Raw genomic sequence first — 144,179 nt, 5'->3', positions numbered from 1 at the left:
TTTCACTAAACCACCAGATTTCCCTGTAAATTGCATTTGACGTACCGAAGTTAATCAACTGAGCAACAGCATATTTTTCTTTGTGTTGACTTTCAGACGTACAATTTCAATATCCTTTGTTAGCTGTACGGATACATACACAACCTACAAATATACATACTGCCCACTATATGAGGTATAAAATCTAAAAGGAAGGGCTTGCAAATGAAAGGCGACAGAGAGGAGAGAAGACCTGTGAAAGTGGGCATGACAAAAGAATCATTTTTTTCCGCATGGTTGGATATTATATAAATTGCATTTTATTATAGCCGCCTTTACACAGTTTCACATCCCGAGGATGGCATAAAACCCTTGTGGACAGATAAACGCTGCACTGTAGACACGTTAATAGACTAAGGTATTGAAATAATTTCTGCAGGCTGTTACCAGCGTTCTTTTAAGGTAAAGCCCGAGACCAACACTGCATCTTGACTCTGTCCTCTCGACTGAGTGAGGAGAGAAGCTGCTGGCTACAGCAGCATTCTGCAATATATCACAGCTTTCATCACCCGCCAACCAATCGTAGCCCTCCAAGAGACAGTGCTGCTCTCCGATTGGCTGGCAGGTTCGCATACTATTATTTAACTTTATCTTTTTTTTTCATTCTTCTCGCTCCACTGGACACGCAAGAAAGCAAGATACGCGTTTATTGGGGAGGGAAAACACTTTGGATGAAAAATCACCAGTGAGCCCGCACGGCAAGCACTTTATCAGCGCATAAAACCTATCACAGGAGAACATCCATCTTCTACTGATCACACAGATCAGATGACTGCATAGCCGTGGACAGCACTTAGTGGTTACTGATTCTCTGCAGGCGTATGTATACTCTGGCAAAAAAAAATATGTACACACACATATAGATACACTACACTGGCAACGACACCTCCAGTATGGTTAAGGGTTAGGTCAAAGTTTCCATAGAAAAGGCATTAAATTTATTTTCTTTATAATTTGGCACTGTTTAATTAATCTGCACAAAAGGTTCCCAAAAAAGAGCCAATCTTTTTGATTATTCATGGCAAGTTTCGTGCTGATGTATCAAGCAGGGGAGGTGCCAATTCAAATGGAGTGTCCCAAAAATACCATTTCATACTTTAATTCCCACAGGATTATTTATTTCTCTCCAACTCAGAATTAAAGGACTGAAGGGAATTACACCAAATTTGGCATGAAGGTAAACCTTTACTTAAGGATTATGCTTTTGTTGGTTTGGTGTAAATTCATTTAGTGCTTGTCAAGAAATTAGTGGTTAAAAAGGTAGTCAGGTTGGGCATCAAGAGGTTCAACTTTAGTGGATCCACGGACCCCCATGACTCTTAAAAAATACTCAAATCTGATTGACTGAAGGAGCTTTTTTCAAGTAGCCATTTTGGTAATGTGGATTGAAAGATGATCCATTGTAGCACAATGATCCAATTAGTTAGCTGCAACATTAAAGAAAGATGGTACCCTTCCATCATAAGACATATCCTGAAAGCAATCACGCCCTGATCCCCCAACTGATGCAAAATGATTACAAAGGAACTCCCCCACCTTGTGCTAAATAAAATAATGCACACTTTTTATGTGATTTACTAATCCTCTATGACCCTAGTGAGGCCCCTCAGTACTGCAGAGACTCACACTTGGGTGTGCCGTACTGCCAAAAATCATAAGTACCCACGTGGTACTCTGGCACAAGTTTCACAGCCTGAACACCAGCACTGAATATGGCCAAAAGCCATGTATGACAGGGACTGACAGCCGTGGAGGGGTAATACAGGAGTTTTCAAGAGATCAGACCCTGTGCTCCATCCTAATGGTGCCCTATCACAAGCTGAGCAATGAACACAGTCAAATGCCCACAGAGGGTGGGACGCAGGGTGTGGGCAGAGACCAGTCCCTGCTACCCACTCTTTTTACGCAGGGCCAAAGGTTTGCATGCTGCAGGGGTCAGCCCCACAAATGGAGAGACAGAGAGCTTTGCAGAAGTATGGCCCTGAACCCCACACTGGCTGCGTATATAGCCAAAGCTATGCGCATTGGGAGCTGGACGATTGTGGAAGAAATCCTGTGTCTAAGTATTGATTTTTATGGGATCTATTGCACACTACATTTTTTAAATATTTATAAAGGTCAGTGAACCCTCTGGGGAACTGTTGAGGGAGCCATGGGAAAAAGAAGGCAACAAGGCAGCAAACATTGGGTTTACCTTGTAACCTCAGGGGATCTGTTGTTTTAACAAATCCAAAAAAATGGTGACCTAGACAGGGTACTGTTAAGGCTCCCCCACCAGATACTCTGGCATTAGAATAACTTCAAGGACCCGGGGGTCATGCCTGCTCCCCCACCCCCATTGTGCAGAGCCAAAGGCTACGAGCAGTGGGGATTGATGGCGGTGACAGCTGGAATGCACAACCTTACCGTAGGCCAGTCCCTGTACTACACCTGCACTGTTTATGGCCAAAGGCAGTGCACATTGGGGGACAGAACGTCAAGCAGGGTGGGATAAAAGTCTGCTGCTTGCATCAGATCTAGGACTTCAAGTACATAACCGTTTCTTCTGAACCATAAGATCTTCATTGATAGGTATAAATGTTAGAGTAGAGTAGCAAACAAGGATCAATCTTTCTAATGCAGCTCATGGGCACACAAAGCAGGAAGCTAAGATCATAGAGTCTGAATTCTAATAGGTCATTAGCCAAACAGATTCTTTAAAGTCTGACTAACTTCAACATTAGCTTGCATGTTGTAACCTAGGCAATAGTGTCTTGTGAATGTATGCACTGACGTCCAAGTGGCAGCTTTGCAGATATCTGCTAGTGGTACATTTCTGAGCCAACCTACAGTGGCTCATAGGGGAATGGGCTTTTGTTCTGTTTGGGAAAAGTTTCTCGAGACCCTGTGACCCACCCCCACTGCATGATGGTTGTACACCTGTCAGAGGGTGGGACAGAGAGCATAGCAAGAGGTCAAGACCTGTGCCCCACCCCGTTCTGCACTGCTGAAGCCCATGCACATCTGGGGCTGGATGACACTGGGCCAGATGTATCAAAGGATTTTACCCATTCTGTGTCTAAGGGAAAATGCTTTTGTACATATGGCCCTCTGTGTCTAAATGTTACTAGTAATGAATTTATGAGGGTCTACGGATGCTCCACTGAACCATCAGAGAAGCTTAATGGTGTATCACTTGTGAAATGTGAAGGATCCAGTTCTAAAAACAGCCAAATAAAAAAAGTTTGTATTACAAAAAATATTCCTATTTAAAAAGAATAGGTGTTCTGAGAATTTGATTTGTTTTGTGCACATGTACAGTTAGAATTGGAAACATTCCTTTGGATTGTTAACAGAAGTGCAATTTTGTAGTGCTGTCAAATGCAATCCATTGCTTCAGGAATTTCCAGGCATTTGGATCTGGATGTTATGGTGGTAGATGGATCCGATGCCATGGACCAGGCGGCATTCAGAAATCAATTTGTTGACATGTTACTGGGAGTTGTCTATTTGTTGACCCAAACTTGTCAGACCATTTACACTTCTATCTTTGACAGATTTTGAAACAGACAATCACTGTGTGGGTAAGCGATTCATCATCTTTCAAAATTTTCTTTCACTTCAAAAGATAAAGTAGTGCCATTAAATGTGCCTAAATCATTTCCTCGGCCATGCACAATCACTACATGACTTTGCTCACGTGTTGAAATGCTTTCCTTCAAAGGTAGACGTTGATATCATTTAGTTCCATTGACCCCCATCTACCTATTGCCCAATTTAGGCAACCCCATATCCTTGTCAAAATCTCGCATACTCGTGAGCCCAGTGGACAAAGAAGTAACCAACTATTCACACATAAACCGAGGGCTGGAAGACTCGTGTACCTTTGAAAAAGAGCGGCAAAATGACAATTCCCGACTAAGGAGTGATGCTAGTAGACATGGTGATTGTTTTAAGATGATTGAATTGTAATTGGCTGTTGTCTGTGCAGTAGAACAAAATGTTAGGGTACAGATAACAATAGATTGCAGCTGTGCTTTGCAAAAAACAACAGCTTCGTATTATCAGCTTTGCAAGTGGGCACTGCACATTCTAAAGCATGGACTTTAAAATAATTGAGTTAAGCTCATGGGGTGAAACCAGAGTCTGCCAATGAGATCCGGGTTGTCTTCTCTTCGAAATAACAGGCGGCACAAAGTGAACGTTTGACCTGCCTGGGAACTAGGAATATGGTCTGATAGGTAACACTGGAAACTAGTCCAGTAGAAGGGAACGTTTGAAGACAGTAAGATTTTGCCAAGTACAATCATTGGCTTTCTTTGCTAGAAATATTTTTAAAAAGCGTATTAGATATCACAGACTGACAATGAGATTCACTTCTTACACCGGATGGAGGGATATGTGTAATTGAATGTGTTTATGAAGGTTTTCATAGGAATACTTGCAAAAGGCTCTACAAAGGAGTAGAGAATATATAGTTTGAGAACTACTTATGTTTTTCAAAAGTGGTTCTGCTTCCTAGGTTATTGTCTGGGATGTATGATGATCTGCTAAGGGTAAAGGTGTTTAAGTGACGAGTTAATGACAATAAATGTGGGAAAGCAATTGAAGGGAAACTGAGTGATATATGTTTCTGGTAAAAACTGTAGCAGTGACCACTGAAAAAACTGCAGTAGTGAGAAAAAGAGTATCAGGTTGAGTAAAAAATTGCCACCTAAAGACTGAGAAATATTCAGCCCATGCAAGCTTCAGAAGAATTCAAAAGCACTACCACGTATCCAGAGTTGCACTGAAGGACATGTATCACCATAACAACACTCATGCAGGCACTCATGGGCACATTAATGGCCCAGAGCAACTATACCATCACTGAGAGTCCAAAGCAGGGAAAGGCACTATAACATAGTCAGAGTCACGCTCAGGTATGTGTCAGAACACTGTCACTCATCTAGACACCCAGCTGCACATTCAGAGACCTGATCAAGCACACTTTTACTGAGTCTGTGACAGTCAAATGTAGGCAAAGGCATGTACTTAGAGAAACACCCAGGGACAGTGTCAGCATACTGCTACTCAACTGGACACTCAGGGCATACAGAGATATGAACAATCACACATTACTGGCTTTGTGGCAGTACCATGGGGGCAAAGGCACTAAATGTCAATACACCGCCACTCACCATTACAGTCCGTGAGGCACTCAGAGACCTGAGCAAGTACACCATCACTGACTCCATGACAGCACAGAGGATGCAAAAGCAGTATGATATAGTCTGAGTCAGAGATGTGTTGCCACGCAGTTACTTACCCAGACACTCAAGGGTGCACTCCAAAACAGGTCCGTCATTAACTCCTGTGGCCTACTCCTGCTGTGCATTGTCTTGTGCAGTAGGGTTGTGAGCCTTCACTGGATAGATTACAGGGCTTAGCTGAAGGTCTTGTGTAGTGTGGGTTGCTGGTGTGCAGGGTCTAGCCAGAGGCGAGCCCCACCAGCAACCCCCACTGCACACAGAGGAATGCCATATGTAGCAGCAATCAATTTTCAACCAGTGTGGTGGAGAGAGCTTGGTTGGGCATCATCCACTGCACATGCCCACAGTCCATGAACATCAATGAATGACACCTCTTATTTACTGGATCTGGGGTTGTATGCAAACCAGACTTTGCAGGCAACTTCAGCAGTACAATGCCGCTCACTCGCCTAGTTTCATGAAATCTGTCAATGACTCACTGTCGCAAAGTTTCATCCACTCATGTTTCTTCACATATGTCATTAAGCTAAATCTCATTTGGTCTCACTAACACACAAAACAAACAAAATCAATTTTTATTTATTTTTAAAGCATAAAAAGTATTTCTAGTTTTTTTGTGTTTTTATTCTTTGGAGCCAATAAGACACAAACAACAGTGGAATGTGATTATTTTTCAATTCTGATTTTTGAGTGCTTTGTTTTCCAAATGAGATCACTGCCCCACAGAAAAGATATGCAAGCCAATAGTGGTGGAGCATGTGTCACTTTGATCTTTCTCCTTCTGCAGGAGGTCCTGTGGCTATCTGCCTCCAGTAGCATGTTGTAATGCGGCAGCAGACATTGATGCAGCTCTTTCAGATTCCCTCCTTGTTGTGACTGAGTTGGTTGTGAACCAACTATGTACCAACATAATATTTCCCCCTACTTTTAAGGCTGAGCTTCTTGTCAGAGTGGGCATGTGAAAATCTTTGCCAACAGCTTCTTCTCTCTAAATGAAAAAATGCTACACAATCAGCTATGGTGTCTTCAGCCTGATCTTTATTGTTGTCTTAAGCAGATCACTCTTGTTTGGCTCATTGCTGGTTATCCTGCCCAGAATCCATAACTAACGGTGAAAAAACCCCAGAAATGTAACAGCAGAACAAATCAGCTAGAATCCTTTGGATGAGAAGTCCTGTAGCAAGGGTTGTAGTGACATCTTTGATAATGACAAGAACTATTTGAAGTTTGAACTATACAGTTTCTTGAACCAATGAAATATTTTGAATGGTGTGCAAGGATTTGTGAATCCTCAGTGACACAAGCAAACACCATGGAGTCAATCTAAAAATTCCTGGCACAGTGAGTCCAAAAGGCTTGAAAAGTGTAAATTTGAACTGTACCACATTAGTCCTGAGCTTTAAGTTTCTCTTATTAAACCTGAGCCTTAAACAATTAAAAATAAAGTTGTTTGGCTATGAAACTTAACTTTGTGAAAGGTTACGAGGTCTGTGGCTACATCCATGGAGTCGCAGTTCCTGGAAACAAAGTCTTGCCATCCCATTCACGAGACTACCATTACTCTTTATCACTTGTACTGTCAGAGTCGTGGAGGATTTTCAAGTCTTAAGAAAACCAACAAAATGATAGGGGCTTTCTGATTTGCTATTTAAAAAAAGAAGCTCACAGCCCCCAAAGACACGGAGTCTATCCTTTTACAGGACTCCATTTTGCCTTTGTCTTTTCAGAGATGTAGGCTTTAATTTACAATCCAGCACCATCACGTCTTCTGGAGACACTGAGGTGAGTCAGAAAGCACCAGGTGATTCAGCAGGACCATCATCTGCACTACCAGCGCAAACTGATTGTAATAAAGTTGCATCCACCAGTAATGCTGAGAATGGGTTTATTAAAGATCATACAAGTGATGCATCCTATACAAAAGTGGGGCATAGAGAATAACTGAAAAGCATGGAACACTCCTACATCACACATCCAACCAATGTCATTGTGTTCCATGTATCTTCAGTGACATCACCACATTTCTCCCTTCTTTAAAATAAGACAACAAATACACCAAGAAAATACAATAACATTAGAGATTCTTGCTTCTGAATAACGACCATAACTAAACCCTAACCTATCCCCCATTCTCCCTGCTTTAAATAAAGTACACTATGCTCCGAATATTCAGGTATATATCTATATTTTTTTACATATACATAAAATGCAACCTACATGTAATTGAAAGAATTATAGCGAAACATTGACCACTCTGGAAACCTACAACAAAAGCAATGAGTGTTGCAACTATGAAACAATATGATCATGTAATTTCTTTGGTTTCAAATGAACCTTTGTACTTCTTCTGTTTGCATAAGTATTGTCATCATTACATTTCCTGGTTTTCTTAGTATATTGAAGCTTGTTGGAATTTTGAAAATGTAAACTTGGATCTAATGCTATACAAGAAACACTCCACCAACTTCCATCTGACAGTTTCATCACTGTCCTGTATATTTCACAGATTTGTAGAGATTCTTTGAATTTTGATAATCCTTTTCTCACTAATATAGGATTTTTCACTCTTACCCAATCTCCCACTTTTAATCTGCCATTTTTGCTGCAAAATTTGATAATTTTCTCCTTGCTCATAGTATTGGAATTATTTTCTGCTGTTTGCCAAATTTCTTTTACATTATTTCCTTCATGGAACAACGTAACCATCCAAAAAGGACACAGTTTCATTGAAGCTATTCTTCCCCTCATGATTTCAAAAGGACTCTTGCTGGTGGCTACATGTGGTGTTGTACAAAAAGACCACACTAAGGGGGTTATTACAACTTTGGAGGAGGTGTTAATCCGTCCCAAAAGTGACGGTAAAGTGACAGATATACCACCAGCCGTATTACGAGTCCATTATACCCTATGGAACTCGTAATACGGCTGGTGGTATATCCGTCACATTTGGGACAGATTAACACCTCCTCCAAAGTTGTAATAACCCCCTTAATCTTTGATTGCTTGATCTATACACATGCTATTTCTATATGCAGCTTGAATACACTCCACCAACACTTTATTGAAATGTTCTACTTTCCCATTACTTTGTGGATGCTACAAAGGTGTGCTAATGTGTTTGACACCACATTTACTCAAAAATGTAAGCATTTCTGTCGAAATAAATTGCACCCCATTGTCAGTTAATATTTCCTCCGGACAAAATTCTCAGATTAACGTTATTTGCAAACAATCAATTATACTTCTGGTAGATGGAAGCCTTACTGGTTCTACCTCAATCCATCTCGATAAATGCTTTATTATCACTATAAAATATTTCATGTTGGGTGGTAAAATATGATAAGGTCCTAGAAAATCAAGTCCTAATGTTGCCACTCGTATTGCATCCTGTGTACCTCTTAACAAACTCATCAATTTCTCTGTCCATTTTTGACCACCAAAAATCACTTCTTATTTTCCTTTTTGTAATGATAGCACACAAATGACCAGAGTGAGCTATAGATATTATTCTTTGCCTGAAACATTCTGGTGGTACAAGTTTGTTTCCTCCAGCTAATTTTTCCCCTTTAATTGAAAGCTCATCTGAAACCTTCCAAAACATTTGTAAATCCATGGATAAATGTTTTTCTTGGGCCAACCTGATTTAACCAAAGTCATCACTTCACATAATACTTTATATTTTTGTACAGAATCTACCCATTCTTTCTCTTCCGTGCACATATCAAATTCTTTAACACAAGCCACAAAACACTCTTCACTGTCTGTATCCCAATCTTGTTCTTCATTATTCTCAATAGGTAACCTAGATAAACAGTCCACCCTACAATTCTTACCTCCTGCAATATATTAAATTGTAAACGTAAACTCTAAACGTTTGGCAGACAGTCTTACAATGCGAGCTGTTGAGCGTTTCACTTTTTTACCTGATAAAATATCCACAAGAGGACGGTGATCAGTTTTCAGAGTAAAAGGTCTGCCCTACAGAAACTGTTTGAATTTTCCCACACTCCACACGCATGCTAGAAGTTCTTTCTCAATAACTGGATATTTGCGCTCTTCTTGGCGTAATGTTCTCGATGCAAACCCTATGGTAGTTTCACGCCCACCCATACATTGTGAAAACATGGCCCCTAAACCATATTCACATGGATCAACTGTCCATAATGGTTTTCTTTCCTTCTGCAAATGGTTGTAAAGCTGGAGCTTTGACAATTTCCTGTTTAATTTTCTCAAACATTGTGTTGCATTCATCAGACAATACAAAGTTGGCTCCTCTTTTTAACAGTGACCTGAAACATTCAGTATTCATAGCAAAATCTTTTAAAGATTTTGAATAAAACTCACACATACCAAGAAAAGACAATAATTGGTCCCTAGTTTTTGGAGCTTCCACCTGCCTTGGTTTAGCTTTAGGTTTAATCCTGTGCTTTGATAAAATGTGCCCTAAATACCCTATTTCTTTGCATTTGAAAATACTTTTATCTTTTCTTAAAGTTACTCTTCTTTTTTCTAACGTATTTAAAACATCCTCCAATATGTTATCATGTTCTACTTCATCACCTGAAAAAAACAAAATGTTGTCTTGGAATATTACAACATAAGGGTTATCTTGAAACATATCTGACATTATTCTTTGAAAGACAGCAGCTGCCGTTGCTAGTCTGAAAGGTAATCTGCATAACTGAAAAATTCCATCAGGAGTTACTAAAGCAGTCAATTGCCTAGATTCAATATCTAGTTCCGCATGTTGATAGGGAGATTTTAGATCTAACTTAGTAAACCATCTTGAAGAACCAACCTTTGTTATTAAATACTCAATCCTTAGTAATGGAAAATCACCTACACACATTGCTTTATTCAAACTTCTTAAATCAACACACATCCTTAGATCCTCTGTTTTTTTTCCTAGCTAAAACTATAGCACATCCCCATAAGGTTGCTTCTACTTTTTCAATTATGCTTTGTTCACACAACACTTTCAATAACTTAGATAAATCTGTCCTTACACTTAAAGGTGCGTTTCTTAGCTTGTGTTTTACATGAACTGCTCCATGCTTGACCTTTATAGCGTGAGTAAAATTAGTAATTTTCCCTAATTGAGCTTAAAATATTTTTTTTACTTTTCTTTCCCAACCATTTTTGTCACTAGAAGTATTTTTGACAGAACTTACATCATTCTTGTCAATAAAAACAGGTTTGTCCCATCCCCGTTTGATTGTTAAGTTGAATTCAGCTTGTTGTAACAAACCTAAAACACGAATTCCTCTTTTTGCTACATAAACGTTTCCATGAATGCCTTTTTCTAAGATTTCTACTAAGGTCAAAAACATCCAATTAAATCTATCTTGCTTCTTTCAAAAGCTGCTGTTGATATATTAGGAGGATGCAGAGTTTTATTTGCCTAAATGTAATTGAATTTATCTTGTGATACAATTGTGATACCAGCTCCTGTATCAACTAAAAGTTTTACCTTTATTCCATCAATCAATACTTCAATATCGGGATCTACTATCGCTTTGTTTGCCTGTGGGTCTGTACCTTTCACTACTAATCCATACTCTAAATTGTTAGCTTGCTCATTACAGTCATTGTCAACATTCTCATTCAACACACAGTGCATACTATTTCTTTTCTACCAACTCTACCAACTCTAGAAAAATGTCCCATGTTTCCACAACCTCGGCATTGCTGATTTATAGCTGGACAGTTCTTAAGAGATGACACATGAAATAATGACCCACATCTGTAACAATTATTTTTTTTGTTTGCATTGGTTTGTGTGTTATTCCTGCTGCCACTAACAACTGCCTGCTTTTTGCTGTCAATATACAACTGTTTTTCATTATCACTGTTTTGACTAGAAAAGGTTTTACTGCTAACAATCCCTGAAATGGTTGTACTGGACAACGACATTTCTAACTGTTTTGCATCTTCAAGTGAACATTCAATACTCTTCGCCATATCAACCGCTCTGTCTAACGAAGGATCTTTGCATGTTAAAAACTTCTCTTGAATTCTCTTAGAATTACATCTACCAACTAGCTAAGTTGAGAGGTAAAGTTCTCAAATTAACATTTTGCAGCCAATACTTTTAGAGCCATGATGAAAGTGTCTATACTCCCAGTCTGATTCTGTGATCTAGTAAAAGATGTATATCTATGCACTACAATATTTTGTGTTTTAATGAAATATTTATCTAGTTGCATAACTGCCACCTTAAATTCATCTAAGTCTTCTCCCTCATCCATTTCATAAACAGGTAAATGATCAAAAATGTTTTGACCCTCTACTCCCAAATAGTAATACATCAAACTTTTCTTTCTTTCAGGTTTAAATCTATGCCTATCAATTGCACCTAAGTAGCGTTTAAAAGATCTTAAAAGATATTAACCATAATTTCCATTCAAGAGGTGGATCACCAGGATCTTGAGGAAATGGTGCCGGAGGTGATACATTCTGCATGGTGTAAAGTAACTTAAACAAATTGAAAATAACAAGTATATGTATTATGAATTGCCAATTTAAGTGGCTAATGGATATGTCTTTGACCTAAGTTGTAATAAAACAGGAAAACCACTGTGTGAAAATCACTATAAAACTGCTCTGTACTGAAAACCCTAAAAGCATGCAAATCGCTGTAAGTTATGCTTTGCACTTGCTTTGTATTATCCAAAATGCAGTGAACCTGATTTGCCTTGAAATGTAAAGTGTGCAAATCACAGTAGATGTACTGATTACTTCAATTGAAAACTTCTTCCAAAATGGCTGACCTTTTTACTTCTTCATAGGTCCATTTTCTATGTTGTTATATGTCATTTAATGAACACCTTTTCCAATATGGCCAATTCTTTTTTTTTTTAAGTCCATTTTCTATGTTGCTGATGTGCACTTCCTCTTCCGTTTGGTAGGCTACCACCTACAAGCCACTGGCTGATACTACTGTGAGTTACGGCATGCTGCTCTTTCACAAGAGAAACATCCACAAACAAAATAGTTCACTTTAGTGCCAGGTGCCACAATGGTAATATATGCTGTTTACAGACCAAAAAATATTTGCCTGTAGCTAATGGTTTTTAAGACTGATGATGGGCCAGCAGCTTCTTCGACAATACTGTCTTCCAAACCCATGACAAAACTAAACAAGCATTGCCAAAAAAAAGGCAGGTGGACGACGCCAGACCTAATGGCTTTGCCAATACTTGTGTAAACTGGGTGGTGTTGTATCTGAACATTAAAACATCTCCTATGACTAAACTGGCAGGTTTGTTTAACTCTTTCTTTTGAAATCTAATTATTGTCTTTTCCAAAGATATTTATAAAGTTGAAATTACTATATGGAAGGCTGATTTTAAAGGAGGGGGTCAACATTACGTTTCAACAAGGATCCTTCTGTTAATAGATAAAGAATAAAAACTCTGATCGTATTAAAGATTTATAATTTGGCTTTTTGCTACGCACTCAAAGTACCCCTATGCAAAAACTCTCTGACTCTTTACCAAGACTTAGGTAGAGGAAACCCACATTAAAGCTTCCACTCATATCTTCAGTTCACCTCTCTGCATTCAGAATAGATAAAAAAGTATCCTTGCTTCTTTAAATATAATTTCCAGTAGGACTGTGGTCCAGTTAAAGCCTTTCAAAATCTTCCTGCCCTGTTCAAGGCTAGGTCAGTAAATGTGTGTGCTGTTGAATGAGAGCATGGATGGTTTATGACTGAGTAAGAGCCTGGATGGATGTTGGATGAATGGGTGAGTGTATGGATGAAGCTTGAACGGGTATTGTTTAGACTTAAACTGGGTGCTCCCTTGTGTCTGGAGAAAGCTAAACCCCTCTGAAGAGCTATAATGATAGTGAAACATGTGTCATGATTGTTTGTATTCGTTCCAGGTTGGTTTGGATGGTTATTTATCAATCCAAAACTATAATACTGTGCCTGGAGTGCTAAGAAGCTTTTGTCATTTTACAGTTCTGCATGGATGGCACTGAGGTAATCCTATGTTTAAAGAATTTGCTGTACCAATGGCAAAATTATTTATCCCTTTTTAGTTTGGTGTGGATGGCACTGTAGTAATCCTATGCGTAAGAACTTTGCTAGAAAAACAAAAAAACTCTGCCGGTAATTTGTACTTATTTAAAAAGGAGACCAATGTGACCTGTGCACTGAAAAAGGTGTCAGCAGCTGCGGGCCAGGGAGCTTGAATGCTTTGTTTTATAAACTAGAGACTATCAGACTCAGCTAGGTAATGGGAATTGTGATAAGCTTCAGGGGCACTTCCTCCATGGGGGCGGCAGAGCATGCCCCCCCCCCTCCCGCCAGCAGCGGCAGCTTCAAAACCTTTACAAGAAAATGATAGTAAACACTGTTTATTATTGTTTGCTTGCAAGGGGGCGGGCTGCTCAGCACTCCCCCTCACAGCACACGTGTGTTTGTCTGGCTGTCTCGCACATGCGCAGAGGGCTCTCTCCAGTCCAGCAAGAGCCTGCACAGGCTCTCAGTCTGCCTGGGAGCACCCTGGTTGAGCGCTCCCAGCCAATCCTGATGCTGCTCTGAGCAGTGTCAGGATTGGACGCAGGGCAGGCTGGGGGCCTCTGCCTGCCTGCAACCAGCAGGGGAGCGGGGCACGGTGTGGCTTTCAGGTAAGTTTATTTATTTATTTTTAATATTTTCTCACCCCTCGCCACCACCCCTGCTTTCCCCGCACGTGCAGCCCCTCCCCGCCCCTTTAACACTGCGAGCCGCGACTGATAAGCTTATACACACATAAGAGAGCTGAAAATTATTATATGACTGAAGTAATGCGGAAAGTGCATGGACAGCAAAGATGTGTAACAACATAGCACAATGCTGAAAAGTTATGAAAAACATATAATTTTTTTTTTTCACTACATAAAACTATGAGTATGCGTAGCTGATTTGTGGACAACACCTCCCATAATGTCTTAAATTTATATAAAGTGATCAATGAGAATATGACTTATTGAAAATCACTGTGATCAAAACAGGAGTCAAAATACGTAGGTGCTGATTTAAGCATTGCTGAGAGTGTTTTAATAAAACGTGGAAATTTACCTCCTGGGAGTGCAGTGCATTTGTTGTTCAGCATGGATTGGGGAGGTGGTCATCCCCCAGCATTTGCACCAGCAGAGAGGCGCGTCGCTCTTGTGACTTTTGTTTGTGTATATATATATGTGTGTGTGTGTGTGTGTGTGTGTGTGTGTGTGTGTGTGTATCCTACTCATACATACTAATATATAAATATATGAACTCACAAACTGATCCTTTCATCTTTGTGTACCATCCCCATAACCATTTAAGTTAAAATGTATCTACACATGTTCATGCATTTGTTTATGTATCCACTCACACTCATTCATCGGTTAATTATCTACCTATACATCCATGCATTACTGAGCCACTTTTGGTTACATGCCCACATATATATGGTTATTCTGTCTGTGAGTGTATATGTATCTTTATGTGTGTTGTCAGTTTTGTATCTGTCCCTTTTTTTGTATTGATGTTATGCAACTAGGCCTGGGTATGTGTCAGTGTATGCGAAAAGAGTGCTTATTTTTGTAATTCTTTTGTGTTCATGGCTGACCGTTTGTCTGTTGTTCTTTGTATTTTTGTAGGTTTATGTACAGTGCATTAATTTATGTGGATCTTTATAGTTGATGCACTCTACATATAAACATTGATATACTGTGTGGCTGTTTATACGTGTGCATGAAAGGTTGTTTGTTGGTATTGTGTAAAAGAAAGGATGAAGATGTATTTTTGACATGTGTATAGGTGTCTCTGTATCTATTGGCCTTTGTGTGTGCCTGTTTTACCCTGAACATTGTATTTATGGAGTCCTGCTACTGACGCAGTACGATTGTTGAGGTTCAACTTGTCACCGTCTATCCCTTATTCCTGTGCCTGCCCAGAAAAAGGATCCAGTAAAGTAGGGATGAGATGCCAGAAATATCCTGTCCGCTCGTGTATCTTCCTTTTGTTGATTAACTAAGGCATTTCGTTTTTAATAAAAACACACAAGACACAGGCTTGAGAGCACTGTGATTTGCAAATGTCCTGCCTTTATGCATCAAGTGGGAGCAGTTGAGAGCCCTGAATTTGTTATTTTTATTTCCATGTAGAGAAGTCAAATAATCCCCATTACCAATGAATATGCATTTTGGTCACGTGGCCCTTTATATAGAGGGAGGCCGGAATTTGCACTTGTTTCCTCAAGTCAGATGATAGGCAGCTGTAGCCACCATGCCTCATCGAATCCCATAAAAGCGGGGCTAGTTTTGCGCTGGAAGTTCCGAGAGAACCTCTAAATGAGTCAGAGCAAGACTTCTGGCTCGAGTTTTCAGTGCCTGGTCCACCACTACGACATTTGCATCAACATGAACAAGTATGTCTTTTCTCTTCTGCCCTCTTTTGCATATACACCCAGGGGTTAAAGCCAGGGTTTAAACCGTCCTTTCCTCTATCGCTGTTAAACAGAAGTCGTCTTTCTTAACATTCCAGCTTTGACACATTCTCTCCTTTTTTCGGGTGCACTAGAAGCGCGCTAAATTGAAAACCTTTTCTTTGATGGTAGACTAAATATAGTATATATTTGACGTTTTGTCACTCCATTGCCTTCACTGCCCGTTCCTTGCGAGGAGTTCGTCTAAGGCGCCTGAGCATTGCGTCATAGCAAAATAAGTCATCGGAATGGCCTCTGTGCTCCATTCTCTCTGTGGCCTTCCCCGCATTGTCCCAGCGTACAAAGGCCACTGGCCTCGTTGGGGCCTTGGTCGGTTGAGACCCTCCGGGACTACGCAGACTGAATTATAATAGCTCTTTGCATCTGGCTCGGCAAGGCGGGAATCACGCAGCCCAAATTCATTCATAACCTCTTTTGGGAATATTGCACCACAACACTGCGATATTCCGAAAAATATTTCAATTGAATGTGTTATGGTGGTTTCCGACCTTGTGTCAGCCAGTGAGAATTTGTTTCGGTTTAGCAATTATAAACGGAGGTCCCTTTGTCTCGTGAGTATGCAGCTCAGGGGGGAGACGGGAGGAAACCCAAGGTCGGTAGGCTCCGCCCACCCGCCACTATGTAGCGTTCCCTGTTGATGGATAGGCGGCCTTGTCGTGCGACTGCCCAGCTGCACGCAGACACTGCTTCGAAATCAAAAGACATGCCCATAACTCAGACGGATTAGGACCCCCGCTGCTTTGCCTCTGCTGGATGCATCAGTAATGTCATTTTAATATCAGCGTGCCGGTGACACATCTCACGGAGTATAGCTGAGTGTTAAGCGCTCCGCCATCGTCGACAATCAGCCAGTGCTCTAATTGTGGCAAAGGAGCTAAAACGTTACAAGCGCTTTATTTCTTAGTGAATAAAGACTTTACCGGGCACCCCAAAAATCAGAAGCTTTACGTTTCTTTCTTCTCCCATCTTTGTTTCAATTGGTATTTTTGCTGAGCCGCCCCAGTTATCTTGTTTGCAGAATGTGAAATCATAAATAATGCGGGGGCGCCGGATGCATATGTCAGAGTCAGCAATAATGGCTCTAATAGTGGTTTAATTGTATATGCCACCTGAAATATAACTTTCGAATCACAACACGTTTCAAATTTCCTGAAGATTGTTTAAGAGAGCAGCATGATATAAGGCACTCCACTTTTTGGATTTCCCATTTTTAGATCCATAGGAATGCTTTTTCCTCTGCTAGGTTATATTATGTTATGTCGATTTGTGTAGCACACTAATCACCCATGAGGTTTCCAGGCTCTTGACCAGGTGTAAAGGCGTGGAGTTAATCGAGGAGTCAGGCATGCAGCTTTTTGTGGACTCCAAAAGTGAGGCGGAGCCTCTGACGTCTTGTGAGAAGCCATTCCATGTTTTGATGCGATGTACGAAAACGAGCAACCTATCGATGCAGCAACGGAATTACACCAACTGTGTTTTGAAGATGGAACTTTGTTTTGGATGTAAATATGTTTAGTGGTTTTTGAGCTTTTCGAATTCCAAAAAGGTGTCAGGTGTGTTTCACAGGGTCAAACCTTTGTAAGTTTGGAGAGTTGTGTTTGTAGAATGCTTCAAGAATCACATTAAAAAAAGGAATCACGCAAGCTGATAGAAGCTGGCTGCCTGCCCACCCAAAGTGATTGAACAAAAGTGGCTAGTCTGCATTGCAACACAGATCTGCTGCCTGAAAACCACAAGACGAAGAAGGACTGCCCTGTTGGAACTGTCTGCAGCCAAGAGAACTGCACACTGAAGTACTGCTCCTGTTGCATACTGGAACAACAGCCGAAAGGACTTTGCCTTGCTTCAAAAAGGACTCAGGAGTGGACTCCCTGAAAGCAACAGGCTAACAGAGCTTGCCTGCACCAACTTTCACAAAGGTCTCCAGCCTGTAGTGCGTCAAGTCGGCTTTTAAGGATTTGGCCAGCTGCATTGTGGGCATTGTGGTCCTAAACTTCCAAGGACTTTCTCAGAGCTTCTAGACCCTTGGATATGTGTTTTGGACACATTTAACCCTCAAGAGGAACTCCATGAAGATGTTCCAAAAGTTTGATGAAGTTTGGAGCAATTTCTGGAAAAGCTCTATAAGTGGACTGACTCTCCATCGTGAGTCAAACTGACTACATTCAACCGCGATCCGAACAGGATTTCTGGTTCATCCCGGTGAAGCTCCAGAGCTCAAGACTTCCAGGATTTGACCGGGGCCTCACAGAAAAGCAATCCGATGATGTTGCATCAAAATCAGCTGGCTGAGGAGGTCCCTGTCAAGCATGACCAGATGTCTCTGTTTGGCACTATTGATTTCTAAGCTCTAGACAGAGCATTTTTTTATTTAATCTTTGAATATTCATAGCTCTGGTTCCCTATATCAGATTTGTCTGTCATTCTAAAGATAAAATTATTTACTATTTTTATAAATTGTTGTGGAATTTGTATTGTTTGTTGTGTCTTACTTATTTACTGTATTGGTGTACACTAAATGCTTTACATACCTGTCTCCTAAGATAAGCCTGCCTGCTCTTTGCCAAGCTACCAAGGGTTGAGCCAGGGCCTGTTGTTTTTAGATCTTGACTGAGCCTTACATTGTCTGGGCATATTATTACTAGTGGAAGATGCATACTTACTTCTACTAATAAGCAGGCTCCTATAATCAAAGTCTGTAAAGTATTGCGCGCCCAGAGTGCCACTCTGCCTAAACTCTGTTGTGCTGTCTGTTCTTTGTGTAGCACCAAACAAACAACTTGAGAACACATCACACAAATGACTATACAAAGCATTGAGTTATTCAGCCAAGCAATACTGAGAATTTATTAGGAAAATAGTGGTGTAGAACGTATCCTAAGAGTTTGTTCTGGTCCACGCTTAAGGTAGGATGAATGATGTTACATTTTCATCTGCAAAGTGGGGCAAAGTTGGAAAGCTTCACACTTGGCAAAGGCTGCAAAGTTTTCTAACTTCCTTGGTGAAGTTTAAAGAGCGCAATGCAGAAAGAGGAAAAAAAGTCTGCCACAGAATACCTTGCGCCAGGGACATCTTACAGCAAGGAATCATCCTCGAGTTTGCAACGCTCCCCACTACCATCAGGTTAATCTATTGGGAGGGGGCAGGTGAACAGAAAGGGGAGAGGGTGCTTGAGGAAGGAGATAGTACGGGGTTTGGGCATGGCAGGGATGCTGAAAGGATCCACGTCCTGGCAGTCTGACATGAGAGGAGGATGACAGGGCTAAAGGGCTTCTTATTTTACCTGAGTAGTGGGAGCTCAGAGTAGAAGATATAGGATCGATCCCAAAGGGCACCAATTCATCCTATAACCTAAGTGGACTTTGGAGATAGCCGGAACAGTTTATCTAAAGCCACTCTATTTTATTAAACTTCCCAAAACTTGGGGTTGCATATAAATAGGGAGATGATGGTACTGTTCCCCAAACGGTGATAGTTGACATTAGGAATTACTGAGCTACCAAACAGGTCTTGCACTTGGAGACAGATAGATTCTGATTTTTGGGTGTACTGGTTGCATACACTGCAAATAAACAATACAATTATAATACGGGGAGCATATTAACAACCCTAGGCAAACCGGTGTGATTCTGTTTTGGATCTATGTTATTCTGTTCTGCGTTGGCTGCAGCTAGTTTTTTCTTACTTATGGTGTCATTCAGTTTACAGTGTTGTTGCAGTTGAAGTCTGATTTGTTTGTCAATGGATATGAGGTTGATCCTTTTGTCTGCTGTTCCTTAGTCCCTTGGTGTTGACATTAGTTTCTGTCTATGACTCCTGAGCTTGCTTGGGGCCTTGGGAATCTGACCCTTGTTTAGAGTCATTCATGGATTTAAAGACTGTCGAACCAGGATGGATATGTGTTTCTTCAGCAGGGAAGCATTCAATGGATAATTAGGGTAGAGGAGAGGAGGGTTTCATAAGCTTTAGTAATCTGAAAATAAGTTTTGTGAAGTTAATTAAATTTTGGGGGCTGGACGGATTTGGTGTAGCAACATTATTTTGCATACTGCAGTCCTCGGAAAGATATTTGCAAGCCTTCCTAGTATTGCTTATGTTACCAATCCATAAAACACACAGCACATAACAAAGTTATTTTCGAATGGCGTCTTTCCCCACCTATCAGTAAGACAGCAATTTCTACTTAGGTAATGTTACTCCTCTCATGCTGTCACCCTGAGGAACTGATTTCGGGTAACCGCTGTAGAACGCTGCATTGTGGTGCAGGGTTTGGATGGTGCCAAGAGGATTCAGGACCTAGCGTGGTTGCAAACGAGGGGGATGGCGACATTCACTGCTAGTCAGAGTGGATCACTGTTGGGTCTCCGTGGGTGTGCAGCAGACCGCGTCCCATTACATACTTTATGGAGGCGCTTGAGTGACGATAACGGTGTAAGCAGTGGGGGCGCTGGCCTCAGCAATCTGGCAAGGAGCGGAGTGTAAGCAGAGTGGACCGCGGGACGATGAATGGCAGCAAGTCCCTCAGAGGATGGAGAGGAGGATAAGTGAAGCACGTGGTACAGCATGAGGCAGCGTTATAATCTGTTAAGGATTGTGATACCCCTTCAGTTTTGCTAGACTCGTTTGTAGGGTGACCAGTTCTTGAGGAGCAAAAACCGGGACAAGTCAGACATAAAAGAAGAACTAAAGACTTTACTCACACTTTTATATCTGGCCTGTCCCGGTTTTTTGTGAATGTGTGCCTATATATATATATATATATATATATATATATATATATATATATATATATATATACATATATATATATATATATATAAACAAACACACATTTACAAGACTACATATATAAAATTAGCTACGGCTTGACTTCCCACCCTGAAACCCCCAACCCAGCCCCGCCAACCTCGCCCTGCTCCCCACTCCGTCTCTCTGCTGGGAGGAGACAGGGGACTGTGTTGCCTGACAGTAACAGATAAATAACTTTAATTATTTCATACTTTGTAGGTGTCTTTAACTTATGCCTCCCTAGATGATCTGACCTTTGTCGCAAAAGCCGGGACATTTATTTAATAATCTGACCTTTGTCCTAAAAACTGGGACACCGGGAGAGTCCTAAAAAAAAAACAGGACTGTCCGGGGAAATCTGGGATGTCTGGTCATCTTACTTGTTTGCCACTGTCACCCATGGTGGCCCGGCTCTGAGGTCTGGTGAAATGACTTTTGCTTGCAAGTCCTCTGTAACGACATTCACCCCAGGTCTGATCAAGGTCCTCCAAGATTGGGGGCAGGCCAGTTGAACAGCTAAGGTGGCTCGCCAGGTGTGAGTGCGGCTTGTTGTCCCTCGTGTCCTGGTTGGTTCACTGGAGTTACAGATACTGGCACCATTACTGCACCCCCCCGTTTCGCTTTTCTGGTATTTCTTAGCAGAGGAACAGCTCAAAGAGCGTTGTGACGTGCGTTGAAGCACCAACCTGCATTCCAGCCACATTGGACTCCGTTGTTATACCCCCTTGTTCGGGGCCGGGTGTGGTATAAAGAAAGTGGGGTGCTGGGATTCTGTAATGCAGGGACGCACTCTAGGCAAAATCAAGATGGCGTAAGTCCCAAAATGTCAAAAGCATGCTATAATTCCTCAGAGATCAACCATAACCTCGCTAACAGACACCGTCACGAAGGAGTAAATGATTCCAAGCATTTGGCCTTGCTTTTGGGGGGGAGCATCAGGGGATGGCGTGTGCGCAACTAGTGGGATCCATGCTATCCCAAATTCAGGAGAATGGGGCCCAGAACTCACCAATGCTTGCATCAGCCCCAATGGAGAACCTCACTGAGAGTGGGGGGAAAAAAGTCACTTTACCCTTAGGTTGGTCCCAAGGTAGTGGATCCCTCATCAACGGAAGAAGTGGCTGTGTCTCCCCTTCCCGTAGGTAGTTGGGGAGATTCAATAGAATCTAGGCCCTCAAATGACTTAGTACTTAGCATCACCAAGCCATGCTGATAGTTTGTGGAATGAGGCAGGTCTGCAAATACCCACATCTCATCCAATCATTAATGATCCAACTAAGGCAGCAAGTGAGCTTGATTCCAATGTGATGTTGGAATCTCTACTTGTATCACATTCTGGGGTTGATAAGGATGTTGCGGGTAGCATATGAAAAGGCCCACTCAGAAGTTCAAATTCTGTTGGGTCACATTAATCAAAATATGGAGCAAATCAATTCTAGACTGACCCAAGAAGAACAGCGTATATCTGATTTAGAAGATATTCAGGGTCGTATGGTGCCATAAATACCATAATTTAAATATGTGATTTTTGAGATTCAAATGAAAATTGATGAGTTGGAGAATCACACCAGGTGCTCTGATTTATGTTTTGTGGGTATTTCTGAGGGCCTCGAGAATGGTAAAGACTCCGTCCAATTCATGACCGATTTGAACGGCCAAGTTGTTTTCCCAGAGGGCTTCTCTCTGCCAAAGGATCTCTCCATCATATGGGCTTACCTCGTCCCTCCCTCTCAATCCTTATCTACGAAGTACCCTCGTCCAATCCTTGTCAATTTTGGGGATAACAGGAGCAAAGAGACTATATTGTCAGCTGCCATTAAATCTAAGGGTTTTCCGTGGCCCGACAAAAGTCACCTCAATGTCTTTCCTGTCGATGAGAATTTAAAAACATGACTAAATCTTTAAAAAATCAAGGTATTCAGGCCGTTATAGTCTAGCAATCAAAGTGTCGGTGGCAGGCCAATTTCGTATTTTACAATCAATAGAGCAAGCAAAGGAGTTGCTACATCCACAGAAATAAGGTGTTTTTGCTGCAAGGTGACTATGTTCTTCTGAGATGAAGACTTAAGGACAGGGGCAATTGCCCCTCCTTTTGGGGGGGTGGGGGTTGGTCTGAAGAATGAAGAAGATGGGGAAGAAGAAGAGGAAAAGAAGAAAAAATGAAGGAAGGAGTTTTGTTTTAGGGATGTACCTGGGACGATTGGTGGATGGGGATTCTAATTAGTTTGTTGTTTTTGTTACACTAGGCGGACCCCTGAAAAGCACATTCCTGGGTGCTATGCCAAGGCACTCAGTCAAGGGACACGGGAAGGTGGAAGGGCTTAGAGTTGGGTGGTGTTCTCGGAAGGGCCCTAGGTGGGTTGGGCTGCCTCAAGGGGACGGGGTCAGGTTCAGGGTCCAAGATGTTGGTAGACTAGGTAGTAGGGGTAGAGGGGAAGTGTGGGTTGCGGGTTTCGAGCGCAAAAGGTTTTTGAATGGTGTGTGTGGGTGGGCTCAAAATATAAGAAAACTTATAGCAATATATTCCAAAGATGCTAAAGGGTAAAAAAAAATGGCCTATCATATGTTTAGCACAGTTTGCCAAGGTGGGATGATGAGATATTGGCACAATGAGTTATAGGCCTCTTACCATTGTATCTTGTCATGTGAATGGGTTTTACAATCGTCAGAAGAGGGGAGTAATGTTAGAGTGGTTTAAGTCCATGAAAGCCAGTGTAATTTTGATGCAAGAAATACATTTTTAACTATCCACAATCACAATCAAATTCCCAGGGTATTATCAGCATGTTCTCTTACCATCATCTAATGCCGCAGTTTGGGGCATTGCAATACTGATTAATAAGGATATTACTGCTGAAATCATGAAGGTGTTCAGAGATCCATATGCTAGATGGGTGGGTTCAAATAAAATTTGTCAATCAGGTTATTAATTTAATCAGTTTCTATGGTCCTAAAGAAAATTATCCAGAATCGTTGGTTTCTATCCACAACCTTGCCAAGGGTATGGAGATGCCGATTGTGTTATGGGGCGACTTTAATATATTATGCAACCCCACTCTGGATTGTTCGAGTGGTAATAAACATCAGGCAAAACCTAGATCTATAAAAGGCCTTCGGGCTTTGATGAGCGATTTTGCTTTGATTGATATATGGAGATATGATCATCCTTTGGACAGAGAGTACACTTGCCATTCTAAGCATCACTCTTCGTCATCTTGCATTGATTTCTTTTTGACGTCACATGATCTGACACAAAATCAGTCAGCTATTGTGGCAAACCCATCTTCAGATCATGAGGCAATCAACCTGGTCCTTAGATTGGCTGTTCTATTTCAGATACCATCAAGGTGGATGTTCGGTAAGTCTTTATTGGTTAAAGAGGCTTGTGTTGCACAGATGCATGTCGCGCTGCAAGATTTTTTGGTGCGTAATATTGGTTCTGCCTTGGAATTTGCAGTTTGGAGAGCCCTAAGGTCTTTTTAGGGGTGAGGTGAGTGCCTTCAATACACAGGTTAAGTGCTCAGCGAAAGACGTTTTGCAGCAGTTACAATTTACGCTTCATCAAGCGACAATTACCTAATCAACGAAACCGTCGCAGGAGGTCAAGACCAAGTTGACTTGTGCTCAACAAGATCATAAGGATTACTTTTTAAGCAGAGGGATAGTTAATCACAACAGCATGCTTCAGCAAAGTTACAAAACAAATGAGCATACAGATAGGTTCCTGGCCTGGTTGGCCAAACGCAAGACCAATATGAACAAGATTACACAGATTTATGATCCTAGCACTGCAGCATCAACATCGGTCCCAGAGGAGGTAGCCGAGATCTTCTTAAATCATTACACTGTTCTATAATCTGACATTTTAAACCCATCTCCTTGTGTGATTGAGAAATGGCTTGCGGTTATTAATATTCCAGCGATTTCAGTTGAGCATAGGGTCTCTTTGACTTCTCCCATCTTCCTTGCAGAGAGTAATGAGGCAGTTGACTCAATGCCCAATGCAAAAACCTGTGGAACGGATGGAATCCCAGCCGAGATTCATAAATTGTTCGCTCCCCAACTAAATCAATATTTAGTCACCGTTTGTAATTCCATCCTGCAGGTGAATAAGGTTCCAGACACTTTCACTCAAGTAGTAGTGGTTAGTTTCTTGAAGAAGGGGAATCACGCTCAGGATGTCCAATCATATTGCCAGATTAGCTTGCTAAATGTAGAAATTATAAAATCTTTGCAAACATTTTGTCAAACCACCTGGCACTTGTGGCAGCATCAGTCATTCATTCTGATCATAGCGGGTTTCTCTGAGATAGATACCTGTCTACTAATATTCATTATTTAGTCCAAACGAACGGTGGGCTATTTTATTACACAACAAACGAGTGCTGCTATCATTATTTTAGATGCGGAGAAAGCATTTGATAAGGTGCAATGGAATATTCTCTTTGCAATACTTGCTAAGTTCGCCTTTCCAGCTCAATTTGTACAAGTAATAAAGAATTTGTATCTGCACGCAAAAGCATCAATAGTTATTAATGGTAAGCCAGCATATCAAATAGGGATAAGTCAAGGAACACAGCAAGGGTGTCCCCATCACCCATCCTATTTGGGCATTTTCTCAAGCCACTAGCCTCAGCAATTTGACAGGATTTAGCTAGTTAGGCCCCAGTTGCTGGATCCGCCAAGTTAAAAATGTTTGCGAAAAAAAAATGTTACTCCAGTTACAAAATACTACTTATGCTACACAGGCAGCACAAAGAAAAGGTCAGTTCAAAGGGTGGGAGTTCAATTATCCAAGGCAGGATAATTTTACGGTGAGAAAATTATGTAAATAGTATTTTTTTTAATCATGCGGCTCTGAGGAAAATTCACATTAAATTGGGTAGGACGAGCAGTGGCTATGGGCTATAGATGATTAAAGGAAAATCGATTGATGACAAATTGCTTGAAAGTTTTGGCAATACTAAGAAAATTGATATAGTAGGAAAATGGAATGATGAAACTACAGCTTTTCCACTTAAACTCTGTACCACTTGCCACATATTGCACACTTGCTGCTTACTTTTTAGAAATGGCAAATGTGTCCCTCATAAATGGATCAAATATATATATATTTAAATATATGCACATGCTCCACAATACTACGCTGGAAGATTAACAGAATGGAACTGATCACCTTTTACTGTTGATTTCTGTATTTATACATTTGAGGAGCTGGCCATCTTACCAAGAGACTGTAAACATCCCAAAAGGATGGACTGTGAGAATCTCTTTTGTCTTCAGCTACAAACTCACACCTTAAATATGTTAATATAATTAAAACAGGGTCAAGAAGATCTATTGTTTGTCATGATGCGTCATAATTCACACAAATACACATTAACATAATATATCTTTTGAGAGAAGCTGTCACTTGAGGAGGACAGTCATATTTAAAAACGAATCAAACCATGATGTGTCTCTTTTAAGGTCCAACGTCTTCAGTCTTTAAATACTTTCTAGTACGCCGCTTACATAACAAATGTGAATGTAGTATTATTTTTATCGGCAGAATGTTTCCCACTGAAAGATAACTGTGATGTTCTGAATAAATAAGACACACTTTTTATTAGAAGGTGTGTGCACATCTAGGCTTATTTTCTTCAGAGTGCAACACAATCTGTTCTACTCAGAGTTGTTAATAAAATATCATTAATAAAATGACATTCCGATGCCTTTCTGCACGCCAAAAGTATTAATGTATGGCGAACAACATTTCCAATAGGATCTGCTAAATATGTTTATTTTTTCTTTCTTATCAAATCTGTGCATTTTTATAGCACCTGGTTAAATGTCAAAATGTCCAGAAAACAATATCACCGAAGGTGTCACAAAATGTGTCTTTAATCACATGACATGCTGCATGATTTGGATTCCTTGGTCTCATACTGTAGATAAATATGCTGCATAATTTAGTGTTCCACTGTTGCATAACTTCAGTAGCCCTGATCATAGTTTCTGCTGGTTTAAAGATACAATATAAATTACAAGCATTTCTAGGCACCAGACTTAATTATTTAACACGATGTCCTATTGGTAAAGTTCCTAACATAAATTTAACATATGGGCCAGGACAAACGAAATGGATGCATCACAAATACGCTGCGGATTTCTTTGGTCGCTGGTCCCCAGAATCATAGAAGAGAGCTGCCGCAAACGGGAGAGCCGGGGAGCGAAGGAAGGGTGAGCACAAATGCTGCCTTGCATATCTCACCCAGCTCTCCACATATAACAAAGAAATCGGCGGTGTCTGCTATTTTGTTATGCACTGGCTCCCATAAGCCATTGATGACGATGGCGTGGTGATGTCATCAAGCTCTCGCGCCCTTACCTACGTAAGTCGTGGAAGCAGAATTGACATGGAAGGACCTTAAACGTCTGATCATGTCAGTGCTTACTTTACATTCATATCTCTTAGTTAGGAGGGGAAATGTAAATCATTACTCCACTGTGTAGATTGAAATTCTACAAATGGTGTCCGTTTTGCCTGACTCGTTTTAGGGCCATATAGTCAATATTGGAGCTGACATGAAAGGTTCAGAAGGTAGCCTAAAAATGTATTTTCAATTGGAATAAGACTTTGCATTTGAATGGCACAAGTGAGTTCCTGTAACTTCCTTTACTTAACACATTTTTCGTGGGGATTCACAAACAACATTTTTTTCTTAAATCCAAAGGATGCAGCACTTTGTAGAAAGGTCTGACGGGAATTTTCTTTATATGACACCAAACTAGTTGAAGTTAAAAAAACCTTAAATAGAAAAAGGAGATGACTCTGTCCAACTTGACATCATTCATTTATAATGAGGATTTTTTTGTGCCAATTGGCAAGTTGTTAAATTCTTTATGCCAAAGGCCAAGATTTTACAGTAATTGCCTAGTATACAAGCATAGCTCAAAGATTAAAAATCATTCTTTAGTGAAAAACAGCATATGGCCCAAACCCATTATGCAGCTGCGGTGACAAAGGTAACTCCCAACAGGAAGAAAAGTCCAACCACAACTGTTCAGGCTTTTAATACAAATGTTAACCATGCATGTGAGTTGCCTAACCTCTGATGAATCCCAGGAATTCCAGAACATTCTGACAGCAGAAATACCCCAGTAAATATTACTGGGCCATGCGGTACTTCTGTAGGTGTAGCCACCGCTTTACTGTCAAAGCTGTTTGGCAAGGGATCTCTGTAATGGCTACACCATCAAGTATTCTTTTGGGAGTTTCTTTTGAGCTGTACTATTAGCCTAAGAGATTGTGTTTTCTGTCAACTGTGAAATATTGTATCAGGTATTAAGATACTTGCTGACTGCCATGGTGTAGGCTGCTGCTTTGAAGATCAACCAAACTCCTAGTCTTTGAACAAGCCCTTGACAGAAAGTAAGTTGCTCTAGGATTAGCCAACAAAGACTCTGTGGTATAGTTCGTACCCAATGATCTCTATGAACTCACAGACAGGGCCTGCTCAAGGGCAGTGCTACCAGTTCCACAGCACTGGGTGCTGATGCCAGGGGCATCATGTTTACGAAGATGTTGTGGATGTAAAAGCACCCGCTGCAACTTCTTTGCCTCCAGCAATTTCCGGGCACCAATAAAAATTTCAAGATAACTGTTGATTCATGGGTCCGCTGGAGAGAGATTGGTGTTTTGTTTGGTGAAAGTTTTGACTCATCATAAGGTAGCACAGAGGGTCAATATGCCTGCTGCAAAGAATGTGCTCCATGCAGATCTCAGAAGTGCATATAATGTAAATAGTCAAGTGGTTTACTGCTTTTGTCACAGAGATCCTTTTGTTGCTAGCAGTTTATCAGTTAAAATTCTAATATAGAACAGCGCCCTATTTACAGTCATCAAAGAGCTCATGCAGACTGCAAGGTTTAGGTTAGAACTTATGTTTTCCTACCCAGTCCTTCATTATCCTAATGTTGCATGTAGTGCTTGTATCCAAAAGTCTTTTTCATGAGAACTGCTTGCTAGAAGATGATGTACTTGCTGGTGAAACAATGTTTAATGTAATGTGCGTAAGACTGACCTTCCCAGGAGAAGACAATGGATGCACTGACTGGAGTATAAGCCGCAACAATATTGATACCTGACAAGCCAGGCAATGGGAACAGGAGACGAGGAACCAATCATCGACATGTGAACTGTGTAGTAGTGAGGGTTGTAGATTTGAGGTTTTAATTTCATTGGACTAAATGAAAACATGCGATCCCCTGACCAATTAGGACATGGGAAGTAGTTTTCAGACTCTAACTTAGCCTGACCACAGAGGAAACAGGCCAATCTCTCCTCATTCCTTTTTGAGAGTTTAGCTATTCCTTTTCAAACTGCATGAAGAAACTTTGCTTTTTCTAAACTTTTATGCTGAATCCTGACCGAACTGATGTCCTATTGATGAAGACTGCCACAGCTTGCTGAACCATATTGAGGACAGGTATTAACCATGTCACTTATTGTTATGTCTATTTGCTTTAGTTTCTAGGTACCAACCGTTACTTTTGATAGAGCCATAGCTAGATGTTTTTCCAAATTTGTGTTGACTAAATTGTTTTGCATGAAGCCCAAACACGCTATTCTAATGTGATGTTAGTTGGGGATCTCACCGGTGAAGTTTGGTACATGCAATACCAGTTGATGCCTTTTCTTTTCTGAATCTAAATGTATGTTATTTTTTTTGTGCAGTTATTCTTGTTATTAATTTGTACTGTAACCTTAGAATATGTAGTGGCTCAAGCTTTGATTAGATTGCGATTCTTTTGCGCTTTGGTAGCCAGTGTTTCTGTATGTTTATCATTTGATTTTGAGATGAAGTTACGTGACATTAGCATTGTTAATATAGGGAAATAAACATTTTAGCTTTTACATAAAGGTGTGGTTATTCATGGCTATGAGGTCATGGTGTGCCGAAATTACTGATTCCTACTGATTGTTGATATTATTGATTGTCATTGCTATTGATTTGTATTGGTACGGGGTTCATGGTGGGAAAAACTCGAAGTGCAGAGAAAAGGTCCATCCGTCTATTCGCGTCTCCCTTGTAAGTTTACTCTTAATAAGGTCCGACTCGCTAACACCTATCGGGCGATCAGCCAGTAAGCGATGGGCTGGTCTGACAGGTCAGTGTGGTGGCCAGTTATTTGGCAGCTTGTGGTCCAGTTTTATAGTCTGCTGGGCCAGTTTTTACTATCAGTTTCCCTGATATTAAAATAAACATTGCCTGCTGCTCAGGTCCTTGCAGTCTTTCATACCTTGGAAAACACTTATACCGCATATTTTTGCAAGTTTAAAACGGACCCAATTTACAAACATGGGCCACCTTTTAGCTATCTAAATTCACTATGAGGCTACTATTATTTAAGAGCCCGGGCCTACTTTCTGTCCAATTCCAACCCCCGAAGATTTGTAAAGACTTTCTTCTCATTCAGAGAGGCTAAACTATGAGGCTCGTTCTGGGGACACATTGGTTACATCTTGTGAGAGTAGGAAAGTACCATCTTGCCTGGCATGTTACCCCCATTTTTACTTGTATGGATGTTTGTTTTTGCCTGTGTCACTGGGATCCTGCTAGCCAGGACCCCAGTGCTCATAAAGTATGCCCTGTATGTGTTCCCTGTGTGGTGCCTAACTATATCACTGAGGCTCTGCTAACCAGAACCTCAGTGTTTATGCTCTCTCTGCTTTAAAAATTGTCACTGTAGGCTAGTGACTAATTTTACCCATTCTGATTGGCACACTGGAACACTCTTATAATTCACTAGTATATGGTACCTGGGTACCCATGGTATTGGGGTTACAGGAGATGCCTATGGGCTGCAGAATTTCTTTTGCCACCCATAGGGAGCTCAGACAATTCTTACACAGGACTACCACTGCAGCCTGAGTGAAATAACGTCCACATTATTTCACAGCCATTTTACACTGCACTTAAGTAACTTATAAGTCACCTATATGTCTAACCTTCACTTAGTGAAGGTTAGGTGCAAAGTTACTTAGTGTGAGGGCACCCTGGCACTAGCCAAGGTGCCCCCACATTGTTCAGGGCAATTTCCCCAGACTTTGTGAGTGCGGGGACATCATTACACGTGTGCACTACATATAGGTCAATACCTATATGTAGCATTACCATGGTAACTCCAAACATGGCCATGTAACATGTCTAGGATCATGGAATTGTTACCATTCTGGTATTGGGGTGACAATTCCATGCATCCCCGGGTCTCCGGCATAGAGACCGGGTACTGCCAAACTAACTTTCCGGGGTTTTCTCTGCAGCTACCGCTGCTGCCAACCATCAGACAGGTTTCTGCCCCCCTGGGGCCTGGGCAGCCCAATCCCAGGAAGGCAGAACAGAGGATTTCCTCTGAGAGAGGGTGTTACACCCTCTCCCTTTCGAAATAGGTATGAAGGGCCTGAGAGGAGTAGCCTCTCCTGGCCTCTGGAAATGCTTTGAAGGGCACAGATGGTGCCCTCCTTGCATAAGCCAGTCTACACCGGTTCAGGGATCCCCCCAGCCCTACTCTGGCACGAAATCGGACAAAGGAAAAGGGAGTGACCACTCCCCTGACCAGCACTTCTCAGGGAAGGTGCCCAGAGCTCCTCCAGTGTGTCCCAGACCTCTGCTATCTTGGATGCAGAGGTGTGAGGGCACAATGGACAGCTCTGACTGGTCAGTGCCATTAGGTGACGTCAGAGACCCCTCCTGATAGGTGCTTACCTTTCTCTGTAGCCAATCCTCCTCTGTGGGATATTTAGGATCTCTCCTGTGGGTATCTCATCAGATAACGAATGCAAGAGCTCACCAGAGTTCCTCTGCACTTCCCTCTTCGACTTCTGCCAAGGATCGACCGCTGACTGCTGCAGGGCGCCTGCAAAACCACAACAAAGTAGCAAGAAGACTACCAGCAACATTGTAGCGCCTCATCCTGACGGCTTTCTCGACTGTTTCCTGGTGGTGCATGGTCTGAGGGCTGTCTGCCTTCACCCTGCACTGGAAGCCAAGAAGAAATCTCCTGTGGGTCGACGGAATCTTCCCCCTGCCAACGCAGGCACCAACTTCTGCATCACCGGTCCTCTGGGTCCCCTCTCATATTGGCGAGCGTGGTCCCTGGAACACAGGGTCTGGGACAGTCCAGTGGCCCTTCTGTCTAAATTCGGTGGAGGTAAGTCCTTGCCTCCCCACGACAGACAGTAATCCTGTGTACTGCGTGAACTGCAGCTGCTCTAGCTTCTGTGCATTTTTGCAAGACATCCTTCGTGCACAGCCTAGCCCAGGTCCCCAGCACTCCGCCCTGCATTGCCCAACTCGCTGAGTTGGACTCCGACTTTGTGGGAATCCCTTTTATGGTGCTGAGACAACCGTCATGCTCAGATCTTCTGACCGCCTTTTCAGGTGCTTCTGCGGGTGCTGCCTGCTTCTGCGTGGGCTCTCTGTGTTGCTGAGTGCCCCCTCTGTCTCCTCCTCTACTGGGCGACCTCCTGGTCCTTCCTGGGCCCTGGCAGCACCCAAAACCTTCAACCGCGACTCTTGCAGCTAGCAAGGCTTGTTTGCAGTCTTACTGCGTGGAAACAACTCTGCATCCTCCAGCACGCCGTGGGACATCTTCTGACCAAAGGAGAAGTTCCTGGCACCTTCCGTTGTTGCAGAATCTTTGGCCTCTTCCACCCAGAGGCAGCCCTTTTGCACCTTCATCCGGGGTTTAATGGGCTCGTGCTCCCCCTGGACACTTGCGTGACTCTTGGACTTGGTCCCCTTCCTTTGCAGGTCCTCAGGTCCAGGAATCCATCTTCAGTGCTTTACAGTCAGTTGTTGCCGAATCCCCTATCTCAACTTTACTGTCTTTCAGGGGTAGTAGGGTAACTTTACTCCTACTTTTCAGGGTCTTGGGGTGGGGTATCTTGGACACCCTTAGTGTTTTCTTAAACTCCCAGCGACCCTCTACACACTACACTAGGCCTGGGGTCCATTCGTGGTTCACATTCCACTTTTGGAGTATATGGTTTGTGTTGCCCTAGGCCTATTGTCTCCTATTGCATTCTATTGTGTTCTACAGTGTTTGCACTACTTTTCTAACTGTTACTTACCTGATTTTGGTTGTATGTGTATATTTTGTGTATATTACTTACCTCCTAAGGGAGTATATCCTCTGAGATACTTTTGGCATATTGTCACTAAAATAAAGTACCTTTATTTTTAGTAACTGAGTATTGTGTTTTCTTATGATATAGTGCTAAGTGATATAAGTGGTATAGTAGGAGTTTTGCATGTCTCCTAGTTCAGCCTAAGCTGCTCTGCTATAGCTACCTCTATCAGCCTAAGCTGCCAGAACACCTCTATTGCACTAATAAGGGATAACTGGACCTGGCACAAGGTGTAAGTACCACAAGGTATCCACTATAGGCCAGGCCAGCCTCCTACAGTGACACCCATCTTTCACCTAGCGCTTCCTATTACTGCCTGACAACAGACAGTAGATGCCCAGAAATGTTATCACACTCCACACATTAGAAAGCCACGTTCTCTCTTTGTGCCACTTCTATTAACTCTATAAACTAGGCACTAGTCAACTGAAACTGTCCACACATCACACTACTCCAGTCTGCATTCACTATGTACCTGACACTCCCTACACTCCCGCTTTATAGAACTGCTGTTCGGCAAACTGTAAGCCTTCATTTTGGACACTGTAGTGGAACGCTCAATGGGTTCCTACCTCAGACCTACTACCATCACCTTCCACACTTGATGCCTTCTATTCAGCACTCTCCTCACACCCTACACAACTTCCTTGAACAATCATGCCACACATCAGATCCCATGCATCCTCCATTTTAAAAAGGGCCCTCTTTCAAAATCACCCACTCACACAAAAAGGGCTAATGCCTGCTGCTAAAGGTGCAAAGTGGAAAGCACTGAATGACCCGGGGGTGCCCTGCACATAGTCTTTTACACTGAGAAAATGATCTGTGCAAAAGTGCTCACAAGTGGGCAGCTTTTGTGAATGAGTGGGATGGGCTACAACATAAAAAGGTGAAGTACAGAATACAGCTTTAATAGGAAACATGCCATTTTTGATGAAAATAATGACCTACGTTAATATTATTAGTAACACAGCCTTAAAGCACGAGCAGACTGCTCCATAGCCATTAATGCAGCGGCAGCCATCTTAGGTCAATAGCCAGCCCACCCCTGCAGGTGGACCCACCATAACCCTCAGTGGACTTAAGCTCTCCCGATGTCTGTCGACGTCCTACCCCTCTGGCACTACCTAAACACACTTACGGGCTCCTGTCATTGACATCTGATCTAGCCCCACAGACTACAAAGCAGTGGGGAAAAAAGGGGAACAAGCATTGGTGTTGCATCCATCTGGTCAAGATAGCAGATAGTATGCAAACTACTGCCTTTTAACAGGAAAAGGACAATTTCATGTTGACTCTCAGCTAACTAGGTGCTCATTTGTCTTTTTTTTAAATAATTCATGAGTTTTATCTCAATTGAACTTCATTTTCAGACCAACTGTTTGGCAACCTCTACAATCATTTAAGGTCAAATCTAACTTAAAACATTGCTCATTTCCTCATTTTCATCTTTAAAACGGTGTTTTCCTTGCGTTTATTTTCACTTGTATGTGCAACCTTTTATCTCCTGCACTCTGCCACCTTTCATTTTTCTGGTTAACCTGCCTTTCGCTAAATGTTTCTAATCGCTGCAATTAGCTCATCACATTCATGATTGTAATTTCTGTCTCTTTTTCCGCTCATCTGAGTTTTGCTCAATCTTTCTTGTTATATTTAGGTTGTCGGATGATTTAAGTATCCAGTCACAGGGTAATACGTGTGGTGGAGCGCTTGTGGCAGAGAAATGCTGTTTCTGAAAATGATGTGTTGGTATCCCAGCAGAACCACCTCAAACAATAACATGAAACGAGCAGCCACTCAAGCTGTGCTCTAGGTTTAGTTTTCTTTATCAGAGGAAAAAACAAGTAACAATGATGACTTAAAAAGGGACTTAGGGGCATATTCATTCTTGTTTTGCGCCGAATTTTCGTCATTATTTTATGCAAATTAGGTGAAAAACTAACACCATATTTATACTTTGCCTCTAGACCTGTCTAGTGCCAATGTTTTGGCGTTAAAGTCAGTTTTTGGACGTGGAAACTTACCTTGCGTCAATGAGATGCAAGGTAGGCATTCCCGTGCAAAAAATGACTCTATGGCCTTTGTGCCATAATAATCCCCCTATGCTAATATCACGCACGGGGGAGGAGGGGTCAAATAATGGTGCAAAGCTTGCTTTGCATCATTATTTAACGCCTGGGTCAGGGCAGGCGTTAGGGGACCTGTGGGCATGTTTCCATGGTCAGAGATCATGGAAAGAGCCCACATGTGCCCTTCCCTGGCCCCAGGGACACCCCCAGCCACAACAGAAGGACACCACAGGATGGGGGACCCATCCCAGGTAAGTCCCGGTAAGTATTTTAATTTGTTTTTTTTCCCCTCTCGCTGGCCCTAATTTGGGCCACCTGACTCCTGTCTTTACTTAGACAGGAGTCATGTCCATGAGGGTTGTGCGTCTAACAATAGCGCTAGTCAGGTTAGAGTAATTATTTTGACTCTAACCTGACTAGTGCCATTCTTTCACGCACAACTTCCAGTTTTCTCTACGCCTCCCCACCCAGTTAGTGTCATGTTTTTTTACGCTTACCGGGCCTTAGGACTGGCTTGCGCCATTCTTTAAATATGGCACCCGGCTGGCGCTCTGGAATGGCACTATACTTTTTGACACAAACCTGCACTAACGCAGGTTTGCGTCAAAATATATAAATCAGGGCCTAAATGTTTAAAATCTGAAGGAATAATGATGGTCCATGTTGCACTCATAGCTCCGTGTGACACACATCTCAACCTAACTGTGAAGACAATAGGAGGCTGCACCTTCTCTGTAAACAGCAGGCAGAAAATTAAGGGGCATATTTAGAACAGATTGGCATAGGGCAGCGCCACAAACCTTTTTGCTGCACTGCCCTACGCCAATGTGAAAGGGAAGGAATGCACTGTATTTATAAGAATCTGAACTGATGCACTGATGCCGGTTCACTTTCATGGAGTGCTGAAAGAAAAAGAGAAAAGGTATTTTCCAAAATGTAAGCAGTGAAAAGATTCAAGTCTTGTGCTGAAAAGGATGCTAAAGAAACCATGCTCCAGAGGAGGAAATCACAAGAAGAGGAAGAGAAGCTGTCAAATAAGAAGCAAACAAATGAGGCTGTCAAGAAACCTAAAAAGTGGTAAGCAGTGAGCTGACTGAAAGCCCACTGTAACTATTAGTATTGTCTACAATAGGTCATCCAATATAGTCAGCTGAAATCTGTTTCTTGGCAAGACTTTAAAAAGCCAGTTAACAAAGATGAGCCTCTGTGTTACAGTTTGCTATTGCGCCATGGATTCATATCCATAAGAGAGAGCGCAAGAGTTTTTAGTCAAAACTGATACTGCAATACGCCACTTGTCTGAAGATAGAGTACTTCACATTTGCTACTTTCTCTTTCGTACCTTTCCCTGTGGCAGCCACTGAACTTTCACTGCTCATTGCAGATCTAAGTGCTATTAATTCTCTTGGTGGCAAAAGGATCAGAAGTGAGAGGCCCTCTCAATATCCCTATGCCACTGCAGGCATCTCAATCTGTGCTCTGCGTACTATGGATGCTGCAGTGCTTCATGATCTCAACCATATTCACATGAGTCAAAGACTTCCCTCCACAGTCTCCAGATTTATTCGCATTTCAGAGTCTAAAACTTCCCTTCACAATCTCCAAGTAAAAAGCTTACCCCAACCTCTCATATCTGCTGACACCCTTAGATCCTTTCACTGTTGAGAGTAAAAGGTGTATTCTAAAGCTTTCTCCACAGAAATAACTAGCAGCATGCCAGCAGAGGGAATGTGTGAGACTCTGAATGTCATTGTGAGCCTGTATCTTGGTGCCAGATGGATCCAAGCCATAGCTCTGTGTCACCAATAAGAAAAAACACGTTCTACTAAGCATGCAAACATTTTCATGGAGTAGTGTGAGCAGGAAGTGGTAGGAATGAGAAGAATCAGGCAAATTTGGAGAGGGTTGTGGTGTGGGTGAATTTTATAGATGATCTACTTCTCATCTCAGATGGATTATGTTGTCTAAGGATTTGTAAAGATTTATTAGCAAACTGAATCACAGCTATTGCAATATCCAGAGAATTTATGAAATATGTTAAGGGCATATAAATTACCAGTATTAGATTTTGTGGAATTTCCAAAGAGCAAGGGAATTACCTGGAGTTGATCTTATAGAATCTGTATTGAGTTTGAAAATTACATGGATTTGATCTTATAGAATCTGTAAAGAGCATTCAATTACCTGGATTTGATTGTGTTGATGACAGCACAACCCTTCATTGTAGGGAAACAGCAACAAACAGTACTTTATTGCTGTAGAAGTACTTTACATTCACCCACAAGCCAGAGCGGTATTTTACTCTGGTTATTTTTCAGCAAACTGTTTAGAAACCTCAGCAGGACAACGTGTTCGGTGTGCAAACTGCAGATCACAGCTTGAATCTTAACATGACTGACACTGTCTTTCATCCTTCTGAAGACAATCAAAGGATCGTCTTTTAGAAGAGAAAGTCAAGCCCTGGCCTTTTGCCACTCTACATCGTTGAAAGCATAGAGCTTCAAAAACTCCAGAAAGGAAGTTACTTTTCCAATCCGACAGAAATGTGGTGTTGGGTAAACGTGATAATACTCCTATATTTTCTGCACTTTTTACCTAAACCATTTACCTCAGAACCTTGACACAGAACAAGAAGTTCTGACAATCTTTCAGGTGAAAGGCTCATTTGTTTTCTTCTAAAGCTCTTTTGCGAGATCTGCCAAATTCAAAGGCTGACTCAGAGCAAGTTCAGCAACCACAGACTCTGATTCAATCTTGGAAGAAGTTATACAACACATTATTTCCACTAGCCCTTTAAAGGAACCTCCACGCATTATTTAAGCGAGTGGGATGGGTTATTATATGTTGGTTAAGTTCTGAATCATGCAGCCTAGGTCTAAAGCTCAGCATCTGCAACAAGTAAGAGTGCTTGGCTAAGCGCTATATATAATCCCTGTATATTTCCTGATGTAGTGTCTTGGGGATGAACCAGCCCTCTTCATCCTGGTTTCTCATGTTATGAAGGTGTCTCAACGGAAGTTGTGTTATATTGTTGAGCAGTCCTTTCCTGTCCCTTACTACGCTGAAGTTTGATTGGTGCATCCCTACTGCGTTGATTCCATAACTTTGATAACTATTAATTTGACCTGACCTTTACTTTGGCTTTCCCATTACTTCTACGTGAGCCGGAACCATGCGTTCTATGCATAATACTGCCCCCGTTCTTCCTTCTCCCTGTTTACCTTATCAGCCGACTTTGGGTAGTCTAGTGCCTACAAATAATAGAAAGAAATGTTTCTCTATACTGCTATTTATCCTGTAGCATCAATGGCGTACTTGCATTTGAAAAAAGGTACCTTAATGGGGCCAATTAACTGCTCCCCTTTATGACAGAACAGCCAGTCCAATCAAAAGTAAGCAGATGTGGACATTTTGGACACAGGTTACAAGGTATCCTTATCAGTGGTGTTCGAACTTTTATCTTAGTCTATAAACTTCGGAACATTTGCTTCTCATGAAGGATGACATTTTCTGTCTTCGAGGAGGCAAGTTTAACTTTCACCCCTGAAGTCAGAAGTGCCCCCCTTCCCCAAGACAGAGGTATAAATAAAGCAAAATTATGGGTCCACACCTGCAGAATCGACTCAATGAGGGTCCCCTGAACGGTAATCCCACCCCCTTACACTGCAGGGGCCTGCTTGTAAAGCAGAGTGGCTTTCCCGAGCCTTTATTTCTTATTGCATGCCATTGCACGCATTCTGCTGGCACGCAACGGCGTGGCTTAGAGAGTGAGGGCCCCCCTCCAAATCAAGAAAACCAGACCCCCGCACCCCGTAGGAGCTACGGGGGCCTCTGTTATGCCTCCTGCCCAAAGAAGGGTGGGATATCAAGTGGTGAAGTACTGACCCCTAGTTTTGCCCACGTCCTGTGGGAGAGTGGGGAAACGCTGCGTTATCATCGACTCCCCTCCCAGTTTACGGCCTGCCTTCAAGAGTGGGCTGTCCGGCGGGCGGGGAACGCTGCTGGCCACTCGCACACCGTGGAAAACGTGTGCTACACAGGACTGTGTCATACCAAGATTAAAAAAAAGAAAAAAACTGCGCAAGCTTTGAGCTTCTTGCAGCTGCTGAACATTTAGCAAAGTGTTCAGCTTGGAAAGCAACTCATCTAAACCTTATCTAGATCGTCTCAATCTACGAATAGCGTTTTTTAAGTCTGTCCTCTGCAGTTACTTGTCAGGATACGTTTTCCTTAGAGGGAGAGACAAACAAAATATATATTACACATTCAGCCACAATAACGTATTTCTAGACTCCGCTTTCCTCTGCACAAATAAAGTGCCACTACAAGTCCGGTAATGAGAGCTGCATACAAACGTGATGCTATTGACAAAATTAGGCCAACAACCTGGAACCCTCTGGGCCTGGGAACAACTATGTCGTGTGCAAAATCTTGGGCAATTCAAGGTTTTTCGTATAATGGCTATTTCCCGTAAGTTTTTCCAAATCCATTTCAAAGTTATCCTTTAAAAAAATAATCTCCTGTGGTCCTCATGTTTGACAGTAAAATGTCTTGTGAAAAATGTTAAACCGATGTCTGCCATGCTCCAGAAACATTTAGTGCTCGATCCAGTCTTTCTCCGGCATCTCATGTGACATCTGTAGGTGTGCTCACAATTGCCCTGTCTACGACCGTTGCAATGCCTTTTTGTTTTTTTAAATGTGAATTATTTTCACACAAATTACGCGTATTTTGCGGCAAGAAATGCAATCCTGATACTGAGGGACTAAAGCGGAACAGGAAGGCTCAAAATACATTTTACACCAACTTCCATATCAAATTAAACTTGACAAACGCGACCGTAGTGTGTCACTGCGCAGCAGACCTATCACTTGCACAACCAGTCCGTTCCCTCTAAGCCTTTGTGTTTTGTTGCATGTGAATAACGTCAATAGAGACTGCTGGCTGCACCTGAGGCAGCGTTTCCATCACTTCGCTTCCAGCTGATGACAAGCAGTGGGACCCTTGAGCACGCGACCATTGGCCATCTGTGGTTCAGTGCCAGACAGATCTCCACCTCACAGCTGGGCGGTCCATTCATCCCCGCTATGGCGGAGGCGGGGATGGGGCACTGTGTCCCAGGCCTGGCAGAAGCCATCTGCCCCGTGATCACCGGCAGTGGAATCAAGGAACAATGATGATAACATCGTTTTTATCATACAGCGCTTCATGTCACATTCCTCCATCTTCTAAGCACCCAGTAACAAGTGCTAGTGCTGTGTTTGGAAGCAGAAATGAATGCAAGTATGTTCAGTAAACTGGGTTTATGTGCACTTGTTCTATTTGCTCAACTATTATAGGGAAAGTTTTAGTTAACCCTCCCCCCGGACCCTCCTCACCTTTCTCTCCCTCTGGAGTAGTCATTCTTTTCAGTCCTCTCTCTCTCATTCCCATGTGACAGTAATGGAACCAACACGTGTCATCTAATAAATTTACATCATGGGGGTTGGATGGGGGGGTGGTAGTAAGGAGCAAAGGCTACATCACGCAAACGACAAAGATGACCACAAGATCAACGCATTAGAAATAAAGCATGACCTTGAAAAGATGAAGGGGCATATCGTCTTCCATGCACTACTCCCGTTGCTACTTCATTTCACATTAAGGACGCAGAGGGGTGCACTAACAGTGACAAATAAGTATTTTTAACCAATACATAAAGGTGATGGGAGGAATGCTTGCAAATAGTCCAACATCTGGCGATCTTGCAGAGCCACATTTCAAACCATTGTTTTTTGCATACTGTGCCACTTCAAATTAGACCCAGCCATGTGCAAATCAGCATCGACTGCTCTAAAAGGCAGGTCCTCTCTGAACCAGAACACAAGCAACTCAAGACCACTTTTGGCCTATTTGGGCCTCAGTGAGGTGCACCTTGGTTCTAGTGGTACACTTAGCGCGGGACCCACATCTAGGGATACCTTTGAACACTTATGGCGTTACTTCAAAGACACAAAAAAGGTGATGGGAGAAATGCTTTCAAATAGTACATCCATTGGCAATTGCTCAGGATATGCCCAAAACAATTGCAATTGGCTCTCTCCCTAAGGGGATAGGAATGCTCTTTGTCCCATGGGGGCAGAGAGACTCTTGGGTCTTTAGTAGTGGAGGAGAGGCCTAGACATCCCCATCCCATATTAATTTTTCTAATTAAAAAACAAAACCTGGTGACTAGTGGACTATATGCCGTCAAGTGGGGGCACAGCTCAATGCCTTGGTGGGCCACCCAGCCTCGTTTTTTACCATTTTCCCTACTCTCTCGATTTTTTGCTCCTCAGGGAGAAGATTTGGGGTAAATTTCCCCAATTTTGCCCCCAAATGTGGTTGAAGGACTGCTGGGTCCATCCTGGGCTGCAAGCACAGCCTGACGCCTGAGCAGTTTTCCCCACCACTTATTTATCTCTTTTCCTTGCTGCTAGGGGATTTCTGGCCACCAGGGGGAAAGATTGGTGTGAACTGGGTATACTGGGCCCATTCTGGAAAGGGGACATGACCCCAGGCCTTGTGCCACCAGACCTGCTCTTTTTCTGATCATTTTCTCCTAAAATGTAGTGGCCTTTCTGACCTGGGGGGGCATGGTGTGGTAAACTCCCTTATCACTCCTACCATTGGGACAGAAAGGCTGTTAGGGCCATCTGGGGTGGGGCACAGGCTGATACCAGGGAGAGCAATTCCCTTCCCACCTTTTCTATTTTTCTAGAAAATGTTTTCACTGGTGTCTAGGCTGTCCCCATGTGGGTGTGACTTGGGGTAATCCCCGCCAATTATCCCCTGTGGAGGGGCAGGAAGACTGTTCTCATTTTTAAAATGTAGTATTTGCAGTAAAATAAATTGACCAAAAAAACTGTGCATGGTGGGGGCAGGAGTAATAGTTACCTTAGGGCACGAGTGATAGTTACTTGAGTTAACTCTAACAGGTGAATTTCTATGGTTTTGTACGTTCAAAATGTGAGCCAATTATAACATCCGTGTAACCTTTGCTTTTCTAAATGAATATATACACAAAAACTCAGCTCAATTTTTAATTTCGAAATTAGTGAATTTGTACAGTTCATTACAGGCTTTTACATTTTCTGGTGTGTTAAAATGACATCCGATAGCCCTTCCTTTGACAATCCCTGTACACTAGCAAGACTGTCACATATTCACCTCAGTTTTCTTTCTCAGCCTGCAAAGTGACAGGAGGTTGTAAATACCAATCACCATTTTAAAAAAATAAGCAGCAATTTGTCACTAGCCATAGCCAAACATTTCACCCTTGTCTTTGAAGTGCAGCACGTGTGACAAGAAAAACAGGCATCTTTATTTATTGCTTGGATTTGACTACCCACCAAAAATCAGATCACAACCCACCCACCAGTGGGTCATGACCCACAGTTTGAGAAACACTGCAGAAATGCACGAGATCTCAATTAGTACTAACACCATACTTACAAGTAATTCACAAAGAAACTAAAAAACATGCTTTACTAATCTAATAGCTTCTTACCTCTAACATTGGGTTCTGGAGTAGTATGGTACTCTCCACTCAGCGTTTCAATGCCTCATCAGGGGTAATAAGCGCTATATAAATACAATTTACAAATACAACTGGCTTTCTTGACAGGCTGTTACATCGAAAGTCTAAAGGAGCAGTTGGGCTGGGGCAGAGTCTTTCGGTCATAGCACTGCCAGCTTTGAGAAGCAGCAGGTCGTCAACATTTACTCCGATCTCCCTGTACTCTAGCATGCGTGCACCTCGCAACCGACACCTATTCAAAGAATGAATTATTTGTCAATTTTTGATAAATAAAAACTCTTACTCTCCTTTTTAAGCCTTCCCTCTACCCACTGATTACAAGTGTCCTTCTTAAAGGAATGATTGCTAGTTGATGAATTTGACCCACCAAGCTGGGCCAGAATGTCAGCAATTATACAAAAATAATAGACACAAATAAGAACTGCATTCGTAAATATATCAAACGGGCAGCATTATGCTTGCCAACCTAAATGGATGCAGCGACCACATATTCAAATGCTGTTGCGGTCAATAGCAGTTTTAAATTATGGCCCATTTTGGGGGGAAACAGAGCGGTAGATAAATGTGAAATATCTAACTATGCAAAGTAAGCACTTTGTAAAAGCGTACATCATTCGTACCAATAAATCACTTTTGCATGTTGTGGTCCTGAACGTTGCATCTTCGTTTGTTCTTTTTAAAACAAATTACAATAGCAAAAGGCATAATTTCCATATTAGTAGGATTTTTTTTCTGTACGTTTTGGCGTGCCAACGCTGCTTTTCGACATGTAACTACAATTGCAATGATTTTTTAAAGGAAACAAGAGGGCTTCCAGAAAAAAATAAATTTACGCTATTATTAATATTATGGATCATTTGACAGGACACTTCTTTGTCTTTCACAGGTACCTGCTTGTTAGCAAATCTATGTGAAATCCAGCCTGTCACTAGGTATTTCTCACGAGGCTCATGCCTTCCAAAAAAATCATAATAAAATACATGTCGCTTCATATACATACAGGGATTTTCGTCAGCTCTCTTATCCATTGGTCTGTTCAAGCTCCATTTGCATTTTGCATCTGGCCACCGAAGCATACAAACGAAGAGCAATAGGTCAGGCCACCTCAGCCTTTGATTCTCTTCACTCTGAGTGATATCATGTTCATGTGCACATAAGCCTAAGTGTAGTCCACTTACGTGCGAGGGCTAGTAGGCCAACTTTCTTTTAGTTTTTATTTCATTATTTTTTGTGATGGGTAATTTTTTATTTATTTATTTCTAAATGTATCAATACCACATTTAGAGGGTAGCATGTACTTTTTTATTACTTTTCGCATTTTAATGCCTATTTAATAGATTTGAAATAAATAAATAAATCATTGCAACCTTTGCAAAGTCGTATTGAATGGCTTTGCCGGAACTCGTTCGCTATACAGATTTAAATGGATCGATTTACAATTCCTTTAAAAAAAGTTTGCTTAATTGATATTTAGGACATTATTTTTTACCAAGCACCAGCGGGAGTGACATCATAAGTACTTTGACCACATGATGAACCAATGTATGCTTCTTTTTTTAACAATGTTCGAAAAGTAAAGATCCAAGATAACAAATATTAACTGAACGAAGCACAAATGCTCAGTTACAAAGTTAGCCACATTTAAAGGAACACATAAGGCACTATGGGCATTCAAACTTCACATGCATAGGGCCAAGTAGTATTTTCGTTAACATTATACGTCACATTATGACAATAAGGCTGTGTCACTTTAATTTAAGTTTCCTTCTGCATTATGCCGCGTTCTCATCTAGTAATTAGCATATCAGCTGACTACAGTAAGATAAAAAACAGTGTTTACCTCTTACAAAGCAAAGAGCAAAGCCACTGAAAGAAAGAACTAAAATTCTTATTCCAAACACACAACAGTTGCACTGTAATACATGTTAGAACACTGCAAGAAACCAGTGGAGTGTCAAACATTAACAATATGGTCATGCAAAAAATATCTGAAGGGAGATATACAATACATTTATATAAAAAAGCATAATTGCAACCAAAAATACCTCACTTTTAGGTTGATCATCGTGGCTGGAGATGTGTATCAGTGCAGCATTTTCGAAGGATGATCAGCCTCTCAAGTACATGATGACTCAGGCAGTCATTTTGAACATGGCTGGATGCACCGCCGACAACCGTGCTGACGGTCGACGGAAGACTGCCAGTGGCTGCGGCAGGCACCCCGCCATATAATGAAGCCTGGAGCCTCACCACCACTGATGACGGTGAGGGCCGCCATATGCTATGCTGGCGGTTGGTGGCGGGGTGGATGCTCCTCCACCCTCCCACCACATCAGCCAGACACCACCACGCCTATAAAGATGCAGTCATAGACATGGCGGTGTATGGAGACACAGCGATGCCGACAGAGCAGCATCCTAGGGGCCTGTTCCCTCCTGGAGAAGCGCCACAGAACTGGTAAGTGCTGCCCGAGGGGGAGGAGGACAGGGAGGTGTGTGTTGAGTGAGTGAGTGCGTGCATGGGGGTGTGCGTGTGTTTGCGAAGGGGGGATGTGTGTCTGCATGTATGAATGCATGTGTGTATGTCTACATTTGCGTGCATGTGTATTTGGGGGGAAAGTGAGGGGGGGTTGGGGAGGTTAGGGGGTTGGGAAGGACCTACAGGGAGATCGAGGGGAGGAGGGGTAGTGTTTAGGATATCAGGGTTGGGGGTGTTGTCCAGAGGCTTGGTGGTTAATTGGGGGTTGTGGCAGTGGGATTGGGGAGGGGGGCTAGTGTGTCACATACTGGTGAAAGGAATGAGTATTCATGTCACCAGTATGCTTTCCGCCAGGGATTACCCTGCCAGGAAATCCATGGTGGAAATGGGATCATTATCCCACCTGCGGTCTAGGCTCCACCGCCGGGTCAACGGTGGCTACCTTCGGCCCTTTGGTCGATTCAGGCCTGGCGGTGAGTGGTAGTGAACTGCCTGCTTTGCAGCCAGTTCACTATTGTCATCTTTATATGGCAGTCGTGCACCGCCATGCCGCCAGCAGAGAGGGCTTTCCTGCCTTTTTCAAAATGATCGCCTCAGTCTTTCCAAAAACTGTGACTGAGCCACAACATGAAGACCGTATCAACACCAGCCACCAGAAGAATATCAACCTGGCTTTAAATCATGCAGACACATGGCAACAGCTAGCTTACAAACCATTGTCAACTCTCTCCTAACCACACATAAAGAGGAACCCTGCCTCCTGATATTGCTGAACCTCTCATCAACAGTCAGGACCATCGAACATCTCACCCTCATCAGCACCTTGACGCCTTGCATGGGATTCACAGGAAATGTCCTTCATTGGTTCTCGTCCTACCTACCCACACCTGTTTAAAGAACACTACATCCCAATGCAGTATTAATCCAATAACCAGCTTCTCCTCTCATTTGTTGACTGTACTCTACAGCACTTTGCTACCTTAGTTATAGGCTAGGATTGTGATTTTTAAATACCACATAATTAAATGAACTCGTTTTTTCATATGGGCTTGCCAGGTTTCAGAAGACACTGATAGCTTGCAGATTTCTGCAGGGTTCCATCTTTTCCTCCCATCTTTTTTACCCTCTAGATGGAGCCACTTTAGTCTCTGCTCAGAGATGAATACATAATTCTCTAATAAGCCAACACGACACAGCCATATTTTAAACCGTCCTCTAATCCAAACATTCAGGGCCTCAAAAGCTGTCTCCACCTTAACCAGGTCTGACTGCCCAGCACCTTTGTGAAGCTTTACATCACCAAAACAGAATCCTAGCTATATACAAGAACAACAACCAACAACCAGAAATACCAGAAATACCAGTGGCTAAATTACAACAACCTGGCTGGATTTGAACTCCAAATTTTAACTTGTGCAAAGTTACTCAGATTCCCACTAGGCACTGATCTGATCCTCAAGAAATTGGTCTCCAACAAAACCAAGATGACTTTGTACTATTTCTGTCTACTTATGAAAGTAAAACCAATTTCCTAGAAATCAACCGCAGAACTGACATTCAAACCTGTGTACTCTCACATCTGGTAAACGCAAAATCCCTGTTCCATGGCCTCCCAGTCTCCACACTGGCTCCTCATGAGAACCTCCTACATGCTGCAGCTTGCCTCCTTAAAGGCCTGAACGAATATTGCATAATGCCCACCATGATGGACACCAGTGGATCCCTTTACCAGCCTTAAAACAGGCAGCATTATCTACAAAGCCATCTAGGCCGGCAGCCTTGATGCCCACTTGGCTGCGCAGAGGGTAGAAAACAATCCCATGTTCTTTTCCTTAATGAAAAAAAACAAAACAAAGAGCTGCAGCCTCGCTATCAAAGCCTAATTGTGCAGTTTTCAAGTATAATCCCAAGGTGTTTCGCTACCTTGAGTGCCTGGGACAACGGTGAGGTCAAATGGAGTGACTGCTATTACTGTGTAAGTGTAAAACAGTAAGAGTAATTGAGACACACCCACTAAATTGAGACTGCAAGCTTCTGTGACACAGTAACTAAAAGATGAAAACAGTTTTCTGAGAGAAATAGTGTGAAGGGTTTTGCCATTTCAAGAAAAGTAGGAGAAAATGTATTAATTGTGGTTTCTTTTTTTTTTGGCTGTGACGCTATTCCGAATTTATGGCCGGGTCGACAGAAATTATGGAGCCAGAGAAAAACAAATTATGCTGCAGGATTGAATACATTACATGGCACGAAACTTCACATTATGCTGCATAATACAGCACATTTTGTGATTGTATTACTTCAGTATTTTTATACTTTAACGATGTCTTGGCAAAGGTTACTCCTCGTTAGTACCAGTTTAACACCAACATACAGCAACAGACAACTGAAAGGTGATTAGTCCCCCTTTATGAAGGGCTTTCCACTGCACATCAACACATGATACAGAATTTTTAGGAACTTTTGATCCATTTCAGCTAGAATTTTTTTTTGTTGAAATATGTAAATTATGCAGAAAATGATGGATTATGTGAGAAATGTGGCAAATCCATAATCATGTGGACTACCCTGCAGCAGCAAAGTTGCATAGTTCTAGTAGTCCTGCTTATGGCACTAGAATAAGCAAAAAACTGACAGTGGCAAAGTTTTGACTCTTCTTAAGTAACAGCAGTTTCATGGCAGCACTGGTAACATGCTGCCACTGTTCCGGCTAGTCTCAGTCTCCTGAGGTGCTTGCAGAAGGCGAAGCTTGCTACTCTAATTAGAAAAAACTCAAAGAACAGACACTTCATTTTGGGGCACTGGTGACTGTGCATTTGTTCCGCCCAACAACTTCTCTCATTTTGTCACACGAACAAAAAGAGATGGATATTTAGAGCCAAAGAAAGTATGTGAATCTACAACTGCAGAGTTTTACACGTAATTATGGATTTGTCACATTTGCCAAATATTCCATCATCTGCTGTATAATTTGCAGATTGTAGCTAACAGCCATTTTAAACAGATCAAAAGTTCTAAAATTGCTAACATGTTTTGCTGCAAAGTGAAAGGCCCTTCACAAAGGTTTACCGACACCTGTCAGCTGCTTACTGCTGTACTTTTAAACTGGTACTTAGGAGGTAAAACCTTTTTCCAGACAGTGTTAAAATGTAAAAATGTCAAAATAATAAGGTAATACTATCTCGTATTATGCTGCAAAATTTAGTCAAACCAGCTACATAATTAATTTTGTCCTTGCATGTTGCATAATTCCAGTGGCCCTGATTATAGTGCTGCTATCACTCATGGAGGCCTAATCTGGTAAAACAGAGAAGGGTGAGGTGGTGAAAGGGGAGGGTGAAGTAGAGAGATGGAAGGGTATTAGGACAGAGGCTGAGGCAGAAGGGAGGATTTTCAGAAAATGGGGATGGTGAGAGGGCAAGAAGGAGGGCAAGTTGAAAAGACAGAGGAGGGTGTGCAAGGTTGAGAGGAGGGTGAGTGACAGAGAAAAGGAGAAGGAAGAGAAAGTAGGGAGAGTAAGATAGAGAAAAGTGAGGTGGAGTGAGGATTGTAGGAAAGTGCTCCTTTTTGCCCTGGTCACCCCCAAACATGTTGACAGATACTGGTGGTTACTGCCTCTGACACTGGCCTGCACCTGGGCACTGCACTGCACTGAGAAAGACTGCACCAGCTGCACACTTGGACTTCACCAAGAAAAGGACTTTGCCTAGCTTCTACTATCCCAAGAAGGGACTCCCTGTAGGCTACATGTAGAAAATCGCTAACCGGAGTCCCCTGCAGAAATTGACTAGTTGACCAGTGACCAGTTGTCATTTTTGGATTTGAACAAGGTGAATTCTGGGAGTTGGAGCCCTAACCCCCCAAGGACCAACTCAGAGGTTCTGGAACATTGGGTTTTGTTGTGGACATCTAAAGGACCTTAAAAGTACTTCTGGAAGAAGATCCAGAAGCTTGGAGCAACTTTGGGAAAAAAGTGCCACAAGTGGACCGACCCGACGTCGTGAGTTGAGCCAGCCAGCGTCGAATGCGACCCTGTCTGACTTGCAGGTTCGTCCAGCTGAAAAGCTCCAGGGCTCTAAGCTTCCAGGATTTGACCGGGGGCTTGTGGAAAGACAATTTGACGATGTTGCAATAAAATTGGCTTGCTGTGGAGGGTCGCTCGATGTCAGGGAAGAAAAGCTCCCAAAAAGTTTCTACGTCCGAAGGTAAAAGTTTGACCGAGGCTTCCCATGCAGTATGCCCGAGTATGCTCCATGGAGGTCGGTTTCAACTTTTGGCTTTGTTCCGGATGAAGATTTCTGTCCTGAAAAAGTTTCTACGTCCGAACGTAAGAACCTGGACCAAGGTCTCCTGCAACGTGTATTTGAAGAGGGCTCCAGTGAGGTCGGCCTCAACTTGTGACTTCGTCCTGGTCAGTGAGAAATCTTCCAAAATGTTTCTAAGTGTGAAGGTAAAAATTTGACTGAGGCCTCCCGCTCAGTGTAGCAGGGCTCCATCGCAGTTGGCCTCAACTTTTGACTTTGCCCTAATCAAGTGCGACCAGATGTCCAGATTGGCGCTTTTGATTTCTAAGCGCTAGAAAACATTTAGGCCCTCATTTCGACCTCGGCGCTCTTTTTGAAAGACCGCCGAGGCACCGCCGCGCTGAAGAGCGCCAGTGCAGGCGGTTTTCCGCACAGCGTATTATGACTGCTGGCAGCCCTCCGTCCTTTTCCGGATGGAGAGCCACCAGCAGCCACAATGGCAGTCAGCGGGGAAGTGGAGGCTGCTTCACCTCCACCGCCCCGTCATCAGAACACCGCCCACTGAATCACGTCCCATGATTTGGTGTGGCGGTGTTCTGGTGACGGGGTGCTGGTGGCGGAGCAGCCCCCATGAATGCCGTCCCCTCCCAGAGGATCACCGGAACAGGTGAGGTGATCGTCCGTTAGGGGAGGGGGGCAGGGGAGTGTTGTATGGTGTGTGCGTGCATGGGGGTGTGAGTGTGTAGAGGGGGAGTGTGAGTGCGTGTATGCATGCGGGGAGGGTGTTGTGTGTTTGGAAATGTGTGTGTGTGTGTCTGTATGTTTTACTGTGAGTATGTGTGCGTGTATGTCTGTATGTATGTGTGCGTGTATGACTGTGTGTGTCTGCTGGAATGTTTGTTAGTATCTGTGCGTGTATGTGTGGTGGTGGTGTCTGTGTGCGTGAAGGGGGTGTGTGTCGATGTAGGGTAGGTGTGGGGAGTGGGGTACTACCACCTTTGGGGGTGGGGGAGGGGGAGACCCCTATTAGTGCCAGGGAAGGAATTCCCTGGCACTGATAGTACCTACCGCCATGGATTTCGTGGCAGTTCCAAACCACACGAAATCCATGGCGGTATGCAGGGTCATGATGCCACTGGCGGTCTGGTGATGGCCGCCGGGCTGGAGACTGAAGTCTCCAGCCCCGCGGTCATCACAGCCCTAGCGATCGGAGTGGAGAAGTGGCGGATGACCATGGCGGTAACCTCCATGGTCATAATTCCATTTTTTTTCCAGCTTGCCTGTTGGCGGTATTACCACCACTTCTCCCCCGTCCGCCAGGGTCGTAATGAGGGCCTTAATCTTTAAAAATTCATATCTCTAAATTACTTTATTGAATTTTTGTTCCTTTGGTGTCATTTTAAAGATAAAAATATAATCTATGTTTATAAATTGGTGTTGGACTTTTTTGTGTTTTACTTATTTACTGTTTTGTTGATATTGAGGGCCATATTTATACTTTTTTAGCACCACATTTGCATAATTTTTTGACGCAAAAGCAGCGCAAACTTACAAAATACAATTGTGTTTTGTAAGTTTGCGCCGATTTTGCATCAAAAAACGACGCAAATGCAGTGCTAAAAAAAGTATAAATATGGGCCTGAATGCTTTACACACCTGTCTCCTAAATTAAGCCTAACTGCTCCTTGTCAAGCTACCAAGGGTTGAGCCAGGATTATTTTATTGAGACCTTAACTTAATTTAGTGGGGGTTTGTGGCCTATTGCTATGTGTAGGTACCTACCTGCCCTTACCAAAAATCCACTTTTCAACAAGAATTCAGTAGAAATAGAAGAATAGAATGGAGCTACAGTAAGTTGACTGACAGTAAGAGGATGGCAAGTTCAGAAGAGAAAGAAAGTAGGATAAGGCGGGAAGGAGAAGAGAGTGAGCTGAGAGAAATAGAAGAGTGAAATGCAGAAAGAGAACAGTACGGAAACAGGTGGACAAGACGAAGAAAGAGTAGGATGATGGGAAGAGAGTGAAGTGGAATGAAGTAGAGGGAGAGGTGATTGGGGGAGAAAATGGGCAAGAGGAGGGTGGGGACCGGCGAGAGGAAGGTAAGGCAGAGAAAGAAGAGTGAGGAAGAGAGCAGAAAAGATCAAGTCCTAAGGTTGAAACCTTTTGCAGTATACAGTTTAGATATTAGACAGGACCTGGCAGTAGTAGTGTATGCAGCTCACACCCGTACAAGACCATCCAGCATGCCTAGACCCAACTTTCAGACATCTGTGAGTCTCTGGACAACCACATTTATCTTTATGGCCCACCCATGCTTCTTCATGGCCCACCTAGATCTCAAATCCTGGAACCAGGCCTGAGGATTTGGCTTTTTAGGACACCTTCAGATAGCACATATGAAGATGAAGATTTGCAAAAAAAAAGAAAAAAAAGTACAAAGAAAAAAAAGTACAAAGTACAGGATGAAGTATATGGCCCAGTCCGCAGGTGGGCGACATTCCACAGCAATACCAGATCACATTGACAGTGACTAATCAAATAACTCCTGTGAATTTGAGCCCCTTTTAACCTAGGTTTTCCCTTCTTTTTCCTGTTCCACTTACCCCTCATCCTCTCTCCTTCTGCAGCGCCATTTTTAGTAGTTCCTCTCTTTCCATCTTTGACCATTCTTAAACACTTCTCTACCTATGCACCTAGGCTCTGTGATGATTTTATCATATCGATCAGGACTGCTCAACCCTGCTCCAATTTAGGAAAGAGTTACATAAACACCACATACATACATACTCCATTACCAATACGAAGCACACATTGATTTTCCCTAGTTGCACAACGAAACCTTCTATTGTACAGACATGTGCCAAACAACAGGCCAAATTTATCCTTGTGAAAGAGAACCACTGTGGAATTGCTCAGGCCGCCCTGAAGTTATGTAAGATTCAAGTTTTTGTACCAAGTAATGACTGAAAGGACACCGGAAGAGGCTACTTATCTAGAAGCGTCAAACCACGCAGGGGACCCGCCCATAAAAAAAAAGAAATAAAAAAAACATTCAGCCTTGTACACCTCAGAAAATGAAGTCAGCACAGAAAGAAAACGTTCAACCCACAACAAATAGTGTGCGCTTGTGCAGCAACATAGTGATTTACTTTCCGGTGATAAGCAGAGAAGAGCACGTGTCAGACGTCAGAGGCCTGGTGCACGTCTTTACTCACGTTGGGGTTTCTCCTGTGGGAAATGGTGCCTTTCCCCAGGGGAAGACGTCTGCTGTGCAGCGAGAGTTGCAGTACAAATCTCTGGGCATGTATATACCGATTATTCTTGCTGGGAGAGGGCCTGTGTGAGCGCCTTAGCTACAAGATCATCGTATGTGTAATATAAGGGATTTGTCACTGACATTTAAACTTTAGTGGAGAGGATGGTGTGCGCTGACGGTGGCCCAGTTTATCCCCGCGGAAGGGGATGATAAGGTAAGCATTCATAAACAACTGTAAACCTTGTCAGCACAGAACATTGTAGTGTACAGTAGGACTTTCATGTTATGCTTTCTTTGCAAACCAACACAGGGAGGCATAGGTGTATTGTAGGTAAAGAACTGTAAATGTATAATAATGCACTTTCTCAGAATTGTAGATTTCTAAATATCATGTGTCTGCTGAACCTGAGGACTGAGAAATGCACCTTTTGGTTGAGACAACAGACACTTTCGTTCTCGACCAAAATATTCATGTAGAGAGTGAGGTGAAAGTGTTAAGAACACCTGTGGTTAATGAAGCATTGGCCAATGCACCTGATGGCGTTCTTTGCGCAAATGATCAAATAGCTGGAAGCTGCCACTACAAAGGAGCAGGATGTTAATCCGGGCCTCTCTTCTGCTCCCGAGGTGGAGGTAGAAGTCCCCAGGGTTTATCAGAGTGGCACAGCACCGCTCCCACGATTTGATGGGCCCGTAGAGTAAACTCCTGAGTGCCACTGTGTCCTCAATGATGAGCAGTGCTTATTCGCTGGCCAGCCATACAAGGCAACTTTTCCTCCATAGTGCTCCCATCAATCCAACCCCAAAAGTCACCAATGCTGCCCTCCCCTACCATCATTCACCTCCCAGGCGTAATCCCGGCAAAAGAACTACAAAAGAAACAAGTTAGTGTCGTAAACAATGTTTGATCTGAGTGGGCTGCATTTTTGATCTGCACTTGACTGCATATGCATGTACAGATTTTTGTTTTAATGTTTTTTTGTTTGGCCTACATGTGTGTTTGGTCTCTGCACCAATTGCAATGTATTTTTTCCCGTTCTTTTTTGTTGAAAAATAAACCAACGGTACAAAATACAGGATGAAGTATATGGCCCAGTCCGCAGGTGGACGAGATTCCACAGCAATACCAGATTACATTGACAGTGACTAATCAAATAACTCCTGTGACTTTGAGCCCCTTCTAACCTAGGTTTCCCCTTCTCCTTCCTGTTCCACTTACCCCTCATCCTCTCTCCTTCTGCAGCGCCATAATTAGTAGTTCCTCTCTTTCCATCTTTGACCATTCTTAAACACTTCTAACAGGGTGTCCAGCCTCAACACAGGGTATAATTAAAGGTGCCCTCCTGTAAAGTCTTGCCTTTTTGGCCACTCTAATGTATGAGAAGGGCCTGGGGCCCGAACCTCTTTTGCTCTCTGCCGTCCTCCTGGTACACTGGCTTTTGAGTATCACCAATTTATGGGCCTGTATTACTCATTGATGGAATTCATATAGCTCCCTTTGGTGGTTTAACAGTGCCCCCAGTGGGTGGGCCATGCATTGGTTCTAGGTGGATTCAACTGGTTTTAAGGAGAACCTCCAATTGATGGGCCCTAAATCACTCTTGCTCGGACTTACCTCTGGTTGAACAGCGACTTTAATAAATGGGCAACAAGCCTACTGATGCTACTGGACAAACTTTAATTAACTCTGCTTTGGTGCTTGAAAAGCCCCTCTACTGGGTGGATCTTCCGAATTACGAGTGGACTCATTATACCCAAAGAATCCAATTGTATCAGTAAGTTCTGCATTTCATACCACCCACCCAAATTTGGTAACTAGCTGCACATTTGATTGCATCTCTTCTCACATTCGCTGCTATGCCCCCATGACTACACTAGGTGTATTCTGCTTTCACCACCTTCTTAAAAACCCCCACACAGACCAAACAGGAGGCAAATCCCATTCAACCATGCACTTCAAAGGGTGCACTGGAACAAGATACAACTCTCCATGATTAACAACCTCGCTGTAAAAATACCAATACAATACCATATGACGTCTCCCAGTCCCCAAAAGTTTAGCTAATGGTGTTTCTGGATATCAGAGTTCCTATCCAACATGTTATCTTCGGCATTCTCCTCTAAGACTGAAAATAAATATGCACATATTAATGAAAAACTTATTTTGATATACACAAGAGTAATGAAATGATCATTTCCCCACAGATGAATACGAAGGTTCAGCATAAACAGAAGTGTTTTATCCCTGGCACACCTGCTCAAGCAGTAAAAGTGTGACTGAAAAAAAATATAAAGTTTGACTGAATAAGAATGAAAGTAATAGCTGTAACTAAAATGATAAGCCATGCATATCATCATCCTTCACACCTGAAAGACAAAACATCAACCAGCTGAAATTAAAAAACAAATTTCAAATGATAGATTATGATCTCAAAGAAGAGTTTGCTGCAAAGAGAAACCAAATTGATACTCATTCTGATGGTTTGCCCCTCAGAGGTTTAAATGATAAAACGTGATTTGAATGTTTCTTATAAATTTTTTTTAAAAAAACACAAGCAGTCTGGTAGACAGACTAGGGACAATTAAAAACTACAAAAGGAACACAACCGATTCGTGGAAAGTTACCTAGACCCCACTGGTACTATGAATTAAAAACATGTAGTAGCCGAAAACTGTTGTACAGATTATGAAGGAGTAGCCCATGGTAGTTTCAGTTCCATAACTACCAGATTTGTATTAACTAGGCCAATCATTGAAATGGCGTTTACACTGAACTCTTAACTGTGAGGATAGAATGCTAATGCAGTTAGTGTTTCATATGTAGTTGTTATCTTAGTCAATGAAGAGATTAACTGTTTGCATACCATTGTAACCCTTGACACCTACTCCTAAAATGCACTGAGAACATGAAAGTTTGGGAAAACTAGCTATATATCACATGCAAATTATATATGAGAGATATCATTTTCACCGTTCAAGATGTTTGAACAAATCAACATCATCAATTTAACTAAATAAATTAATTGTAAGGGGTGTAAAATGTACAATTGATTTTCAAAGTAAAAAATAAAATAAAACGTGACCGTGCAACACAGTTGATGCAGAGAGAGATGCTCTTACTTCTTCGGTTTCAAAGAGCAACTAAGGTGCAACCGTTGCATCCCACTATTGGCACCCCAGAGATTATGTTTTGTACCCTGCAATGGCATGTGCTACATTTGACTATAGGACTTTTTTCTCCTGACCCATGGCAAATTGTCACACGCCTTTCCATCGAGCGTATTGACAAATTTCAACCCGTATGATTGGTTTACCATTTTCAACCAGACACACCAGACTATATGACATTTTAGGCAAGATGGTTTCCTGGGAAAAGAGTGTTACTACCAATTCTTCTAGGGGGGTGGATTCTAGCAAGAGACTACCAAGATACTGGTTTCAGGGGGGCATGCCCAGCCATTCACCATTTCAGAGCGGGTAGCCATTTAAGGAGGCATCCTGACTTTCTATACCCCAAATAGACAGCCGTGCAGAACAAAATGCAAACTCCCATAAAACTATTGTGGCAGGGAACCAGCCTCTTTCAGAATAGAGTTTTGTATTAGTATGTGTGTAAGAGAAACATATGTAGGATATATCAACATCAGGATGAAACAAGGATCAATAAAACTCGTTGCGAAAAAGTTTGAATAGTATTAGACAGCTATGCATATTCTGAATATATTATTGCAGGTTTACCTTCTATGCCAATAATTACAGCAGTCATAACCACACTTTAGCTTCTAAATTAATAACCTCAACATCAAGTTATCATAGACGCCGCCACACTGCTATGCAGCCCTAATTGAATGAGCATTGGTTTTACGATGCTAATATGCTTGCAATTAAATGTAAGTGAGGAATTTGTAAGGTGGGTGTTTAATGAAGACTTAATTAAACGAATTAAGGGCCTAGTCATCTGGTCTCTGCAGGTCCCTTAGGAGGAGGAGGATTATTCTATGAGCCTGTGGGGCGGGTTGTGCAAAAGACTTACAGTAGTTTTACTTGCAGCTCTAAACAACCACCATGAACGCATCACGCAGGCTGTGGATTACAGGTGCAGTAAAGTCAAGATCATTTTCAAAACATCAGAAGCAGAAAAACATTTTGACTGAATCCATCAGGCTAACTGTGGCCCCTCTGAAGTGCAGTATTCATTTGAATCTGGTGGCTGTCTCTCATTGCACATGTGCGATGGAACATGGCTCAGAGGATTTTGCTGTGGTTCATGTGGCAAAGTTAAGAGCATCCTCTAAATAACCTGCACATATTGGGGTCTATTCACAAAGCTATTTTGGAGTATGTAATATAGTATTCCTGTAGTACATTTTGTCTTGCCTTTCCTACTAGCTTTTTTTAAATGGTCCATAATACCTCAAATGAGAATAAGTTCAAAATATTTAGGGGATTTTCATATGCAATTAATTCAATGAAAAAGGGCTGTGTCTTCATTCACTTTTAATAATAGGGAGTTCCACCTTTGGGGGAAGAGTTAGAAAGGCATGTAAGAGTACTCAAAAGAGTACTCCTATAGTACTACTTCCTGTACTCATGAATGCTTTTGAGAATTGAAATGGAAACATTTCAAATGTACACATCAACACAAGGATACATTGGTGTGTGCTCATGAAGGAATGTGTTACCACAGTTACAACTCAACTGTATTAACACAAGTGAATGTTTGCTAGCATTGACAGAATATCAGTGACAGAATCCACTTGCACAAACTGGAATGTTGTTGGACAGGAACAAAGTGCATGAGAATTTGCTCTGGAAAAATATTTTTCCCAAAAGGTAAATTATAAGCTGCTATACTGCTTATGCAGAATGGCACATACGTTTGTATGATTCTCATTGTCACAACATACACATATGTATTGCTTTAAAGATAATCCAGTGAAAAGGAAAGAACAGTTCTTCTTACTCAGTACAGGTTCAATAACAATAGGCACAATAAGAATTCTCGAATGTCCCTTTGATGACGCCTGTTTGGGTTTAGACATATTGTGACATCATTCACAGTAAAGACCCTTTAAGATCTAAGTTCTATTTTCACATAGGTTTGCTCCTTAATTGTGCCTTACTTTTGAAAATTCAGCAAGTCTGAAGTGATATACAGCTATGCAGAGAAAAAAATTGTGAATTGGTCTCAGTGAGTGTGCATGATTTTCTGGGTTTTGGTGGTGTGCACACACACACACATGCATTCACACACACACACTCTGAATGTGGCCAAATAACACGTTACTTAGACCAAATGACACTGTACTAATAAACACACATTCACAATTGAATTACTATGGTGCAGATTTCAAATGTGAGCTTATTTCCACAGTACAGCAACATCACAGAAAAATACTGATTAATGCCACACATAGTGCATCTAACAATGAATTTACACAGAAACATAACTCTTCTAATAGTCACAAGGCCACTGTATGTGATTTTACTCTATTGCACAAATTTAACCCCTTGAATCCTGGTTAGGTTCAAGAGAACAGGCGGGCTACCCAGTTGCTGCTTTTGCTCTGCAGGGCTCCAAAGACTAAAGCTCAACAGCTGAATGAGACAGCAGACCTTCTGTCATTACAACTTTGACTCCATTGCACAGTTATGTTCCTGATCATCTCCAAGTGGTGGCCCCGCAAACAGCAGATAATCTGCTGTGATTCAGTATAGGATTGTAATACCTTAAAGCCCTGTCACAATTAACATTTCCAGATTTATCATAAATGCCCTATTGCATCTTGTCGTAGTTGCTTTATATTCCGCAGTCTCACAAAGTGTAGTTAATGTATTAGAATTGTCTAACGTATGACCAATAAGCCAAAATCTTCCTTGCATCCTTTAGATCAACATAGGTCTGAGGGAAGCAATTGGTTGGGTTTACTTCTGGGCAGGTTTGAGCTGCTGAGATGAGGAGATGGGGAGGTTTAGTTAGACAGGGGCACAGACAAGTTTGGTTATGTAAACGCTGAATTTATTATAATGTTTTTATATAATATGAGTTAAAAATTTGCATAGAAATTAGACTAATAAAGAAAATAATGTGCGACTTGGAAAATATGCCCAATTGAGTGGCTGCCATAAATATGTAATGCTTTTAGAGAATGCATATTCATTATTATTCAATGTGTATGTGTAGAGAAATTATAGTAGTATGTTATATTAATGATTTGATGTTATGAATTTGCTTATTAATCGTAGGCCTTAAATTAGCGAGGTTTGGGCCTAGTTTGCACAGTCTCATGTTAAACTGCAATGTCTGAATAAAATTGTGGGAATGTATGTCCAAAGAAGTAGAGATGTATTGTTCATACTGTGTTGACAAACGTTTAGCAGATGTCTTTAACTTTCTCAATAGAACTGCTTGCTAGAATGTTCTGTATTAGTATTTGTTACAATATTGACTTGATGTGTGAGACAGCAATGTTCCCAGGAACCAACAATGGATGCCCTGACTGGAGTACAAATGGATACAAGAATGTTACCTGATGAGCCTGACAATGGGAAAAGGAGAAGAGGAGCCAATCATTGACGTATGAAAGACAGTTTAGTTATATCTTAGATTTGGGGTTTCGATTTTATTGAATTGACTGTGAACATACGATTTTCTGACCTATTCAAATTTTGGGAAGTTCTTTAGGTGATTCTAACTTAGCCCGACTGTACTGAGAAGAAGCGCGACTTTTCCTGCTTTGACTTTCCTCGCAAAAGTTCTGTTTGAGGAGCTGAACAGTTCCTGATGACTATATTTTCTAACTTTAACTCTATAGCGTAATGGCTAAATGATTGATGCTGAACCCTTTGATGTTGTTTCTTACATGGCTCAGATTGCTTAGAGACCCCTGGGTCTGGGCCATTCCCTTTCATTGCCCTTTCACTGAACATGACCAGACAGATGTCCAACTGGTGAAGAGAATCGCAGCTTGCCGATCCAACTTGAGGAGAAGTATAACAAAATGCTATTGTCTTGGTTGTAGATTTTATTTGTTGTTTCTAAGTACCAACCGCTATTTTGTTCCAGCCATAGTTAGATGTTTTCCAAATTAACTTTGACTAAATTGTTTTTCATGAAGCCCAAACATGCTATTCTAATCAGAAAGTTAGTTAAGGAGACACGAAATGTTAACAAATTATTATTAAAAGAGCCCATCTTGTTCATTTGCTGACTCTATATGTGTGCCATTTCTAATGTGCAGCTATTCTTGCTATTGATATGTACTGTGATTCTAGAATGTATAATAGCCAATGCTCTAGCTAAATTGAGATTCTTTAGAAGATTTGGTCAACTGGTGTTGTTTGTGTATGTATATCACTTGGCTTTGAGACTAATTTACATGATATTATCATTGTTATACAAGGGAAATACACCTTTTAACTTTTACTAAAGGTGTGGTTATTCATGGCCGAATTGGTCATGGTGCATGAAGTATATTGGGTCCTGAGATATGTTTGTTGATGTTTATTGATCATGATGTTATATTTGCATTGAACTAAGGACCTATAGTGGAATCACTCAAAGTGTAGTCAAAAGGCACATCAACCTTATAACGCATCCCCTTATTAATTAAACAGTAAAATAACAAATAAGGAGTGACACGCTAACAGTTACACTGCCGTAATAAGGATAACAAATGTACATGGTGATATGAGTATGGCATCCCAGTGCTGTCATATAGTGAATACTCATCTCCACCCAACTATAATGAGTCCAATGATGGCAAAATGCAATGTGCTGATTTTAATGCCTTGAAATGTCAGGGGCATGCACTCATTAAGCAAAAGGAATAATGTATACACTTATATTAGGTGCAGATGTGCACATATTCATCCAAGACATTCAACTGGCAGACTTTGAAGGGGCCAGGTTAAAAGGGAGATGGTCTCAGCAATGCTATTATACTTAATACTCTGCTTTGCCTATGCATGCTCATCAGGGAGTGCCCAGGTGTCATGTTTAGGTCCACCAGGGTCGAGATGGATCAAGATGGGAGATATATGCTTGTACAGTGGTCACTAGATGGAACTCTGATTCTCCTATGTAGTGTCTGTCTGCCTTATTCTGATCAAAGTACAGTACTTGGCTGGGTTGTCCTAAATATTACGAAGATGGACCCACATGCCCTGGATTATCAGAAGTAATTTTGACTGTGTCTTAGAAGTGGCCATAAATAGAGCCTATTCCCAACTCCCACATTCGCTTGTAAGCCACTGCGCCAAGGCCCTGGCACAGTGATTATCTCATTAGTCAGTGTTGGAGATTTGGAGAGCCTGATATCTAACTAAAAGACAAAGTCCCAGATTTAACAAGGCCTAGTGCCATATATCGCCACATTAGCATCATTTTTTTGATGCTTATGTGGCGATATTGTGGCAAAAATGATGGGGCCATATTTACAAAGTGGCGCAATGCATGCATTGTGCCACTTTGTAACCGCTTGTCCCACATTATGCCTGCGCCAGGCATAATGTATGCAAGGGGGGGCGTTTCCCCATTAGGGAGCCAAAAAAATGGTGCAATTAAATCTTAAACATTTCTTTGCACCATTTTTAATGGCATTTTTGACACATGCACAGAGCAGGTGTTAGAAGGAGGCACGCCATTTTTTTTAATGGGCCTCAATGTGCTTTGCAGGATTAGCATCACATTTTTTGGTGCTAACCTTGCAAAGTGCCAAACTAGCACCACAAATTTTGATGCTAGCTCCCTAACTACCGCCATGGTTCACTGTATGTTAAATAAGGCGCACGCATGGTGGTTTAAGGGGGGGCTCTAAGGGCGCAAGAAAAGTGGCACTGCATTGGATGCAGTGCCACTTTTCTTAAATTACGCCCAATATTTTTTCTACTCCCCTGCATTATTCCATGTCTGGTATGACCGTATACCGAGCTCTATTATATTGCAAACCATTGTGACCCTAGCTGAATATAGCTTGAGGAGTATTAATTTTGCAGAAGAATACGTGCCAGTAGCCAAAGCTCTGCTCAGAGGCAGCAGCCGGCACCTGCACACCGAATACCAATCCTGCATTGTCTGGAATCCACCTCATGCCTCTTTAATCGGCTACTAGACTCTCTCTGCTCTCTTATATCGCTCTTGAAGGTTCCTGCATTCTCCCTATGTGATAGTTTTCCGTCTTTCCCTTTCTTCTTCTTTCCCCTTAGTGCATTTTGCCCCCCTTGCACTCTGGAAATGTCTAATGAGGAAAAAATAAGTACGAGCTCCTAAAAATGAGTGCTAGTGGCCCTCATCGGCAACCACTAGTTTAAATTAAGTACTGACTGTAAAGACTAAATGAGATCATAATCCCTGGTTGATGAAAATGGTACTGGGTGGTCTTCTCTCCAATCCAAAAATGGAATTTACAACCTAGCATATTGGAAAACCTGGCTTTTAGAAATACGATGTGGGCAAATATAGCATGTTAATTTAAAGAGAAGATAGGCTTAATGCCTCCCCTCTAATACAGTGGAAGGTGTTTAAAGTAGTAGTTTTACGAATTGCAGAGAGAATTGATGGAAATAGAAGCACTGCAGTTGAAACTTAAGAACAGTGTGGTGGCAATTGTCAACACTAAACATACCCTTCCCAAAGGAAGGAGGAAATAGCTGAAGTGATTATCAAACATGGCTCGGACACATGCTGAAGCAAACAGGTTGGGCAAGCTTTTAGCTCACCTTGTAAAATAAGATAACACATCCTGAACCACAACAGCTATCCATGCCGCCCAGATAATAAATATACACAACATGAAAGTCACTCTGTATTCTGTGAATATTACGTGAATCTTTATGTCCCTGGTATGCAGCTCTGGGAAGAAATTATAGATCTCATAGCTGGCAACTAAAGTAGACAATACTACTATAGAAACCAGATTATTAAACAAAATTCTGGGAGGGAGATTGTTAGGGTGCATGACTGGCCTGGTCCTCCAGAACCACAAAGGATTTATAATTGGTAAATTCACCCTTCCCAACATAAGATGCATGCAGAAAATATTAAAAGCTGCACCTGGTAGATGGCTCCAGTCATCAAGTTAGTGATAGACTTCGAGAAGGCATGTGACACTCTTCAGTGGCCGTACATGCTCGCTGCATTGCGGAAATTTGGCTTGGGTAATAAGATGCTCCGATTAGTAAAATCATCCCATCTCCAGCGTCTAAATATACATTTTCTAACCTGTTGTATGTGAAAGACCCGGACTGATCATAATTTAGTCGATGGTATAGTTCAATGGAGGGAGTTGGTAAAATCACTACTATTCCCCTCTATTTGCTCCTGCAGTAACTTGTGAATAGACAGAAACATGTTATGAAATGTATGGACTCGGTCGGTATATTTGAGAGAGTTACAGTTATTTGTAGGGGGTAGCACTGCCATTATGGAAATGTTCTCTTCTGCTACTGAGAACTTGCACTTACTTGAAACATATGGTTTCTGTTTGTTCTCGAAACAATTACATTGTTTCATTAAAAATCTGTTGATTATGATCTTATCTGTTGTTAAGTTTTAACAAATTTTACTTTGGGGTCTTCTTGCAAGCCATCAGTGACAAGAAGTTTTCACATACATTTATTGGAAACATTTTGCCACTTTAGGAAGTAAGTATGCAAGATGTAGTACCAGAGATTCTTATCCTAGAAGGGGCTTAAGAAACAGGTTTGGGTCTGATATATTGATAAGACCCATTTTAGTAGTCCATCATTTGACCTCTCAAAGCCATTGAAAAAGTGATGGTCATAACCGCTATTCAAGAAAATAGTACAGTGAAGGGAAATACACATTAGTAGGAGATGTTGAGGCATTAATATATTAGAAACAATATGTTGGTATTGACATTGAGAAAGTGGACTTACTTATATCTGGGCCTTGACACATATACCCGTGATACGAAAATGACAGTACTCATGCATTCAAATGCAAAAAAAGGAGGGACAGGGAGATTAATGGTCCAGTGTACAGCCTCCCGAGCGTAATGACTATGCAACCAGTATAAGGTACACTGTTTCAACAAGGCAAGAAAGAGACACATGGAGACGCTCTTGTCAGGAGTAATAGCCCTCACACATCCCATACGATGTCAAGCTTCATCACTGGGCCTGCTCCTCGTCAGACCGGCGCTGCAATGTCTGACTGGCACCCCTAAAAAAAGAGGGGCTCTTAACCAGAGGTCTTTTTCCCAACGTGAATGTGCCGAAAAACTTTTTATGCACAAGCAGGAGAGCAGAAAAACAAATGATAAAATTGGCTCTATGCCGACAAACATCAAATTTATTAAGTCAGAAGTAGGCATAGGCCAAGATTAGAAGCCAAAAAAGAGTGCTGAAAGAGATAATGCTCATATGTACTCTTACATCAGTTAAATCAAGAAAAAACAGGACATTATCCTATCTCTTCTAATACTGGCTCGACATGTTTTGCATCTCAGGGGTCACCAAGGATCCAATGACGCTTCATCAGGACCAAAAAACAATTCTTAACTTCTCCTAAGAACAGTACAAAGACTTCAATGTGACTTCAATTGGTAAGCATACTAAACTCCGGTCACTTACTTCAACCAACTGCACGTCTGGTTAGTATAGTCAAAAGGTCGCCCTGTGGAGTAGGGACAAAAGCAATAGCGCATGCCATAAAATATGATGCATATACAACAGTCTAGTATTAATTCGAAAAACACTATAGTAACATTGTACTCAAAAGTAGTGTGGAAAACGTGGATGATTAAATATGCACAGGCTTACCGTCCCAGATTATGATGACGGGTCCTTAGGAACATGCTTGCCCACCAACAGGTGCACATTACTGAACAAAATATATTGGAAAAGATAAAGAGAATAGAATTTCAGTGTCTCAGGTAAAAAAAAAACCTTCCTCAGCTGCACACACTAAGAATAGAACCCTCTTGGAAAATGTAATACTCAGCACATGACTCTTCATAGCTTCAGGAGATAGAAACAAATAATCAGTGGTACCCAACGGCACTCAGAAGGCATTACAGAGTTACAATAGAGTGCAGACTGGTAACAAAATCTAAATGATTACCCCACAACGTCAAATAAACAAAGGGCGGTTCAACAATTGTGACAGGCAGGTCTTGAGTCTGTCGCAGGTTGGTGGGGAGGGTGTTCCAGGTTTTGGCGGCGAGGTATGAGAAGGATCTGCCGCCGGAGGTCTTTCTTCGGATGCGGGGACGACGGCGAGGTTAGTGGAGCGGAGCTGACGGGTGGGGGTGTAGAAGCTGAGTCTGTTGTTTAGGTAGGCTGGTCCGGTGTCGTGGAGCGCTTTGTGAGCGTGGGTAAGAAGCTTGAAAGTGATCCTTTTTTCCACGGGGAGCCAGTGAAGGTTTCTCAGGTGCTGGGAGATGTGGCTGTGGCGGGGTACGTTGAGGATCAGCTGGGCAGAGGCGTTTTGGATGCGTTGGAGGCGTGGTAGGTCTTTTGCTGGGATGCCTGTGTAGAGTGCGTTGCCGTAGTCCAGCCTGCTGCTGACGAGGGCCTGTGTCACTGTTCTTCTTGTTTCTGTCGGGATCCACTTGCAGATTCTGCGGAGCATGCGGAGTGTGTTGTAGCAGGAGGAGGAAACTGTGTTGACCTGTTTAGACAAGGTGAGGGAGGAGTCGAGGATTAAGCCCAGGTTGAACAATTTCCTAGGAATTTCTTAGGAAAGACAGGAGTCATGCCCACCACCCCAATGGCCAGCACATGGGACATAGCCATTGCACCCTGTGCCATGCAGGGGGCCCCAAGTTTGGACACCTGATGAAAAAAATAAAAAAATAAAAATACCCTACTTACCTGGGATAGGTCCCCATCCTATGATGTCCCTCTGGTGGGGGTTGGGGTGTTCCTGGATCTTGGGGAGGGCACCTGTGGACTCATACCATGGTGTTTAACCATGGAAATGGATCCACAGGTCCCCAATGCCTGCTCTGACCCAGGCGTTAAATAATGGTGCAAAGCAAGCTTTGCACCATTATTTAGCCCGTCATTTAAGCAAGGGAAGATAAATATGGTGCTAGCACCATTTTTTAGATGGGAACCCCTACCTTGCATCTCATTGATGCAAGGTAGGTGCACACATCCAAAAAATGGTGCAAACTCATATATTTTGACGTTAGACGTGTTTAACGTCAAATATAAATATTGAATTAGGTTTGCGCTGAACTTGTGGAAAAAAAATGACGTAAATTTGACGCAATTGAAGTATAAATATTGGCCTAAACCTCATAGGGCCTGAACACGATTCATTTTTTTTTTTTGACCCATGCGTAAATCCCTGTTTACGCACTGGTTAGAATTATTTGTTGAGTGGTATTTAACACATCTAATAATTATCAGCTGATGCGTTAAACATCTCAACCTTCATTAAAATTTGTCAGATAAAATCTGCAAAATTTAACAGGGAAATTCAGACAGTATTTACAGTAGCATGCAGATTTTTGTGTGTTAATCACCCAAATCCCTTTGTTACTGCCCAGAAACTCGTAGTAGGTGTAATTTATTGTACCTGATAAAGGAATATTCTCATGGTATTGTTACTTATCAGGTGTGATAAATAGCACCTATGCTCGTAATCAGGGCTTTAGTTGGGTTAAACCGAGACAAAGCTGAATTTGGAGAGGACAATTAGAGTACTTTTATATCATCTGGGCACATTCTCTTGGCTAAACTCCCTTTAAAGAAGATCTGGTGGGAAATCTGGAAGTACTCTTCAACGAAAAGCTTTATTTTGATTACAAAGAGAACAATTCATAGCTTAATGTCATATAAAATAAATATAGCCCCACTACGGTATCTCAACTGGAATGCTCCTGAGAGAGTGTAGTTTATATAATCTGTATTAACATGAAATGTTTATGGACTAAGGTATAATAATGCCATATAGAAACTGTGATAATATGTTTTGCTAAAACGTGCACTTGAAATGTGACCACAGGGAGTGGCCGCTAATGTATACGGGGACTAATGAAAATGACTAATGCTTATAAATACTTGTATTAAAGAATGGTTTTATACTAATTATTAATGATTATGTTATAAAAGTTATGCTAAATAAATCTTGTAGGCCTTAAGTTAGCATGAGCCGAAGCCTAGCTGCCTGGCTCTCATATTAAATGTGTTTTTCTAACGTGCAGTGTGCTGACTCGCAAATGGACATGACCCCTTGTTTTCTTCAACTAGAAGCTGAATGTAACTATAGTGGATCCGTTCTCATGAAATTAATATTGCTTGTAGAAATATTTTAGTCAAAATGCAACAGTGTAGATTAGTATAATGTACAAGGTCGCCCAAACCGGTACAGACAATGGAGCTACTGACCAAAAGATATGCAAAGAATTACAGAAGGATGAAATCATACCGGACGTGCTACCTCTGAAGACGTCAATCATATGGACCAATAAAATGCTTGTGAACTATTGTGGGGTGACAAATTTGATGAGCTAATTCAAAGTTAATTGGGTAGAGATAGTGGGGTGCAACCCCTTAGCCAATTAGATTTTAGGGGAATGCACAATGAAAAAGGGATAAAAACCCATGACACGGGAAGCCTTTTAGATTAGTTAGGGAGATGCTATTGATTTTATCCAGAAACTTTGTCACTCTGTTTGGTGACTTATTGGTTTACATAAAACCATCCTCTTCCTTAGATTGCCCATTTTACACTTTGCCTCCTTATGAGGGAAGTGCCCCTTTTGCCCCAGAGCTGAGTTTTGACTGATGGCGAATCGACTGATGTCCTGAAGACGAAGACCGAACCTGAGTGCTGACCCAAACCTTGGAAGGTAACTATGACAATGAAATTGTGATTTGTCTGTTTGCTTTTCCTTTCTAGGTGCCAACTGCTTATTTTGACAGAGACCATAGCTAGATGTCTTCCAAATTTGTGTTCTAAATTGTTTTGCATGAAGCCCAACATGCCAATGCTAATCAGTGATTAGGACAGGTGTTCACTAAACTGACGCAAATAGACAAACGACTGAATCTATGCTTTGTTGAACTAACGTGTTAATGACACTTTGCTAAAGTTGATCTATGTTTACGCTGTGTTAGGTTCTGATGTTTGTGATTCTTGCCTTAATGAAATCTTATCAGAGTTGCCATATTGTGACTATGCTATAGTGTTTCTTGGTTTTGAGATTAACACACCTGCTTTTAGAATTGTAACTAATAGGGAATAAAACTCACAAACTTCTACTAAACTGGTGTGGTTATTCATGACTGCAAGGTCATGGTGGTGTCTTGAGTTGATTAATGTCTTTGACTAAAGTGAAATGCATTGTTGTAATAAATATTGATGACATTATTGATGTATTGATTGACATATTGATTAGCTACCTTGTCCTAGGGTGTCTCTCAACTGGGTCAAAAGATTCATTGGCCTAAAACGAGTCCTGATGTGTAATAAATTATCATAAAGGGACGCGTTAGCAGTTCTGGTAGCAGAGCGACGGTTTGGCCTTTTGGGGCCCTAAAATGGAGAATTATTGCTTTGATTGTTTTTCTGAAATAATGCAAATTGGAGATATGATGCGTTTCTAAATTCCTCATGACTTTCCCGGGATCTCGGAGCCTGTCTAAGTGAGTTGGGAATGTTCTCGGCGTCTTAGCATGTGTGGTGTAGAATTTGCGCTTGCTCAGTTTATGCATATTGCAGGTGTTTTGTGAGGATTATGTGTGTTTAGGCCAGGTAATGTTGTTTTAGTAGGAGTGGGCGTACTCCACGGTATGAGAGTAGGGAAGTCGGCGAACTTCATATGAGTGTGGTGCTTTGTGCTAAAACATTATCCACGTGGTTGGTTCTTAATGTACGGACCCGTCGCGGTCTAAGACTCCGGAGTATATTGACAAGTGTAGGAGACACTTGGGTTTATGTTGTAATTTGTGCAGTTTAAATAGGTCAATTGGGCGTGGTTGACAAGTCGAGTTTGAGTCAAATTGTATGTATGAAACCTTCGATGGAGATTTGGCAAGTTCTTAAGTGCACTAGAACGAACCATTGACAAGTTGAGAGTAGGATTTGCGAGTCGAATTCTGCTTGCGTATGCGGGAACTGAGAAGGAGAGAGTAGCGGCCGAGGCTTCAAGTGAAATCTCTGTAAAGTTCTGAAGCGATTGTGTACCCTTCCTGCAGTAAACCGGCAAATTTGAGTTGTTGTTGTTAAAGGTGCTCGCAGTAATTTTGCATTAGTTTGGTGTGAATCCAGTGTGAGGAGGACAAGCCGCAAGACTTTGTCAGCTGCAGTGTGTGAGTGTGACGTCAGTGGTGCCACGCTGGGATAGGCCAGTTGCCGAGAGGGGTCGCGCATGGATTGGCAGCCGTCCGTGAGAGGCAATAGGTTGAGAAAGGTGGGTAAAGAGTGTCCTGGGAATTAATGTCACTTCCTGATTAAATACAAAACAAAGTAAAAGACGTAAAAATGAATTTTATCAAAGCTTTTAGGAGCGCTCTGAAAGGAGACGCATACATTATGGTGAGTGAGAGGGAGCCTACACCACCTGAGGGTACTCCAGCTTATTTAGTAATGGAGGAAAAGGGAGTAGCGCCTTGCTTATGGATGAAACAGTGGCGCAAATTGACAGAGAAGGAGGGATGTTTGGCGTTTCCGGAGCACGGAACGTTCAATACGAGGGTTTTAGAGAATTTGAGGTGGATGTTAAGTGTACAAAAGACACCTCCGAGGCCAGCTCAGTACGAGGCATTAGCAGTCTGGGATTTAATGGCTATCAAACAAAGACAGCAGAAATTTGAGAGAAGAATGAGGAGGGCAGAAAAGACTTTAGCTGAGGCTAGATGGGACAATGAGAGCAAAAATGTGGAGAAGAGGAATAGTTGACGGACTCAAATTGTTCCCAGCAATAACACAGGGAGACGAAACACAGGGAAAGGAAGCCACCTGTAAAACAGATAAGGACTCTAGCAAACCAAAAGAGACTAAGAGGTCTTGGATAGAGGAAGACAACTCAGATGATGAAGAATTTCTTAGTCAGTTGTTGCATGATCGCCCGCCACCTTATGCAGTAGACGACAATGCCCCGAGCACTAGTGCGGGTCCTGGGAACCAGACGCAGGAGAAGGGAGTTACAGATACAGTACAGACTGGTGATACAGGTTTGATACAGAATGGTGTCAGTGTACCCACTGCACCAGACATGCAGATACAGTTGCAACCTCGGCCGCAGATACAGAGAATCTATCCAGACGTCCCAGTACTAGAGACTACTACAAATCTGATAGTGCCGCCTGATCCGATATATACAAAATCGAGGTTAGTGCAGCTTGAGCCAACTCCACAATTGCTGCCCCAGCCGCAGCAACAGCTGATTCCCGGTTATAGTCCAGCAGCAGGACCTCCGTTTGTACCTGCTCCAGCCACAATGAGCCAAGCTTTGGGAGTTACTGCTCCGCGGGGTTTAGGACCAGGTCAGACACCAGCTGCCATATCATTACCGATTACTGTTGGTCCACCGGTACCATTGTATGCGCAGGGTAAGTCTGGTATGTGTGATCAGGGAGTAATGACCCAAGATGCAATAAGAGGAGGGTCCCTAGGAACTCCCCAGTTAATGGCCCCAGGAGAGCAATCAGTTGAAGGACCCAGGTCTTTTTTAGACCTTAGTCCGGTTGAAGCACCTTTGGAGGCAATGAGACAAGCAGGGCTAAGTGTGCTAACCCCACAGACAAAAAGTACGAACGCCTCACAGTCGCCAATGACGCATGCAGGGAATATCTCGTTGCAAGGTTTTTCCGTGCAGCAACTAAACGAGTGGCTGGGAAATAACAAAATTTCACAACCTGCTACAGTGACTGCAGAGAGATCAGAGAGAGATGATTACCTAAACTTTGTGAGACTGGGTGAGGAAGCTGCTGAACTAGTGGAAGGGACAATAGGGGTAAACAGATTGGAATCATACACAGAAGCAGAATTAAGGGGTCTGTGTCCTAAAATCACTAAAGAAGTGGGCAAGGTGCATCAAAGGTTGGCGAACCTGGCAGACAAATACAATATTGATATTGAGAATACTAAACATTTGAAAAGAAGCTACAGACTAGACTTCGACTCTAAAGATTTTGATCACATGAGGTCGGCCGGAATAAAAGCGCATCTTAAAGAAATACTGCAAAGTGTGCAGATCTGGGGAGCCTTAGAAAAGTGGGAAGGCAGATGGGCAAAGAAGAGAGATAAGGAGAAAGGTGACAGTCCGAGATAAAGCCAGACTAATCCCTCACCGGACACTGGGACAGTAAAAATATTACCAATGAGAGAAACAGCTGGAGGGGTTCTAGTCCATGTACCGTGGTCTAGGGGAGACATTCTGTCATACACAAATGATTTTCCCAGGTTGAGGGAGAAACCAATAGAGTGGTATCAGCAGACGCACAGGTTTGTGAAGCTTGTGAAGTGTCTCTGGGAGGACTTGAAAACCTTGTATGAGATTATTGTTCCACCTGATTTATGGCTTGAGTGCAAGAGAGGTGTGGATTGGCCGACGCAGGAACAGGCAAGAGATAAGGTGACTGGAGCACCATCTGAGGAGGTGATGAAGTACTATCATAAAGTGATTGAGTTCTTGAAGCAGAAAGTGTCGCCGAAAGTGACTGATTGGCAGAAAATCGACCGGACCTCACAGGAGGTTAAAGAGTCAATTCATGATTACTATGAAAGGTTGTTGAAAGCGTTCCAGCATTACAGTGGCACTGAGACTATTGAGCTGAAAGACATGAACCATCTTGTGTTTAGATTTGTTGAAGGACTGAGACCAGAGGTTAGCCAGATGATTAAGAATGATTTGATCTGTTGGCAAGCAAAGCCGATTGATGAGGTGTTGCAGTATGCGAAGTACTGTAGTGACGAGATTGAGTTGAAGCAGAGAAAGTTGAAGGAGAAAGTGATGGTGATGCAGATAAAGGCAGCGCAGGCAGGTATGCAGGGGAACGGAATTCAGCAGATGGTACAACAGCAGCCGCAAGGGAAAGTTGTGTTTCAGGTGCAACCGAGAGGCCGAGGTCGAGGTTTTGTGAATCGCGACCCAGACTTGAATACTGTTGTGGTTCAAAATGATGTGCCAGGGATGAAAAAGATGTCACCATGTCACGGGTGCAGGGGCGTGGGGCATTGGAAGCGGGAATGCCCAAATGCGGTGCATGATGGTGTCGTTCAGCAAAGCACTGATGTCGGTACATTTCAAAATGTGAGGGGTCCAAAATTGAGAGGTCAAAATCAAAACTTCCAGAATAACATGGTTCACATGCAAGGGTTGCAGCCCATGCAGCAAATACAAATGCTGCGTGTTCAAGCAGCACAAATGCAGCAAGTAAAACAGCAGGTTCCCATGGTACCTAGACAGCAAATGCAATTACCATTAGCTCCAATAGGACAGCAACATGTGATGCTTCCTCAGCAGGTCACAGGTCACATAACACAACACAGTGCAGCAGTTCCCATTGAGTGGTGAAGATGGAATGAATGATGAATGGTCGGATGACAGTTCTGACAGTGAGGAGTGCAGGCTTGCAGCGTCCCTAGAAGTAGATCAGAGGGGACCCTATGTAGAGGGAAAGGTGATGGGTCATAAGGTTTCATTCTTGGTTGACATGGGAGCTACACGCTCTACAGTCAGAAGTGCGGAGGTTCCGAAATTGCCACTTTCAGGGCGTACCATAAGAGGGGTAGGAGTAGCAAACCAGTACTTGACAAATCCGATTACTGATCCGGTTCAAGTTGAGATTGACAACTTTCAGGGACTGCATAAGTTTGAAGACTGCGATTCTAGTCCTGTATCCCTACTGGGAAGAGACTTACTGTGCAAAACAAAATGTTCGATTACCTGTTCTAATGAAGGGATTGAGGTTCAAACAAACAGTGATGATGAGGGGGATGATGGGCAGTTTTCAGAATCAGAGGCAGGGACCGCAAATGAAGACTACCCTTTGATAACCTTATTCCCGATGCTTAGAGTAACTGACTTGCCAGCTGAGTTGCAGGGAACAGTGACAGAGAAAGTGTGGGACCTGACAGGAAAAGAAGTGGGACTGATAAAAGGAGTTGAACCGGTTAAAGTACAAGTGAAGCCAAATGCAGTGTTTTCCCAGGTGCCGCAGTACCACATGGCACAAGATGTCCTTATTCAGGTGTCGCAGATAATTGCGGATTTTGTAAAGCAAGGAGTCCTGAAGGAGGTACTGAGCAGCCCATGTAATTCACCAGTAATGGGTTTGAAAAAGCCTTGTGGAAAAGTCAGAATTGTGCAGGATTTGAGAAAAATAAACGAGATTGTGGTAAAGTGTTGCCCCATAGTGCCAAACCCAGCAGTGATTATGTTTCAGGTTCCGTGTGATGCAGAGTGGTTTACAGTGGTGGACCTGTCACAAGCGTTCTTTTCGGTACCTCTTCATGAGGACAGCCAATTTTTATTCAGTTACAAATTCCTTGACAAAGTGTACAGTTGGTGCAGAATTCCTCAAGGGTTTTCTGAGTCACCTTCTATCTTCAAACAGATATTGAAAAAGGACTTGGAGTCGCTAGAACTGCCTTTCAGTTCGACTCTAGTGCAGTACATTGAGTCCAGAACGAAAGACGACTGTAGGTATGACACAATTGCCTTACTGAACCATCTGGGAAAGAACGGACATAAAGTATCCCAAAAGAAACTTCAATACTGTCAGAAAGAGGTGAAATACTTGGGGCACTTGATTGAGAAAGGGTCCAGGAGAATATCAAAAGAAAGGGTGACAGCCATACTACAAATGAACCCCCCGACAACAAAGAGAGATGTCAGAATGTTTTTGGGAATGGTGGGCTACTGTCGTCAGTGGATTCCCAACTTTTCGATTATCTCTAAACCATTAATTAAACTCACAGGCAAGGAAACTAAGGATGAACCGTATACCATAATTTTGTCCGAGGAAGAGCTTGAGTCATTCATGGAATTGAGAGAGTGCATGTGTAGGGCAACAGCCTTAGGTATGCCTGATTACACGAAGCCTTTTCTACTGTTTTGTCATGAGCGTGATGCTTGTTCGGTATTATAGAAGCCTCCTGGCTCGAAAGAGTGTATTCCGCACAAGTGGCAGAATTAATTGGCCTTACTAAGGCATGCCACACAGCTGAAAATCTGAAAGTTACTATCTATACAGACAGCAGATACGGATTTGGCATTGTACATGATTTTGGCAAATTGTGGTCACAAAGGGGTTTTATGACCTCTTCTGGTTCTCCAGTGAAAAATGGCAAACAGGTTAAGGATTTGTTGCATGCGATTCAGTTACCTCTTGAAATTGCCGTGGTGAAATGCAATGCTCATGCTAAGTCACAGGACTTTGTGTCAATGGGAAACGGCTATGCAGATCAAGTCGCAAGGTTTTGCACATTGAACTGTATATCGTTAAAGGATCAGTGGGAATTGTTACTGCAAACTGAAAATGAAACGTGCTTAAACTTTGCATTAAGAGTGGTTGATACATTAGACAAGCTAAAATCACTGCAGGGCCGTGCCAGCAAAGAAGAAAAACGCTCCTGGCAGAGAATGCAATGTGTACAAAGGGCAGACGACTTGTGGGTCTCAGAGGAGGGGAAGCTGGTTTTGCCAAACAGTCTTTTGTCACAGTTTGCAAGGCTTTACCATGGTCAGGCACACCTTGGGAGAGACGCAATGATCAGATTGTTCAAAATTGACTGGTTTAATCCGAAATTCAGACAAGCCGCAGAGGTTACCTGTCACAGGTGCATCATCTGTCAACAGATGAATGCAGGAAAAGGAACTGTAGTAACTTTGAGCCACATAGGGAGAGCTGGAGGTCCGTTTAGCAAGATGCAGTTGGATTTCATTGAGATGCCAGTGTGTGGAGGCTTGAGGTACGTGTTGGTGATTGTGTGTGTTTTCAGTCACTGAATTAAAGCTTACCCTACACGTAGAAATTACAGTCTCACAGTAGCAAAGCTGTTGCTTAGAGAGTTAATACCAAGGTTCGGATTTCCGGTCTCTTTAGAATTAGATAGGGGAAGACACTTCGACAATGAGGTGATAAAGCTCTTGTGTGCTGCATTAGACATTGAACAGAAGCTGCATTGTAGCTACCGCCCCGAAGCATCAGGACTAGTGGAACAGATGAATGGTACCTTAAAGTCGAGAATGGCAAAAATGTGTGCAGCTACCAATATGAAGTGGCCAGATGCATTGCCTTTAGTGTTGATGTCAATGAGAAACACACCTGACAAGAAGACAGGACTATCTAACCATGAGATACTCATGGGCAGAGCTATGAGGTTGCCCACAGTACCTGCAAATGCTCTTATGGATATCACGGATGATATGGTGTTGGACTACTGCAAGGGTCAGGCTGATGTGGTCCGCTCTTTTTCCCACCAGGTGGAGGCTAACACATTGCCACCGATCAGTGATCCAGGTCACACTCTGCAAGCCGGTGACTGGGTGGTTGTCAAGAAGCATGTGAGTAAGTTGTGTTTGGAGCCGCGCTGGAAGGGGCCATGTTAGTAATACTAACAACAACCACTGCTGTGAAATGTGCAGGCGTTCCAAACTGGATACATGCCAGTCACACAAAGAAGGTGACATGTCCAACTGATGAGGAACTTGAATTGCCCGAAACAACTGCTCCAGAGGGGGAAGTCTCAGGGCCGGAGAGTACTCAAAGGCAAACTGAGACTGTAGGAGAGCCCACTGAGGACGGCCTAGTCCCTCAAACAGTAAACGAGTTCGAGAGAGGTGACGATGAGCCTATCTCAGTAGAAGCAGCAGGAGAACCGCAACAAGGAGAGGTTCTCCCAGACGTAGACGGATACGGGTTAGAGCTTGAACCCGTTCCAGACCCAGAAGATGAGGGGGAGAGAGCAGAAGGAGATCAAAACACACAGACACCCCCTGAGCCAATTGCAGGTTCATCAAGAGAAAACACCATAGCACAAGAGGAGGGTGCTGTTCAGCGTCCTGAAAGGCCATGCAGGAAGAAAACGCATAAAGGTGATAACTGGCCAAAGAAACAAGCTACAACGGAAAAGATCGTTCCAGGTGAAACAATAGAGGAAGAGATCGATACAACCAGAAAAGAGGATCTGAGTGAAGGAGAATTGCAAAGTGAACGCAGATTGAAAAGAAAGAGAGTCGCAAACAGAAGGTACGTGGGTCCTGAATGGGCATATGCCATTGTGGCAACAAGAATTCTTAGCATTTTGCTTTGATCGAGAAGTACCAGGCCAATACTACGGTACCTGAATTCAAACAGAGAAAGAGACTGTGTTAAAAGTTGAAATAGAAAATTGAAAGCTGAAAGCTGAGAAGAGAGACTTATAAATTACCGGATGTGACACTTGAAACCTGATTTGACTCTGAAAAACTGATTATGGCAAGCTGCTAACCTGATTTGACAAAAGGGTCCTGGGTGAGTGAAACGCTGTAAATACACGCAGAGAGAGAGACTTTGCATCAAGAAAAAAAAGAGAGCTTTTAAATCGTCCTCAAGTTGATTGTTTGTTTTGAGTTGTTCTGCTATCTGATTCTTTACAGATCATGGCTTACACTAGAAGTAGTAGCAAAAAGGGTAAAGTGTGTGGTTGGTTAAGTGTTATATTGGGTATTGTGTGTGCAATAATAATTATAGGTGTAATTGTGGGAATGCCATGGTTGGATAAGAAAGTGACTAACAATGCTTCAAAACTTGAGACTGCTACACTAACACCGTGGGAAAAGTTTGAGCAAGATACAAAATATTTGCATGGGGGAACTAATTCAAAGAGGGAACTCTCTACTAATGTCTTCTATCACTTACTGATGAGTATGTTGATACTATGGATGCGAGGAATTGTTATGTGTGTACAAAGATTCCTTCATCAGTACAAGAAGGGGTCACTTACCATAGTCTGCCTTTAACCTATGGGATAAGCTGTAGTTTGCTACTAACAAGATTCTATGACCAGGAACATGTGCAATATTTTATTCAAATCTAGATGTAGTGGTTTCTTTTGTGCCTGTGACTGAGTTTCTGAATAAGTTAGCTAAAAAGCATAGTATAAAATTAGTTAGAGGTTTCTTTGAGCCGACACTGACATTTGGGACAGCCTATGCACACCGCAACAATCTGACCTGCTTATTAACACCTGTAGAGAAAAGCTTTTTAGATCACACTGATGATAGACGCAAAGCATTAAAAGAAAGATTAGAAAAGGGACTAGAAAAACGCACATACGCAAATGATTATGCTTACACTGCATTAAAAACGCAGGGCAAATTAACTATAGATGCATTACATGTAGAAAGGCTTTGTATATATAGGCCAAAATCTGTTCATGACACTTTATTTGTGGGAACGAGTGAATGCAGGCATGTGTTTTTGTTTCAGAGTAAGTGGACATTCATGTTAAATTGACAGGATCCAGCGATCCCTGGGATCTATTATATATGTGGACTTAATGCTTATTACCGTCTCCCTAAGGGATGGTATGGGACATGTTATTTGGGGATAGTCTTCCCAAAGATATATCAGATTGATGACTTAAAGCAAATACCTAAAATGTCTGAATTACAACATGCTAGACAAAAACGAGAGACAGCGGCTGCTGTCGTTGGTGACACATTTGGAGCCATAATTCCTTCAGTAGGGGTTATCTTAAACTCCATAAAGATTTGAAAGTTGTCTACTATTGTGGATAACATGCTGACAAACTTCACAGGGGCTATTCTCCTGATGGATACTGAACTTGCTGCGGAAAGGGCTATGACTCTTCAAAATCGGCTTGCTTTAGACATTCTTTTAGCAAAGAGCGGCAGAGTCTGTAAGATGCTTAACGAGCGTCATTGTTGCTCATTTATTCCAGATAATAGCAAAAAGATTAGAGGTATGCTTACTAACCTAACTAGAGATAGTACAGATTTGAAGGATTTGAAGGAGCCTGGAGTTTGGGAGAAAGTTGGAAAAGGAATTGCCAGAGTGAGGAGCTCGTTTAGCAATATTTGGAACGGGGTTCTCGCAAAAAATATTAGGAGGTCTATTAATTGTCTTGATTTGTTTATTGGGTTTATGGGGAGCATGTAAAATCAATGAAAATATTAGAAGAAATTGGACAAAACGAAATAGAAGAAACAAAGAAAACAAAAGGGAGAAAATGTTTAATGAAACTTGGGAGAGTTCACATAAAGGACAAGATGTTGAAATGCGCATTATGTGTAAAGTGAAAAATTGAAAGGTTGAAAGGGAAAGGTTTGAGTGATGACGAACGTCATCAGAGGAGGGACTGAGAGAGTGTAGTTTAGATAATCTGTATTAACATGAAATGTTTATGAACTAATGTATAATAATGCCATATAGAAACTGTGATAATATGTTTTGCTAAAACATGCACTTGAAATGTGACCACAGGGAGTTGCCGCCAATGTATACGGGGACTAATGAAAATGACTAATGCTTATCAATACTTGTATTAAAGAATGGTTTTATACTAATTATTAATGATTATGTTATAAAAGTTATGCTAAATAAATCTTGTAGGCCTTAAGTTAGCATGAGCCGAAGCCTAGCTGCCTGGCTCTCATATTAAATGTGTTTTTCTAACGTGCAGTGTGCTGACTCGCAAAAGGACATGACCCCTTGTTTTCTTCAACTAGAAGCTGAATGTAACTATAGTGGATCCGTTCTCATGAAATTAATATTGCTTGTAGAAATGTTTTAGTCAAAATGCAACAGTGTAGATTAGTATAATGTACAAGGTCGCCCAAACCGGTACAGAAAATGGAACTACTGACCAAAAGATGTGCAAAGAATTACAGAAGGATGAAATCATACCGGACGTGCTACCTCTGAAGACGTCAATCATATGGACCAATAAAATGCTTGTGAACTATTGTGGGGTGACAAATTTGATGAGCTAATTCAAAGTTAATTGGGTAGAGATAGTGGGGTGCAACCTCTTAGCCAATTAGATTTTAGGGGCATGTACAATGAAAAAGGGATAAAAACCCATGACACGGGAAGCCTTTTAGATTAGTTAGGGAGATGCTATTAATTTTATCCAGAAAATTTGACACTCTGTTTGGTGACTTATTGGTTTACTTAAAACCATCCTATTCCTTAGATTGACCATTTTACACTTTGCCTCCTTATGAGGGAAGTGCCCCTTTTGCCCCAGAGATGGGTTTTGACTGATGGCGAATCGACTGATGTCCTGAAGATGAAGACGGAACCTGAGTGCTGACCCAAACCTTGGAGGGTAACTATGACAATGAAATTGTGGTTTGTCTGTTTGCTTTTCCTTTCTACGTACCAACTGCTTATTTTGACAGAGACCATAGCAAGATGTCTTCCAAATTGGTGTTCTAAATTGTTTTGCATGAAGCCCAACATACCAATGCTAATCAGTGGTTAGGACAGGTGTTCACTAAACTGACGCAAATAGACAAACGACTGAATCTATGCCTTGTTGAACTAACGTGTTAATGACACTCTACTAAAGTTGATCTATGTTTACGCCGTGTTATGTTCTGATGTTTGTGATTCTTGCCTTAATGAAATCTTATCAGAGTTGCCATAATGTGACTATGCTATTGTGTTTCTTGGTTTTGAGATTAACACACCTGCTTTTAGAATTGTAACGAATAGGGAATAAAACTCACAAAATTCTACTAAACTGGTGTGGTTATTCATGACTGCAAGGTCATGGTGGTGTCTTGAGTTGATTAATGTCTTTGACTAAAGTGAAATGCATTGTTGTAATAAATATTGATGACATTATTGATGTATTGATTGACATATTGATTAGCTACCTCGTCCTAAGGTGTCTCTCAACTGGGTCAAAAGATTCATTGGCCTAAAACGAGTCCTGATGTGTAACAAACTATCATAAAGGGACGCATTAGCACTCCTTTAGTTCACACAATGCAGTCTCCCTAAGTTCTGGAATTGAGTCCTTGTTGGTTACACATTAATCCCCTTCACTGATATAGCAAGGGTTAGCCTTGTTTGGGCCAAAGAATGCTGAATGGTTGAGAAGCTATTCGTTCCTAGCGGTTTTGCCAATTGACGTGGCCATCATATTAAATTTTTCCCTGAGAATGAAACCCTAATGCCAATGCAAAGTAGCCTAATTTGAACTGGTCTCTGATTGACCAGCCCTATTGAAAATGATACAAGGCTGCAGCATGCCTATGTAGAGGTGTGTGGCCCTTCCATCAACACAAAGAAAGGACTTCAAGCAAATCCACTCAGAACCTACACACTGCATCATTGCTCCTGATTCGAGCAGGACGTTTACAGGTAAATGCTAACCCAAACTGTAAAAGGAGCCTACCATTTCAGCTCAGTAAAAATCCTGAAACATGTGCCACCATAGAAGTATTTAGCAGCCTGGGTTGCTGGGGACAACAATGGAAACTAGGGGTACTGCCCCCTTTGTCCTGAAACCACCATTTTCCTGACCACCACAATGAAGCATCATCATGTCATTGTGAACCCACATGCACTGGCAAAAGTAGTTGCGGGTGAGTGCCCACTGGGGGTCCTCTTTCTGACTGAAAACTGCACTCTGTTGCTGAGAACATACTTGCATGCAAGTCGAGCTTCCTGTACCTCTCTAGTTGAGGACATTGCCTGGACAGCACCACTCAGGGATTGGCAGGAGATGCTTTTCAGTCACACTTATCCTTGGAGGACGTCATCCCTACACAGTGAGTGAATTGACTAAAAAGTGATGACGACATCTTCAGACCTAGTAGGCAAGCCATCTTGAGTATCAAATCATACGGAACCCATATTTGGGTTGCCACAGTAGTAATAGTTGATATCCCTATACTGTCCGAGTTAAAGAGCCCTGTTACAAGTTCTAATGATGTGTGTTCCTGGGGCTGTTCCTGCAAGTCCTGTGCACATGTGAATATATAGAGTCATATGGGTACACGGTTTGCTCTCTTTTTTCCCTAGATATCGCTCATCCTTGCACACTTGGGCCCATATTTATACTTTTTTAGCGCCGCATTTGCGCCACTTTTTGACGCAAAAGCGGCACAAACTTGCAAAATACGACTGTATTTTGTAAGTTTGCGCTGTTTTTTGCGTCAAAAAGCGGCGCAAAAACGACGCTAAAAAAAGTATAAATATGGGCCTTTGTTTATAAACAGTGACAGCTGTAGCATACTCATTGGAAAGCTATTATCACACTGAGAGAGTATACAGACATACAAAGACATCAACAAAACCGAGTTACATCAATGTCATTGTTTTCGATGCCATGAGGGGACAACACAGTAACTGTAAGTCACGCTGTGCTCAGATCTTCAAAAATATTTATTAAAAAGTTGCAGTTCCAGCCTGTGTAATCGAAGTTGTCGATGAATTGGCCTCGGTGCAACCATTCTGCAGTGTTGTGTGTCCTGTGGACAATCTAGTGGATCAGTCATCAATGGCCCCTACTTGAAAGACTCACTAGTGTTTTTTGGACGCTAAAATAAATAAGGACAGAAGTATAAAACACAAGCAAAATGATACTTGTACAGGAAATACACACTGAAACCAACAGACACATTAGGCTCTCCTAACCGTTTCCAAGGTGCAGCTACAATCAGATGAAAGATGGAATGCTCTCTACAACAGTTCAGTAGGCATCCAAAAACCCTAACTTGTAAATGGGTCTAACGGAAACCATTAACAACTGGGCAATCAATTGGAGTTTTCACCAGGGTTAGCACGCGTCAGTTTTTTCCCAATGTGCCATCGGTCTCTGGCGGCAGGCGACAAGAAGGAAGCGGTATTTCATATTTACACCCAGGGAGCCCCTGCACGGCCTGCCTGCAAGCACCCCGGAGAGAGCCAGACACAGTCTGAGGGCCTGACAGGAGTCACGCTGGGCTGCCGGAGAATGATGGTGAAATACTGTCTGTTGGACAAGTGATTAATCCAGCCGTGCTCGGGGCCCAGCTGCGCCCCACAGTCCTCCTGGGACGCCACACAAGCAAGGGGAACGGCACGTCTTTCTACACAGACTTGCACTAACACTGATTCTCTTCAGCACGCCAGGCCCCTTTTGTGGCACTGACTGAACCACAACAAAAGAGAGAGAGGGAGTTCAAACACGGAAAAGAAGGGGATTGCGTACTTGTGGTGAGGCAAAGGCACACACAACATCAAGGAATGTTAAATGAAGAGCAGCCCACACGCCAGAGTGCGCACGAACACACACCGCGCCAGATTACACTCTCTGGAGTCCCTTAGACAGTCGAAATTTCGGGGCCTTCCTCGCAAATTATCCCTTGATACGTTTTTAATTTTACCAACCAACAATTTGAATAAACCAATTGATTACACAAAACTAAAAATTACACATTGGTAGTTTGCATCGATTTTTTTTTTACAAACCGACAGCTAACAGAATATGAGCTTTTAAGAGACAAACTGTTATGTGCATCTGATGTCTATGGTTTTTGTACTTTAAGTTGTTAATGGTTACATTACATTAATACAGTATTTTCTCTATAGAGTCTTCAATGAAATGTTTTCGTTTAGTTGATTCAGTTTTTTTCTATCTTTTGCAAACAATCTAATAAACCTTAATTGTAATTTTCTTTCAAGTTCAAATCAATATTATTTTGATCTGTTGTTGCGGGCCCCCGAAGGAGGTGGGGTCCATAGGCAGTGCCTACTTTGCTTTTTTGTAATCCGGCATTGAGACACACACAGTTCGAAATAAAGGTCCTATAATTTACAGTGGCGCAGAAACACACATGTTCACTCACTGACATAATCACACACAAAGGGCCACTGAAGCCACACAGAAACACAAAATGCAGATCCTAGTAAGTGAATTGCTACATATCTGAACGTGAACACATACAAAATAAAGGGCCATTTAGGTGAAGTCCCAGCCCTATCACTGGAATGTTTTTACGCTTTCTCATGAATAAGTAAAAATGAGCAAACCAACAGAATTTGAAATGTTACCTGTTCGCCTCATATTGTGTGAAATTGTTTTACACAGCTGCTCACTGCTGCATGAGTTCCATCTTTTCATCGCCTAATGGCTTTCCACAGGACATTAAAAATATTGAATTCTGCAAAATGTACTGCTTCACGTTTATGTAAAGCTGCAGCATTTGTTAACTTCGAAAACCTTCACTTGCATGAGAAATTTCGTGTTCAACATAGGCTTCCTGAAAATTTTTCCCAAAACACTTTTGGTAGGATTTTTCATGAACTTTCTTTAAAAGGTAACTTCGTGTGCTCTGCTAAGTTCATCAAGTTGTTAACGTCTTACAAAACTTCGAAAAGTTGATAAAACCAAGGTTTGCAAACGTCTAACACCCTTATTAAAAAAAAAAAAAAAACTACCATTACAAATTAGATTTCTGGTCAGCTAAATTATCGAACTTGTTTTGTTAATTTTTTATGTGTGTGTCTGTAGGTTTTGCTATTCGGTTCTCTTTCTTTGGGCTGGAATTTAGGGCCAGTATTGCAGGGAAACCAGAAGGCAATCTCAAACTGAACCTGTAAATAAAGTGAATTACAGAGCTTTTCAGACAGATGTGACATGGAGAATCATCAATTCGTTCAGAGCTGCCTGTTAATCGGCAACAGTGTATTATTCTGTTCCTCTAAGGCAGTGGTCCCCAATCTTTGTAATGCCACGTCCCCCAGTTAAAAAATTAAAAGTATTGCCCCCCTCAGAATTTTTCACTATTATTGTATAAAGCTGGCAATGTTTTAATAAGTCTGGACTTATTTAAACATTGCAGTTAAGTATTGTTACCTTTTAAAAAATGCAGTAACATGTTTCTGCTTAAAACAAAGCCCTTTTATATGTATATTGCTTCTTTTGGGAGAGCCTGGTGCCCCCCCATCACCTGATGCCCCCCTGCTCTAAGGGCTTGTGAGCTACCGATCAAGGAATAAAAATGAGAAAATCTATCTCTTGCAAGAATACAGATGGCTACGGGTGTGCCACGGTACCACACCAGTCCTACATTTTGTATTATGTTTATATTAGCCATCATGGAGATATGATTTGATGGCATCAGCAACATAAACAACTCTGAATTGGTAATAAGCAGATCAACATCTAACTGGAGGTGGTAGACGGATACCACAGACCTCTTCACATCTACAGCTCATGCTGGCACCAAACAAAGCCACAACCTAAATACAAAGCATCTGCAAAATTGTACCAGCTTCAATACACTTTGCACATCTATCAACAACTACTCTTGGTCCATATCACCAGCGTTGATGCAAATAATGAGAAATCTTAGAATCAATTCAATTAATAAAACCCAGACATGTTCAACTGTAATTCAAAGGTAATGTATTTTTATACCTCAACATCCAATGCCAACTTCATATAACAACCCTTTTCTGCGATCTAGCCTAAGTATCTGAATTCATTTAACAATAACTGCCAAAAACTAGGGGTTGCAAAGCTGAATTTGGTCAGCGATGGGATGGTTTTGTTTTTGTTAAGGGCCTTCTCTGAGTAAGAGTAGTTTACTAAGTCAATGACATTTGAAATAAAAAGGGAATAACTTTTCAGAAAAAAGCTTGAAATTTGGTAGAAAAAATAATCTAAAACTTTCTATTTGAAAGAGAATTTTCTAACACAGTGACTCTATCCAGGGATATGACTGGTTCAAGGCTATCATCACATTTGTCTAGACAAGCTGGATCTGGTCATATGCAGAACTAGTTGGGCCAGATCAGTGCATATGTGTCTATAGGCACTTGTTAGTGAAGGAATATCAGAGTTTGATAGGGGTCAATTGTGACAACTGGAGTTGTTTACCACTAATGTCCTGAACTCAAAGTACTAATGGAACCCAAATTAAATTACCTGTGCTCGCCTTTAGCAATTGACTCTCAATAGCAAAGAGGCAGAGAAATACAACGCTTACACAAGGAGACAATTATGTTTAGATCCACAGAACTCAGTATGCAAAATACCCCTTAATAAATGAATGTCCAGGCAGTGCTTTACATTATAAAACAAACACTATCCATGTAAAAAGTTTATACAAAACCCCAGAGCTCTGTAGCTCATTCGTAACACAGATATGCACTTAAATGTTTTTATTGCGTTTATAGGTTAAGTAAAATGTGTTTCCCTTAACTTTAGAGTTTGTGATCAACGCTAATCTATAGGAATATTCGCAATTAGCTGCCGACTTCACAAGCTTGGAACCAAGGCTCACAGATTATTAACCATCTAATGTTAAAGGGAACAAGACCAATAGAGTAATTGTGAGCATGGATTTTCACAATTAGCACCAGCCTTGCAACCCAAACAGTAGCTGGTTCCACAACGCCTTAAACTTACCACTTCAAAGGGTTAACACTGCAGTCCATGTTGCTACTCTTCAAAGATTAAAATGTATCTCTTTGTTCACAAAGGCCTGGTTTGTATTTCATTCACTGGCACCCAATGTTTTACCAGTTGTTGGCACATCTGTCAAGTAATTAGTCACAAAGAGCACTGAAGTCCAGCCAAGCCTGGTAAACTAAAGCAGTCATTAATGGGACACTGGGGGCAATGTGTGGTGCTTAAGTCTTTCTTAAATGGGAAATCACTAGCCCGCAGGCTAACAAGAACAGGGGGTCGACAGGTGGTTCTGGTGCCGATTCACCAGAATCCCTACACAGGACACAAGTATTCAAGCAGTTATGTTCCCAGAACATCCTGTCCTGGTTGTAATTCTGTAGTGCCATGGGTGCCATACATACAGGGTCGTACACGCTAGCAAACTCTCCAGCACCTACAAAGCTAAAGACAATGGGCTGTATTTCTGGAACTGCTTTAAAGTTCCAGGCTCAGAGCGACCTTGCTCAAATACTGAATTCCCAAGCCAAGAAAGAGAGCTGACGTGATCCCAGAGAATCCAGGCCCCTACAAGTTTCCTGAAGGATAAATGGGGTCAGTGACAAAAAACACTAGTAACAGGAGATTATGACAGCTTTTTCCCTTGCACCGTGTGATGGAAGCACATGGTGTAGTAGTGTCCTCAAGCAGGTGGTTTAGGAGACTTCATGCTCCACACCTGGCACAGTACTGCGAGGGGTCCCATTCCCGGCCTGGTAAGGGAGACAGCCTCGTGAATAGTGCAGCCCATGGAACACAAGCTTCAAAACGTGGTGGGCACCTCAAACCAGAAACTGCGTAGACGCTGCATGATTAGCCCACACCCATGCCATGAACAACAAGAACTTCTTGTGGCTTGTTCTAATTGGCTCGGAGGAAATATTTTTGGGGGCCCAAAAAAGAATGCCACTTCTCACAGAGATGTGGGTGAGGCAGGAATAGGCTTGAAAAGAATGGGAATAGCTTTCCCCAAGTCAGTAGAACCCTAGAAGACCACCCTTAGGAAACGTGGGACTGGCAGAACCTGTTACTAGGGAGAGGCTAGTAAATTTCTCACCCTGAAGAATACAGAGAAAAAGGACATTTCCCTCCACTAGATAGCATGCTGCCACCATCATTAGTCTTACAGAGCCAGAAGAGTGCAACAGTCACTCTCTCAAAGATAGGTGTTGTCTGGGTACTCGTCGACCTCACAGCACTGCCCTGAGGTTTCTGTCCATTTACAAAGGTTGTCCCGCAGTGAATTAGCACAGATACCTTGTCATATGGAAGACAGATGACAAAACACAGAGGCTTTACACAAACATGACCCAGATTAGGATAGCAATGGCCACCAGACACATGTCAGTGAATTTTCCTCTTTATACATCTATCTCTCTCTCTCTCTCTCTCTCTCTCTCTCTATATATATATATATATATATATATATATATATATATATATATATATTCTTGTTATGGTCCAACAAAGGGCATCATGACCGCCTGCAAAATAAAAAACGTCATCATTATCACCTGTTTGTCCACTCTGTTGGTTGTGTCGAATGAATGCAGTTCCCAATCGTCATAGTCTCTTTCAACAGGCCAAGTCATCATATTTGTCGGTACACTGTATTGTAGGTGGCAGAGTTTGTAAAAGAAAACAACCCGGGGCCTGATAGCGACAAGCCCAGAAAACACCAAACCCTGTGCAAGCCCGTGTTTGTACAGACTTTATGCACCTAGTAATTCCAGATGCGATAAAGTCTTCACCTCAAGCTGGTCAAACCTGCTGTAATTTAAAAGGGAATAAGATCATTTAGTTACCGTGACATGCAGAAATTGGTGCAGTAAGCACCAAAGTCCACATGTTGATCCCCATTTCTGTGGGACAAATCGGAATAGGTGCTATTTGTCACACCTTATAAACTGTGAAGTCTGGAGTGTCAGACGTTATTATGTGAGATAAATAATAAATACCTCTATAGGCACTGCTTAAATTGAGCTGGTGGTTTCGGTGCTCAACACGGGCTGTTTGTTGTCAACATCGGCACATATGACAGCTGCAACAGGGAGGCGCTCTCTGTGTGGTTTAGAGATAAACAGAACAACTGTTGTTTTATTAATTCAAAATATTTTGAGGACAACTAATACCTGCCACCCAAGCCTTTCCATTAGTTTTGAGGGCCACAAACAGTCTGAATTGTCACACTTGTAGCAGTGTCATGGTGAGTACTTGTGTAGGTACTGTGAAGGCAGCACCTCCAGTGGCAATGGGTGGTGCAAGCTGTGGCGGCCCTCAGACGAGGTCCCTGGCACTTATGTTTTTTTACAAATTAAGCGCTGCCTTTAGGGCACTTGTTAAAATTGCCTAAATGCAGTGCTTAAAATGGAGATAGAGAAGTGCTGGTCCTCGCTGTTTGGAATACTTGTTTGCTCCTGGGAAGTGCCAGTGGCAGATCGTTTTCCCACCTTGCCGCCAAGACGTGGAACATGCTTCCCACCCACCTGCGACAGACAAAGGACCTACTTACCTTCAGGAGACACCTCAAGACACGGCTGTTCAAGCAGGAGCAGCCCCCCACCCATCAGCACCTTGAGGTCCTCACCCGTGAGTAGTGTGCTTTACAAATGCTCTGATTGATTGATTAATTGATTCTTCCATTAAATGTATTGCCGCACAGCTGAAAAGTCTCCCTTTCAATTAAAGAAGTGCAGGGATGCAGTGACGAATAGTACCTGCCCATTTAAAGCATTGCCCAAGTGTACCCAGATTGAACTGACACCTATTCTGCCAGTCAATTGTTTTTGTTGGTGCAGAGAAATTAGGGGGACTCTTCAGGAATAGGTTTCAAGTCAGTATGCCAACGTCCGCCAGTAAAAGCAGCACAAGATGCAAACCAGATTGTTGCAGACTAGTAATATGGTATGCATTGCAACAATCCTTAGGTGTTTCATGCTCGAAGAAGGCTCATAGTGCGGCTGCTCACTGGATACAGAATCGCAGGTGTTTTCTTCTAAGAGCCGAACTTCCCGTCTACAAACTCAACCTGTTATCCACTGATTCCCAGCCCACTGTCCGGCAAAGAATGGAACACGCAAGGCCTGGTATAGAGCGCTATGGATACACAGCCAGCTGAAACCCAGATTAATATCACATTATAACCAGGGCGACCACGGGCCTGTGGCTGTTTGTTCAGACACTGAATTAACCGTACAGTCCTTCCCTTGATGCAGTCCAGAGCTCCATATCAAATGGTCTTAAGATCCGCCTGTGCAGTAAAATTATTATCTGCGCTAAGCTCCAAAATCCAAAAATGAGCTCTCTCTTCGAGAAGATAATCCTGCTTATTATTAACCCCGGTCAGTGTTCCTGGCGGGTTTTGTGGCGTAAGCAGCCCCTCTGTCTCTTCTTCCTCCAAGCGGCTGTGGGCGCTTTACATTGGCGCGGCTTCAAAATGTGCGGCGTGAAAGGAGCGACAGATTTCGTGGTATTGTGCTGGCCATAAAAGGATTACTTTTCCTCCCTGGAAGCTCAACCTGCTGCCAGAACTCTAAGCAGATTTACATTTGAACTCTCAACTTTTCCTGAATATTGATTTCATGGCTGACGAGAATTGGCATTCACGCAAGGGCCTTCTCCGGCAGGCTGTACTCCCGCGAGTTCTTGCGGCAGGGCGATAATAAATCGTCGGGGCGGCGAGGCTGGGAGTAGGGGATTCGTCACCCATTCACGGGGCCTGGAAGCGGCGGTGCTTCTTCGGTCCTTGTCACAATAGGGAAGGTGCCCTTGGAAATGGTCCAGCTGTGGCTAGGCCTCTGGCGCGCGGCCTGGCCTCTGGAGAGATCCTAACTAAATGTATTCGTAGCGATATTATGTCACGCCAATGCTTGTTTTTAACCCATTTTCGTACTCCAACTGATTTTATGTTATTCTGTGTTGAAGAAAACATTCGTTTAGCGTCATCAGTCGCTCTGATCAAATAAAAAACAATGCTTTTGGCTGTTGAAAGATGGTTCTGTCATTGCTTTGTTCCCTTGACGAATCGCGCCCCCCTCTGAGCTTCAGCAGTCTTAGGGCAAGGAAAACCAAGGCCTTGGAACTGCACGGCTTGGCAGGGCCGGCTCCCTGGCTGTGCATATGGAACCCAGCCACCTTCAAAGGGGAGGCTAGAGGAGTCACAAAGCCATTTCAAAACAGGGCCATTTGGCCAGAGTAACATGTACGCGTGCCAGTTAGTGACAACGGTGGCAGGGAGCTGTAGAACTTCGGATACTGTCAGGAGTAACACAGGACCACTAACTTCCTCTGCGAAATAACCAATCGGAAAATAGGAGGCAACCTTATCAAAACTTTGCCGTGTACACTAGAAGGACGATGCCTGCTATAAATTCAGTATCTCTGTCAGGGGCGTAGGAGATGCTACATTTCTAGGGGGGCAGGGACAACTTTGAGGTGGCCCCCCTGCACTAAGTTTGCACCCAGAAGGACTGCCGTGGGTGGGGGGGAGGTGGGGATGGGGGAGGCGGTCGCTTCCAGTCGAGTCCTGTGCGGCCTGCAATTCCCTGTCTGCTGGGCCCTTTGCTGCCTGTTAGGCAGTGACAGGTTCTGCACTGCTGTTCACCTGTGTGTAGTACTAAGAGGCCTGTACTGCCTGCTGGGCGCTGTGCTTCCTGTTAATTCCTGTGCTGCCTGCCATGAACTGTGCTGCCTGTTGGGAGCTTTCTTTCTAGTCAGGCTGTGTCAGTCTCTGGGCCTCTGCCTGCCTATGAAGGCCAGTAAGGCCTGTGATTGCTGCTAGGTCCGTGTCTGACTGTCAAGTGGCAGTCTCTGTGCTGCCGCCTTCCTGTGAACTGCTGTGCTGTCTGACAGGGCCGGCCTTAGTGCTGGTGGTGCCCTGTGGGACATTGTTGGCGCCCCCCAATGAACACCTCCGCCACGGATTCCCTCACCACTATCCATCACCACTCTCTCTCAGATGCATTTAATTAGTTTTGTTAACGTGTCCGTCTATGTCAATTTATACACATCAGGACTCGTTTTTAGGCCAATGAATCTTTGGGCCCAGTGGTGAGACACCGTAGGACGAGATAACTGATCAAAATATCAATCAATATGTCAATAACATTGTCAACATTTATCACCAAAATATATCTTACTTTAGACATTAATAAACATTTGGCGCAACCATGACCTTTCAGTCATGAATAACCACACCTTAATGAAGTTAATAAGTTTTATTCCCCATTGATTACAATCTAGTAGCAAAGGCATTCATCTCAAAGTCAATAAGCATATAAGCACGATTACAAAATGACAACCACAATAAGCTTTCGATAATGCAAAGATCAGTAGCATAGACAATCAGATAGATATAAGCAGATTATAACACATCGAACTTTCCCAGATACTAGTTCAGCATAGCACCATGTCAGTCACGTCAGTTTGTCAGTCAGAATGAATACCTCGTCTAACCTCTAATTAGCATTAGCATGTTGGGCGTCATGCAAAACAATTTTGAACACCAATTTGGAAAACATCTAACTACGGTCTCTAATAAAACATACAGCAGTTGGTACCTAGAAAGAAAGGCATAATGAATTTTTCATTAGCAATTTTATAATTACCCTCCTCTGATTAAGTCAGCATTCAGGATCAGTCTTCGTCTTCAGGACATCAGTTAGATCGCCGTCAGTCTATCTAAGTTAAAGGCAAGACACTCTCCTCATAAGGAGTAAAGTGTAAAGGGCAGTAATATGGGCAAGGATGGTTTGTCTAAACCTCGAGTCACAAAATAGTGTGACAGAGTTTCGGGATGCAATCAATATCATTCCCTACCTAGTGATGATTATTTCCTGTGTCATGGGTTTTTATCCCTTTTTCGTAATTCATTCCCCCAAAATTCTATTGGTCAGTCAATACACCCTACCATTGTCAACCTATCAAATTATACATTAAGTAATGCATTTGTCATTTCGTGATATTCATTTGTCTTTTGATTGGTCTTCATAATCGGCTTTTCGTAGGTGGCATATCCGGGGTTACTTCATCATCTTGGCACATGTCTCAGGTTAAAAGTTCTCTTTCCCTCGTCTCATTGTCCTTGGAAGTATCTACAAATGTTTCGAAGCACATCATTTTATACTAAAAGATGCTAGCATGCGGATGGGAAAATGTCCCCATGTTTCAAACTAATACAGAAAGAACAATAGCTGGGTCATGGTCGTTTGCAAGTCCGCACACTGAAGAGACAGGAAAAATACGCTTTTAATATGAGAGCTACACAGCTTCTGCTTGGCTCATGCTAACTTAAGATATACGAGTTCTAATGAATGCAGTTCTATACGTTTTAATGTACTCCGTTAGGCAAACTATAAACGATTATTTCTTACAGTTGACATTAGTTTATACATATTAATGATTCTCCATATTTGTGAGTACACTTTAATGAATGTTTTATTTAGTACAGCATTGTTAGACATAAGCATTTCACGTCTATAATATGTAATATTAAATACGCTCTCTCAGTCCCTCCTCTGATGACGCTCGTCATCACAAATCTTCCAGGTTTTAATTCTTTACTTTACGCATAATGTGCATTTCAACATCTTTTCCCTTATGTGAGCTTTCCCATATTTCATTAAACATTTTCTCTCTTTCACTTTCTCGTTTCTTTTTGTTCTGTTAGCCAAATTTCTTTTCACCTTTTCATTAATTTTGCATATTCCCCAAAATCCCAATAAACAAATCAGAACAATTAATAATCCCATCATAATTTTTGCAAGTACCCCCATTCCAAATGTTGGTAAACCAGCTTCCCACTCGGGCAATTCCCTTTCCAAATTTCTCCCAAACACCAAGTTCTTTTAGATCCTTCAAATCTATACTATCTCTAGTCAGGTTAGTAAGCATGTTTCTAATTTTCTTACTATTGTCAGGTATATACGAGCAGCAATGTCGTTCATTAAGCATTTTGCACACACCTCCACTCTTTGCTAAAAGAATGTCTAAAGCAAGCCGGTTTTGAAGAGTCATAGCTCTTTCTGCAGCAAGTTCAGTATCCATCAGAAGTATAGCTCCTGTAAAGTTTGTCAGCATGTTATCCACAATAGTAGACAACTTTTGAATTTTCATAGAGTTTAGAATAACCCCCACTGAAGGGATTATAGCTCCAAATATGTCACCAATGACAGCCACCACTGATTCTCGTTTTTGTCTGGTATGATGTAATTCAGACGTTTTAGGTAGTTGTTTTAAGTCATCAATCTGGTAAATCTTTGGGAATATTATTCCCAAATAACATGTCCCATACCATCCCTTAGGGAGACGGTAATATGCATTTAACCCACAGATGTAATAGATTCCAGGAATCGCTGGGTCTTGTCCATTTAACATAAAGGTCCATTTGTTCTGAAACAAAAACACATGCCTACATTCACTCGTTCCCACAAACAAATTATTTTGATCAGATTTTGGTCTATACATGCAGAGTCTACCTACGTGTAATGCATCTATAGCTAACTTGCCTTGTGTTTTAATTTCAGTATAAGCATAATCATTTGCATAAGTGCGTTTTTCTAAGCCTTTTTCTAATCTTTCCTTTAATGCTTTTCGTCTATCATCTGTGTGATCTAAAAAGCTTTTCTCTACAGGAGACAGTAAGCATGTTAAGTTATTGCGATGTGCATAAGCAGTTCCAAATGTTAGTGTTGGCTCAAAGAATCCTCTAACTAATTTTATATCATGCTCTTTAGCTAACTTATTTAAGAATTCAATAACAGGCACAAAAGAAAACACAACGTCTAAATTTGAATAAAAATATTGCACATGCTCTTGATCATAAAATCTTGTTAGTAGCAAGCTACAGCTGATCCCATACGTAAGAGGGAGACTATGATAAGTAACTCCCTCCTGCACAGATGAAGTAATTTTAGTGCACACATAACAGTCTTTCGCATTCATAGTTTCCACATACTCATTTAGTAGGCGATAAAAAACATTAGTAGAAAGCTCCCCTTTTGCATTAGTTCCCTCATGCAGATGTCTTGTGTCTTGCTCAAATTTCTCCCATGGTGATAGTTTATTAGTTGTAGTAGTAGTCTCAGGTTTTGAAGTTGCAATATTAGTTTCACTCTCTCTCCATGGCATTCCCACAATCACTCCCACAATCATTATTGCGCATACGACACCTATCATAAGTCCTAACCAGCCACACACTTTACTTCCTTTGTTACTACAGTATAAGCCATGTTTGTATAGAATCAAATAGCAGATTAACATTCAACTCTGAGTAGCAAACTCTTTCTGCGTAATTTACAGCATCTTCGCTCACTCCAGGACCCTTTTCGTCAATTCAGGTTAGCAGCTTGTTGTAATCAGGTTTCTATAAGTCAAATCCAGGTTTAATGTCACTTTCCGGTAGTTTTATTTCTTCTCTAAGATTCTTGTTTATTATTTTTCAGCTTTCACAATTTCGATCTTTTTATCTTCAGTTTTCTTGTTGTATATTCTTCAGGTACCGTAGTTCTGGCCTGGTATTTCTCGATCAAAACAGAATGCTAAGAATTCTTGTTGCCATTCAGAGGTTGTAGCGTATGCCCATTCAGGACCGGTATATCTTCTGTTTACTATTCTTTTTCTTTTTATTCTTCGTTCACCTTGCTGTTCTCCTTCACTCAGATCGTCTGCTCGTGAGGTATTGCTTTCCTCTATTATTGTTTCATTTGCTATTTCTCTTATTCTAAAATGTGATTTGTCTGGCCAATTGTCACCTCTGTTCGTCTTACTTCGGCGTTTTCCTTCAGTACCTTGGACAGCACCCTCTTCTGGTAATATGGTGTTTTCTCCTGATACGCTTGGAACTCGTTCGGCAGATCTTGATTCGTTCTGATCTAAATTTGCCACTTCTTCGTCTCTCTCTCCTTGTTCGACACTGTATTCAGATTCTGAATTGTATTCGTCTGCTTCTGGGAGAACCTCTCCTTGACTTTGTTCTCCTGCTGCCTCCACTGAGATTGGCACTTCGTCACCTCTCTCGAACTCACTGATAGTTTGAGGGACACGGCTGTTCTCAGCGGGCTCTCCTGTAGTCTCAGATCCTTCTTGACTGATCTCTGACTCTGAGACTTCTCCTCTTGAAGTTGCTGTACCGGAATTTTCAAGTTCCTCTTCAACAGGACACGCTACCCTTTTTGTATGACTGGCATGTATCCAGTTGGGAACCCCGGCACACTTCACAGCAGTGGTGGTCGTCAATATCACTTGATATGGCCCTTTCCAACGCGGCTCAAGACACGATTTTCTTATGTGCTTCTTAACAACCACCCAATCTCCAGCTTGCAGAGAGTGTCCTGGTTCGCCGATTGGTGGTAACGTGTTAGCTTCCACCTGGTGAGAGAAAGAGCGAATCACGTCAGCCAAACTTTTGCAGTAATCCAACACCATATCATCTGTAATATTCACTAGTGCATTTGCAGGTACCGCCGGTAACCTCATTGCTCTGCCCATGAGGATTTCATGTGGGGACAATCCTGTTTTCTTATCTGGCGTGTTTCTCATAGACATCAGCACTAGAGGCAATGCATCTGGCCTCTTCATGTTTGTTGCTGCACACATTTTTGCTATTCTTGATTTCAAAGTACCATTCATCTGCTCGACTAGTCCTGATGCTTCAGGGCGATAGCTACAATGCAGCTTTTGTTCAATGTTGAGTGCGGCACATAGAAGCTTAATCACCTCATTGTCGAAGTGTCTTCCCCTATCCGATTCTATAGAAACCAGAAACCCGAACCTGGGTATTAATTCTCTGAGTAGTAGTTTTGCAACTGTAAGACTGTCATTCCTACGTGTGGGGTATGCCTCAATCCAATGGCTAAAACACACACACAATCACCAGCACGTATCTCAGACCTCCACAAACAGGCATTTCAATGAAATCCATTTGTATCTTATTAAATGGACCACCAGCTCTCCCAATGTGGCTCAAAGTTACCACAGTTCCTTTTCCAGCGTTCATCTGTTGACAAATGACGCATCTGTGACAAGTAATCTCTGCGGCATGTCTGAATTTTGGATTGAACCAATCAATCTTAAATGATCTGATCATGGCATCTCTTCCCAAATGTGCCTGCCCATGATACAATCGGGCAAATTGTGACAGAAGACTGTTTGGCAAAACTAGTTTTCCCTCTCCTGATACCCAAATATCGTCTGCTCTCTGTACACACTGCATTTTCTGCCAGGAACATTTTTCTTCCTTACCAACGTGGCTTTGTAATGTCTTTAATTCGTCTAAAGTATCAACCACTCGTAATGCTAGACTTAAGGCTGTGTCATTCTCAGGTTGTGGTAACAGTTCCCACTGCTCTTTAAAAGATATACAGTTCAATGAACAAAATCTGGCAACTTGGTCTGCACAACCATTCCCCATTGACACAAAATCTTGTGATCTGGTGTGAGCACTGCACTTCACCACAGCAATTTCGAGGGGCAACTGAATCGCATGTAACAAATCTCTTATCTGTTCTCCATTTTTCACTGGTGAACCAGAGGATGCCATGAACCCTCTTTGTGACCAGAGTTGACCAAAATCATGTACAATTCCAAATCCGTATCTGCTGTCTGTATAGATTGTGACTTTCAGATTTACAGCAGCATGGCAGGCTTTTGTGAGAGCTATCAATTCTGCCACTTGTGCAGAAAACACTTTCTCGAGCCAGGAGGCCTCGACTATACCAGATATGGTACATACTGCATAACCAGCTCTCAAGGTTCCTGATGAATCTCTTAGACAGGACCCATCAACGAACATAATGTAATCGTTTTCCTTTAACTGGGTATCTTTTATATCTGAGCGAGGTTTGGTACTGAGCTCAGTTACCTCCAGACAATCATGCTCAAACTCTTCCCCATCCTTTATTTCTGTATTTTCAATGGGAAGTAGAGTTGCCGGGTTCAGTACAGTGCACCTTTTCAATGTGACATTTGGTGACCCCAGAATAATTGTCTCATATTTGGTAAGTCGGGCATTTGTCATGTGTTGTGTCTTAGTTCGTGTCAGCAGAATTTCAACAGAATGTGGAACCAATACTGTCAAGGGATATCCCATGACTATGCCTTCACATTGTGAAAGGCTTTGACCAACTGCTGCGACTGCTCGCAAACAAACCGGTAAGGCTGCTGCGACAGGGTCCAAAGTAGCTGAAAAATATGCTACAGGGCGATTTGCATCTCCATGGACCTGTGTTAAAACAGACAAAGAACAAGCATCACGTTCATGACAGAACAACAAAAATGGTTTCTCATAATCAGGCATTCCTAATGCTGGAGCCCTGCACATGCATTCTTTCAGTTCTAGAAATGACTCAAGCTCTTCTTTTGTCAATGTGATTGTGTATGGTTCATCCTTAACTTCCTTTCCTGTCAGTTTTGTTAATGGTTTTGAAATGATCGAGAAGTTGGGTATCCACTGGCGACAGTAGCCCACCATTCCCAAGAACATTCTGACATCTCTCTTTGTTGTTGGCGGATTCATTTGTAAAACAACTGTTATTCTCTCTTTTGATATTCTTCGAGACCCTTTTTCAATTAGATGCCCCAAATATTTTACTTCTTTTTGGCAGTACTGCAGCTTTTTAGGTGACACCTTATGTCCGTTTTTCCCTAAATGATTCAATAAGGCAATGGTATCATATTTGCAGCTGTCTTTGGTTTTGGATGCAATCAACAAATCATCAATGTACTGCACAAGAGTCGAATTATAAGGTAGCACAAGAGGTTCCAAATCCTTCTTCAATATCTGATTGAAGATGGATGGTGACTCAGAAAAACCCTGAGGAATTCTGCACCAACTGTATACCTTATCCAGGAATTTGAAACTGAACAAAAACTGGCTGTCTTCGTGAAGTGGTATTGAGAAAAACGCTTGTGATAGGTCTACTACGGTAAACCACTCAGCATCACAAGGAACCTGGTACATTATTACTGCTGGGTTGGGAACCACAGGGCAGCATTTTATCACGATTTCGTTTATTTTTCTCAAATCCTGCACAATTCGAACTTTCCCACAGGGCTTCCTCAAACCCATAATTGGAGAGTTACACGGACTGCTCAGGACCTCTTTCAAAACTCCCTGTCTGAGAAAATCTGCAATTATCTGTGTTACTTCAATAAGGACATCCTGAGTCATGTGATATTGTGACACTAGTGGGAACACTGCGTTCGGTTTTATCTGCACCTCAACTGGTTTCACTCCCTTTATTAATCCAACTTCCTTTCCAGTCAAATCCCACACCTTCTCTGTTACCGATCCTTGCAGATCAGCAGGTAGATCGATCAAGGTGAACACTGGGAAAAGGGTAATTAGAGGGTAATCTTCATTCATCTCTCCTCCTTCTTCCATCAATTGACCCTCATCTGCCTCATCATCACTGTTTGTCTGAACCTCTATTCCACCATTGGAACAGGTAATTGAACATTTGGTTTTGCACAATAAGTCTCTTCCTAACAAGGATACTGGACTTGAATCGCATACAACAAATCTATGCAGGCCCTGGAAATTTCCAATTTCAACCTGCACTGGGTCAGTGATTGGATTAGTCAGGTATTGATTAGCCACACCGACTACTCGTATGGTGCGCCCTGAGAGAGGTAATCTTGGTACCTCTGCACTGCGAACAGTAGAGCGTGTAGCTCCTGTATCGACTAAAAATGAGACTTTGTAGCCCATTACTTTTCCCTCCACATATGGGCCTCTCTGGTCTACCTCTAAGGATGCGGCGAGTCTGCACTCTTCACTGTCTGAGCTATCATCTGACCAGTCCTCATTCATCTCATTTTCACCTCGTAATGGGAATTGTTGTACAGTGTTGTTTTGATTTGTTACTTGCCCTGTGACCTGTTGAGGAAGCATCACCTGTTGCTGTCCCATCGGAGCTAGGGGTAACTGCATTTGCTGTCTAGGCACCATAGGGATCTGCTGTTGCATTGGTTGTACTGACACTGTTTGGAAACGCGGCATCTGCATAGGTTGCACCCCTGACATTTGCACCAAATTATTTTGATAGTTCTGATTCGGGTGTCTCATTCTTGAACCTCGTGAATTTTGCAATGTACCGGCATTGATACTCTGCTGAACTGTACCATCCTGTATTATATTTGGACAATCCCGTTTCCAATGTCCCACGCCCCCGCACGCATGGCATGGTGACATCTTTTTCACTCCTTGACCATCACCTTGAACAACAACATTATTCATGTCCGAACCACGGTTCACAAACCCTCGACCTCTACCTCTTGGCTGTGCCTGAAACACACCATTCAATTGTGGTTGTTGCTGTATCATTTGCTGAACACCATTTCCCTGTATTCCAGCCTGTGCAGCCCTTATCTGCATCACCATCACCTTCTCCTTCAACTTTTTCTGCTTTAACTCAATTTCGTCACTACAGTATTTCGCGTACTGTAATACTTCATCAATCGGTTTAGCTTGCCAACAAATCAAATGATTTTTAATCATTTGGCTGACCTCCGGTCTCAGCCCTTCGACAAATCTGAACACAAGATGATTCATGTCCTTCGGTTCAATTGTTTCAATACCACTGTAATGTTTGAATGCCTTCAACAACCTTTCATAATATGCATGTATCGACTCATTAACCTCTTGAGAGGTCCGGTCAATCTTTTGCCAATCAGTCACCTTCGGCGACACCTTTTGTTTCAAAAACTCAATTACTTTATGATAATATTTCATCACCTCTTCAGAAGGCGCTCCAGTCACTTTATCCCTTGCTGGTTCCTTTGTGGGCCAATCTACCCCTCTTTTACACTCAAGCCACAAGTCTGGCGGAACAATAATCTCAAACAAGGTATTTAAGTCTTCCCAGAGACACTTCGCAAGCTTCACGAATCTATCTGTCTGTTGGTACCACTCGATCGGTTTTTCTCTTAACCTGGGATAATCATTTGTAAAGGACAAAATGTCTCCCCTGGACCAAGGCACATGCACCAAAACACCACCAGCTGTTTCTCTCATAGGTAGGATTTTCACTGTCTCTAGGTTTGGTGTGACTGTTGTTTCATTAGATACTGGACTATCTCTTTTCCCCTTGTCTCTTTTCTTCATCCATCGGCCTTCCCATTTCTCTAGTGCTCCCCAAATTTGTGCGCTTTGCAGCAGCTCTTTCAAATGTGTCTTCATGCCTGCAGATCTCATGTGCTCAAAATCTTTTGAGTCAAAATCTAATCTGTAACTCCGTTTCAAATGTTTCGTGTTTCCAATGTCGATATTGTATTTGTCTGCCAAATTTGTTAATTTCTGGTGTACTTTGCCTACCTCTTTGGTGATTTTAGGGCATAAGTACCTTAATTCTGTCTCAGTGTAAGACTCCAACCTATTTACTCCCATTGTTCCTTCCACCAATTCAGCAGCTTCTGCTCCTAGTCGTACTAGATTTAGGTATTCATTGTGTTTCTCTTTCTCAGGTTCGATTGCAGTCGCTGTAGTCTTTTGTGATGTGCAAGTTTTCTCTAACCACTCATTTAACTGTTGTACTGTAAAACCCTGCAGTGAAATGTTCCCTGCATGTATCATTGGAGTATATGAGGTATTTGTACTCATAGTTTGGGGAGTCAGGACTGCCAATCCTGCTTGTCGCATTGCCTCAAGAGGTGCCCCTATTGGACTAAGGTCCATTAAGGGTCTTGATTGTTCACAAGCCTGTCCTCTCTGTGCCACTATTTGGGGGGTTATAATAGGCCCTCCTCTTATCATTTCATGAGTTATGACTCCTTGTTCACACATCCTTGTTTTCTCCTGTGCATACAACGGCACCGGGGGACCAACTGTAATGGGTAGTGATATAGCGGCAGGTGTCTGGCCTGCTCCCAAGCTTCTTGGAGCTTCAACACCATAGGTCTGATCTAATAATCCTGGTGCAGGTTCTTTTAAAGGACCCGCTACTGGGTTATACCCAGGTATCAGTTGTGGCGGTTGTGACACTAACTGTGGAGTTGACTCAATCTGCATTAACCTTGGCTTTGTATATATCGGGTCTGGCTGCACCACCAAGTTCGTAGTAGTCTCAAGCACTGGAACATCGGGATAAATTCTTTTTATCTGTGGTGGAGGCTGTAACTGTATCGGCGGGTCTGGAGCAGTGGGTACACTGACACCATTCTGTATCAAAGCTGTATCGCTAGATTGCACTGTATCAGTAACACCCTTTTCTTTCGTCTGGTTCCCAGGATCCAAGTTAGTACTTGGAGCACAGTCGTTCACTGCGTATGGTGGCGGACGATCATGTAACAATCTATCCATAAACGCCTCATCATCTGAGTCGTCGTCTTCTTCCCAAGATCTTTTATTCTCTTTGTTTTTGCCTGGTTCTTTGTCAGTTTTGCAAGAAGTTTTCTTTCCCTGTATTTCCTCTCCCTGGGTTATTGCCGGAAACAGCTTCAACCCATCCACTATTCCTCGTCCCCACATTTTGTTCTCATTGTCCCATCTAGCCTCTGCATAGGATTTTTCTGCTCTTGTCAATCTCCTGTGAAATCTTTCTTGTCTATGTTTAAGAGCCATCAGGTCCCAAATTGCCAAAGCCTCATATTGTGCTGGTCGAGGAGGTGGTTTCTGCGTACTTAACATCCACCTCAGATTTTCTAACACCTTTTGATTAAACGTTCCATGCTCGGGAAACGCTAGACACCCTTCTTTCTCTGTTAGTTTACGCCATTGTTTTATCCATAAACACGGTGCAACACCCTTTTCCTCCATAACCGTGTAAGCTGGTGTACCCTCAGGTGGTGTAGGTTCCCCATCAGTTGCAACAATATATACATCTCCTTTCAAAGCGCTTTTGAATGCCTTAACAAAATTCATTTTATTTTATTTTTACTCAGGAAAACTGCTTAGTTCCCAGGACACTCTTCACCTACCCTTTGCTCAACCTATTGCCTCTCACGGACGGCAGCCAATCCGTGCGTGACCCCTCTCGACATCTGACCTATCCCAGCACGGCACCACTGACGTCACACTCACACACACTGCAGCTGACAAAGTCTTGCGGCTTGTCCACACCTCACTAACTCCTTACAACTCATACAACTAATGCAAATTATTGCTAGCACTTAAATGACAACACAAATCTGCCGGTTTACTACAGGAAGGGTAACACATTTGCTTCAGAACTTTACAGAGATTTCACTTGAAGCCTCGGCCGCTACTCTCTCCTTCTCAGTTCCCTCATACGCAAGCAGAATTCGACATGCAAATCCTACTCTCGACTTGTCAATGACTCCTTCTAGTGCACTTTAGAACTTGTCAAATCTCCATCGAAGGTTACACGCATGCATCATAACTCAAAACTCGACCTGTCAACCACGCCCGATTGACCTATTAAACCGCACAGATTACAACATAAACCATTTTAACATCATACTCCGGAGTCTTAGACCTCAATAGGCCCGTATACAACAACCAACCACGTGGATAATTTTGAGCAACAAGCGCTGCATTCACATGAAGTACGCCGACTTCCCTACTCTCATGCTGTGGAGTACGCCCACTCCTTCTAAACAACACTTAATTTGGCCTAATCACACTCAAATATTCACAACCACCTGCAAAAGTGCATAAGATTTAATAAGTGCAAAAGTCCCTAACCACACATACTATGGCGCCGAGAACATTCCCAACTCATTTAGGCAGGCTCCGAGATACCGGGAAAGCCCATGGCAGATCTAGCAACTCATCATCTTTCCAATTTGCATTATCACAAGAAAACAATTGAACAGTGAAAACTCCGTCCTAGGGCCCCCAAGGGCCAAACCGTACTCTGCTACCAGAACTGTTAATGCGTCCGTCTATGTCAATTTATACACATCAGGACTCGTTTTAGGCCAATGAATCTTTGGGCCCAGTGGTGAGGCACCGTAGGACGAGATAACTGATCAAAATATCAATCAATATGTCAATAACATTGTCAACATTTATCACCAAAATATATCTTACTTTAGACATTAATAAACATTTGGCGCAACCATGACCTTTCAGTCATGAATAACCACACCTTAATGAAGTTAATAAGTTTTATTCCCTATTGATTACAATCTAGTAGCAAAGGCATTAATCTCAAAGTCAATAAGCATATAAGCACGATTACAAAATGACAACCACAATAAGCTTTCGATAATGCAAAGATCAGTAGCATAGACAATCAGATAGATATAAGCAGATTATAACACATCGAACTTTCCCAGATACTAGTTCAGCATAGCACCATGTCAGTCACGTCAGTTTGTCAGTCAGAATGAATACATCGTCTAACCTCTAATTACCATTAGCATGTTGGGCGTCATGCAAAACAATTTTGAACACCAATTTGGAAAACATCTAACTACGGTCTCTAATAAAACATACAGCAGTTGGTACCTAGAAAGAAAGGCAAAATGATTTTTTCATTAGCAATTTTATAATTACCCTCCTCTGATTAAGTCAGCATTCAGGATCAGTCTTCGTCTTCAGGACATCAGTTAGATCGCCGTCAGTCTATCTAAGTTAAAGGCAAGACACTCTCCTCATAAGGAGTAAAGTGTAAAGGGCAGTAATATGGGCAAGGATGGTGTGTCTAAACCTCGAGTCACAAAATAGTGTGACAGAGTTTCGGGATGCAATCAATATCATTCCCTACCTAGTGATGATTATTTCCTGTGTCATGGGTTTTTATCCCTTTTTCTTAATTCATTCCCCCAAAATTCTATTGGTCAGTCAATACACCCTACCATTGTCAACCTATCAAATTATACATTAAGTAATGCATTTGTCATTTCTTGATATTAATTCGTCTTTTGATTGGTCTTCATAATCGGCTTTTCGTAGGTGGCATATCCGGGGTTACTTCATCATATTGGCACACGTCTCAGGTTAAAAGTTCTCTTTCCCTCGTCTCATTGTCCTTGGAAGTATCTACAAATGTTTCGAAGCACATCATTTTATACTAAAAGATGCTAGCATGCGGATGGGAAAATGTCCCCATGTTTCAAACTAATACAGAAAGAACAATAGCTGGGTCATGGTCGTTTGCAAGTCCGCACACTGAAGAGACAGGAAAAATACGCTTTTAATATGAGAGCTACACAGCTTCTGCTTGGCTCATGCTAACTTAAGATATACGAGTTCTAATGAATGCAGTTCTATACGTTTTAATGTACTCCGTTAGGCAAACTATAAACGATTATTTCTTACAGTTGACATTAGTTTATACATATTAATGATTCTCCATATTTGTGAGTACACTTTAATGAATGTTTTATTTAGTACAGCATTGTTAGACATAAGCATTTCACGTCTATAATATGTAATATTAAATACGGTCTCTCAGTTTTATAGCACCACTCATAATGGGAAATATTCCTTACAATGCAATCAATGCAATGCAACACATTGACCACGCTGCCATTACCACACATATGGGTCTAGCACGCATGCCCTTACCACACGTCTTTACCACGCATATGTGTGGTTACAGCATATAGAGCGGTCTAGCTGTCTTGGTGGAACAGGAAGAAGCAGAGGAGAGAGAGGCAAGTAGGGCTGTGGCCGGGTTTAGGGTGGGAGGTTGGGAAGTGGGGTCATTTTTAGGACAGGGTAGGGTCAGGGTAGTTTTTAGGACAGGGTGGGGTAGGTTTTAGGGTTCAGGACAAGGGCAGGGGGTCAAGTAGCTCTTAGGACAGTGTGGGGTAGGTTTTAGGGTACAGGGTGGGGGTCATGTGGTATTTAGGACAGAGCGGGGTAGGTTTTAGGGTTCAGGGTGGGGGCAGAGGCGTCAGGGTAGGTTTTAGGGTTCAGATTGGGGGTCAGGATAGTTTTTAGGACAGGGCAGTGTTACTTTTAGGGCTCAGGGCAGGGGGAGTATGGTATCAGGTGTAAGGGGGCGGGGCGGGGAGAATTTACCACGAATGTTCCTTTACCAAACATGCTTTTACAGTGAAATTCATTGTAAAGGCATGCGTAGGAAAGGCACAGTCATTGTTGAGACCGCGATGTTAAGGCATGCATGATATACGCATGTGTTGTTCCATCATTCATCCCTCATACCAGTCTAGGGTGTCAAAACATTATACATCACACAGACATTACGCAGAGACAATCATCATATGTGTGTAAATCAGTGTATATTAAGTGTTTCATAAGACAGAGGACTACAAGGTGTAGGTGTCACATGCCATCCATACTGGTAGCAGGTATAGTTTAAGAGTGCTTTATCTGGAGAACCGCAAACTCAGAATTTAAAACATAACAGCATGGTTGGGGGCTCTCCTTAATAATAAGAATTGATTTGCGCTCAAGTTAACTTGTTTTGCAACATTGAGTTAATGAAAAAGTGGGGGGAAATCATAGGGGGTCATTCTGACCTCGGCGGTAAAAGGCCCTTACCGCCGGTCAGAAGACTGCCATTCTACCGCCGCGGCCGCGGTAAACCGCCACGGTCATTCTGACCACCAACTGTGAAACCGCCAACAATCCGACATCCAAGGAAGGCCGCCTCATCAGCGGGCCGCGGAAAACTGGAGATGACCAAACCTCCACCGTCACGCCAACACAAACACGCCCATGCCATTCTGACCCACGAATCCACGCGGCGGTCTTTCAACCGCAGTATTCCATTGGCGGTACACACCGCCGCGCTCAAAATACACACACAGCTCCAAAACACAGCCACATTGGACAATTTGAAATACACACACCTGAGACACATACAAACAACACTCCCACACATCCAATCAACTATAAAACACACACCCACATCACCCACAAACCCCCACTAGTTGGAAATCGGAGAGAAGGCGATAGAGATAGAGATAGAGAGAGCGAGCACAGCAATAGAAAACCCCAACACACACAGGAACCCAACTTCATCACCCACACCACATCTACGCACACATCACCACATATCACCACGCACATCACCACAAACACCACCCCACACCTCATCCACACCACCCCATGGCACCCCAAAGACACCCCGGGTTCTCGGACCAAGAACTCAGGGTCATGGTGGAGGAAATTATAAGGGTTGAGCCCCAGCTCTTCGGCACACAGGTGCAGCACACCACTATAGCAAGGAAGGCTGAGCTATGGCAAAGGATCGTAGACAGGGTCAACGCTGTGGGACAGCATCCCAGAAATCGGGAAGATATCAGAAAGCGATGGAACGACCTACGGGGGAAGGTGCGCTCGATGATCTCAAGGCACAACATCGCTGTGCAGAAGACTGGCGGCGGACCCCCACCCACTCCACCCAATTCACAGCATGGGAGCAAGAGGTGGTAAACATCCTGCATCCTGATGGCCTCGCTGGAGTACACGGAGGAATGGACTCTGGTAAGTCGAATCTCAACTACTTCACCCCCCCCAACCACCAGCATGCCAACCCCCCCCCCTCACCCCCAATCTCAACCCCCCAGCACACAACCTCCCTGCCAATGTCTCACCAGCACAACCCACCCTAAACAACACCAACCCCTGAATGCCAACACAAACCATAGACAGCCACCACCAAAGCATGACCATTGCACGTACCCATACCCCCCCCCCCCCCACCACCCTCACAACACCTCCCACAAGGGAATGCCAGCACTGGGGGACAAGGGCACTCAAAATGCACGCCATGGCACACACAGAAACAATAACCATACTCCTTTACCCCTGCAGGGCCCGAACGCCATCACACCGCCACGGAGGGTCCAGATTTGTCCATCCCACCCACAGAACAGGCCCCCAGCGAGGACAGCAGCTCTGTCGACCTAGAACCTGATGACCAGCCCGGACCATCGGGGACCTCTGGACAGTCGGTTCCCCACACACAGACACAGGCCACAGCAGACCCAACCCCCTCTGGGAACACCAGCACAGCTCCCACCCAGCGGGCCCATGCCTCTGTCTCGCGGACGCGTCAATCAGCGGTGTGTCCACCACTACAGGGCACCCAGGCTGACCCAACAACAACAGGGACCTGGGGGCAGTGGTAGTGGGAACACCGTCCAGGGGACAGAGGCCCGGGGAAACAGGGCAACTGGGAGGGCTGCTGTGCGACAGGGGGGGGAGGACAGGCCCAGGGAACCGACTCTCCAAGAGGCCCTCACCACCGTCATGGGAGCATACCATCACTCCCAGGAGACGATGGCGACGGTACTGGCCAGGTTCACCGAGATCCAGGCACAGCAGGAGGAACGGTACATGGGGTTCAGCAATGAACTCAGGAACATCGCTACCGCTATGGGGACCATAGTCCAGGCCCTCAACGGGATAGAAACCACATTGCGGGACCATGTGGCACCACAAAGGGCCCCTGTCACTAGCCAGGAACAGCCTACCACCTCCGCTGGCGCTAGTGGTCAGGAGGCCCCCACAGAACGACCGGCCACCAGAACCCCACCTCCTGCTGAAGAACAACCACCCCGCAAGAGGAACCCGAGATCTCAAAGGAAGACAGAGTAGGATGCCAAGACCCCCGCCAGCCTAATATCCCCCCGGATGTCATTCCACTGTCCCACAGTGTCACCCTGTCCAACCTTGAACTGCCCCTGCTCCATCCTTCCACAGGCATATGAACAATGCACCTGTGCGACCGAGAACTGGACTCTGCCATGGACATAACTCCACCCTCACCCATCACCGTTTTAATATCATGTACCAATATCTAGCACTACAAATAAATCACTCATTGCACTGAAATCATTCAGGAGTCAGCCTGTATTATTTACAAATGTATAACACATTACTGATCAATAATGTTTTGTTATTTTTGTGATGACAACATACCGATGTCAATAAGCATTAGTCCATGGGCTAACCAAGCAGAAGTCACGCAGTGGGTCATACAGCACTGAAAAGGGAAGGGAAAATCAAACATCAGTTTAAAAGAACTGGGGGGAAATACACAAAGTAAAGATGCAGGGGGCTTTCAGTAAATGTTAAATGGCGTGGGTGATTCTTACCTGTGTGCTACTGAAAATACTGTTGGATAACTCTGTCCCTGTTGTCTGGGTCGTCCTCTTCGTCTTCCTCCTCTTCACTCTCCGCAGGCTCCACAGCTGCTTCAACAACACCATCTGGACCATCCTCCTGCAGGAAAGGCACCTGACGTCGCAATGCCAGATTGTGAAGCATACAGCAGGCCACGATGATCTGGCACACCTTCTTTGGTGAGTACATCAGGGACCCCCCTGTCATATGCAGGCACCTAAACCTGGCCTTCAGAAGGCCAAAGGTTCTTTCTATGATCCTCCTAGTTCGCCCATGGGCCTCATTGTACCGTTCCTCTGCCCTGGTCCGGTGATTCCTCACTGGGGTCAATAGCCAAGGCAGGTTGGGGTAACCAGAGTCACCAATTAGCCACACACGGTGTCTCTGTAGCTGTTCCATCACATAAGGGATGCTGCTATTTCGCATCACATACGCGTCATGCACTGACCCAGGGAACTTGGCATTCACATGGGAGATGTACTGGTCAGCCAAGCAGACCACCTGGACGTTCATAGAATGGTAACTTTTCCTGTTTCTGTACACCTGCTCATCGTCTTTTGGGGGTACTAAAGCCACATGGGTCCCATCAATGGCACCAATTATGTTGGGGATATGTCCAAGGGCATAAAAATCACCCTTCACAGAGGCCAAATCAACCTCCTCAGGGAATACAATGTAGCTCCGCATGTGTTTCGTCAGGGCAGACAACACTCTAGACAAGATTTTTGAAAACATAGGCTGAGACATTCCAGATGACATGGCCACTGTTGTCTGGAATGAGCCACTTGCCAAAAAATGGAGGACTGACAGAACCTGCACTAGAGGGGGAATTCCTGTGGGTTGGCGGATGGGGGACATCAGGGCTGGCTCCAGCTGGGCACACAGTTCATGTATAGTGGCTCGGTCAAGTCGGTATCGTAGTATGATATGGCGTTCTTCCATTGTCGACAGGTCCACCAGCGGTCGGTACACGCGAGGATTCATCCTTCTCCTCGCAAGTCCCAGCGGACGGTGCCTAGGAAGGACAACATGGAGCACAGAGTCAAGCAAATCACAGGTACGTTCACCACAGCATGCATAGCACACGATTATCTATGTGTTGAAAGGCGTGTATGTGTGGCAATGCAAGGCCTAGGCCTGTGTGACGCAGTACAAATTATGCCATGTGGGCCCTTGAAATGGCGGCTGCCTGACCTGTGAAGTGGGACAATGGGATGTGAGGTCAATGCGCTGGCGTGGCACACCGTGGCGGTAGGCGGTCGAAGACCGCTATACGAATCCGCATTGGCTAACATTGAAGCCTATGGGTTTCAGGAGCCAATGACGAGGTGCGCCGGCGGTCGCGGTACGCACCGCCGCGGGCGTGACCGCCATTTTCTATCTGCTTAATCACTCGAGACCTGATCATCCACAGGAGAGGACCTATACTGCAAGTGCTGCTGTGAACCCGGTCTGGAAGTGACAATGGCTGCTGCGACTGGGGAAAGGGCCCCTGCCTTCACGTCTGAGGAGTTGGAGAAACTTGTGGATGGGGTCCTCCCCCAGTATGCGTTACTCTACGGTCCTCCAGACCAACAGGTAAGTACACTGGGTGCACATTGAATGGGCTATGCCTGTGTGGAGTGGGGTGGATGTAAGTTGGTGGGGTGGGGGGCGAATGAGGAGTGCAACGCACGACAGATGAGAGCATGTGCCATATGGCAAGGTTGGGGAGGGGGGGCCAATCGCATCTAACATGCAGAAAATTGATGAATTTTTCCTTCCCACCCTGTACATGTCAAATAGGTCAGCGCCCATCAGAAAGTGGACATTTGGCGTGCCATCGCCAAGGAAGTCCGGGCCCTGGGGGTCCACGTCAGACGGGGCACCCACTGCCGCAAGAGGTGGGAGGACATCCGCCGCGGGACCAGGAAGACCGCCGAGTCACTGCTGGGGATGGCCTCCCAACCTAGGAGGGGCGCCAGTCGTACCCTGACCCCCCTGATGTCCCGGATCCTGGCGGTGGCCTACCCTGATTTGGATGGGCGCTTGAGGACATCACAGCAGACACAAGGGGGTGAGTATCAGCACATTCTGCTATCTCTCTGCGCAGTGGAGGCGTCTGGGTGGGGGAGGAGGGTTGTGGGTGACATTAGGCCAGGGCGCTTTCTGTAGTGTAGTCCTCTCCTTTAGGCATGGCCCTGTGCTCCCGGCCCCCACCTCTGTAGGGTGACAAGTACAGCTATCGATGGTCCAGCATCACACATGTGCGCGTTTGTCGTCTCTAGACCTGTTGTCCTAGTCAGAAGTACTGAGTAGTGTACCCCGAATGCGCGGCTTAGTGCATGAGGCTCCTGTGTCTGTCCTCTCCGCCAACGGTGTTGACATTGCATGCACTCAACCTGGTCTTCGTTTTTCTCCCCCCACCCTTCTTCTTCATCTTCTTGTGCATGTGTGCATTAGCATCATCAGGCGGAGGAGAATTGGCATCGGAGCACGAGGGAGCTGCAAGTCACAAGGCCCCGGTGGGACCAGGAACAGACACCGAGGGCACCAGTTATCCGGAGGGCGAGGGGAGCACCACAACGGGGACCGGTGGTGACACCAGCGACAGCGACACGTCCTCGGATGGGAGCTCCCTAGCGGTGGCGGCAACATCCGGGCCCCCCGCCTCTACAGGTACAGCCGCCACCCAGCGCACCAGCCCCGCCCTCCCAGCAGCCCCTCAGCCTACGCTCCGTGCCCGCTCGCCCAGGAAGGCGGGCGTCTCCTTCGCCCCAGGCACCTCAGGCCCTGCCCCTGTTACCCCTGCTGCCCTCAGTGAGGAGGTCATTGACCTCCTTCAGACCATCATTGTTGGGCAGACTACCCTTTTGAATGCCATCCAGGGGGTAGAAAGGGAGGTGCATCGGAGCAATGCCTACCTGGAGGGCATTCATTCGGGTCAGGCTGCCCATCAACGATCGTTCAATGCTCTGGCCTCAGCACTGACGGCAGCCATTATCCCTGTTTCCAGCCTCCCTCTTCTGACTGCCTCCACCCTGTCTCTGTCTCCTGTTCCTCAGCCTATCCCATCCACACCATCAGACCAGCCTGCACACACCTCAACACCCAAGGGCAGCTCATCCAGACACAAGCACCACAGAACCCACAAGCATTCACGCAAGCAACACCCAGATGCAGATATTCCAACAGTCACTACCACCTCTGTGTCCCCCTCCTCCTCGTCTCCCTCCTCCCTCCCTGTGACGTCTACACTCACACCTGCATGCACACCACCATCAGCCAGTGCTTCCATCACCAGCACACCCTCCAGTCCAGTCCGCACACGTGCAGTCACCACCCCCACTACCATTTACACGTCCCCTGTGTCCTCTCCCACTGTGTCTGTCACCCCCTCTTCCAAGACACACAAACGCAGGCAGACACCCACCCAACAGCCATCCACCTCACGACAGCCTCCAGCACAAACACCTGCACCCAAAGACAGCACACCTGACTCTCCTACAACCACATCCTCTTCCTCCACTCCCATCACCACTTCTCCTACCTTTTACCTTGGTCCTAAGAAAGTTTTCCTCGCTAATCTTGACCTCTTTCCCTCCACTGACCCACCCCCTCCATCTGCAAAGAGTCCCAAGAGCACCTCAGCCACCACCAGCCCAGCTTCGAGTGTCACTGTGGTGCATGGGTTCTGGAGTCCACCCTTTGCCAGCAGTGACACTTCAATCAGCAGCAAGGGGACAGCCAGCCCCCCACCAGGCAAGAGGACCAGGAAACTAAAGGGCCGCCGTGAGAGGACTGACATGGCTGCCCCCAAGGAGCAAAGTTCGCCCACTTCACCAGCCACAACATCTAGGGGAGGCAAGGGCCCGAGAGCCCCATCTAAGGAGCGAAAGGGCAGCAGGGCGGAGAAGTCAGCCAGCAGGAGCACGGAGCAGGAGGGGCCCACAAGCCCCATCCCGGGTGTTAGGGAGAACACCAAAGGGCCCAGGACTCCGTCACCGAAGGGTCCAGCAACAGCACGGTCGGAGGGCGACTGAGCAGGGAGTCCAGGCCAGGTCTGGCTCCCTTGACTTACTGGACGAGCACCGCTGAACAGGGCCCCGCCGTGCAGAAGAGCACCGCTGAACAGGGCCCCGCTGTGCAGAAGAGCACCGCTGAACAGGGTCCCGCCGTGCAGAAGAGCACCGCTGAAGAGGGCCCCGCCGTGCAGAAGAGCACCGCTGAACAGGGCCCCGCCGTGCAGAAGAGCACCGCTGAACAGGGCCCCGCCGTGCAGAAGAGCACCGCTGAAGAGGGCCCCGCCGTGCAGAAGAGCACCGCTGAAGAGGGCCCGCCGTGCAGAAGAGCACCGCTGAAGAGGGCCCCGCCGTGCAGAAGAGCACCGCTGAAGAGGGCCCGCCGTGCAGAAGAGCACTGCTGAAGAGGGCCCCGCCGTGCAGAAGAGCACCGCTGAAGAGGGCCCCGCCGTGCAGAAGTGCACCGCTGAACAGGGCCCCGCCGTGCAGAGGAGCACCGCTCCGCTGGGCCCCGCCGTCTCATGCACCGCTCCGCTGGGCCCCGCCGTCTCAAGCACCGCTCCGCTGGGCCCCGCCGTCTCAAGCACCGCTCCGCTGGGCCCTTCCTGTCAAGCACCGCTCCGCTGGGCCCCGCCGTCTCATGCACCGCTCCGCTGGGCCCCGCCGTCTCAAGCACCGCTCCGCTGGGCCCTTCCTGTCAAGCACCGCTCCGCTGGGCCCCGCCGTCTCAAGCACCGCTCCGCTGGGCCCTTCCTGTCAAGCACCGCTCCGCTGGGCCCCGCCGTCTCAAGCACCGCTCCGCTGGGCCCTTCCTGTCAAGCACCGCTCCGCTGGGCCCCGCCGTCTCAAGCACCGCTCCGCTGGGCCCTTCCTGTTAAGCACCGCTCCGCTGGGCCCTTCCTGTCAAGCACCGCTCCGCTGAGCCCCGCCGTCTCAAGCACCGCTCTGCTGGGCCCTTCCTGTCAAGCACCGCTCCGCTGGGCCCTTCCTGTCAAGCACCGCTCCGCTGGGCCCCGCCGTCTCAAGCACCGCTCCGCTGGGCCCCGCCGTCTCATGCACCGCTCCGCTGGGCCCCGCCGTCTCAAGCACCGCTCCGCTGGGCCCCACCGTCTCAAGCACCGCTCCGCTGGGCCCTTCCTGTCAAGCACCGCTCCGCTGGGCCCTTCCTATCAAGCACCGCTCCGCTGGGCCCCTCCGTCTCAAGCACCGCTCCGCTGGGCCCTTCCTGTCAAGCACCGCTCTGCTGGGCCCCGCCATCTCAAGCACCGCTCCGCTGGGCCCTTCCTGTCAAGCACCGCTCCGCTGGGCCCTTCCTGTCAAGCACCGCTCCGCTGGGCCCCGCCGTCTCAAGCACCGCTCCGCTAGGCCCCGCCGTCTCATGCACTGCTCCGCTGGGCCCCACCGTCTCAAGCACCGCTCCGCTGGGCCCTTCCTGCATGCACTGTTAACGGTTCACTGTGCCCACCATGCCTCCTCCTTGACCAGTGGAGACTGTAATCCACCTGATGGACTGTGGCTTTGCACTCCCCAGGATGGAACAGTGGGCAACCCACCAACTGTAGAGACTTGAGAGACTGTGGCTTTGCACTCCCCAGGATGGCACAGTAGGTATCGTGGCCCCTTCGTGGATCTGGCGTTGTGGACTCATGTGGCTGTGGTGCCCCCCCTTCCCTTCCCCCTGAGGTGCCTGTAGTTTTTTCATCAGATGCCCCTGCAGTGTTCTCTCCAGAGGACTCAGGTCTCCTGTGTGGGCTTTGCCCTTGTGTTGTTACACTTTGGCCCACGGACACTTCGGTTTTCTTTTGATGTGCAGGACTAATTGCCTCGGTTATCCATTGCACTGTGTATGGATTTATTTTGATATTGATTATTTGGCTAGTTGACCATTACTTTTCAGAGCCTATTTTGTACATACATTTTTATTCACAATTTAATTATGTCTTTGCATTTTTCTGGGGGGTTTTGGTGGTGTCACTGTGACTTGTTGCTCTGCATTGGTGTGTACATAGTTTGGGGGGGTGGGGGTCGCATATGTGTGTGCCGTAAGCTTTCCTCCTCCCCCCTCCCGTGTGTCGTAGGTGCAGTACTCACCGTTGTCGTCTGCGCTGGCGTTCGTACTCGTGGTAGATGAGCAGGTAGACGAGAGCAGGTAGGATGTTTAATTCGGGTTCCATGCTGTCCTCCTTCCTCGTGGAGTGCGTAGAGGTGAGCGTTTTCCCGTTCGTAGTCTGTTTCCGCCGTGTTTTTATCGGCGGTGCTCCCGCCCCAGAAAAGGTGGCGGATTGGCCGGTCACAATAGTGTGGGCGGTACATTGTCTGCCGCCTGTCTGTTGGCGGTGACCGCCACGCTGTTTGTTTGTACCGCCGTGGCGGTCGGAGTGTTAATGTGGCGGGCTGTGTTGGCGGTTCCCGCCAGGGTCAGAATTCCATTTTTTGGACCGCCGGCCTGTTGGCGGGTTGGCCGCCGCTTTATCACCGACCGCCATGGTTAGAATCACCCCCATAATGTTCTAATCTATACCTTGATGTTTAAATGCAGCTCCTTGATGAGTTAATTGGTCACTGTTCTATATTCAGTTTTAATTTATAAATTACAAGGGACATAAAAGGGGCTCTCTGATGTAGGATGCTGGCCTGGTGTGTGGTGAGTACCTATGGTATTATCACCTTATACCAGGTCCAGGTATCCCCTTATTAGTGTAGGCAGTGTCTAGAAGCCAGGCTCTCAAGAGGTAGCTGTGGATGAGCAGCCAAGACTGATCTAGGACACATGCAGAGATCATGCAATACCACTGTAGTCACACAGCACTTACACACATGAAACAAACACATGTTATGAAAATAAAGGTTCCTTATTACAGTAACACAAACACTAAAACGGTAGATAGGCAATACTCCAATAGGATGCGAGTAACGCATTTTTATAAGCACATTAGGATATTGCAAAATGCAGACAAGACTGCAAGAAACTGGAGGTGGATGTTGAAAGAGGAAGACGTGGAAAAGAAGGGGACCAAGTCCAGTTTACATTGGAGTGTCCGGTCGTGGCAGGAGCCACCACCCACCCATCTGTGGATGCAGGAGTTGGTCGATGGGGAGACGAAGACGGTCAGCAATGCAGCACTGGAGCAGATGAAGAGTTCCTAGGTGATGCAGTCAATGTCCCACGCCGAATGAAGAATTGCAGTCAGTCTGTGGTGTGGAAAACCCACCAACAAGCCTTGGCAAAAGTAAATGTCGCAGTAGGAGAAAAGTGGAACGACCGGGGACCAGCAATGCCCAGGGAGACTCAACCCATGGAGGGGAGTCCAAGGTGACCCTCAGCAAGGCAGAGAGTCTGGAGAAGGAGATGCAGCCCCCACAGAAGACCTACAGGCAAGGAGCCTAGGAGCTGCAGAGAGGCCCACGTTGCAGGTGAAGCACGTTGAGGGCTGTGCTTCATAGAGAAGAGTGCTGGGGGCTGGGGCTACACGGAGCCTGAAGATCCCTTAGAGGAGATAACAACAAGCCTTGGTAGTTGCAAGAGACACAGTGCATGGGGGTAGTGTCCTGCATGTGAAGGCTAGGACCTTCAGACTCCAAAGTTGGACAGCTGGTAGAGAGGACCAAGGAGACCACTCCAGACTACCACCCCTGATACAGGATCCACACAGCTCAGGAGGAGAGGAGATCCACGGAGCCAATCGTTTCTGTATTTGGTGCCTGCAGATGCAGGTAAGTGAATCCTTCACTCCAAGGAATTTTCCTTCTTTCTTCTCATGCAGATTGAAGACTTGCTGCCCTTAGAGGAAGCACAGCCGGGTAAATGTTGCAGATGCTGAAAGGAGCCAGAGAAACAATGTTTCAGGGTGAAGTTGTCGCTGGAGCTGCAGATTGTAGGTTCCTGTGAAGTCCAGTTGCGGTTCCAGTGGCCAGAAGTCTAAGTAAATGTTGCAGAGGAGTCCTGCTGGAATCTTTTACATCAAATCTGAGGACCCACCCAAGAGGGAAACTCTAAATAGCCCAGAAAGGGGGGTTGGTCACCTAGCAGGGTGACCACCTAGGAGGCCGCTGTGACATCACCTGCCTGACCTGGCCACTCAGATGCTCACAGAGGCCTCTGCCCACCTTGGATTCAAGATGGCAGAATCAAGTGGCCACCTGGAGGAACTCCGGGCACCACTCCTGGGGTGGTGATGGACAGGGGAGTGGTTATGCCCATTTCCATTGCCCAGTTTCGTGCCAGAGTAGGGGCTGAGGTCTCTGAACTGGTACAGACTGGTTTAGGCAAGGAGGGCACCAAATGTGCCCTTCATAGCATACCAGTAGCTTGGGGAGGCTACCCCTCCCAAACCTTGTAACACCTATTTCCAAAGGGAGACAGTGTTGCCTCCCTCTTCCAAAGGAACTCCTTTGTTCTGCCTTCCTGGGCATGAGCTGCTCAAGCAGCAGAAGGAGGGCAGAAATCTCTCTGAGGAGTGGCACCAGCGTGGGCTGCCGGGAAAACTCCAGAAAGCTGGTAGGAGCAATGCTGGGGATCCTCTAAGGAGCCTCCAAAGTGCATGGAATCATACAATCAATACTCACAATAGTATTAGGGTATGATTCTGACATGTTTGATACCAAACATGCCCAGATTCGGATCTACCATTATGTAGCTGGACATGGGTAGTGACCCAGTACAGGCATAAAATGGCATCCCCACACTCACGAGGTCCAGGAAAATGGAACTGGAGTTCGTGGGGGCACCTCTGCTCCGGCAGAGGTGCCCTCACACACAGGTACTTGCACCCTGTCCTCTGGGCAAGGAAGGCCTACCATTGGGGTGACTTATAGTGACCTGGTGCAGTGGCCTGAAGTGAAAGGGTGCATGCACCTTTTCACGCAGGCTGCAATTGCAGGCCTGCAGACACATTTTACATGGGCTCATATGGGTGGCATGATACATAATACATGCTGCAGCCCATGGGGAAACCCTGATACCCCAATTCCCTGGGTACCATATACTAGGGACTTAGAAGGAGCATCAGTATGCCAAATGTGTGGTGTGTGTGGTCCAAGCAACCACATTTAATGGGAGAGAGCACTGGGGTCCTGGTTAGCAGGATTCCAGTGAACACAGTCAAAACATACTGACAACAGGCAAAAAGTGGGGGTAACCATGCCTAAAAGAGGATACTTTCCTACATCTGACAAAGGCAGTAACCCACTGACCTATTCACATTATATGCACTTTGTGATCTGCATGTAGACATTCTTGCAGAAGGCATAGTAACCCTGTATTTTATGATGAGTCAAAACTTCCACTAGACAAAAACTTTAATCTCTCTCCAGGATGACCATTAATCACCAGAATTATCTTGAGATTTTTATTGTTGCCTGAAAACTCTTGGTGGCAAGGAACACCCAGCAGGTGCTTTTAAAGCCACAATATACTTGAAAACCCAGCGCCCCCACATTAAGTAAGCCCCCAATGTGGTGGTACCTGTTGCATTGCGCTAGAGCCGGCCCTGCTGCCTTACCTGTCCCTGTCCATCTCTCAGGCCATCTGGTTCTTCCTGGGACCCATGCTGTGTGCTGGTCTCTTTGCTGTCTATCCAGCAGTGTCAGGCTCTGTTCCACCACAGCCTGTGAAGTCCTGTAAAGCCTGTGAGTTGCCACAGTGCTGGCTTCGCATGTAGAGGCCATTGGCAGGAAATGAGATTAACAGACAGCCATTAGCCTTCAAAGTGGGCTGTCACAAATTCCAGGATGGCTGAGGGAGAGATAGGAGACTAGAATGTTGGGGGGGGGGGGCAGGATTTCAACTTAGGGGATAATAACTAGCATTGGGGCAGGCAAGCTGGAGACATAGGAGAGACGAGAATGAGAGAGAGACAACAGAAACAGGGGCCCTAACAAACATTGCCGCACAGGGTGCCACCAGCGCGCTAAAGCCTGCCCTGCTCATATCTCACAGTAACTCAACAATACTGTATTTAAAAAGGGAAATACGAGGCAATACAAGACTGTATTTAAAAAGAAAGGGAGATACTTGGAAATACTTTATTTAATTACCCAAACCTCCTTACCTTATCAAATCTTGCTGCTGTCATCAGGGTTCGATCTTCAAGGGACAGGAAGGGTCGGGCTCAGGAGGGACGGGATGCAGACTGCAATCAACAAAGGGCCTCTCTCATCTCCCTTTGTTCTCATAAGTGCAGACTGCAGGCAGCTGATGATGGCAAGGTGAGAAAGAATCCCTTGTGTGCTGCAGAACAACAAAAGGGCAGAGGGCGAGTGTCCTGGAGGCAGGTCACAGGTTAAGTGCATGGCCAGTATAGGTAGCGCTTTCATGCGCTAATAGCCCTGCGAATTACAGAAAAGAAGGGAAAATTCTTCTGTCCCCTCGTCCCCCCCACCCTTGTCCCCTGTGTTCCCCCAATCCAAAATATGGGGGGGGAAATCCTCCCCATCCCCCCGCTTCCTACGCCCATGATCTCTGTTCTCGCCTGTCTAAATTTCTCTCAGTTTGTCTTGCAATGCCAAGGTGTGCATGTTCATGTACGTCTCTGCATCTATTCCTAATATCTCTTTCCAGCTTACTCACTCTCAGAGCATCCATCCATCCTACATCGTTGAATATATGCCACACCCACCAAACATCTATCCATCTCCACAACAATTTGGGCATTCATCCTTCTTTGATTCAAACAAAAACCCCAACCCAAACCCATCCATTGACCTATCCGTACATCAATCCAGGCATCCATTCTCATTCTCTCCTGACCACTTCAGAGATGAATATTTTCTTACCCATTCATATCTCCATTTTATGTCCATAGCTACCTTTCTCTGTCTACTCTTGCCTTTCTATTAGTATGTTGAGCAGTCTTGATTTAGTTGCTTGTGTAGGTATACCTTTTAGAGTATATCAATAGGCACTGCTTGAAATGTAAAAATAGAAGTGCAGGTACTCTATATCAGGGCACCTGCTTGTTTCTGAGAAGTGCCGACACTCTCCATTGAAAAGTATTACGTTTTTCTTGAGAAGTGCAGGTACCCTACCTCTCAAAATAAAAAAGTGCTGGTCCTCAGTACCGGACAGTACCAGCCCATTTAAAGCACTGTCTATAGGTTTGTCTACCTAGAGAGATATGTTTACCCTCAATATGTATCTACATTTCTACCATCTCTTTCCACCAACAACTATTCCCATATAGGCATAAACAGAGCTCCACCTCTCTCAAGATACAGGGGATCCCAATCTTATTACTCCGGGGGGCTCTAAGCTAACTGTCATTTTGGCCTTGAAAATATGTGCCTTTGCAGAACCTCTCACGTTTCACTACCACTCTGGATTCCAATCCATCTCTCTGACTGTCTCTCTATATACCTGCATATATATGTAGACAAGAAGTGGCCCAGGCCAGGTGGACCGAGCGCGAGTGGAGTCCAAGTGAAACTCAGTTTGATCATCAACAGTAACTTTGTTTACACAGAGAAGTAAGAATATTCAAGCATAATCTTTAAAATACCCTAGCATTGGGCAGTTTTAACTTTCAAGGTAGTATGATGCTATGTGTGTGTACCGCCAACGTTTGGTAAAACTTTGCTGAAAGATGGACATTTCAAGGGACTTCAAAATTGCAGTTTGGAGAAAGACAAAAAATTTTGTTTGGGACAACATCACATATATTGGCCAGTGATGGGAAATGTTGAACTCACAGTGGATAATTTTGCACTGTTTCGGGTAATTTGACACCAATATTTAACTTAAATTTGCTTTGACTGACTAGCACAAAGTGCCCGTTCTGAAAATGTGATGGCAAAAGAGCCCGGCATGCACAACATAGTCAAGAAGGAATGTACACTTACCACATACCCATGTCGTTTTATGTGATCTAGTCAAAGGTGATTCTGGGGCAGATTTCCTCCCCTTCGTTGTCAGGAGAACATGAATAATGTAGGGAGAATATGGGGGCATTTGAAAAAATAAAGTGGGGACTTTGAAGAGGAAAATGTTGATGCAGGGGTTTGGGAACAAGCAACATCTTGACCTCCTGCTCCCACAAAAGGGGAGAAAATGCTGTTCAGCATCCTACAATTATCAGAAAAGACAAAATCAGAGAGCAAGGACATGAGCTAGAGTGCATCTCAAAAGGGCTCCTCTAGAGAGCTCCACATCAACCAATAAGTAGCTGATTAACCAGCAATAACAAAAGTGTTTGTGTAAGAGTGACAGGTGATATTGAACATTGGGCATGGTGGAGAGTGAAAGTGCTGGAGTCAAACAAGTGAAAATTAGCTATGATAATGGGAAAACATCATATATGGTGACACACAAACATTCTGCAAGTTCAGGAGTGAATATAACAGATGATGACACATATACATGAAGTACATGCAGTAAGAAAGACGCAGGGTTGATTGAGTTCAAGGAATTGTTGACAAATGAGCACGAGGTAGTATAACCAATGGATAGGAAGTCAGCCTGACAACGGAATATAAAAACAGTAGAACTGAGAATGTGAAGAAGGTTAACAATTAAGAAAACGAGATAAGATGGCCTCCTGAATATGGGCAGTATAACTAGAGACTACACAGTGGACTGACCAGTGGGTGTGAGGTGTAATGATCAGTGTGCATAAAGCAGGTTGGCTGGTGTATGTTAGGCAGGGCAGTCACTGAGGACGAAGTAGGACGGTCTGGTAGAAGGCAGGGACGTAATTGCTTATGATGTTATGTAAAAAACATCAAACACACAAAAGGTGATGGTGGTGTTCTTTCTATAAGTCTAATCACCGGCAATCACTCAGTGTAGCATTCCACCCCATTGTTCTTTTTCCCACCATTTCATGTCAGATTACACTCAACCATATGCAAATCAGTCTTGATCCTGCTCTAATGTGAACAGCCCATGCCAACCTGCCAAGGCCTCTTAAAAACCGGAACACAAGCAATCCAAGACCTAAACTGTTCCTATTGGAGCAGGGTCCATACAGATTTGCAAATTTCATAATATATCTGGACTCTTTCCTTCTTAGTTTCTGCACTCTGTCTCCACCTCTGGGAGATAAATGTAATGTGTCCACTCCTAAATATCACAAGATTCTCCAGATTCTCCAAGTGAAATTTGTGTATACCTTATTGATGTGTCTGGCTACAACATACATTGTATTATTATTTTCTATGGCTCTGATATGTTAAAGAATTCTCATTTTCAACTGGCAAATAGTGCTTCCAATGAATGTCAGCCCACATTGACTCTCAAGTAGAAATACCACATGTATTGTTTCACAAGTGCTCTTTTGATTAATTACAATGTCGTCACCATTTGCGTCCTTATACAACCTTGTATTTTTGTCACTCAGATGTGTAGATAGAGTGCAGACACTAAGAAGGAAAGAGTCCAGATATATCATGAAAGTTAAAACTAAACATTTGTGGGGTTTGAACTTTGACCAGAAACTTTATGTACATATATAGTCTGATAATTAAATTGTAGGTTGATGGGGAAATTACCACTGATTTTCAGATCGAGTATGTCATGCTTTAGGATGTTTGCTATAGCTCTTTGAAAACAAAAATTATATCTGTACGAATCATAGTTATTGGATGAAAGATCCCACTGAGGGTTAATTTATTTGCATATTAAGTGATAGTCTCACTGAAAGAAAATGAAGTTGGTGACAATCAGTGTATATGGACAGTTGATTTATGGAGAATTGTTTTAATCAAAAGATATTAAATGAATTGTTTCATATTGTGATATAGGGATTGATTAACCACAAGATCTAGAATGCTCTGGGGTTTGTAAGAGGCTGTCACCAGTAGGTAGTTATAATTAGGACCTAATTTCCATACGAAAAAAGTTTTTTGTTTTGGTAATAACTTTGGTGCAGTTGGACAAATCTTCATGAAGATTTCAAAACAAGTTTGCCACTAACTTCAGCTGCTGTTTGGGAAGTTTTGGAGTGATCCATCAAGAAGGGGACAAGAAAAAGGGGGCTCGTAAAATATGTTTTCCCCATGCAATTTCCCACAGGGATTTTAGACAGGACTATAATCTGCACCACAGGACGAATTACACTAAATTGGGCAGAAAGCTAGATCTTGGTCCAAAAAGATCTAGTTTTGCAATTTGTGCAAATCCATTCAGTAGTTTTTAAGTTATTAATGAAAAAATATTTATGTATATCCAGAGACGTGGATTCAACACGGATCCACTGCCGCGGATCTACGCGCCAACAGCAATGCCATGATTGGCTGGCTGCAACCTGACAAAAAATGTTCTACTGGCACTGGAGGTGCCCTCATCGAAAACAGGTGCTTTCTACAGGATCTACATATGGCATAAGTTATTTTTAGAGACTTTATTGATTCATATGTTGCCTACCTGTTTTATGATGTTTCATATGTGTATGCAAAGGTTCCTTTTATGAGCATAACATGCTAATATGTTTTTCTGACTTGCCATACGTTTTATAATGTTCCTAATATGGGTGTTTATGATATTCTCATGACAAGTGCTTTGGTGTAATAATGTGTGACCTGACTACTGCTTATGTTGCAGAATACTAAGTAACCTATGTGTTATGTGTGACTACTGCTAGTTCTGCAGAGTAACTAATGTGTAACGTTCTGACAACAGCTAAGGTAGCAGGATATTACTAATATGTGATCTTTGGTCTAATAACTGCGTTGTGTACAATACAGTATATTTTCATATAACTTGGTGTTGTGTTTCCTTTGTGGTGGGGATAGTGCGTCACGTGTGTTCTGTGTGTTGTGCAAACGCTTTACACAGTGCCTCTGGGATAGGCCTGACTGCTCGTGCCAAGCTACCAAGGGGGTGAGCAGGGGTTATCTTGGACATGTAACTCCTTGCCCTGACTAGAGTGGTTGGGTTCTGCCTGGCTTAGGTGCATACCCTAGCCAACCAGAAACCCCATTTCTAACAGAACTGCCGAGTGGAATGGGGCAGAGTCAGTGAGTGTGGACATGGGACCAAAAGCATAGCTTTCAGGTAACTGCATATAAGGATACACATACCTCAAATAAAAAATAAACGTAAGTTAAACTAATTTAAGGGAAAAATCCTCTTTTATCCAATGAAACGTCAGTTGGCTAATGTGATCACTGCAGATGACTGCATGTGGCACCTGAGATTCAGAGAATGAAATCCTTAATGGTGTTGTGAGGAGCAGTGGCTTGTTTATTGATAGTGCTACGAAGTCCAAGTCTGTGAGAGAAATTACTATAAATGTAATTCTTTGAAAATTGTATTACACAGTACAAAACAGCCTGCTGCAAAATAGGCTTTAAGATAAAACACATTTTGAAAATATAAGTTTTAGTAATAAGCATTCAGACTATATTTACCACAAATATTTTTATATGTGGTTATTAAAAGAGTGCACTCTTTTTAAAGGAGATATATATTACCTCTCAAAAAGAATAAATATTTGCGACCATAACGCTTCAAGTGGCTCTATTAATTAAAACCTACATTCGGTCCAAAGCAGCCTTTACAGCTGGTGATTAACAAGTTGCACACCTTTACATTTCTTTCAGGTAGCGGGCACCTTGCTGAGAAGGCCTATTTCTTCTTGAGTTATCTAGCCCTCTCTCTGCTTCACAGCACAGGAGTGCCTCCTTACCCTCAGTGAGTGCCACTAGACCCCAGTTATGGCAGTATTACTATAAAAAAGGATGTGGGGGTGCATTTCCCTGCTAGCATTATGACCGTGGTCACCATTTCTGTGCATTGAAGAGGGCTGGATAGATGGGTTTTTTGTTGGTGTTTTACATAAAGTGGCAGAAAGCCTGCTTTGGGCATCTGGCCTAAAAGTGCTTTCCCCTATTGAGTGTGCACAGTAGACAGCCTGCTTTGCAGCGCTGTAGGTATCATTGGTGCTTCAGCTGCATTAGAGGCCCAGGGCAAACTTGCTTTGACATGTTTCTTTTAGCCTCGGAGCAATGGCCCAAGGTAGGGGAAAATTATGCGGCAGAGACACCTTGATTTGGGCATCAGAGAGATAAGAGAGAAGGAAAGGGATGGTGTGCAATGGGAGCCCATGTTGTTAACAAAGGGCAGAAGCTACAGTTTGTTTTGCAAGACAGTGGCTATTATTAGTGAAGCAGGTGCAGTCACACAGGGGCCCACTGCATCACAATTACAAATGTTTTACTATAAAAAGTGGGCATGGGCTAATTTTGCTTGCTAGCATTAGGTCAGGTCGCCACATGTGGGAGCTCATGTTTTTTAAAAAGAAGACAGAGCTTGTTTCAAGAATGAAGTGATGGTCCGACATGGTGAAGAAGGAGTGAAAGAAGAAGAGAAGGATATAGCCTGCTTCTCATGGTACAGCTGTAATTAATGCTGCTGGTGAAGTTGCATTAGGGACCACAGCACCCCAATTACGTGAATTGTATTTTTGGTTAATTCTGCTTTTGTTTGATGCTGTTGTTCTTTTACAAGTCTCACATTTAGTGTGGATTACGAGCTATAGAAAAGCAACCCTGAAATTATCCCATGATACTCACCCCTTGCAATCATCTCCCCCCCAAATTCTTGCCATAAAGTGTTGCAGGGGGGCTTAACTTCAAAACCTTTTGCTTGAGAGAAGCTCAAAGCAAAAAAGTATGAAGACCTCTGCCTTAAGGCATGATTATAGTTTATTGAGATAAGTAACCATAACTGTTGATTTTTTATGGTTTGCAAATGATAAATTGGATTCTAACTATAATGTCCCTGTAACCCTTGTTTTTAGTGAATATATATGCATGTGTATATATGCACATATATATGTACGTATGTACTTATTTTAATGATGAATTTATTTTATTTAGAAAAGAGAAAGATGTTAGCGAGACAGCTGATGCTGTCTCTAGACCAGACCTAAAACTGAGTCCTAAGGAGCAGCATTATGCCCAGGCCAAATCTAGTTTCTAACGCAAAACAGGTTTACAGGTGTAGGTATTGTATAGGGTGACCAGACGCCCCGGATTTCCCCGGACACTCCTGGTTTTTAGAGGACTGTCCCGGTGTCCCCAAGCTTCTCTAAATTTTAAATAAATGTCCCCATTTTTGGGACAAAGGTCAGGTCATTAAATAAATGTCCCAGTTTTTGGGACAAAGGTCAAATCATCTAGGGAAGCATAAGTTAAAGGTATGCTCTCCTTTAATAGACGCCTACAAAGTATGAAATAATGAAAGTAATGTATCTGTCACTGTCAGGCAACACAGTCCCCTATCTGCTCCCAGCAGAGAGACAGAGTGGGGAGCAGAGAGAGGTTGGTGGGGGTGGGTTGGGGGTGCAGGGTCGAAGGTCAAGCCATAGCTAATTTTATACATGTAGTCTTGTAAATGTGTGTGTGTGTATATATATATATATATACACACATACACACACATTTACAAGACTATATGCATATATATATGCAACACATGTATAGGCACACATTCACAAATCTACGCAAAGAAAGGGACAAGCCAGATATAAAAGTGAGAGTAAAGTCTTTAGTCCTTCTTTTATGTCTGAGCTGTCCCGGTTTTTGCTCCTCAAAATCTGGTCACCCTATTACTGTATGCTTTCCCTGCTTACTGTCTCCATTGGAGTAGAAAGAGAGAAATGCTGTGAATTAAATAAATAACATCACGCTTTTGGCAATTCTAATATGTATTCCACTTATGATAATCTTAAAATAAAACAAGAAAACTAATGGTTTAACATTATGAGTCTTCAAAATAGCCTTTCTAAAACTGTCATTTTATATGGACAGGATGAGCGAGTTGTCCTCAGTGAGATGCACTAGCTCTTCTTTAGTGAGGCGCACACTTCCTTTTTCAGTGAGATGCATATTCCGCCTTTATTAGAGAGACACATCCATCCCCCTCTCCTCGGTAAATCGCCCATGCTTCCCTAAGTGAAAAATCCGTCTGCTTTCAGTGAGAGGCACCAACTGCTTTCGAATTAAATGCTCGCGCCTCTCTTCAGTGAGAGGAATATGGCGCCCCCCCCCCGTAGACAGTCTCCAACTTTTCACTGAGCTATCCACCCAGCGTTCAATGAGATGCCAAAGCTCCTCTTCGGTGATATACGCCTGCCTCGCTTCAGTGAGCTGCACACCCCGCTGCCTCCTCCCACACACACCCTCTAGGAAATATGCACAAGCGCATATCCTCACAGTTAGGCGCCAGTGAGTCTCTAAACGAGACATCTTGGCTACAGTCAGTGACATGCAAAGATTTCCTTCTTGCAGTCTGATGCGCGCGCTCTCATCATAGATAGCCAAAGCCCCCTGCAGGTAAATACACAGTCTCCCCTCAGTGAGATGTACTTCCTTCCCCCGTGAAAGGCACTTGCTCTGCGCAGAAAAACGTACAAGCGGCAATCAGTGAAAAACAAAAACCTCCCTTACGGAAGTGTACGCGTTTCCTGGTTGAAATATACGCAGCGCTCTCGGTATAGTTTGTACTGCGTTGTTTAGTGATATGACACGGATCTATGGCACGGATCGTTCAAAATGTAGGTGCTGGACAGTTTGCGAAACACTTGTTATCCCTAGTTCAATGCGAGAAAAATAAACTGCTGTCCGTGGTGCTGATGGATGTACCGTGGAGTCATTACTTTTGGTTCAGGGCACCACTTCCTCACACAAATAGACAACCGCTTATGCAGTCTCCTCTGTACCTGGAAGACACGCATCCCACAGAAGACAGATGTAGTTAGAACACCACCAATCCGAGACCCCCCATCAATCACCCTCCCTTGAAGTCCCTTGCACCCCAAACTAAATCTCTGTTGCTGAATGTATTCCTTCCGACAAGCCTCATGTCCCTCGCTGTAACCTCTCCAGGCTTTAAGATAATCAATCCCAACTCTCGCTTGTGAGTGTGCAGTGTGTGATTGTGTGTGTGTTTGCCACTACTTGTGATCTGCCTGTTCAGCGTGTCTGTTGCTGCTAACCGTGCTTTCCCTGATGCACGCGTGATGAGTGTGCCGCCGCTGTCTTTGCTGCTCCTGTTTTGCTTGTAAAAGTGGAGCCTCTCCTGCCCCCTGCTGTGTTTCTTCTTTGTGGGTGGAGTTCGTGCAAGTGCTGTCGTACTCACAGCCAACATACACCCATGGAGCCTTGCACAGAGGCTGGCAGGCACCCTCACACTAAATCCAACAAGCATACAGGGAACGTGTATAGACACAAGAAAACACCTAAGGCAACCTTTAACATAGGCAACACACCGATTGACATGTAGTCAAAGACAAAACAAGTATAGTCACATAAGGAAAGGAAGACTGACAGGTGAACAGATAAAAAGAAGGCTGGACAGCACGTAGACACCTATGCACACACAAACCAGCAACTGTGCTGACAAACATTCACATATACTAAAGGGTACACAGGCGCTCACGTATACAGACCAGAGAGGCAGGCCCTGATCTACACAGACCAAGACATATACAGGGGTCACAAGCACAGGTATCATTTACATGTTTGTAAAATGTTGTGTGTGAATGTGTATGTGTTGCACTGTGTGCTGGAGAACCTTCAAACATTTTTTTTTTACTTTGAAAGAGCCCATACTGGCTCCCTTAACTTTGTTTAAGACTTCACTTTCAAAAGGAAAATGAGAAAGCAATGGAAAAATATAAGTAGAAGAGTAAAAATACCAAAAAATGAGTTCAAGGCAACTATGATGTTACAAATTCCAGGTGTTCAGGCCATTGAAAGATAACTCTCATTTAATTTTCCAAAATCGTTGACTAGGGTTCCTTAATCGAGGAGATTCGGCCTCTCTTCACAGAAAATATACATTTTGGCCCATTTTTTCACCCCATGCCTCTTAGTGTTTAATTAATTGCCAATTACTTAAATGTGTGAGGGGCATTTATTGTTATTGACCTTCGTACTTATTTGAAAAACAATGGAGTCACTATGCATTCTCTGTTTGTCGTCTGGCACTCCTGGGTTGTGTCACAGACAGTAATAATGCAGATACTTGCCAAGACCAACACAGTAATGCCGCTGAAGCTCTCCACATCACTTCCAGGAGAGAGTGCCTTGCTCTCTGAAGATACCCAAAAAATGGGCTTGGATCAGGTTCTTCCACTACTTTAGACTTTTATTACATTTTATGACTTTCTCAGAGAACATTGATAAGCAACCAGATGGGAGTCAGCAATCATCTTCCAGAGAAAATCACAGGGTGCTGAACATTGTGTAAAGTGGGTATGCACTGAAGGTTGAATCACATGTCCAAACATTGCAACTTCAAAACCGAAGGGCTTGGTTTAGAGTTTGGCAGACGGGTTACTCTGTCAAAACGTGATGGATACCCTGTCCCCGTATTATTATTCCCATAGGTTATGATGGGATCGTAATATGGCAAACGGGATATTCGTCATGTTTGTAATGGAGTAACCCCCTCCGCCAAACTCTAAACCAGGCTTTGAGTCTGCAAACTTGCTGGTTCATTGAATCCATATACCCATTAACAAAAATGTGTCAAAACATCATTTAAAAATGTTAATGAAAAACTCCAAGAAATAACTCTGACCCAATCTAGACCTTAAGATTATCATCAAACGAGTGAAAATAAACAGAAATCCAGAACTTCGTTTTTATGGCTAATCTATCCACATTTACCTGTAGATTGTCTTCCAGAAATGTTTGTTATTATTTCAACAAAACAAACCATGACAATAGGTATAAAATACACTTCTAATAAGCCGGAAAAAATAAATTAAGACTTAGGGATACAACAACAAAACGAAAAGTCACAGAGTGATAACATCATAATAATAGAACAAAAATATTTTGTAGAAAAATACATTTGATTAAATAAAATACATAGATATGTGACAGAAAATAGAAAATAACCCCATTGTGGTTCCATATGTATCCAAGAAAAACAAATATCAAAACAGAAGCAAATAATGATAACAAAGCCTCATTTCATGGGAAGAAAAACGTAGAATAAGGAACAGGGAAAGAGAGAAAAAGAGAGATAAAGAGTTTCCACCAACGTGGGAGGAAAAATCAGCTTAAGAAAGAGGAAGAAAGAGAAGAGAGATAGAAAGAAAAAAGAGGCAGGTTACACCAAGTTAGATTCTCACAATAATTGGAGCAAATGAAGGGCGCTGTGTACTATATTACACAGCCATAAAACTGTGATGACAAGAAATATCAAGTCCTAAGAACTAGCTATGGTGGATTATTTTTTGTAAATATTCGTCACATGCATCCCATAGGTGCCTTGAGAGTCAGAGGCACAGTGTAATTTGAGTACACAATGAAATCTGCTCCTCTAATAGGTTCTGCCATTTCCCATACAAAGTAACAGAGGTCATTTTCCAATTGGATAGAATCTTTTTAATCCCCAGGCCAAAAAGAGGTAAACTAATAACATGATCGGATCAGTCATCTTAGGAGTCGAAGGGGTGGCATAGATACCCAAAGCCACGGCCCAAAAATCAATCTCAAGAGAGAGCCTGTAATACCATTTATCAAAGAGCATATTTTAGAACATAAAGGGTGGACCATTTTACAAGATAAAAATATGTGATGTGAGTCCCCTACCTCTTCTTCGCACCTCCAGCATGTATTGGATGTGAGTAGACCAATTTTGTGTAGTCTGGAGGGTGTCCAAGATATTTTATGTATAGGCCGGTACCTAGACTGAGCTAATGCTGTGGTAATTTTTTAACAGAATGGGGATCACCTAATATTTTTCCAAGTGCCATCAGAGATGGCAGGTGTACAAAGAAATTCCACATAGTGTTCCCATTTCCTATTAAGTGGTCTGAGGACATGCTTCTTGGGGGATTCCAAAAGATTACAGATATGTGATGCAGCATTGATCTTTTTTTCTTAAAGGTCCATCATAGGTTGGGAATTTCAGAAGAATGCCTAGGTTTCATATTACTAACTATGCCTTTGAGTCTCAAAAATTTATAAAATTCAATATCCTGCAAGATCAAATGTTTGACGAAAATGGAATCGGATGGGATTGGTCATGTAAATCTCCTAATAAATTGATGCCTTAATAGGCAAAACTAAGCAGACTTTTGCCATCAGGTTTAATTTTGGGGTTGTGTCACAAGGAAGCCATGGTAGATCCTGTCATTTGATGAGTGTCAAATCATAAAAGGGCTGAAGCAGCATCCAAAATTATAGCTCTCAAGTGTTTGATGAGGAGCTTGGTCAGGTTGTGAATCCAGAGGGTAGCACCGAGAGGTATGGGCTTAATTAGGTGAGAGTCTATGGACAGCCAGGGAGGAGGGCATTTGTCCTTCACTCAAAACCACCAAGATCCCTGAGCAATAAGGTAGGGCATTTGATATTGTGGATAATCAGGAAGATTTATACGACCCAGGGATTTGCTCAGTTTCAGTGCGGGCATAGATATTCTAGCTTTGTTTGCCTTTCCAAATAAATTCAGATATACAATTGTCAACAGAGTTATAGAAAGAGGGGGAGAGGGATATCGGAAGCATGCTGGAGACAAAATTAATCAATGGAGTTATCATTATTTTATATAATATCCACTCACTCCCACCAAGTAATATGATAAGGAGATCATGTATTAAGTAGGTTCTTAATTTTGGGAAGATTTTTTTTGTTAATTGGTAGTAATTGTTTGCTTAAGGTCCTTATTAAACCAAATTCCAAGACATTGGATGGTTTCTGGTTGTCACTTTAAGCCCAAATTACCCACCACCTCTGAGGTATTATGAACGTTTAGTGGGAAGACTTTGGACTTGTCTTTTTTAAAGAATAGCCAGATACCTTTGAGTATTTCTCTATTTCGCCCATTGTAACAGGGAATACCCTAGGAGCCTCCTCAGTGAATGGCAGCACATTGTCAGTAAATACCTCTACTACCTGTTTTCCTGAATTAAAGGACATACCAGTTATATTAAAGTTTCCCCTGAAAGGGGAAAGTAAGGGTTCAATAGCCAGAAAGGAAAGGTGAGAGTAGACATCCTTGACATGATGTGAAAGCTTGTGAGAGATAGCCATTAACCCTAACTTTCTCTGTGGGGTTAGAGTAAAGGGTCATAATCATATGAGCAAACAAATCTCCCAATTGATATTTGCATAAGGCTGCCTGTAAAAAAGGCCAAGAGACTTTGTCAAAAACCTTTTCTGTATCTAAAGTCAGAGCAACCTTTGGGGAGGGTGATATCTTGGATTTCTGTAATGCATATCTATCCGGGCCTGAGGTTTTCCAAGAATTAAGTGTATGAATTGCAGATGTGATTTCATTCTCCCAAATTGGACTGTTTAGACTAAGGGCTTCATCATGAAAGATGTATGATAGATTACAAGAGCCAAGATATTCATTTATCCATAGCAACAGAGGAAGCAGTCACATTAGAGTTGTACAGCTGAGCATAAAAAATGGGGAAGGTTTTTTTTTGGATTTCGTATATTTGAGGCAGTTTGCTAGAGTTTTCCCTGCCTTATTTCTATTACATTCTTTTCCGGCATCAGCAACCTCCATCCACTTCTTGGCTCTTTTATTTAGAATTTGATCATATTCTTATTTTGAGTTGTGTAGGTGAGATACCACAGCAGATCCCTTGGTATGCCTAAATTACTTATCTTATCCTGAGATCGGGGTCTCTAGTTGTGAGAGGGGAGTAGATAACATTATGGGGGTCATTCTGACCTCGGCGGTAAAAGGCCCTTACCGCCGGTCAGAACTCCGCCATACTACCGCCGCGGCCGCGGTAAACCGCCACGGTCATTCTGACTGCCAACTGTGAATCCGCCAAAAACCCGACATCCAAGGAAGGCCGCCTCATCAGCGGGCCGCGGAAAACTGGAGATGACCAAACCTCCACCGCCACGCCAACACAAACACGCCCATGCCATTCTGACCCACCAATCCACGCGGCGGTCTTTCAACCGCGGTATTCCATTGGCGGTACACACCGCCGCGGTCAAAATACACACACAGCTCCAAAACACAGCCACATTGGACAATTTGAAATACACACACCTGACACACATACAAACAACACTCCCACACATCCAATCAACTATAAAACACACACCCACATCACCCACAAACCCCTACGACCGTAGATCAGAGACGAAGGAGAGAGAGACACATCACAGAATAGAGAGCTACATCACACAGAGGCACACTACACCATCACACACACCACATAGAAGCACAAAGCACCACACACCAACACACTCTTCACCATATACACCACCCCACACCTCATCCACACCACCCCATGGCACCCCAAAGGCACCCACGCTTTTCGGACCAAGAACTCCGGGTCATGGTGGAGGAAATCATAAGAGTTGAACCCCAGCTCTTCGGCTCACAGGTGCAGCACACCACTATAGCCAGGAAGGCGGAGCTATGGCAGCGGATCGTGGACAGGGTAAACGCGGTGGGACAGCATCCCAGAAATCGAGACGACATCCGCAAACGCTGGAACGACTTACGGGGAAAGGTGCGCTCGATGGTCTCGCGACACAACATTGCAGTGCAGAAGACTGGCGGGGGACCCCCACCCACTCCACCCGAATTCACAGCATGGGAGCAAGAGGTACCAAACATCCTGCATCCTGATGGCCTCGCTGGAGTACACGGAGGAATGGACTCTGGTAAGTACAATCTCAACTACTTCCCCCCCCAGCATGCTAACCCCCACCACCACCCTCACCCCCAACCCTCCATCACACATCCTCCCTGAGAATGTCTCTCCAGCACAACCCACCCAACACCAACCCCTGCATGCCACCACAAACTATGGACACCCATCACCTAAGCATGACCACTGCACATCCCCCCCCCCCCAAACACCCCTACAACACCTCCCCCAAGGGAATGACAGCACTGGGGGACAAGGGCACCCATAAATCGCACACAATAGCACACACAGAAACAATAACCATACTCTCTTACCCCATGCAGGACCCGAACGCCAACACACCGGCCAGGAGGGTCCAGAAATGTCCATCCCCCCGCCGGAAGAGGCCCCCAGTGATGACAGCAGCTCTGTCGACCTGGAACCTGATGACCAGCCCGGACCATCGGGGACCTCTGGACAGTCGGTTCCCCACACACAGGCCACAGCAGACCCAACCCCCTCTGGGAACAACAGCACAGCTCCCACCCAGCGGGCCCATGCCTCTGTCTCTAGGACAGGTCAATCAGCGGTGTGTCTGCCACTACAGGGCACCCAGGCTAACCCACCACCCCAACAACAACAGGGACCTGGGGGCAGTGGTAGTGGGCACACCGTCCAGGGGACAGAGGCCGGGGGAAACAGGGCAACTCGGAGGGCTGCAGTGCGACAGGGGGGGAGGAGAGCCCGAGGGAACCGACTCTCCAAGAGGCCCTCACCACCATCATGGCAGCCTACCACCACTCCCAAGAGACGATGGCGACGGTACTGGCCAGGTTCCAGGAGATCCAGGCACAGCAGGAGGAATGCTACATGGGGTTCACCAATCATCTCACCAACATCTCTACCGCTATGGGAAGCATAGTCCAGGCCCTCAACCGGATAGAAGACACGTTGCGGGACCATGTGGCACCACACAGGGCCCCTGTCACTAGCCCGGACCAGGAACAGCCTACCACCTCCACCGGCGCTAGTGGACAGGAGGCCCCACCACAACGACAGGCCACCAGAACCCCACCTCCTGCTGAAGAACAACCACCCCGCAAGAGGAGCCTGAGATCCAAAAAAAAGACAGAGTAGGATGTCAAGACCCCCGCCAGCATGAGATACCCCCTGAAGTCATCCCACTGTCCCACATTGCCACCCTGTCCAACCTTGAACTGCTCCTGCTCCATCCTTCCACAGGCATATGGACAATGCACCTGTGAGACTGAGAACTGGACTCTGCCATGGACATTACTCCACCCCCACCCATCACCGTGTTAATATCATGTACCATTATCTAGCACCAAAAATAAATCACTCAATGCACTGAAATCATGCTGGAGTCAGGCTGTATTATTTACAAATGTATAACACATTACCGATCAATTATGTTCTGTTAACTTTGTGCTGAACACATACCGTGATCAATAAGCATTAGTCCATGGGCTAACCAAGCAGAAGTCACGCAGTGGGTCATACAGCACTGAAAAGGGAAGGGAAAATCAAACATCAGTTTTAAAGAACTGGGGGGTCATAGACAAAGTTGAGAAGCTGGAGGCTTTCAGGAAAATTAAAATGGCGTGTGTGATTCTTACCTGTGTGCTACTGAAAATACTGTTGGATAACTCTGTCCCTGTTGTCTGTGTCGTCCTCTGAGTCTTCCTCCTCTTCACTCTCCACAGGCTCCACAGCTGCTTCAACACCACCATCTGGACCATCCTCCTGCAGGAAAGGCACCTGACGTCGCAATGCCAGATTGTGAAGCATACAGCAGGCCACGATGATCTGGCACACCTTCTTTGGTGAGTACATCAGGGATCCCCCTGTCATATGCAGGCACCTAAACCTGGCCTTCAGGAGGCCAAAGGTCCTTTCTATGATCCTCCTAGTTCGCCCATGGGCCTCATTGTACCGTTCCTCAGCCCTGGTCCGGGGATTCCTCACTGGGGTCAATAGCCAAGGCAGGTTGGGGTAACCAGAGTCACCTATTAGCCACACACGTTGTCTCTGTAGCTGTTCCATCACATAAGGGATGCTGCTATTACGCATCACATACGCGTCATGCACTGAACCAGGGAACATGGCATTCACATGGGAGATGTACTGGTCAGCCAAACAGACCACCTGGACGTTCATAGAATGGTAACTTTTCCTGTTTCTGTACACCTGCTCATCGTCTTTTGGGGGGACTAAGGCTACATGGGTCCCATCAATGGCACCAATTATGTTGGGAATATGTCCAAGGGCATAAAAATCACCCTTCACAGTGGGCAAATCAACCTCCTCAGGGAAAATAATGTAACTCCGCATGTGTTTCGTCAGGGCAGACAACACTCTAGACAAAACTTTAGAAAACATTGGCTGAGACATTCCAGATGACATGGCCACTGTTGTCTGGAATGAGCCACTTGCAAGAAAATGGAGGACTGACAGCACCTGCACCAGAGGGGGAATTCCTGTGGGTTGGCGGATGGGGGACATCAGGGCTGGCTCCAGCTGGGCACACAGTTCATGGATAGTGGCACGGTCAAGTCGGTATCGTAGTATGATGTGGCGTTCTTCCATTGTCGACAGGTCCACCAGCGGTCGGTACACGCGAGGATTCATCCTTCTCCTCGCAAGTCCCAGCGGACGGTGCCTAGGAAGGACAACATGGAGCACAGAGTCAAGCTAATCACTGGTACGTTCACCACAGCTTGCATAGCACACGGTTATCTATGTATTGAAAGGCGTGTATGTGTGGCAATGCAAGGCCTAGGCCTGTGTGTCGCAGTAGAAATTATGCCATGTGGGCCCTTGAAATGGCGGCTGCCTGACCTGTGAAGTGGGACAATGGGATGTGAGGTCACTGCGCTGGCGGAGCACACCGTGGCGGTAGGCGGTCGAAGACCGCTATACGGAGCCGCATTGGATAACATTGAAGCCTATGGGTTTCAGGAGCCAATGACGATGTGCGCCGGCGGTCGCGGTACGCACCGCCGCGGTACGCCCCGCCGCGGGCGTGACCGCCATTTTCTATCTGCTTAATCACTCGAGACCTGATCATCCACAGGAGAGGACCTATACTGCAAGTGCTGCTGTGAACTCGGTCTGGAAGAGACAATGGCTGCTGCGACTGGGGAAAGGGCCCCTGCCTTCACGTCTGAAGAGTTGGAGAAGCTCGTGGATGGGGTCCTCCCCCAGTATGCGTTACTCTACGGTCCTCCAGACCAACAGGTGAGTACACCGGGTGCACATGGAATGGGCGATGCCTGTGTGGAGTGGGGTGGATGTAAGTTGGTGGGGTGGGGGGCGAATGAGGAGTGCAACGCACGACAGATGAGAGCATGTGCTATATTGCAAGGTTGGGGAGGGGGGGCCAATCACATCTAACATGCAGTAAGTTGATTAATGTTTCCTTCCCACCCTGTACATGTCACATAGGTCAGCGCCCATCAGAAAGTCGAGATTTGGCGTGCCATCGCCAAGGAAGTCCGGGCCCTGGGGGTCCACGTCAGACGGGGCACCCACTGCCGCAAGAGGTGGGAGGACATCCGCCGCGGAACCAGGAAGACCGCCGAATCACTGCTGGGGATGGCCTCCCAACCTAGGAGGGGTGCCAGTCGTACCCTGACCCCCCTGATGTCCCGGATCCTGGCGGTGGCCTACCCTGATTTGGATGGGCGCTTGAGAGCATCACAGTAGACACAAGGGGGTGAGTATCAGCACATTCTGCTATCTTTCTGCGCAGTGGAGGCGTCTGGGTGGGGGAGGAGGGTTGTGGGTGACATTAGGCCAGGGCGCTTTCTGTAGTGTAGTCCTCTCCCTTAGGCATGGCCCTGTGCTCCCGGCCCCCACCTCTGTAGGGTGACAAGTACAGCTATTGATGGTCCAGCCTCACACATGTGCGCGTTTGTCGTCTCTTGACCTGTTGTCCGAGTCAGAAGTACTGAGTAGTGTACCCCGAATGCGCGGCTTAGTGCATGCGGCTCCTGTGTCTGTCCTCTCCGCCAACGGTGTTGACATTGCATGCACTCAACCAGGTCTTCTTTTTCTCCCCCCACCCTTCTTCTTCATCTTCTTGTGCATGTGTGCATTAGCATCATCAGGCGGAGGAGATTTGGCATCGGAGCACGAGGGAGCTGCAAGCCACAAGGCCCCGGTGGGCCCAGGAACAGACACCGAGGGCACCAGTGAGCCTGAGGGCGAGGGGAGCACCACAACGGGGACCGGTGGTGAGAGCAGCGACAGAGACACGTCCTCGGATGGGTGCTCCCTAGCGGTGGCGGCAACATCCGTGCCCCCCGCCTCTACAGGTACAGCCGCCACCCAGCGCACCAGCCCCGCCCTCCCTGCAGCCCCTCAGCCTACGCTCCGTGCCCGCTCGCCCAGGAAGGCGGGCATCTCCTTCGCCCCAGGCACCTCAGCCCCTGCCCCTGTCACCCCTGCTGCCCTCAGTGCGGAGCTCATTGACCTTGTGAGGACGCTCATTGTTGGGCAGACTACCCTTTTGAATGCCATCCAGGGGGTAGAAAGGGAGGTGCATCGGAGCAATGCCTACCTGGAGGGCATTCATTCGGGTCAGGCTGCCCATCAACGATCGTTCACTGCTCTGGCCTCAGCACTGACGGCAACCATTGTCCCTGTTTCCAGCCTCCCTCTTCTGACTGCCTCCACCCTGTCTCTGTCTCCTGTTCCTCAGCCTATCCCATCCACACCATCTGACCAGCCTGCACACACCTCAACACCCAAGGGCAGCTCATCCAGACACAAGCACCACAGATCCCACAAACACTCACCCAAGCAACACCCAGATACAGACATTCCAACAGTCACTACCACCCCTGTGTCCCCCTCCTCCTCGTCTCCCTCCTCCCTCCCTGTGACGTCTACACTCACACCTGCATGCACACCAACATCAGCCAGTGCTTCCATCACCACCACACCCTCCTGTACAGTCCGCACGCGTGCAGTCACCACCCCCACTGCCATTTACACGTCCCCTGTGTCCTCTCCCACTGTGTCTGTCACCACCTCTTCCAAGACACACAAACGCAGGCAGCCACCCACCCAACAGACATCCACCTCACGACAGCCTACAGCACCTGCACCTTCACCCAATGACAGCACACCTGACTCTCCTACAACCACATCCTCTTCCTCCACTCCCATCACCACTTCTCCTACCCTTTACCTTGGCCCTAAAAAACTTTTCCTGGCTAATCTTGACCTCTTTCCCTCCGATGACCTACCCCCTCCATCTGCAAAGAGTCCCAAGAGCACCACAGCCACCACCAGCCCAGCTTCGGGTGTCACTGTTGTGCATGGGTTCTGGAGTCCACCCTTTGCCAGCAGTGACACCTCCATCAGCAGCAAGGACACATCCAGCCCCCCCCCCGGCAAGAGGACCAGGAAACACAAGGGCCGCCGTGCGAGGACTGACACGGCTGCCCCCAAGGAGCAGAGTTCGCCCACTTCACCAGCCACAACATCTAGGGGAGGCAAGGGCCCGAGAGCCCCATCTAAGGAGCGTAAGGGCAGCAGGGCGGAGAAGTCAGCCAGCAGGAGCGCGGAGCAGGTGGGCCCCACATGCCACATCCCAGCTGTAGAGGAGGACACCAAAGGGCCCAGGACTCCGTCACCGAAGTGTCCAGAAACATCACGGTCGGAGGGCGACTGAGCAGGGAGTCCAGCCCAGGTCTGGCTCCCTTGAACCTACTGGATGTGCACCGCTGAACAGGGCCCGCCGTGCAGAAGAGCACCGCTGAACAGGGCCCCGCCGGGAAGATAGGCACCGCTGAACAGGGCCCGCCGTGCAGAAGAGCACCGCTGAACAGGGCCCGCCGTGCAGAAGAGCACCGCTGAACAGGGCCCCGCCGTGAAGATAGGCACCGCTGAACAGGGCCCGCCGTGAAGATAGGCACCGCGGAACAGGGCCCGCCGTGCAGAAGAGCACCGCTGAACAGGGCCCCGCCGGGAAGATAGGCACCGCTGAACAGGGCCCGCCGTGCAGAAGAGCACCGCTGAACAGGGCCCGCCGTGCAGAACAGCACCGCTGAACAGGGCCCGCCGTTCAGAAGAGCACCGCTGAACAGGGCCCCGCCGTGAAGATAGGCACCGCTGAACAGGGCCCGCCGTGAAGATAGGCACCGCTGAACAGGGCCCGCCGTGCAGAAGAGCACTGCTGAACAGGGCCCCGCCGGGAAGATAGGCACCGCTGAACAGGGCCCGCCGTGCAGAAGAGCACCGCTGAACAGGGCCCGCCGTGCAGAAGAGCACCGCTGAACAGGGCCCCGCCGTGAAGATAGGCACCGCTGAACAGGGCCCGCCGTGAAGATAGGCACCACTGAACAGGGCCCGCCGTGCAGAAGAGCACCGCTGAACAGGGCCCGCCGTGCAGAAGAGCACCGCTGAACAGGGCCCCGCCGTGAAGATAGGCACCGCTGAACAGGGCCCGCCGTGCAGAAGAGCACCGCTGAACAGGGCCCCGCCGTGAAGATAGGCACCGCTGAACAGGGCCCGCCGTGAAGATAGGCACCGCTGAACAGGGCCCGCCGTGCAGAAGAGCACCGCTGAACAGGGCCCGCCGTGCAGAAGAGCACCGCTGAATAGGGCCCCGCCGTGAAGATAGGCACCGCTGAACAGGGCCCGCCGTGGAGATAGGCACCGCTGAACAGGGCCCGCCGTGCAGAAGAGCACCGCTGAACAGGGCCCCGCCGGGAAGATAGGCACCGCTGAACAGGGCCCGCCGTGCAGAAGAGCACCGCTCCGCTGGGCCCCGCCATCTCAAGCACCGCTCCGCTGGGCCCTTCCTGTCAAGCACCGCTCCGCTGGGCCCTTCCTGTCAAGCACCGCTCCGCTGGGCCCCACCGTCTCAAGCACCGCTCCGCTGGGCCCTTCCTGTCATGCACCGCTCCGCTGGGACCTTCCTGTCAAGCACCGCTCCGCTGGGCCCCGCCGTCTCAAGTACCGCTCCGCTGGGCCCCGCCGTCTCAAGCACCGCTCCGCTGGGCCCTTCCTGTCAAGCACCGCTCCGCTGGGCCCTTCCTGTCAAGCACCGCTTCGCTGGGCCCCGCCGTCTCAAGCACCGCTCCGCTGGGCCCTTCCTGTCATGCACCGCTCCGCTGGGCCCTTCCTGTCAAGCACCGCTCCGCTGGGCCCGCCGTCTCAAGCACCGCTCTGCTGGGCCCCGCCGTCAAGCACTGTTTATGGTTCACTTTGCCCACCATGCCTCCTCCTTGACCAGTGGAGACTGTCATCCACCTGATGGACTGTGGCTTTGCACTCCCCAGGATGGCAGAGTGGGCAACCCACCCACTGTAGAGACTTGAGAGACTGTGGCTTTGCACTCCCCAGGATGGCAGAGTGGGCAACCCACCCACTGTAGAGACTTGAGAGACTGTGGCTTTGCACTCCCCAGGATGGCAGAGTGGGCAACCCACCCACTGTAGAGACTTGAGAGACTGTGGCTTTGCACTCCCCAGGATGGCACAGTGGGCATGGTGGCCCCTTCGTGGATCTGGCGTCGTGGACTCATGTGGCTGTGGTGCCCTCCCCTTCCCTTCCCCCTGAGGTGCCTGTAGTTTTTTCATCAGATGCCCCTGCAGTGTTCTCTCCAAAGGACTCAGGTCTCCTGTGTGGGCTTTGCCCTTGTGTCGCTACACTGTAGCCCACGGACTGTTCTATTTAACTTTGATGTAGAGGACTAATTGCCTCGGTTCTCCATGGCAGTGTGTATAGTATTATTTTGTTATGGATATTTTGCATAGTTGACCGATACATATCAGAGTCTATTTTTTATATAAATTTTTCTTCACAATTTAATTATGCCTTTGCATTTTTCAGGGGGGTTTGGGTGGTGTCACTGTGCATTGTTGCTCTGCATTGGTGTGTACATCGTTTGGGGGGGTGGGGGTCGCATATGTGTGTGCCCGTAACCTTTCCTACTCCCCCCTCCCGTGTGTCGTAGGTGCAGTACTCACCGTTGTCGTCTGCGCCGGCGTTCGTACTCGTGGTAGATGAGAAGGTAGACGAGAGCAGGTAGGATGTTTAATTCGGGTTCCATGCTGTCCTCCGTACTCGTGGAGTGTGTTTTGGTGAGCGTTTTCCCGTCTGTAGTCTGTTTCCGCCGTGTTTTTATCGGCGGGGCTCCCGCCCCGGAAAAGGTGGCGGATTGGTGAGTTGTAATACTGTGGGCGGTACATTGTCTGCCACCTGGCTGTTGGCAGTGACTGCCGCGCTGTTTGTCTGTACCGCCGTGGCGGTCGGAGTGTTAATGTGGCGGGCTGTGTTGGCGGTTCCCGCCAGGGTCAGAATTCCATTTTTTGGACCGCCGGCCTGTTGGCGGATTGGCCGCCGCTTTATCACCGACCGCCAGGGTTGTAATGAGGGCCTATGTTTTTAATTGACACTTGTTGGATCATAACTCCTCTCAATGTAGCTTTGAGTGCAAAGTGCATCCCACCTATCGGGTCTTGTGTCTACAGCTTTATTTTCAATAAGAAATAAATCAATAGCCTTTGCAATCACCCGTATAGATGTGTCATCAAGTAGAGTTTGGTGTAAGCACCATTGGTAGAGGCCAGTGTGGGGTCAGAGATGTTAACTTCCAGCAAAATGCCTTTATACCATTGTGTAATCTATTCTAGAAAATAATGGTGTGGAGCTGAGTAAAAAGTATAATCACTGGCAGCCGGATTGTATAGTCCCCATATATCAATCAGGTTGTTGTTCTTACAACAGATTTTCCTTTGTTTATGCAAACTGATAGTGATAAATTTATGAGCAGATATTCTCTCAATTGTACTATCCATTGGAAGGTTGACATCTCCTTCAAGGACTATCCCTAGATTATCTGGGAGTTCTGATAATTGTTCATCTAGATCTTTCTAAAATAATATCACATAATTATTAGAGCATAGAAATTAACAATGACAAACTCAGGATAACTGTTCATTACTCTGGAGATCAGCCATCTACTATGATGGTCGTGTGTATGAGAAATTACCTATATTACAGAAGTTCTAGAAGTCAAAGTGAGAACCCTATTATTTTTTTGTAATGTTGGAGATGAACGAGTTACTTACCTTCGGTAACGATTTTTCTGGTGGATACATTAGCTACCTGTGGATTCCTCACCTAATGAATACTCCCATGGCGCCAGCATTCGACGGAAATCTTCTTACTAGTCTCTGCACGTCGACGAGGACGTCACTCTAGCCCACGCGACGCCGTCTGACGTCATACAGGCAATAAGAGGTCCTCGACGACGTGCGGACGTCAGTACCAATCATTTTTTACGTGCATGAGAACAACCAGGCAATGCAATGAAAGAGCAAGGCAACATCCCATTATATTGTAAAAATACACAACATTGCATGAATAACTGTAAATCTTTTATATATATATATAACTCTCTCTTTTTAAAATATATATACACATCAAGTATATACACAAAGACATATACATATATACATATATATAAATATATTATATACAACATCTATTGCACCCTCAAAGACCAAGAGGAGCGTACTCAAGGATTACTTGGTAAGACCAGAAAGGCAACGGGGAGGCGGGTGGGACCGTGAGGAATCCACAGGTAGCTAATGTATCCACCAGAAAAATCGTTACCGAAGGTAAGTAACTCGTTCTTCTGATGGATACAACTACCTGTGGATTCCTCACCTAATGAATAGAGTCCCAAAGCAGTACCACGCCCGGCGGTGGGTGCCTAAATGGTCAAACCAAGAAATCCTGCAGCACTGACCGTGCAAAATGGCCGTCCCTTCTAACCTCAGAATCCAAACAGTAATGTTTTGCAAAAGTGTGAAGGGACGACCAAGTTGCGGCCTTGCAGATGTCGACCACAGGAACACCTCTGGCCAAGGCCGAAGTGGCCGACTTAGCTCTGGTGGAATGAGCTCTAATGCCCTCAGGAGGATCCTTCTTTGCCAAAGAGTAACAGATTTTAATGCAAAGAACAACCCACCTGGATAGTGTTCTCTTGTGGACTGCCTTTCCTCTCCTCTTGCCCACGTATCCAATAAACAGCTGATCCTCCAGCCTAAAATCCTTTGTTCTATCCATAAAGAAGCTCAACGCTCTCTTTGGGTCCAGACGGTGCAGTCTTTCTTCCTCTTTGGAAGGATGAGGCGGAGGATAGAACGTGGACAAAGTAATTGCCTGAGCCAAATGGAAGGGTGAAACAACCTTCGGGAGGAAAGCAGCCTTGGTCCTCAACACCACCTTATCCCCATAAAAAGTTGTATAAGGGGGCTTTACTGATAAGGCCTGCAACTCACTCACTCTCCTTGCTGATGTTATAGCTATCAAGAAGACTGTTTTTAAAACCAAATACCTTAAGGGGCAAGAATGCATAGGTTCAAAAGGGGACCCCATAAGGAAAGTCAGGACCAAGGACAAATCCCATTGCGGCATAACGAATGGCTTTGGAGGATATTTATTTAGAAGACCTTTCAGGAATCTGATAACAATAGGGGATTTAAATAAAGATGGTTGGTCTGGAAGACATATGAAGGCTGACAAGGCCGATAAATAACCCTTAATGGTAGCCACTGCACAACCTTTCTGCGCTAGAGACAGAGCAAAAGACAAAACGTCCGATAGATGAGAATGCAAAGGATCAATCTGCCTCTCTCCACACCACGCAACAAATTTAGACCATCTATTAGCGTAGATAGATTTAGTGGAGTGTCGCCTGGCCGCTAATATAACATCCACTACCTCAGGCGGGAGAGAGAAGGAACTCAGGTTGCCCCGTTCAATCTCCAGGCATGTAGGTGCAGACTCTGGAGGTTGGGGTGTAGAACCTGCCCCTGCGACTGCGAGAGGAGGTCTGCCCTGAAAGGGAGACGGAGCGGAGGGCACATTGAGAGTTGGAGAAGGTCGGAGTACCATACCCTCCTTGGCCAATCCGGAGCTATTAGGATGACTAGAGCCCGGTCCTGGCGAATCTTCCTCAATACTCGAGGAATCAAGGGTATGGGAGGAAACGCGTAAAGCAACCGGCCGCACCAGGTTATTTGAAACGCGTCCCCCAACGCTCCCTGTATCGGATACTGGAGGCTGCAGAACAACGGACAATGCGCGTTCTCTCGAGTGGCAAACAGATCTACCCGAGGAAACCCCCACCTCTGGAAGATTAAACGGACTTGATCTGGATGGAGACGCCACTCGTGGTCTGCCGAGAAATGGCGACTGAGACTGTCTGCACGCACGTTCAAGACTCCGGCCAGATGGTTTGCTATCAAGCAAATCTGATGGTCCTTCGCCCAGGACCATAGTCGAAGAGCTTCTCTGCAGAGAAGGTACGACCCCACTCCTCCCTGCTTGTTTATGTACCACATCGTGGTAGTATTGTCCGTTAGGACCTGTACCGACTGACCACGAAGGGAAGGGAGGAAGGCCTTGAGAGCCAGACGTACAGCCCGTAACTCTAACAGATTGATGTGAAACATCTGTTCCTCTGGAGACCAAAGACCTTTGATCTCCAGATCCCCCAGATGAGCTCCCCACCCTAGAGTGGAAGCATCCGTTATGACTGTGGCCACTGGTGGCGACTGCTGGAACGGCTTTCCTTGTGAAAGATTGTTGCTTGCAATCCACCACTTCAAATCCACAGCAGCATCTCTGGAGATCTTGACAGTACCCTCTAGATCCCCTTTGTGTTGAGACCACTGCCTTCGGAGGCACCACTGAAGAGCCCTCATGTGCCAGCGAGCATGCGTGACCAACAGAATGCAGGAGGCAAAAAGACCGAGCAGACGAAGGACCTTGAGAACTGGAACTACCGCTCCATTTTGAAACATTGGAACCAAATCCTGAATATCTTGAATCCGCTGAGGCGGAGGAAAGGCCCGACCCAATGTTGTATCCAGTACTGCCCCTATGAACAGGAGGCGCTGAGAGGGCTCTAGGTGAGATTTGGGCTCGTTCACCGAAAAACCCAGGTCGAACAACAACTGGGTTGTTGACTGCAGATGATGTGACACAAGCTCCGGGGACTTGGCTTTGATCAACCAGTCGTCCAAGTAAGGGAATACTGCTATCCCCTTCCTTCTGAGTTCTGCCGCAACCACCGACATCACCTTCGTGAAGACTCGAGGTGCTGAAGTAAGACCAAATGGAAGGACCGCAAACTGATAGTGTTGCGATCCCACCACAAACCGGAGATACTTCCTGTGTGACTTGAGTATCGGGATATGAAAGTAAGCATCCTGCAAGTCGACAGACACCATCCAGTCTTCCTTGTTCAACGCCAAAAGCACCTGTGCTAGGGTCAGCATCTTGAATTTTTCCTGCTTGAGGAACCAATTCAAGATCCTCAGGTCCAGAATTGGTCTCAAACGACCATCCTTCTTGGGAATCAGGAAATACCTTGAGTAACATCCTCGACCCCTTTCCTGCTCTGGGACCAACTCCACCGCGCCCTTGGAAAGGAGGGCTTGTACCTCCTGTTCTAGTAACAGGAGGTGTTCTTCTGAACAATAAGAAGGGCGGGGCGGGATGAGGGGCGGGAACTCCCGAAAGGGAAGGGTGTAGCCTTTTCCCACAATACTGAGAACCCAAGTGTCCGTTGTAACAGTCTTCCATTTGGTGAGAAAATGCTGTAATCTTCCCCCTACAGGAGAGGAGTGAGTGGGAAATGGTGGAAGCCTAAGGCTGCTTCCCCTGCTGCACCCTGCCAGAGGATGAGGAAGAGGCAGAGTGCTGCTGAGAGGCTCCTCTGGTGCGGACCCTACCTCTCCCCCTGAAAGATCTATAGGGATGGGAAGAGGCAGGTTGCTGATATCTTCCCCAAAAGGAAGAGGAGGAAGAGCCATGCCCAAATCCACGAAACCTCCTGAAAAATCTGGAAGAGGCCGTGGAAGAAGGA

The sequence above is a fragment of the Pleurodeles waltl genome, chromosome 3_1 (genome assembly GCF_031143425.1).
Source record: "Pleurodeles waltl isolate 20211129_DDA chromosome 3_1, aPleWal1.hap1.20221129, whole genome shotgun sequence".
Classification (NCBI taxonomy): Eukaryota; Metazoa; Chordata; class Amphibia; order Caudata; family Salamandridae; genus Pleurodeles; species Pleurodeles waltl.
The sequence above is the reverse complement of the archived record's forward strand: the minus strand, read 5'-3'. Positions refer to the sequence as shown.